Source organism: Capricornis sumatraensis, chromosome 11, assembly GCF_032405125.1.
Source record: "Capricornis sumatraensis isolate serow.1 chromosome 11, serow.2, whole genome shotgun sequence".
NCBI lineage: Eukaryota > Metazoa > Chordata > Mammalia > Artiodactyla > Bovidae > Capricornis > Capricornis sumatraensis.
In genome coordinates this window covers 74,226,941-74,371,119 of record NC_091079.1, presented here as the reverse complement: position 1 = coordinate 74,371,119, position 144,179 = coordinate 74,226,941, and the positions used below count along the sequence as shown (strand labels likewise).

Sequence of the window (144,179 nt, the reverse complement as noted above, 5' to 3'; positions counted from 1 at the left end):
CTGAAACTCTGATGGATCTGCAGCTCCATTTTTTATTATCAATTTTTTATTGAAATATAGTTGGTTTACAATGTTGTGTTTGTTTCTTGTATACAGTAAAGTAATTCAATTTTATATATATATATATACACATATATACACACACATACATACATATATATATTCCTTTTCAGATTCTTAGCCATTGTAGGTTATTGTAAGATATTTATTGTAGTTCCCTGTGCCGTACAATATGACCTTGTTGTTTATCTAGTTTATATATAGAAGCATGACTCTGTTAATCCCAAACTCCTAGTTTATTTCTCCCCGCCTCTTTCCCCTTTGATAACCATGCATATGTTTTCTGTGTTTGTGAATCTGTTTCCGTTTTTTTCTTTGTTTTTCATTTGTCTTGTTTTGAGCTTAGAAACAATAGAAATTTATTGCTTACAATTCTGGAGGCTGGGCATCTCAGATCAGAGTGCAGGTCTGGTGAGGGTCCTTTTCTGAGTTACAGACTTCTCATTTTGTCCTCATGTGGTTGGTAAGGGCTAGTGAGCTCTGTGGAGACACTTTTGTTCTTTCTTTTTTTAACTTTATATTTTATATCAGAGTATAGTTGATTAACAATGTTGTATTAGTTTCAAGTGTACAGTAAAGTGATTCAATCATACATATACATGTATCTATCCTTTTAGTCCTTTGGACTGCAAGGAGATCCAACCAGTCCATTCTAAAGATCAGTCCTGGGTGTTCTTTGAAAGATGTTCTTTGGATGCTATAGCTGAAACTCCAGTACTTTGGCCACTTCATGTGAAGAGTTGACTCATTGGAAAAGACCCTGATGCTGGGAGGGATTGGGGGCAGGAGGAGAAGGGGAAGACAGAGGATGAGATGGCTGGATGGCATCACCAACTCGATGGACATGGGTTTGGGTGAACTCTGGGAGTTGGTGATGGACAGGGAGGCCTGGCGTGCTGCGATTCATGGGGTCACAAAGATTTGGACATGACTGAGTGACTGAACTGAACTGATCCTTTTTCTAGGTTGTTATATAATACTGGGCAGAGTTCCCTTTGCTATACAGTGGGTCCTTGCTGGTTATCCATTTTAAATGTGCAGTGTGCACAGAGCAATCCCAGACTTCCTAACTGTCCTCCCTCCCACTCTGTTCCTTCCCTCCGCCCCCACTGACCATAATCTCATTCTCTAAGTCTGTGAGTCTGTTACTGTTTTGTAAATAAAATCATTTGTTTCATTTTCTTAGATTCCACATATAAGTGATATCACATGATGTTTGTCCTTTATCTGACTTAGTATGATAATCTTTAGCTCCACTCTTCTTGTGGCTGTCAGCCTTGTTTCATTCTTTTTTATGACTGAGTAACATTTCACTGGATATATATACCACATCTTCATCTATCCATCTGTTGATGGACGTTTAGGTAGCTTCCGTGTCTTGGCCATTGTAAATAGGGCTGCTATGAACAGTGGGGGTGTATGTATCTTTTTATACTAAAGTTTTCATCTTTTCCAGATGTATGCCCAGATGTGGGATTGCTGAATCATATGGTAACTCTATTTTTAGTTTTTTTGAGGAACCTCTGTACTGTTCTTCATAGCGGCTGTACCAGTTTATACTCCAACGGGCAGTGTAGGGTTCCCTTTTCTCCACACCCTCTCCAGACTTTATTATTTGCAGACTTTTGATGATGGCCACTCTAACTGGTGTGAAGTGATACCTTATTGTAGTTTTGACAGCAACTCCATGTTGACCGTGCACGCAATGACTACTTTAGAAGATGGTGAAAAAACAGCACAGAAGAAAACTCTTCCCTGAATGATTGGGTGGTGCTTGGTTACCTGTTGATCACCTCATCCTTCCCTAACATGACTGCATGACAGAGAGTTAAGCTCATAAATTGTTTGAATTATTGAACTAGGGGGACACTTTATTATAACAGTTCAGCCTACTCTAACCAGTATATCTCTTGTGTATATAATATCTAATCTCTATATACCATTCTGGGACTATATACCTAAATAGTATAGTGAACAAAGCCAATTCTGTCCTGTTGCTAGAAGTATAAACAGCACCAGGAAGTAATCTGGCCCATCACCCCTCAGAAAGGTCAGGGCCTTGAACTCTGGGACAGCCTTTGTATAACTTACAGAATGACTGTAGCACTAATCCTGTATATACCATTTACTGATATTAGTTTAAAAGATAATTCCTCTGTTTGGAATACAAGATTTTATTTAAAGTATTTCATATATTAATGTTGATTGAAAGTTCTAGTCAAGTAATCTAGAAAGAAGAAACTATTCATTGAGAAGTTAACACTCATTTACATAATTTAAAGATATAAATCTTAGCGAACCTCTCAATAGAACCTCCTCTACAATAGACCATCTCAGGTAATTATAATAATGATGGTAAATACTATATATTACTACTATTACTATCACCATCACCATCATCACTTTTACTATTACTTTTTATGAGCACTGTTGACCAGGATTCTACACTATTGCATTTACTATGTATTAATAATTACTATATACTAATAATTCAATCTTGTCATTCAATTTATGTAATGATCGGAACTCAGTACCTCCAGAGGCAGGTTTTTGGTTAAAAGTTTGAAATTAAGCTATAAATAAAATTTAATATCAGTCCTTTAAAGTGTACTCTGAAGGAGAATGCAAAAAAAAAAAAAAGAGTTATATTTGAAAATAAAGGAAATCACACATTCTTTCTTGATCCACAGCTCATTTAGTTAGGTTCAGTGTCCACTATTTGTTTTTGAAGCCACTTAGAAACTAACCCCTTGTAATGATATAGCATATAATGTAAAATAATATGACAGGCAAGGGCTCTGTGGACTTATTTTCCAGGAAAACTCCCTTATTGAAGGCACACAAATTTTCATGGCATAAAATCAATTATAACACTCAAAAAAAAAAAATCACTGTTGGTTGCCACACATACCTCAAGATTAAAAGTGCTTATCTATTTTTATGGTTGTCAAGGAAACATTTCCCTGGTTTTCTGGTGAAATACATTGCATGAGAGATAAACAGAATAAGCACCAAAGTATGAAATAAAATCCATACTTTAGAAATCTAGTTTTTAAAATATTCATGAAACATTTTAAAAACTTAATGTTTTAATTTTAAACTCCTTCATATAAAGCATTCAAAAATCAGAATAACAACTTTGGAGTTGGTATCCTGAATCCTAAAAAATTAAATCCTCAACCAGTGTTATTTATACTGTCTTAAACACTGGGAGAATACAAATGAAGTTGGACATTATTACGCTTATAACTCTTTTAAACTATAATAGAGCAGATAGACCTATACAACTAGCAGATCAAAATAATATTAGCAAAACGTTGTAAGTGTTTTAAAAGACTATTTGCATAGTCATTATGGAGAAGTGTTGGTGAGATTTTAAATGACATTATGCAGAGTTATGCAGATTTAAAGTGGTAAAATAATTTTTCTCAAAAGATATTAATTTAAAGATGGATAAAATACCATAGATTGTAATTCTATATAAATGCTCAAGAAGGAAGAAACAATGGCATGGAAAATACTTTGGGCTGAAATTAACCTGGGTTTGAACTGTGCAAGGTTGAACAGGAACCAAATCTCATTGTTCTGTCTGCACTGTCAGGTTCTAAGCAAAGGGTCTGAAAAATCATAGGTGTTACTCACTCAGTCATGCCCAACTCTTTGAGACTCCATGAACTGCAGACTCCTCTGTCCATGGGATTTTCCAGGCAAGGATATTGGAGTGGTTTGCCATTTCCTTCTCCAGAGGATCTTCCTGACCCAGGGATTGAACCTGAATCTCCTGCATTCAGGCAGATTCTTTACCGACTGAGCTACCAGGGAAGCCTGGGGTCAGGGAGGAAATCATAAGTGCTCAATAAATGTTGGTAAAAGAATTCATCTGATTCAATCACTGAAAAACAGTTAAGTTTCTTCACATACTGGCTTCAAGTTTTCATCTATAAATTATTGATGTTGAACTAAATGATCCCTTCCAAGCTTACCAGTCTGTCTTTCTTAGCAATTTATAGTTGTCATCCAGTTACTTAAGCCACAAACCAGAGTCTCCTTACTCCTCAGCTCTTACATCCAGTCCATGGCCCCAGTAGGTAGACCCTGCTACCTCTAATATCACAGGAATCCACCCACTTTCTTTGGTGCCACCGTTGTCACACTAATCAAAGCGTTCATACTCTCGTTACTGAATAATAGCATGCCTGTCATCTCCCTCCATTCCACTGTCTACTGGCAGGCAGAGTGATTGATTAAAATAAAGATTCAGTTACATATCACTCATATTTAAAAATTCCTTCCTTGGCTTCTCATTGACCTTAGTTTAAGTCTCTGAAACCTAAACATCTCACAGAAGCCCATCATAATCTAACTTCTTTCTCTCTAGCTCTTGTCTCTTTTTCTTGTGACTCCTTCCTTCAACTATTTAATACATTGTATTTTCTCCATGCATTCAATGTATTATAGTTTTGTCCTCTTCCACGACTGTTTCTTAGACATTGTTTCTTCTGCTTGAAACCTTCTTGTCTTCCCCTAGGTCTAGACTTACAAAATCTTATTTATCTTTTAGGTCTCATCTTTTTACCACTTAAAATAGGTTAGGTTCCCATAATACTCATTTATTTTCAACAAAATATTTCCGTTTTGGCAGCACTCATTATGCTTCTGTACATTCTGAATACCTTTCTCACAAAGCCTTAAAATGCATGAAATCAGGAACCATATCATCTATTAATCCCTTGTTTATAGCTGAATCCTAATAATCCAGAAGAGATCCAGAAGAGTTTTTGTCATTCAGACCCTGCATCTTCTAAATTAGTGTTTTCTCTATAGAAACTGAATAAGGTCACCAAAATTTCAACAACAAGGTGAAAAAGGAAAGAGTCATTTAGCACACCCCCTGGTTTCCTTTCCAATTCCATTAACTCTTCTTTACGTATAGATCCAGACTTAGTACAGGGCAACAATGTGTACCTAATTCATAGTCCATCATCTCCCAGCCTTGCTTCTAGCTATTACTAGCCACTAGGAGAAGGCAATGGCACCCCCCTCCAGTATTCTTGCCTGGAGAATCCCATGGACAGAGGAGCCTGGTGGGCTGCAGTCCATGCGGTGGCTAAGAGTCAGACACGACTGAGCGACTTCACTTTCACTTTTCACTTTCATGCATTGGAGAAGGAAATGGCAACCCACTCCAGTGTTCTTGCTTGGAGAATCCCAGGGATGGGGGAGCCTGGTGGGCTGCCATCTATGGGGTCGCTCAGAGTCGGACATGACTGAAGCAACTTAGCAGCAGCAGCAGCAGCAGTTACTAAGATGTTCCCTAGAGTGTTCTTCTTCCCAAATAAATTCTCTTGAGGAAAAGCCTTTTTTCACTTTTCTCTTTGTATTTCCACCTTCTTCTGGGCTGAGTAATAATGTAAGCCTGGAGGTAAAGCTGCTGTCTTTCCTGAATGAACGCTGCATAGTAATTATGATAGCATGAGAAGAATGGATGAGCCCAATTCACTGATGAATATCCTCTAGCCACTGCATCAGCACCAAGCCGCTGTTCTCCAGACTTCCTGTTACAAGAGGAGAAGCCCCTTATTCATTTAAATACTCTCTGGAAGTTTATGTTACTTGCATCTGAATACACTCCTAACTCATCCAGGCAATCAATTTGAAGACGGTATTAAGTATATAGGGCTTCCTTGGTAGCTCAGCTGGTAAAGAACCTACCTGCAACGCAGTAAACCTTGGTTTGATTCCTGGGTCTGGAAGATCCCCTGAAGAAGTAATAGGCTACCCACTCCAGTCTTCTTGAGCTTCCCTGGTGTCTCAGCTGGTAAAGAATCCACCTGCAATGTGGGAGACCTGGGTTCAATCTCTAGGTTGGAAAGATCCCTAGAGAAGGGGATGGCTACCCACTCCAGTATTCTGGCCTGGAGAATTCTATGGACTGTACAGTCCATGGCGTCACAAAGTATCTGACACAACTGAGCAACTTTCACTTCACTTCACTTCATGTCATTGAGTGTATAAAAGGAAATAAACAGTTTACGGTTTTTCACCTTTGAACCCAGTTCTGCCTGTTTCAAGTTGTTGGGAACTCACTAGTTTCAGTGCAGTCATCTCCTAACTAAGAAGAGTGATTATCATCTTACAGATGAAATAAGTAAGATTGTCATCTTACTTATTTATGAAAATTAAAAGCCACCAACTGAAAAGCTTTTAGCTTATGATCTGATACAGTAAGATAAATAAGACACACGGTAAAGCAAGTAAGATATCTCTTGCTCAATAAAACAAGAGATGTCACTGCCTGCTCTTAAGAAGTTTGTATTTTGTGTTGAAGTATAGCCAATTAACAATCTTGTAGTAATTTCAAGTGGACAGTAAAGGGATTCAGTCATACTTATATATGTATCCATTCTGCCCCACACCCCACTCCCATCCAGACTGCCACATAACATTGAGGAGAATTCCTTGTGCTATACAGTAGGTCCTTATCTGTATAATCTAAAAATAAATTATACAAATGTACTTATACACTTATAAAATAGAGACAGACTCACAGATTTAGAGAAAGAAGTTACGGTTGTTGAGACAGGTGAACAAAGGTGGAAGATAGAGGTCAGGAATAGTTAGGGAGTTTGGGATAGACATATACACACTGCTATATTTAAAATGGGCTTCCCTGGTGGCTCAGAGGTTAAAGCATCTTCCTGGAATGCAGGAGGACCGACTGTCACTGCCTTTTGAATTAATAAAATAAAATATATGCAGGCTTTGTAGTCAAATAGAGCTTCTACCAGTTATCTATTGTATAAGTTCCTAGACTTTTGGAGACGTCGTTTCCCAGTTGTAAAGTGAGATGAATAATATCTACTTTGGAGAAATCTATGAGGATTTGGAGATAAAATATTTAAAGCAATAGACATTTAAAGAATGGAAATTACCATTCAAATAAGAAATAGAAATTCACAATAATATACTCATCTTGAATTATGACAACCAAATAAAAATATTTGACTCTACACAGCAACTTTTCCATAGCAAATTTTAAATTTTTGATGACATGTTTAGTTTTCTTCTATAGATATATTCTCATCTGGAGGTTAGGGAGGAGGCCACAAGCCCCTTTGAAATTTTCAAGAGCTCCATGGACCTTATCTCCAGAAAACAACACACATGCAAAAGTTTTATGGTCAGTTTTAGGGGATTATGGGTTCTCTTAAGTTTCATCAGCCCCAAGATTACATTATATTCCCTGATCAAGAGTTATGCAGTTCCAATGGGCCATCCTGATGCAATAATTTCACATATAAGGTTATCCTGTGAAATAAATTCTAAGATATATGTCTTATATGCCTTTAATAAACTCTTTATTTCTTTATCTCCATATCTACTCCATTGCATAATGATCGTGTAATTAAGAAAGGAACTATTTTAGCAAATCAGCATTTAGAAGTCAGTGTTGTACATATTTATGCTTGGAAATGTTAAGTTTCATTTAAACTTTGTTAGAGAAAAGGGAAAAAGAAGAAAAGGCATCTAGACAAAGAAAACTAAAATCAGTAAGCTACGATGCGGCTATCTACATGTGATCCAATGTTCCACTAACGAAAAGAACAAATAAAACTCAGGGTGATAGCTCCTCAAGAAAGAATTGCATTTCTGCCAAAATATTGCTGAGATTACCTATGGAAATGCCAGTAGTTGTAGTTTGTAAAGAATCTAGTGTTACTTTGTGGTTAAAGCACAAGATGAGGCTCAAGAAAGATGTTATTTCAGATTCTCCAAGTCACAGGATATCATTATCCTTGAGCAAGTTACACAAGCTTTCTTTCTTTCCTCCTGTACCTACAGAAGAAAAAAGAGAAGTGTTTTTAATCTTCTCTGACTGAATACTTAATAGATAATAAATGTGTGACAAGTTTAATATATACTATGCATTCCTTAGATTTCTTTTTTTTTTTAATTGAAGTATAGTTGATTGTGGCATCTGGTCCCATTACTTCATGGCAAATAGGTGGGGAAACAATGGAAACAGTGGCAGATTTATTTGGGGGGGCTCTAAAATCACTGCACATGGTGATTGCAGCCATGAAATAAAAAGACACTTACTCCTTGGAAGAAAAGTTATGACCAACCTAGACAGCATATTAAAAAGCAGAGACATTACTTTTCCAACAAAAGTCCATCTAGTCGAAGCTATGGTTTTTCCAGTAGTCATGTATGGATATGAGAGTTGGACTATAAAGAAAGCTGAGCACTGAAGCATCGATGCTTTTGAATTGTGGTATTGGAGAAGATTCTTGAGAGTCCCTTGGACTGCAAGGAGATCCAACCAGTCCATTCTGAAGGAGATCAGCCCTGGGATTTCTTTGGAAGGAATGATGCTAAAGCTGAAACTCCAGTATCTGGCCACCTGATGTGAAGAGCTGACTCATTTGAAAAGACCCTGATGCTGGGAAAGATTGAGGGTGGGAGGAGAAGGGGATGACAAAGGATGAGATGGTTGGATGGCATCACTGACTAAATGGACATGAGTTTGAGTAAACTCCAGGAGCTGGTGATGGACAGAGAGGCCTGGCGTGCTGCAGTCCATGGGGTTGAAAAGAATTGGATGCAACTGAGCAACTGAACTGATAGTTGATTTACAGTATAATATTGATTTCAAATGTATGACATAATGATTCAGTATTTTTACAGATCATATTCCATTTAAAGTCATTACAAACCAATGGCTCTACAATATATCTTTGTTGCCTATCCGTTTTATTCATCTTAAAGTTTCAAATACCAGTTGCACTGCTTCCACTCACTATGCAGTAAAGTCTTAGGCAGGAGACAAGATTCTTGTGAGTCATCTGTCCATTCAATAAGCCTGTCTTTTGTAGACGGTGTCCGTTTTCAGTCTTGCAAACAACTGTGTGTTTGTGTTCCTGGGCTGTCTTCTGTTTTCTCTTTGTCTTTGCTTCATGGATAATAATTATGATGACTTATACTGTCACCAGAAGTAAGAAGAAAGAACTATTTATTTTTTGCTATACATCTGTGTGTCTTAATTTTTCCTTCTTGTGTCTATGTGAGTATTTCCACATTTGCTGAATATGTAGGAGTCACTCAACTGGTTTCTCTCAGTAGCAGTATCAGAATTTATTCCAGGAAAGGGCATAAATATCTCTGAGGAAAGGCAGACCTATCTTTGAGTATTCATCCTTTCCAGAAAGATGAAAAGAATTCTTTCAATCATGGTTTAAAAGTGAGGAGAGAGAGACAGAGGCAGAGAATGGAAATTCCTCCTATGTATACTAGTACAATGGCGCCCCACTCCAGTCCTCTTGCCTGGAAAATCCCATGGACGGAGGAGCCTGGTGGGCCGCAGTCCATGGGGTCGCTAAGAGTCAGACGCGACTGAGCGACTTCACTTTCACTTTTCACTTCCATGCATTGGAGAGGGAAATGGCAACCCACTCCAGTGTTCTTGCTTGGAGAATCCCAGGGACAGGGTAGCCTGGTGGGCTGCCATCTATGGGGTCGAACAGAGTCGGACACAACTGAATCGGCTTAGCAGCAGCAGCAGCAGCATACTAGTACAGATATATTTTAAAACCTAATAGAACCCCACAAGAAAAAAATACAAATACCTCTTAGAAGAAAATTCTGCTAAGTTGAAGAAAGGCCTGAATTTGAAAAATAAAAATTAGTTTTATAAAATTCACTGTCAGTCATACACGGGAGATCACAATAGAAGTAAAAGATGCAAAAAGTGATGTTACACGACAAGAGCAAAGTGATGAAAAGTGCACATGGAGTTCAATTTGTCTTAAAAAGATGGAGGGATAATATGCACACACATATATGCACATGTGCATATATCTTATACACATATATGTGTACTATTCACATAAAATTTATTTTTAAAATGAAAAAAGCTGATAATCTGTTTATTAATATTTATTATAGAAGAAAGACAATAACATCAACAGTGAAAGATGCTAGCTTGTTACACTGATTTTAGCTTGACATCATTTGATATTATGCATAATTATTTTTAACATTACATATATTTCCCTAAAAATAAAGAGGAAATTGAACAAGTGAAACTAATTGTCTGACCATTTGGTAGCATAAGCACACAGAGATGAACCATTCCAAATGATTTTGAAAGTCACACACTGAACTGTATATCCCTAGCAGAATATAAGCAAAGGACAAATATAACTGAGAAAAAAAATTAGCTTTTTCTGGTGGCCATATTTATGGGGTGGTGTCATTATTATTGTTCTGAAGCTTTTGTGTGTATATTTGGGGGTAAAACAAGTGAATAACTATATTAGGACATAAATTTCTGCACCCCTAAAATGAGATAGATGAGATTGTTAGTAAGATTGATGAGATTAAGGAGAAACTGCTTCTGAATTTAAATAGAAAGTGTCAGTATAAACAAAAGATAACTTTTTTATTAAAGTGTAGTTGATTTACAAAGTTGTATTAGTTTCTGGTGTACAGCAAAGTGATTCAGCTAAATATATATGTGTGTGAGTATATATGTATATATATACTCACACACATTCGTATTCTTTTAGTATTTATATTCTTTCATTATTCTTTTCCATTATGACTTACTACAGCATATTGAATATAGTTCCCTGTGCTAAACATAGGACCTTATTGCTTATCTATAATATTTTATATGTAGTAGTCTATATCTGCTATTCCAAAACTCCTAAGTTATCCCTCTCTCACCCTCTTTCCTCTTTAGCAGCATGAGTTATGTTATGAATCTGTTTTTGTTTCATAACCAAGTTCATTTATGTCATATTTTAGATTCCACATTTAAGTAATATCATACGGTATTTGTCTTTTTCTGACTTTTCTTAGTATAATAATCCCTAGGTCCATCCATATTGCTGCAAATGGCATTGTTTCATTCTTTTGATGCCTGAGTAATATTCCATTGTGTATATATACCAGAGCTTCTTTATCAGTTCATCTATTGATGAACACCTAGCTTGCTTCCATGTCTTGGCTCTTATAAATAGTGCTGCTGTGAAGAGTGAGGTGTATGTAACTTTTTTAATTAGAGTTTTCATCTTTTCCAAATATGGCCTCAGGAGTGGGATTGCTGAATCATATGGTAACTCTACTTTTTTGAGAAACATCCATACTGTTCTCCATAGTGACTGAACCAATATGCCGGGGTCCAGCCCCGGTGGATCCAGGGAATTTGAAGGTGGGGACGGTGTCGGCATCCTTGGAAAAATACATATTTAATTACAGATATATAGAGAGATTAGAAACAGATAGTGTAGTAGGAAAATTAGTGGAGAAAAAGAGGCTGAATAACTTGGTTTACGTGGAATAGCATCCATGCTGCAGATGGGAATTCAGCCAGAAAAATGGGGAGCAGGAAAGAAACGACATGGGGGAATCAGTCTTTCCAGAAACTGATCCGATTTCTTTATTTTGGGGTTTGCGTATATACCTTTTGTTACATATAGGGATGAATACAGAGTCACGCGGGGGTCAGCAGTCCTGACCTTTATCAAAATCAGGTGCTTCACATAAAAAGGTCTTAGGGATTTTACATCATCTTCTGACCATGATTGAGACCTGCTGACATTTTATGATCCTTTCTTTCTGATAACCAAAATACTTATTTCTTCCAAGGGTGTTTTTTCTTAAACCAGGCACCACCCTCCAAATAAAGTTACATTTCTATAGGGTGAGGGTGTAGTGAGTTACAATCAAGAAAGGAATTTATTTAACCCAAGGTTAACATGATTAATCTTAAAGGTTAGTACTTATTTCTCCTATATGCTTAAAGGTTAATACTTATTTCTCCTATATGCTAGTTATATTCATTATAAGGGCAGGGAACATGGAGATTTAGCAGCAAACATCAACCCAACAAATGAAAATCCTTTCACCAATGCTCCCCTTTAGATCTATTTAGTCTTAAGATAGTGATAAAGTTACATTTTTGCATAGCAAGGACACAGTGATTTATAACAAAGTACAGTGATCTATTACAAAAGAGAAAATTCATTAACTCAAAAGGTCTAGTATTGCTAACCTTAAAAACTACTATATTTCCTTTTCTATATTCCAAATACATTGATTAATATATTCCCAGGTGCCTAAGGATATGGAGGCCTGGCGGGAATCATTGACTCAACAATGAGAAAAAGGCCTATGCTAATTAAAACTCTCAAAATACTCCAAACTCTCTGTGTTGTTTATGGTTAAGAGGTAGAAAACAATCATGTGCCTAGTGGCAGGAGTATGGATAATCCTGTCACACAAGCTAGTTTGTCAGCAGAGAGGTTTGACCTGAGACATCCTTGTCCCACCCAGAGCAGGGAATTAGCAGCAATTATTGACACAACAAATGAAAAACCCTTCACCAATATAATTCCTAACCAACCCACTATACTAATAATTTCCAACTCCCCAAAAGAATTTGCCTTTAGTAAGTCTAAAACATCTCGTGCCTCTCAGGTTGGGAGGCTATAAACAATCACATGTGGCTGGACAAACCTATACAGGTGGGCTAGATAACCTTCAGAGGAGTTGGTAAGCTGAAACAGTCTTGTCACGCCCAAGAATTTTTATTGCCTTGGAGCTGCACGTTTACTCCTTCTCCGAGAGAAATGGTGATGGGGGAGAGCCCCCCATAAAGTCAGAGGTGTAGGTGAGAGCATAAAACAGACTCTGGTTTTGGGGTAGATGCTCAGGAACAGGGAGTTTCCTGAGGCTTGATCACGCCTTTGCATATGCCAAGCCTCCTTCCTCATGACCTTTGCCATGGGTGGAGTTCCTCATGCTGGCCCCTGGCACCAATATATAATCCCACCAAAAATGTAGGAGAGTTTCCTTTTCTCCACAAACAAAAATATTAAAATTTATATATTTTCTTCAGACTTTAACTGATCAAGTAGGCAAGTAACTGTTGATAAATGAATAATGTAATTTTGAACACTATAAGTAATGACTGACTTACCCATTATCTAACTTTGAAAACACAAAGACTATATACATTTTTCTTAAAAAGGCATGACAGTTACAATAATTAACAGTAAGTCATAAAGATAACCTCAATTCCAAAAGCAAAGTGTGAAAACATTCTATAATCACAAAGCACTGCTTGAAATATAAATGGCCAAATAAAAGATAGTTAAAATTTTTAAACACTATTTCAAATAATTCTTGGGTCAGTATATTATAGATCATTTAGAATATGTCACTAATGGATACTTCCAAAAAAATAGTATGGGATGTGTCCAAAGCAATATTCAGGATAAAATCTATGGCTTTATATTCATAGGTTATTAAAGAAGAAAAAAAACTAATTGAGAACTTAGTCACTTATTTTACCTCTTTTTGTGATTAATAGAATATGTCCTTAATTTCAAAAATTCCCCTAGGCAATCTTACATAAGAATAAAGTCTAATCAGAGTCTTAACATTAAATCTAGCAGAATAATTATGATGAAAATAATAAATCAAGAAATGGTAATGGTAACTTAAAATTTTTTATTAATGTAATATAGAAGTAAGTGAAAATCGTAAGACTATTGATATTTCCATACAGGCTAAAATATTATTTAATAAAATTCAGTATCTCAAAAACAATTCAGTAATTTTAAAATCCAATAATACTCTCTTAACAGAATTTTTTAAATAGTTCTTTCAAACAAATAGATGAAACCAGTTTTTAATAGTGAGCATTTTAGATACTTACTACAAACCACTACAAAGATGCCATCTATTATATCATATGAATATTTACTAATATAATATGAAATTTTTAAAGACAAAATAGTAAGTCAATTCTAGAGGAATTGTAGATCTAAATCTGAAAGCTTATACAATACAGTTTTTGAAGTAATGCAGAGAAACAAAAACAGAAATATAGACCAGTGGAAAAGATAGAAAACCTAGAGAAAAACCCACACACCTGCTGGGCACCTTATCTTTGACAAAGAGGCAAGAATATACAACAAAGAAAAGATAGTCTCTTCAATAAGTGGTCCTGGGAAAACTGGACATCTACATGTAAAAGAACGAAATTAGAATACGTCTAACACCATACACAAAGATAAACTCTAAATGGACTAAAGACCTATATGTAAGACTTACTATTTTGTCTTTAAAAATTTCATTTTAAATTTGTAAATATTCATATGCTATAACAGATGGCATCTTTGTAGTGATTTGTAGTATCTAAAATGCTTCACTATTAAAAACTGGTTTTGTCTATTTGTTTGAAAGAACTATTTTAAAAATTCTATATGTAAGACCAGAAACTATAAAACTCTTAAAGGAAAACATAGAATACTCCTTGACATAAATCACAGCAAGATCCTCTATGACCCACTTCCTATAATAATGATAATGAAAACAAAAATTAACAAGTGGGACCTAATTAAACTTAAAGCTTTATTGCACAGCAAACACAACTATAAACAAGGTGAAAAGACAGCCCTCAGATTGGGAGAAAATAATAGCAAATGAAACAATTCACAGATGATTAATCGCCAAAATATACAAGCTGCTTATGCAGCTCAATACCAGAAAGACACACAACCCAATCACAAAGTGGAAAGAAGACTTAGACACTTCTCCAAAGAAGACATACAGATGGCTAATAAGCACATGAAGAACATCACTAATTATTAGAGAAATGCAAATCAAAGCTACAGTGAGGTATCACCTCACACTGGTCAGAATGGCCATCATCACAAAATCTAGAAACAATAAATGCTAGAGAGGGTGTGGAGAAAAGGGAACCCTCTTGCACAGTTGGTTGGTGGGAATGTAAATTGATACAACCACTATGGAAGATGGTATGGTGATTCCTTATCCTTAAAAAACTAGGAGTAAAACGACCATATGACCCAGCAATCCCACTACTGGGCATATACCCTGAGAAAACCATAACTGAGAAAGACGCATGTATCTCAATGCTCATAGCAGCACTGTTTACAATAGCTAGGATATGGAAACAACTCAGATGTCCATTGACAGATGAATGGATAAAAAAGTTGTGCAACATATACACAAAGGATTAACCAGCCATAAAAAGGAACATATCTGAGTCAGTTCTAATAAGTGAATGAAACCAGAGCCTATTATACAAAGTGAAATAAGATAGAAAGAGAGAAATAAATATTGTATATTAATGCATGTATATGGAATCTAGAATCTAGTTCAAATTGATGAACCTATTTGCAGGGCAACAATAGAGATGCAGACTTAGAGAACAGACTTATGGACACAGTGGGGAAGGAAGTGGATGGGATGAATTGAGAGTGGCATTAAAACACATACAGTGCCATATATAAAATAGATAGCCAGTGGGAATTTGTTGTATGAAGCAGGGGGCTCAAACCCGATGCTCTGTAAAGGGGTGGGATAGGGTGGAGGGTGGAAGGTGGAAGGGAAATTAAAGAGGGAGGGGACATATGTATGCCTATGGCTAATTCATGTTGATATATGGAAGAAACCAATGCAACATTGTAAAGCAATTATCCCCCAATTAAAAATAAATTTTAATTAAAAATTAATGCAGAGGAGAACTCATCTTCATGTCTTTTAATGCACATATTTGTCAGAGTCCTCCACAGAAACAGAACAAACAATATACATAATATAGGTGAAAAATAAAATGAAGAGTAAGAAACAATCAAAAAATGTAAAACTTCTTCAAAAGCAACATAAAATGAAAGAGAAAAACAATACCTTGAGAAAAATATTTGAAACATATATAACAAATAGTTAACCCTCCGCTAAACATAGAGCACCAACGTTAAAAGGGAAAATGGGCATAACACAGGAACACAGGTCAATGTAGGAGAACTGTAATGAATATTAAACTTGAGATCAAGGTCAACTTTACCACTAATTAGTGTTAAGTTTAAAATTCTCATAGTTTAAAAGGACAACATCTTCATGAGGTTGGGTCGAATGGGCTTTTTGCATACCTTCTTTGAGAGTGGAGTAATTTGTTAATAAGTGTAAAATACATACCAACTGTGAAATATGATAGTGATAGTTACTGAAATGCTATTTTTAATATGTGAGTTGCTATTTAAAATAATATAACTAATAGTAAGAGATAAGAAATTGAATTAGGTGTGAAAATACATAAATTTGTTTTGAAATAATGAAAATTGTTTTGAAAGAATATTTAATAGTATGGACCCCTATTCCCACTCTACCATTAGTGAAAGAGAGCAGGTTATAAATATTCTGTTCATGTACAACCTGTGCTGAATTTTATAAAAATAAAAAACAAACCAAAAATCAAATTATATTGACATACTCATACAGAAAAATTGTACTAAAAGGACATATATTAAAATGTTAACTTTCATTGTTGGGATTACATGTGATTTTGGCCTTATTTGTGTTTTATTTTATATGACAGCTTTTTTAGATTTTGGTAACAAATAGGTTTTGCAGTTTTTACAAAAGTAAATGAAAATAGTGGTCATTTTGAAGATTAAGAAATAGAATAAAAAGTGAAGAAAGCAAGACTATGGAGAGTTTAAAGATAAAATGTGAATGAAGTGAAAGTGAAGTCGCTCAGTCGTGTCCAACTCTTTGCAACCCCATGGACTGTAGCCTACCAGGCTCCTCTATCCATGGGATTCTCCAGGCAAGAATATTGGAGTGGGTTGCCATTTCCTTCTCCAGGGGATCTTCCCAACCCAGGGATCCAACCCAGGGATCGAACCCAGGTCTCCCGCATTGCGGGCAGACGCTTTAACCTCTGAGCCAGAAGGAAGTCATGTGAATGTGAATAAAGGAATATAAAAACATAAATAACTTAATGTAAAACCAGAGGATGTAAAACTTCCTCAAATACACAAATTCAAGAAACCCAATGAAAAAGAGGAAGGGGACTTCTCTGCCTGTCCAGTGATTAAGACACCATGCTTCTACTTCATGGGGCATGGGTTCAATCCGTGGTTGGGGAACTAAGATCCCGCATATCACACAATATGGCCAAAAAATGGGAAAAAGAGGAAAAATCTAGATGTAGATAATATCATTACTTGAAATAAAGGAGCCGATCAATGTGTTTAAGAGTATTGAAAAAGAACTATATATTGCCCATGCTTATATATTTGAATATTTCTATTTAAATGGTCATTTATGAAAAAGTACATATACAAAATTTGATTTAAAATTGAGGAAGAGGCTATAACAAAAACATAAATATTTAAAACCTTTTTTAAAAATTGCTTCCAAAAACCACTCAGTGTAGATAACTTGAGGGCAAATACTTATCATGATTTTTTTTCCAAAGAGCAAATACTTATCATGATAAAATTCATACAGTACTCAGTTTCCAGAAAAGCATGGGAAACCTTTCTAAGGCAATTCGCCATAGCCTTGACACTAAAAGCTAGCACACAAAGCACCCCACCACAGTTGTCCTGAGCCCGCAGGCGTCTCTTCTCTGTTGGGTAAGGATGTCCTCTGTCACCTTGGGACACTGACTCCCTGCCCTCTACCGTTTCACCAGGCAGGGTCCCAGCAGGCAACAGATGGCACACCCAGCTGGGAAGTGGGGAGAGGCTTTCTAACTGAGCTGTGGCAGGGTGAAGGGAACCACATGTGATTCTGAGGCACATGGGACCTGGCACTATTTGGAAGCACTTACGGCTCATAGGCCTGAGGGGACAAATAAGGAAAAGGTGTTAGAGCTCTGTTGAGAGCTGGGATCACTGAAGAGGGGCTGTTGATGGAAACTCTGATTTTGGAGAATCTTAGTCACTCCCAGCACCAGCGAGCAGCCAAGAGAAAATAGAGGAGGGAAACAGTGTACTCGTTTTTCTCTCCCCACTGTCCTCTGAGATTCAGTCCGCTCGAAGAATGATGGAGACATGTCAAAGGACACAGGTGCCAGCTTGAAGAGTCAGAATAACTCATTAGAGTCACAGTTTATATATTGGATAAAATTAATTTTGAATTGAATAAAAGTAAGAATCCATGAGCCCATACCGTTGAAAAGAAACCATTAAAAAAAATCAATGGGAGAAAAGAGAAAGTCTTTCCCTACATAGAATGCCAATCAGTAGATACAGAAAACAACATCACAGTCTTCTCGTGAGCTCCAGGCCAACCTCTTGCAACACTAAAACCTCACTGAATGGACTAGGTCAGCTTCAGCACTCAGAAGATTTTTCCCCTTTATCGCCTGACATTTTGGGTGATTTATAGTATTCCATCACAACTGTTTACACAATATTTAAAGTCCATTTGTCAATATGTACTTAGGAATAAAAGGAAAAGCTTTCCAAAATTTCCAAATGTGAAGTGATGAGAATCTGACCTAAAAAAGTGGTAAAGAGGATGGAGCACATGGTTGAGATTCCGAATACATTTCTGATGAATAATTGTAATGAAGCAAATGTTTATGACCAATTAGATGTATGTGGGAAAGAGAAAAAACTGTGACTAAATTTAAGGTGTGTATCTTGGGAGACTGGACACTTAAAAATGACATTAACTGGAATAGGAAATGAGAGAGATACAGAATGTAAAGTTTGAGGTATCTTCAGGACATTCAGTGGAAATTCCCAAAAGTCACTGGGAGTCATAAAAGTCCTAAATATTTCTTCATAGGAACACAATGTATCAAAAAAATTGGAATCTTATTAACAGGACAGGTAGTGTTGTGGTATTAACATTCCACAATGAGAATTCCTGCCTCTTATAGGAAGCTTTACTTGAACAAAAAAAACATATCTATTATCTCTGGTCAGGTCATTACATGCACTTAGCCCTTGAATTGCATTGATGTTTATATGTATGTTTGCCTTTACTAGCTCTGTCGATGCTATTATCAACTAGCACAGAATCTATTCCCCAACAAGAAATTAAATTCTACTTGTTTTTTCCTCTAAGGAAACAGTTCCAAATGGATGTTTTGTCCACCAAAGTGCTTGACATGCTTTTCACGAGAACTGGCACAGCCCACAAGTGTGTGGGTTCTTAGTAACGGCTGGTGACCATCCTATGTTGCTGTTATTCAGGCCAGAAAAGTGACTTATCATTTGTTTCCTTATATCGCTGGCAAGAGGCCTCAATGCTGTCGCTAAGAACAGGCGCCCTACTGGGTTTCTGATGAGTTTTATCGAAAAGAGTATAATTCTACCTGCTAACCTCAATTAGAGACAAACCTGTTCCTGGCTTCTCTCTTCTCTGCTTTGAAGTGGAACTTGAAAAGAGGTGACTCACATAGTTCTCATCTTTAGATATGTCTGCCATCTATCAGTTCTAGAACAATTAAAAACAGAAAAGTTAGAATGCAGTAGCATGTTAGAATTTACAAAATCTTCTCTATCATAAACAGAGTCTATAACTGACCATACAACAGAAAACCATGCACTTAGAATCATCAGGCCAGTTCAGTCTGCTGCCATCTCATTATTTGGGAAGGAGAGTTTCTTTCTAGTTAATATGAACTTGACTGTCTTTAGGTCTGATTTGAGTTCCCTGGTGTACCACAGTTCCCACCAATACTTGTTTTTTAATACCTGGCTGCATCACATATTTAATCTGGAAGTGCAAACAAAGCTTGAATTCTGGAACTACTTGCCTTAATTAGTATCATTTAAACAATTGTGACAGAATAAATCCTGTACATAAGTTTACCTTGGCCTGGGCAAGACTGAAGTGACCGAATAGGGGCATTAATTAAATACATAGAAACTAGCATAGTTTCTGGCACAGAATAGTCCATCCAATACATATTTTTGAATGAATAAATGTATTTGATTATTCGGTAGCCATCAGGGCTGGATGAACTTTTTTTGGTACAGCCAAATTTGCATAGAAGATACAGAGCCTGTACATGTTTCTAAAATGTTTATAATGATTATTGAACCTGGGTATCCCTATCTTTGAACCTTACACTGTATCTTCCATATTGAAGAAACCTCCTGTGAACTACTGAACACAATATGTGATGTGTCCAAATATTCACTCTTTATCTGTAAATTTCTAGTATATATTTTCTCATTGAATTCTAAAAACCATGTTTAGTATGAATATTAATTACCCACTTGACACTGGATACAATTGAAGTTCAGAGATATTGATAAATTTTCTCACAGTCACACAAATCCCATATAGCCTAGGATTTTACACTTAAGCAGGTCTTTTGTTTTTTTCCTCAGGGACAGTCATGCTCTTTTTGTTTCTCTGATTAATTAGGACAGTTGTGTCAAGACTCTTTGATAAGAAGACATATCCTAAGTGTTACCTGACCTGTTGGGATAGACTTCAGGATATGAATAAAGGCAGATCTATCCATCCATCCGCTCTATTACTCATCCTTCCACGTACCCATCACAGACAAGGTGATGAAAATTCCTCTTCCGATTTCCTCCTCTCTCACCTTTCATGTTTTTTTACTTCTTCCTTGTTTTTCCAATTCCAGAGGTATTTTTAAGCACTTGCCTCTGTATGAAGCAAGTTTATACTATGAGGGAGGTTGCAAGAGGGAGCACAGAGGTGGTTTCCTCCAGGTTCTGTGTTTTCTAGGACTAACTCTAGACCTCCCATAGAATAGAACTGGTGTCAAAAGAAAATATTGAAAAAACAACCAAAAAACAGAAGTGTTTTAACTTCTTGGTTTTAAATAACTCACAAGGATTGGAACTCAACCGTATTACAAGAAAAGCTAGTGTTGCAATATTTAGTTGAAATCCTGAATCTCATACACATGTAAATTGAGTCCCACAATTATCCCTATTCCTAAGGGCTCCTTTTAGAGTGCTGGTGTTGCCCATTAAAATCCTGTTCATCTGGAGGAACATGGTAACTCAAAATATGCCTGTAAAAAGATATTTTGGACCAATTTTACTATGTTAATGCTTTTTTCTGATTACAATAATATGCCAAATTGAACTCAGTAGTTAATGTTTCCACTCAAAGAACTGACTTGCACTCATTAACTCTCTTTTAACCCTGTTAGCTATATAATTTCTCAACTGAGTCACAACTGGGTACCTATTACTCAGGTCTAATTAAGCTTATTTTAGACTGTTCTTAAATGCAGCTGGTTTCCATATGTTTAGACTAATACCTCAAAAACTAGAGATTAAAAAAATGAATGCTGAGAATTGGATTCTTAAAAAAGAACTTCAAAGTCCACTCTAGGTTATTTTAGGTTTACCTGCTGGTGACAGAAACGGGGTACAGAGGGCTACTGGGCATGTAGCCTCCCTAAAACAGAGTTTAGTGAGCTACGTTCGTGACTGTTAAAGTTAGGGCAACAGGGTTTAGTGACGAGGCCTCTTTAGAAATATTGTATGTGAAACTTTTCAGTCTATTTAGCAAAATCTCATAAATATTCTTAAAGATAAAGACTGAATCGGAAGAAAAATTTCACAGTTGGTGCAGCAACTGTGATCGAAATGTAAACACTGAAGCTTTTCCCTCAGGCTCTCAGCTCTGATGCATCTAACCACAGGCCTTGTTTTCCCAAAATAATTTCCTACTAGATCACAGAGACTGCCTTGTGGCATGCAATTATCATTGCTTCAAACACTTCATCAACTGTAGAGACACAAGAGTTGATCATTTAAAGCCATATATATACCTATATGTATATGTATATCACATATATATGGTTGTTCAGTTCAGTTCAGTCGCTCAGTCGTGTCCGAGTCTTTGAGACCCCATGGACGACATATATGGTTGTAGTGTTATATATCTTGTATACAATTGTATTACATAATTTTATATATGTATGTGTGTGTGCATATATATATATATATATATATATATATATATATATATATTCTGCAACCCAAACCCCCCACCACCACCACCACAACGGGCTTCCCTGTGGTTCAGATGGTAAAAAATCCTCCTGCAATGTGGGAGACCTGGGTTTGATCCCTGGGTCAGGAAGATCCCCTGGAGGAGGGCATGGCAACTCACTCCAGTATGCTTGCCTGGAGAATCCCCAAGGACAGAGGAGCCTGGTGGGCTATAGTCCTTCGTGTGGCAAAGAGTCGGACATGACTGAGCAACTAAGCATAGCACAGTGTATGTATTTAATATATGAGCATGCTCAGTCGTGTCTGACTCTGCGACCCCATGGACTATAGCCCACCAGGCTACTCTCCTACATTGGCAGGTGGATTCTTAACCACTGTGCCACCTGGGAAGATCCCCATTCAATATATATAAACACACAAACACTAAAAGCAGATTGATCTGTCAAAATATCTCTGATTTATTTTAATTTTTCACCAAGGCATAGTATCTAAGTCATACATACATCAAGATGACTTTTCTGCTGTTCTACTAGAGAGGGTTACTTTTGAGCCAAAACCTCCAGTACATAAAATGAACCCTGCTTTAATTCTCCCCAGATTTTCACAAAAAGAGCCTTCTTTTAAACAGGTTGATCTATTTCATGAAGTGAAAATTTTTGAAGCACTGTGTTCAGTACTTTACAACCAGGGTTTTGTTTAATCTTCACAAAAATCAAGTGAGTTAGGTATTATGCCCATTCAAAAATGTTGAAAGCAGAACTTCCCTGATGGTCCAGTGGTTAAGACACCGTGCTTCCACTGCAGGGGGCATGGGTTTGATCCCGGGTCAGGGAACTAAGATCCTGCATGCTGCATGGCATAGCCAAAAAAAAAAAATTGAAAGTGTGGCACAGAAAGATCTAAATAGTTTTTATTAGATAAGAAATAAAGGGTAGGGTTCATTAACTGAACATGAAAAATAGCCATGTACTTTTAACTATGAAGCTATAATGAATTCTCAGAAGTTTAGATTGTGTGTGAGAAGCTGTCAAGCCCCTTGAAAATCCCACAGGGAAATGCAAGGATGGCAGCACGACAGGAAAATTCTAAAGAATTTAGAAATCTGGGTAAATAGATGTTGGACATGACTTTCCTATGGTTTTTGAGTGTTGGTCAACATCCAGACACCATGAGCAATAAGCACCTGACCATCTATGTCTGACCTTCCAAGAGATGCTGACTCCAGTTTTGTGGTGCTGAGCCCATTGCTTATATCCAGGGGGTATGGAAGGAATGGGTGTGATGAGATTGATTTAAAGAGCTGTGGAGATGATTTCTTTAGAGGAGAGTTATGAGATTGTTGCCTGACTTCACTGCCGCTGACGTTCTCAAGCCATGTGAGGGTAATTTCAAAGGAGTCACTCCAAGACTTAGCCACCAGGTATCCAGAAAAATCAAAGCCTAAAGATGGAAAGCTGGCCAGGGATACCCAGGCTGCAGTAAAATGGGCTTCCCTCAGAGCTGTCTACACCTCCTGATCAGTAAGACTGATGTGAACAGTCCTGTGACAGAAACTGGGCTTGAATACCCTGGTAACTCCCAGGGGCAGGGACAAGGTGGGGGTTGGTGTGTTGATCCACCTACAAGGCAGAGCAGCGAGCCTGTGGAGGAATTGCCTACATCAAGAGAACTGCTGTGGAGACCCCCAGAGGACAAGGGGAGGACACCAAATACCCAGAGAAGTACCGATCACTAAAGAAAGATTAGGCAGCTGACATCCTGGAAGCCATAAGTGATGGGTGAGACTATGCCCTCAACACCCTCGCTCCTTTTCTCCTCCATGCTGCAGCCCCTCCTCTTCCCTTCCAGCCTTTGACACAGGATTGTGAATGAGAGCAGAAAACAGCCAGGTAGTCTTGGGAAATGGAGGAGAAGCAGCTGACCGTGCCTCCTTCTCACTGCAGGCCACTAGCCAGAGTTGAGCCCATCAGATGGGCTGGAGTAGAGTATACAAGCTTTAAACTAAAGGTTTAAAATTCTAACATTAGTTTATATTGGACAGTTTATCTTAAGAATTAACACTCTTCATGTCACACGTTAACACAGAAGCTGTGGAACCAATCTAAAATTTCATTCAGGAGCAGGAGGAAAGCAAGCCAACAGAGTAGATTTGCAGGTGCAGTGGTGTGGAAAAAGGAAATTGATAAAATGCACCCCTAAAAATGATAACTTGTTTTAGAAACTGTTTAGAATAGGAGTAAATCCTCAACCACTCCTTTTTATACCAAGACCTCAGTCCTCCTCCTGGTTACCTGGCCAGTTTTCTCCTCCACTGGATTGGGTTCTTGGCTTTGTTCTTCCCTTGTGTTCGATATTCTCTTATGGGTCCCTGAGCTCAGGTTTGCTTTGCTGGCTCACTGTCTGTCCTTGCACAGACCCACTGACGCCTCTACTGCCTGCTTTCATTCATTTCAGGCTTTAAGGTGAAATCTAAAACCAATCTGTTTTTCCCATTATTGACCATATCTGCGGTGAGTCACGTTCCTGGTTCAACTTGTTCAATTTTCCTCTGTCCCAAAGAATTCATTAATTGGAAAATTCCTAACCATCATCAGAGAAATGGACTTCAAGTAATAAACTGGCCAAATCAGCACAATGACCTGCTCAACCACCTGTCAACAAGGGATATGAATAATTCCTGAAGAATCATTTTCTAATATATATTTCCCATTTGGTTTTCTCATTAGTGTATTATTGCATTAACACCATAAAAAGAGTTCCCTGTACACTTTCAGATAAACAAATGTTTACCGCTTACTTAGTCCCTGCTATGGGCTAATACTTTTATATAATCAGTTCTGATCCTCACAAAAACATCTTGTTCAAGTAGGTATTATTTTATTCCCCCAGAGGTTCAATACCTGGCCCATGAATGACAGAATTAGAACTCCACTCCTTATTTTTCTGCTCCAGAAAGAACCAGAATTTGGCAAAATCATGATTTAGAACTAATGTGTAACAGATGCTGGGAGGATTATAGTCAAGTTCCAAAAGGCACATTTAGGGATTCATGAAGATACTTCAAAATATTAACTGAGAAATGAGATGGATAAAGACAGACAGGGGGAGAGAGCTTGGCTTTGGCTAAGATCCTAGGAGTATAAACTGCCAGACACTATAAATTAAAGCCAACACTTGGACTTGTCCCTGGCTGCAGACAAATATCCACTGTGGAACACCACCGGAGGATGTAGTCCACTTCTCCTGATGCTTGTGTTGTTCTAGCTGGCACCCGTTGGAATTTCAAGGTTCATTCTCTAACGGAGCATGGCAGGGTACACAGATGAAGGCGCCTGCTCCAAATTCAAACTGACTGCTTGTAAGTGATAGATGAGGGAGCTTTGCAGGCAGATAAGAAGCAGGACTTTGCATCCTTCTACAGACTGCTCATTATTTCAACCATGTGATTGCATTCTGCTTCAGAGCCTGTCTGGGGAGAACCATGCTGGTCATATGTTAACAGAGAGTGTCAGGGAATGCATGAGCCTTCTTAGCGTTACATGTGATGTTTCTCTATGGTGCCCACGGTGGGAGTTCATTAAAGAATAGTATTTTCTTCTCCAGCTGTGATTATGTGAGACTGTGGTGTGGGCAAGGAAAGGACATTCAGGGATCCAATGATAAATTTGCAAATTGTTTAAATGGCTACCAAATATCTATGATCCTGGATATAATCCTGAATCAACAGATCAGTTTACCCATGGTCTTTATAATCGATGACAGTAACACAGTACTATATTTTAGATTTTAATTCTAAAAGTATTAATAAGGCACATAGCATAAGCCATGCACTAGGTACAGAAGTGAACAAAATAGGCACAAATCTTGAGCTGCACAATTAGCTTTCTGACAACCTACTAAAATTCAGCAGAATACTAGTCCACTATGGATTTTGCTTGATAATAATATTAATAGAAAAGTTAATTACATTTGAACAACACAATAAAATAGTACTGTATCATGGCCCAAAATATAAAATAAATATCCATAGTCTGTATTGATTTAAATAAATGATTGAATAAATAAATAAGTGGGAGCAAAGTAGACAAATTTCCCATGAAGAAGAATCCAAATAAATTGTCAGCACTCTACCCTCAAGGACATGGAACATAATACCCAACTACTTAAGTATCAGCTGCTCGTAGTGACTTCCTTCTGAAGAACACAGTATGAAAAGAGCAACTTTATGGAGGCAAAACCTGACGTACACCGCGTCAGCCCGGTGGCGGAGGTTACCCCACCAGGGATGAGTCGTGTTGTTAGTCTGTACCCTTGACATGATGTGATGAAGATGGTACTTTACCTCTTCAGCCTTCCTCCCCAAAACATACAACCCCAATTTAATGAGAAATCCCTATTGAGGGACATTCTGCAAAATACTCAACTAAAGCTGTCAAGGTCAACAAAAATAAGCAAAGTCTGAAAACTGTCTCAGTCAAAGGAGCCTAAAGACTCATAATGGCTAACTGTTATAGTACCATGGGTGAGATCCTAGAGCAGGGAACAAGAAAAAGGACATTACAAAGCAAAACAGCTAAGGAAATACTAATAAAATACAGACGTTAGCTGGTTATAATGTATTGGTTCATCAGTTGGTCCATTAATAGTAACAAATATACTGTACTAGTGTAAGATTTAATAACACAAGAAACTGGAGGGAGGTATATGGGAACTCTATGTACTATCATCACAGGTTTTTTCTTTTTAAGTAAATCTAAAGCTGTTCTAGAGTAAAATCTTACTAAAAAAACCTTTTAACTCCCTTTATAGTTTGCAAGTTATTTTCATATTCATTAACATATTTTAACTACATCAATTCAATGAAGAGGGGTCTCTCTATGGTGCCAAGTACTCCGGTAGATACGCAGACACACAGCCCACAGGAATCGAACCCAGGTCTCCTGCATTGGAGGAGGATTCGCTACCAGCTGGGCCGCAAGGGAAGCCCAAGAATACTGGAGTGGGTAGCCTATCCCTTCTCCAGCAGATCTTCCCAACCCAGGAATTGAACTGGCATCTCCTGCATTGCAGGCAGACTCTTTACCAACTGAGCTATCAGGGAAGCCCAATCCAAAGACTGTATAATCTAGCACTGAACATGGATAGGAGGATTGGCCTGGCTAGTGTTATAAATGCCCATTTTATAGGTAACTCTAATCAATAGCTTTGAGATATTGAGATTTGCCAAAACTACATAGCTTTAAAGAGTCAGAACAAGAACTCAGTAGTAGATTTTACAACTAAATATTTCTTTCCCCATCAAAATGAATTTATAACTGGTGGTAATACTATTGTACTGAGAGGTTACATCATAACATGGATTTCTAAGACCATATTAGCATGGGTACAAGTTGGTAAAGATGATGTTTTTATTTCATGTCACTCTCCCCTGGGAAATTGAGCATGCTCTGTTTAGTGAAGTTCTTTTCCCTCTTTGTTGTTGTTCAGTTGCTCAGTCAAGTCCAACTCTGTGCTACTCCATGGACTGCAGCATGCCAGGCTTCCCTGTCCATCACCATCTCCCAGAGCTTGCTCAAACTCATGTCCATTGAGTAAGTGATGCCACCCAACCATCCTGTCCTCTGTCGTCACCTCCTCCTGCCTTCAACCTTTCCCAGCATCAGGGTCTTTTCAAATAAGTCAGATCTTCTCATCAGGTGGCCAAAGTATTGGAGCTTCAGCTTCAACATCAGTCCTTCCAATGAATATTCAGGGTTGATTTCCTTTAGGATGGACTGGTTTGATCTCCTTGCAATCCAAGGGACTCTCAAGAGTCTTCTCCAACACCACAGTTTGAGAGCATCAATTCTTTGGTGCTCACCTTTCTTTATGGTTCAACTCTCACACCCATACATGATTACTGGAAAAACTGTAGCTTTGACTATGCATACTTTTATTGGCAAAGTAATGTCTCTGCTTTTTAAAATTCTTTAAGTGATATGAAACAAAAAGACTTGAATTTAGTACTATACTCTACAGTCTGTGTATCCCAATCCTTTCACCAAATGACATCCTATTGAGTTGAATTCAGATATGTTCTGGGATTCATTTAGTTCAAAACTTCAAGTGCTTAAATTCCAAGTGTCTGCTTTCAGTGTTGGCGGAGCAGCATAACATAATGGAAATACCGCTGGATTGCAATTGAGTGTGTAAGTGAAAGTTGCTCAGTTGTGTCCAATTTTTTTCAACCTCATGGACTGTAACCTTCCAGGCTCCTCTATCCATGGGATTTTCCAGGTAAGAATACTGGTGTGGGTTGCCATTTCCTTCTCCAGGGGCTCTTCCCAACCCAGGGATCAAACCCAGGTCTCCTGCATTACAGGTGGATTCTTTACTAGCTGAACTATAAGGGAAGCCCAAGAATACTGGAGTGGGTAGCCTATCCCTTCTCCAGGGGATCTTCCTGACCCAGGAATTGAACTGAGGACTCCCACATTGCAGGCAGATTCTTTACCAGCTGACCTACAAGGGAAGCCCCAGATTGCAATTAGAATACATAGATTCAAGTTCCAGCTCTGACATTGACTAGTTTCATTATTTTAATCAAGTCAATATCCTTTCTGAGTAACAATTTCTTCAGTTGTAAAATAAGGATAATATCACTTAGTTAGAGGTGTTTTTGAAGTACTAACTAAATGTATGTGGGTGACTCACCAAGTATAAAACCTGACACAAAGTAGGGGTTCAATAAGCCTTTACTACTGGAAACTTAGTTTCATGGCATCTGGTCCCATCACTTCATGGCAAATAGATGGGGAAACAGTGGAAACAGTGTCAGACTTTATTTTTGGGTGGCTCCAGAATCACTGCAGGTGGTGATTGCAGCCATAAAATTAAAAGATGCTTACTCCTTGGAAGGAAAGTTATGACCAACCTAGACAACATATTCAAAAGCAGAGACATTACTTTGCCAACAAAGGTCCATCTACTCAAGGCTATGGTTTTTCCTGTGGTCATATATGGATGTGAGGGTTGGACTGTGAAGAAAGCTGAGCACCGAAGAATTGATGCTTCTGAACTGTGGTGTTGGAGAAGACTCTTGAGAGTCCCTTGGACTGCAAGGAGATCCAACCAGTCCATTCTGAAGGAGATTAGCCCTGGGTGTTCTTTGGAAGGAATAATGCTAAAGCTGAAGCTCCAGTACTTTGGCCACCTCATGTGAAGAGTTGACTCATTGGAAAAGACTTTGAGGCTGGGAGGGATTTGGGGCAGGAGGAGAAGGGGACGACCGAGGATGAGATGGCTGGATGGTATCACTGACTCGGACGTGAGTCTGAGTGAACTCCGGGAGTTGGTGATGGACAGGGAGGCCTGATGTGCTGGGGTTCGTGGGTCACAAAGAGTTGGACACGTCTGAGTGACTGAACTGAACTGACTGGAAACTTGCTAGGGAATAAGAAATATAATATCAGGTGAGGGAGAGCAGGAAAACAAGAGGCATAGGATAAAGATGAGAAAGTCTATATGATAGGATTATCCAGAAGACATGCTCATAAGATATGTAGAACACAAAGACATTTTCCCTCCCCCTGCTCGCAACCTGAGACCTATTCTATCACAAAAAAAAAATGGGCTAACAGGATCTTTTGAATTGGCACAGGTCTCTTCATAGGTGTTGGGATTCTCCAAACACTTGAGGCCCTGAAGATAATCCAAAGTGCTGGAATGTATTTCTGTTAAAATAAGAGCAAATGATTTCTTAGTCATGCCTGGACATCTCAGTAAATTGCATAATCCAATGGGCTAATCTAGAGGATGAGCCTTTTGAATAATAGCTCTTGTTCTCATGACAGTTCAATACAACTACATCCAAAAGTTACATCAGAGTTGTATAAATGCTTCTATTAAGTTAAATATAATTAAATTTTGTACTTTTACATTATAAATGATGTCTCTTGATGTTCCTTTAAACTGAATGTACAAAGAGATGAAAGTCGCATGTCCCGGGTCTTGTGGTAAAGGCCCTCTCAACATTGTCTCTGCAGCCTCTGGCGCCTCCTCCTATTATCCTCACTGTCGGGGAGGGGGTCAGCAGTGGGAGACAACCCAGAAGACTCCCCTCTCCTTGCAGAGGGTGGAAAAGAGGGCCTCCAAAGACCTCTTCCGTGCCTCCAATACCCTGATCCCCAGCATTTTTCCCTTTAACACATTCTTCTGGCCTTTAGCATCTGCTGCATAATGTTTAGACTCTGAAATGTTATCACCCATTTTTCTGTTTGAAAGTACTGCATTTAGGTTAAATGTCGAATTTATTTTCCGTATCCAAGAGCTAGAGCTCTAGGTCATGAACATTTTCAAAATAAGTCATCTCAAAAATAAACATGCATAATTTCCATTATAGGTAATGATCTCTTTGGCTCAGGGCTGCCAAGCTGAGCCCCAGCTCAACCTCCAGAACTATTTTGAAGGCCTAATACATACAGTGGCATTACTGGTGCTGATCCCAGCCATATGAGGTCAGTGTTTCAACTTTCCTTGTCAGCAGCTTCATTGGCAGGACAAAGTATACAGGGTTTGCCAAAGCTAGCATATAGGTAGCTGGGCCTCCAAACAGATGTGTTCCCATTTCCTGTTATTCTCCCTTTGTCTTTCATTGGCACTTTCTGTTGTGTATCAGGCCAAATTGTGATGCTTACTTGGATGTGCTCAAAACCCATTGTACTCCTTGGCCATATGTAGCTGAGCTTGAGAGTTATATCTGACCCATCATTTGAAGTCTTTGGAAACATTTCAGATTCCCTATCCTATGGCTGAATTATCACTTTAATCTTTTCTGGTGTTATCAGGGAAGCTAAGAGTTGAGGGGAGGAAATTAATGGAAATGAACATTACCTGACATTTGCCTCTCCTGAACTACCTTAATTTTTGCAAAGTCCTAGATTCATGATATAGTCCATGCACCAGCTAAATGGCTGCATCAAAATTACCTGATATGGATGCTTACAACACCAATTTCCTGACCCCAAAGCAAACCTATAGAATCTGACTTTCCAGTAGTAGGAAACCTTTTTTTAACCTTTAGATAATCAACCAGATTTAGGATTCACAGAGGTTCTCTTTGACCCAAAACATTCCTAAGATGTCTAAACATGGCTTAAGTTACCACTGATCTGGATCTTTCCCAGGGCTAAATTTTAATCTGTAGCAGGGTTATAACACCACACTAGGTCTTTAAATCTTCCCAGTTTGTCCCAGAACTAGTGTCAACTCCTGGAGGAGGCAAAGGCCTAAATGGGAAATCACTGAGCACCTGTTACCTGCCAGGTTCTATTTGTGAATTTTCCATTTATAACATGGGAAAATATCATTTGTGATTTATAATCCTTTTATACTTTCCAAAATGATATACCCTGGTGACTGGTGGGGCCCTTGTATACAGAAGGAAAAAAAAAAATGATGCCTGGGGACAGATGTTTGAAGGGGATAGAAAAAAGTTAAACTGAACTGCCTGAGAAGCAGTGAGAGAGAGTGAGATGGGAACATCAGATCCAGGAAGTAGGAGACTATAGCCTGGAAAGTCAGGCCCTGGAGAATAATGAGAGAGAAAGATCTGAGGCTCAGAACTGGTCTATGTATAATTAGAATACAGAAGAGAATTAGGATAAGTTGCTCTAACCTGAAGACCTCAAAATATAGTGGCCTAAATCAGATGGTTTATTTTGCTAACATTTAACAGTTCAGATATGTGTGGTTTCTAAGGTGGTTTGAGTTGTCAGTATTCTTTAGGTCACAGGAAATAGGAAAGCATCCAAGACAAACTTTATTGAGAAGATGACCTGGCAGGTGTACGTATCATTGTTATTCATACTACACACGCCTGGCTTGGCTTACTTAGTCACCAGTGGATGCAAGGGAGGCCAAAATTATGCAATCCCTTTCTAGACAGCTACGTTCTCAGCTAAAAGTTGGAGGCTTCTGTTGCTAAAAGAAGAAGGGAAGAATGGGTATAATGTGACAATTAGCAGTCTCTACCCACTGAGCAAAAGATAACTAGTAACTGTAAGTTTTGTAGTGACATGCTATATCCTGTATCACATGAACGCCCACCTCAACTTTAGCCCCAAATCTTTAGTAAAATACACACTGGCCACTAACATTTTGGAGTGGTTTCCTTCTAGTGAATGAAAAGAGTAAAGTTTTGCTTCACAGTTGGCACAGTGCTGAAAACAAAACTCCATCCAGGGAGAGAGAAAAATGAGTTGACATGTATCATCTTGACTTGCCCACACAACAGCCCCATCAAGGAGCAATCACCACCTCTTTATTAGAAGAGAAAATGGAGGCTCAAAATGTTTGTTTGTTTGTTTGTTTTTAAAAAAAGGCAAAACAAAAACCCACCTGGAAAGTGGCAGAGTCAGGGTTCCAGTGTCTGATTGCCTGATTTCAAAGCCCTGCAGGACAACACTGTTCATCCTGTTTGCTCTAGGCTCCCCGTCCTCCTAAGGAGAGGGTTATTTCACTCTGCTCTTTTGTGTGTCTAATCTCCCTTTTCATTTTCCATGTGACCAAACCTCCTACAAAGCAAACCCAAAACCTCCTTGCGTGCATGTGTAATCAGTCACTTCAGTCATGTCCAACTCTGTGACCCTGTAGCCAGCCAGGCTCCTCTGTCCATGGGCTTCTCCAGGCAAGAACACTGGAATGGGTTGCCCTGCTGTCCTCCAGGGGGTCTTCCCAACCCAGGGGTCGAACCCATGTCTCCTCCATCTCCTGCATTGCAGGTGAATTCTTTACCCACTGAGTCTCCTGGGAAGCCCCCACACCTCCTGAAGCAAATGTTTTTAGATAGGAGAAAGATCTATTACTCACTTTGGAAACTCAACCTTTTGAAAGATTTTCCCCACCAAAGATTTGACAATTAAACTTTAAAAATATTTTAACAAAGTCATAAGGAAAATTGGCTAAAATTTTGCCAGTATCTATTCAGGGACATTCAAATGTGACAAATAATGACACAGCTGGGTGTTAAATTTGCTTCCATGGATAATTAAGAAACACACATACTGTGTCATGGAGGTAAGAAAAATCGAAGGTCTCCATGACTATAGTGTTTCCATTAGCTAAAGAGCCACTTTTAAAATAATGACTGTGCTTCCCAATGTGACTAACTTTATCTCTGAGGTGACATTCTACCCAGAAGGGCATAACATTTCTCTCAACAAATCCATGATTCTCCTGCCCATTAAAAACAAGCCATTCCATAAGAAGCCTGACCCCTCTTTCCAGTGATATAAGAATCTGCTGCATACCTCTTCCTTTAGTGAATGGAGAAACGTGGATGCATGATCAAAAGCTGGACACTAACAGGCATGGACCAAGGCTGAGTAAGCATTTAGAATTATACTCAGTGCCCTAATTCTCAGCATGGAACTCAAACAAGGAAAGAAAAGAGAAACCTATTCTAACAATGCCTTGCTAAAAGCGGGAAACAGTCTCATCAGGGTCAGGAATTAAGGTCACAGGAGAACTTGCGAGTTACTCTGACAGAAAACTTCTCTTTCAGCTCTATTTGTGAGTGTTTATGTTTCTTATAAGAGAGATGATTTATTTAGTGATGTCTGCATCAGCCTCACCCTACGTGATGTCTCTGAACACTAATGTCTCAAGGAGTTCCCTGAAAAAACTCTTTCTGGGGTTAAAGTTTGGAATGTTGCATATTCCATCACACAGTTTGAGATACACAAGATATTAAGGCCCTAAAAAAAAAAAATCCCTTAAATTTTTGTTTAATGTAGTGTTTCCAAAACTTTTTTGACCACTAAAGTCTTAAAAAAAAATACTATTAATATCCTACTCCTCACTCCCAAACCTACCATATGATTTTCATTTAGTAATCAAGGGATATTTTTTAAAGCATAAATCCAATTATGTCTCATACACACACTCAAACATCTCCAAGGGCTTCACATCAACTCACCATGGAAATCAGAGTCCTGACTGAGGTGCCCAGCGTCCTACACAATCTGGTCTCTCACCGCTATCAACATCTGTCTAGCATGCACCTCCTCAGGCCACACTGAAAACCTTGTTCTCTCTAGACTATGTCAGATACTCTTTTGCCTTAGGACCCTTTGCATTGCTGTTATTCTGCTTGCAGTATTCTTCCCCAGATATTTCTATGCCTTTTACACTTACTCTATTCTGATTGCAACTCAGCTATCACTTTCTCAGAAAATTCTTACCTTTCTATATAAAATATCATACTTAAAACAATGTTTTTACTCTGTCCTTTAGCCTCTTATTTACCTCATCTTATTTTTCTTCATAGTATACTATTCACTACATGCAAATTTGGAAGTATTTATTTATATGCTTAATTCACATCTGCCCTGCTAGATGTGATCATAGATCTTTTCTGTTTTGATTATCTGCTTCTTTATCCACAACATATATCCCCGGCACATAGCAGGTGCTCAGTAAATAAACATTGAATGAATGAATGGACACCCCCTTGGATCAGCATCTAATGGAATACATTCAGGAGCTGTTGGTTCTCATAATGCAAAACAACTGATAGATCTGAATAATTTAAGCAATCAACTAAATTCAAACAAGCAAGGAAAGAAGAATTCATAAAACCAGCTGTTTGGTTAATAAAAACTAATCGAGAAAAAATATTTTGGCTAATCATTTTTACTATATGAAGAACCGTTTCCCAAAAAGAGCTTTAATCTTTTTCTGCTGAGATAGATGAGGTTTCAGTTCCATAGAGGAGCTGTTTTCCTGCTTTTTTTATAGTTGGGAATTTTTCTGCTCTTGAAACCTACCTAAAGTTCTGTAAATTACAATCTGGCTTGATCTCCACTGGAGAATATTCAAAGCTCCTATGACCTTCAGTAAGGAAAAATGCAAAGTACCCTTCTGACAACCAAAATCTGAAGTAGGTAAAATCTTGAATTTTGTTACATTGTTATTTAAGAGGCCTTGCATCAAGAAATCAGTGGTGCAGTTTCACATTATTTGAATTATGATTCCAGTGATCTGTGAACTCAGAGTTCAACTATTATAACTCTTGAAAAATCAGAGAAAAGCAATTAAATAAAGATGTGTTTCCTTGAATATACCACAAATTGAGAATGGAGTCTTATTCACAGCCATCATCAACATCGTAAGAAATCATTACCCTAACTTCAAAAAGTGTCACTCACTATCACTGAAAAATTACCTGCTTGAAAGACAAAATAAACCAGCATTGACAGTTGCTACTAAATTCCTCCCCCAGAAAGCCCTAATTTCCAGCTGCCACTAAAAAAGAAAAATGATTACCATACTCTCTTGCTTACTTGGTAATAGTTTAGAAGTTGATTTTTCAGACAGCTTAGGAAAAAAATTGATGAAAAGCCTCATTTTTCATAATTACAGGAATAGTACATAGTGAGCAGAAAAGAGGGAAAATCTTTTGTGTGTGAGAATGTCATCATCACTAGAAGCTTAGGTATGGATGAATGACTTGGATGGACTTGAATTCCAATCAATCTAAGGATAGGAGAATAAAAAGGTTAAGGGGAAATAGAATAAAGCAACAAGATACCAATTTGAAAGTTTCAAATGAGACATAGGAAAAGGTTATAGATATAACAAAGGTTTACAGTTCTATTCTCTGTTCTATTTTAAAACTCATAATAAAGATGTGAGGCGGTAGCTTCTATGTACCCCATTCTTTAGATGAAGAAACTGAGGTACAAAAAGGCCATGTAGCTTGTTCAGTATCTCATTGCCACGGGTCTCAGATTCCAGTTTAAACCCAGGCATTCTGGTTTAGCATGCAGGCCAGAAATACTGGGTAGTTCAAGAGACTGATTGTACACAAAGATTTGTAGGAAACAGCCAGATAAAAGCTGGTTTTACAACATTAAAAACATTCTTATTTACAAAAAGACAATGAAAGAGAGTGCAAGAGCACATAGGTGAGAAAGCAGATTTTGTGAGGAGGTTTCTTTAGCAAAATGCACCTATTGAGCCCCAGCCCCTCTTCCTTTAAGTAAGAGTGACGGGTGGCTCCAGGCCCCTCAAAACGAGTCCAGGGATCAAGAGATGATTAGGGAGACAGGTTCAACAAGAGCACTCAGAGAGCCTTTGCTATTAGGGACAGGATAGACTGATATATGACTTCTGTCTCTGGAAATCTGGAAGGCAGGAGAAATAGGCTCAGGAACAGATTTGATGGTGGGGCTAAGGCAAGTTTATGCAGCTTATTGAAAGTTACTATACTCCTCTCTTAAGGTGGGTCAAAGAATGCGTGATTTTCTTTTCCTGAAACAGAATGGAGAAAGAATTGAACTGGAAAATCTGTGTTTATTTTGTTCATGCTATTTTCCTGGTACCTAGAGTACTGCTTGTCCTAGTGGCCAGAACAGAATGTTCAGTGAATGTTTACTAATTTTATAAATTACTATTAATTTATTATAAAATAATATTTTATAAATGGCATGTATATTAATTATGAAAAGTTAATATAAAATATTAATAATACAAAATTAATAAACAGAAACCTCAAGTAGTATTGGAAGACCAGAAGAGGGAGATCTCACACCCTGTGATAATAGCAGAAGCAGGGCTTCCCTGATTGCTCAGCTGATAAAGAATCCATCTGCAATGCAGGAAACCCGGGTTCAATTCCTGGGTCAGGAAGATACTGTGGAGAAGGAATATGCTACCCACTTCAGTATTTTGGGGCTTCCCTTGTGGCTCAGCTGGTAAAGAATCTGCCTGTGATGCGGGAGACCTGGGTTTGATCCCTGGGTTGGGAAGATTCCCTGGAAGGGGAAAAGCTACCCACTCCAGTATTCTGGTCTGAAGAATTCTATGGACTGTATAGTCCATGGGGTCGCAAAGAGTCGGACACGACTGAGTGACTTTCCTTCATGGAAGAAGGCCTTCTTTGGTGGCACAGACTGTAAAGAATCTGCCTGAAATGCAAGTCACCCAGGTTCAATCCCTGTATCAGTAAGCTCCCCTGGAGAAGGAAATGGCTACCCACTCCACTATTTTTGCCTAGAGAATTCTACTGACAGAGGAGCCTGGCCAGCTACAGTCCATGAGGTCACAAAGATTCAGACACGACTGAACGACTAACACTTTCCTTGGAAGTAAAGGGGCTTACCTGGTGGCTGAATAGGAAGAATAATGGGAGAATTTACACCGTGGAAATTGTCAGACACTACAGAGCAGACACCGACCTCTTACCCCAAAAGCTCTATGTTAAACATTTAACAGAATCCCTCCTTGCACGACCAGGTTCACTGAGTTTCACAGGCAAGTGCAATAAAATTTCTAAGATTTCAATCAGCACAATCTTCCTGAAACTCTTTTAGAGAATAGAAAGATGAAATACTCCTAAATTCATTCTGTGAATACAGTGAGTGGGAGCCAGACAAGAAAGGCAAAGCAAGTTCATTTTTCTCATGATCATAAATGCAAAGCATCCGAAGCAAAATGTTAATAACTGTAATGATACAGTACATAAAAGCCGATGGATAATTGTCAATGGATAACTTGGATACATTCCAGGAATGCGAAGATGATTAGTGTTATAAACTTTATAAATGTAATTTGCCAAATTAACAGATTAAAGGAGAAAAACTCATAGGACCTTTTTTAAAGACCCAGTAATAAGATGATAAAATTGAACATAAATTCAGGATAAACCCTCAGTAATATAATATGATAATAATGGGTACCTAAACAACAACAACATACTCCACAGTAAACATCACGTAAACTGAGGAAAATAGAGGAAGATGTCCATTGTTATAACTTCTACTAGCACTTTATTGGAGGACTTAGAGCCAGAAGAAGAAAAACTAAGATGATAAGAATTGAAAATAAAAAAATAGATATTATTGAAGACATTATCATTTACATACTACTACTACTACTAAGTCGCTTAAGTCGTGTCCGACTCTTAGCAACCCCATGGACTGCAGCCCACCAGGCTCCTCCGTCCATGGGATTTCCCAGGCAAGAGTACTGGAGTGGGGTGCCATTGCCTTCTCCATCATTTACATAGAAACCCAAAATAGTCTACAGATAATTTACTACAAATAGTGAGAGAAGTTACAAAGTTAGATATGCATTTCCCTATACCAGGAAAAATTTAAACAATTTAATTTAAAAACTTCTCTTTAAAATATCAATCAAAACATCAAAGATATAGAGTTAAACCTAACAAAAGATGTAAAAACATTTTAGGAAATTTATCAGTTCAGTTCAGTCGCTCAGTTGTGTCCGACTCTTTGTGACCCCATGAAACGCAGCACGCCAGGCCTCCCTGTCCGTCACCAACTCCCGGAGTTCACTCAGATTCACGTCAAATTTATAGACATCATCGAAAGACATTGAAGAAGAATGAAATAGATAAAGAGATACACATATTCATGAGAGGAAGGGAAGAATAAAGGGTCCAAACTGTCCAGCCTCATTTTGGAGCTGTAGAAACTATGTCTTGGTAGAGGGAGAGAAAAGCTGATCAATATATATATTAAGACACACCCACAATATGTGGAACTTTGATACATACGTGAAAAAGGTAACATGCCAGATCATTTGGATTTTCAACACATGGAGCTGTCCATTAAGGGGACACATGAAATTGAATTCCTCCTTACACTATACCCAATATCAGCTGCAACTCCTTCAGTACTTTGGGAAATCAGTGCAGCCATATCTTGTAAAGCTGAACATAGTCCTTGACCGAGCAATTCTCCTCCTAGGTATGAGCCTAAAAGAAACTTTCACCAAGAAACCTGTACAGATATGTTCATAGCAACCCTGTCATATATGGGCAAAAACCTAGAAACAATAAAATTGAAAGGGGAATGGATAAATTGTGTTCTTGTGGCAAGAAACCTGTACAGATATGTTCATAGCAACCCTGTCATATATGGGCAAAAACCTAGAAACAATAAAATTGAAAGGGGAATGGATAAATTGTGTTCTTGTGGTATGCTTATATAATAAAATTAAAAGATCCAAACAAATGAGCTCCACCTAGACACAAGTTTACTAATAAATATTGGCAATAAAATTGTAAGTGAAGAAATAAATCACAGAAGGTTATGTACATCTTCATGTTTTCTTTTTATAAATTTTAAAATGGTTAAAAAATTCTGATGAATAGAGATGATAGAAATATGCAACAAGAGGGAGGGAGGTTCAAGAGACAAGGATATATGTACACTTGTGGTTGAGTCACATTGTTGTACAGCAGAAACAAACACAACATGTAAAGCAGTTATCCTCCAGTTAAAAATAAATTTTAAGAAAGAAATATACTACAAGTAAAGGAGAATGATACATACATTTGGGATAGTAGTTGTCTTAGATAAGAAAAAAGAGGTATGAGATGGGAAAGACACATAATAGCTATTTTCAATGCTCTAGTCTTATATTCGGAGAAGGCAATGGCAACCCACTCCAGTACTCTTGCCTGGAAAATCCCACGGATGGAGGAGCCTGGTAGGCTACAGTCCATGGGGTCACTAAGAGTCGGACACAACTGAGCAACTTCACTTTCACTTTTCACTTTCATGCAGTGGAGAAGGAAATGGCAACCCACTCCAGTGTTCCTGCCTGGAGAATCCCAGGGACGGGGGAGCCTGGTGGGCTGCCGTCTATGGGGTCGCACAGGGTCGGACACGACTGAAGCGACTTAGCAGCAGCAGCAGCAGTCTTCTATTTCTTGTCGTGACTTCATAAGTGTTCCTCCTAGGAAAATGCTTCAAAATGACCTTGAGTGGAGTAGTAATGAGAGTGGGACATAAATCAATCATCAAAATTAATCGAATTCTATGATTCTAAAAATTAAGAACCTTTTAAAATAAGAATCCCATTAAATGTGTTATGGAAGAGGGGCACCAAGGCGCAGAGATGTCTAGTAACTTAATATAAGTGGTAGAACCAAGATTTTTAATCCAGATGATCTGACCCAAAAGCCCATGATCTTAGTTATTTGCCCCTAAAAGGGCAGAATTAGATCCTGTTCACATCAGTATTAGCACCATGTGGAATGTACAGATATGAAAGAGAAAATTAAAGTAAAAAGAATATGAATAGTAGCAGCAATAGATGAATCAGATAGTACCTTTCAATGAACTTAGAAAGCCCATGTACCATAACCACTAGACTGCAGGTAAACACAAATGGCAACAAAGAACCTATATAATCTATAAGAACCGGGGAGCCTGAGGATATGAGGAGCACATAATTTGAAATGAGCAGAGTGACACAGGAGAAGATATTGGGAAGCAAGACTGAGACAGATTCAACCGTGTCTGACAACAGAGATGCTAGCAATCCTTAGAAAGAATTGGTGGTTAAAATGGAAGCTACCACTGCGTAATGTAAATTATCCGTTCTGGGTACATGGGATCCAAATGTCAGCTGGAACTATGCTGTTTTCTAATATTTAGTTAAATCTTTATAAAATGTTGCATTCCCCTTCCCCTATACATACTAAATTCAAAGGGGTCCTTGAGAGCTCACATTTCCTCTGGTGCCTACATTTGAATTTCTGCACCTATGAGTTCTCAGACTCACTCACATCTTACTTCCAATGACTGTTCTCTTCTCTCTCGTCTATAAAATCCCAGACACAGAACATACCTCCTTTTATACTATTTCTCACAAAACTGTTCTCAGAAGGCATTTCATACACTACTTTAGTACAACAAATTTAAATTTTAATATTACACATCCCTATTTAGATGTCCTTTTATTGCCATGCCACCAGGCATGCTTCAGTGACCACCCTTGCCCACAGAACTCTGTGCATCCTCATTCTCTTTTTTCTTCACCTGCCCTCTAATTTCTTCCTTGGCTCAAATTCAGTTTCATGCTGATTTCTCACGCAGAATAGTTTAGCTATCTCTTCCTCCATTACAAGAGCACCCAAACTCTGTCAAAACATTCCACCAAGGTATTTTTTTTGAAACAAAGATAATCCCTTTCTTAACTTCTATCCTTGTGCCATTTAATATTTCCACATTGAGCAATAAACAGCTACTACTAAAATTTCCTAATGCCTCCCTACCACTTCCTTGGATCCTTTGCTGAGACCACAGACCTCCTTCCAACAGTCCAGCAATTGATAAGATAGTGATCTTAGAAGGCATTGTGCGCTAAGTTATTCAGGCATGTCTGACTCTGTGACCCCATGGACTGTAGCCCACCAGGCTCCTCTGTCCATGGGATTCTCCAGGCAAGAATACTGGGGTGGATTGCTATTCCCTTCTTCAGGGGATCTTCATGACCCAGGGATCAAACCCAAGTCTCTTACACCTCCTGCATTGGCAGGTAGGTTCTTTACCCTTTAAACTGAATTTATTGTCACTAGTATCAAGCTGGTTTTAGAAAAGGCAGAGGAACCAGAGATCAAATTGCCAACAGCCGCTGGATCATAGAAAAAGCAAGAGAGTTCCAGAAAAACATCTATTTCTGCTTTATTGACTATGCCAGAGCCTTTGACTGTGTGGATCATAATAAACTGTGGAAAATTCTGAAAGAGATGGGAGTACCAGACCACCTAACCTGCCTCTTGAGAAATTTGTATGCAGGTCAGGAAGCAACAGTTAGAACTGGACATGGAACAACAGACTGGTTCCAAATAGGAAAAGGAGTACATCAAGGCTGTATATTGTCACCCTGCTTATTTAACTTATATGCAGAGTACATCATGAGAAATGCTGGATTGGAAGAAACACAAGCTGGAAGATTGCCGGGAGAAATATCAATAACCTCAGATGTGCAGATGACACCATCCTTATGGCAGAAAGTGAAGAGGAGCTAAAAAGCCACTTGATGAAAGTGAAAGAGCAGAGTGAAAAAGTTGGCTTAAAGCTCAACATTCAGAAAACGAAGATCATGGCATCTGGTCCCATCACTTCATGGGAAATAGATGGGGAAACAGTGGAAACAGTGTCAGACTTTATTTTTGGGGGCTCCAAAATCACTGCAGATGGTGACTGTAGCCATGAAATTAAAAGACGCTTACTCCTTGGAAGGAAAGTTATGACCAACCTAGATAGTATATTCAAAAGCAGAGACATTACTTTGCTGACTAAGGTCCGTCTAGTCAAGGCTATGGTTTTTCCTGTAGTCATGTATGGATGTGAGAGTTGGACTGTGAAGAAGGCTGAGCGCTGAAGAACTGATGCTTCTGAACTGTGGTGTTGGATAAGAATCTTGAGAGTCCCTTGGACTGCAAGGAGATCCAACCAGTCCATTCTGAAGGAGATCAGCCCTGGGATTTCTTTGGAAGGACTGATGCTAAAGCTGAAACTCCAGTACTTTGGCCACCTCATGTGAAGAGTTGACTCTTTGGAAAAGACTCTGATGCTGGGAGGGATTGGGGGCAGGAGGAGAAGGGGACGACAGAGGATGAGATGGCTGGATGGCATCACTGACTTGATGGACGCGAGTCTGAGTGAACTCCGGGAATTGGTGATGGACAGGGAGGCCTGGCGTGCTGCGATTCATGGGGTTGCAAAGAGTCGGACACGACTGAGCGACTGAACTGAACTGACCTGAGGATCTAAAATAGGAATGTTTATGTTAAAAAATGGAGACTTCCGGTTTCTCCAAAACCTGCAATATGGCAATAATGGCTGTACTCCTACATGGCAACAACTGTCTGGATTTAAATAGTCATTCCCCTTAGATAGAACCCTGTGCTTGTTTATTTGTGTTGTCTGTCAGGCCCGAGGCTATTTGACTATGTGATCCATAGTTTATAGAGTGTCTTCATGTTCCCTAAATTTTTTATTGCTTGCCTGATTCAATTCAGTTTAACTCAGTAAATCTTTTTTAACACCTAAAGTGGTTGGCACTAAGAAGAATGAAATAAGTTGTAGTTCAGACTATCAAAGAATCTCTTAATCTAGTGAGGGCTACAGACACTTCAAAGGAGAATTTAATACGTAATATGGTGAAAGAAACAACAGAAGCAGGTACAGGATAGTATGAGAACTGATAAAGAGCATTTCATTCAACCCAGGTTACCAGGGAAAGTTCTGATATGAGATGAGTTTACAAGATGATGAGTTTAGAAGGATAGGGGAGAATACAATTCCAGACAGAAGAGCAGGTTTAAAACAGGGAAGAAGACATAAATAGCGGATGGAGTGGGAATAAGTGTAAGGGTTTGGTTTGGTTTGGTTTTTTAACAGTCAGCAATTTCTGACACCACAGCCCTATTTTAACCTCTGGCAAATTCATGTTGACTAGACGTTAACCCCAAGTTTTATCTTTATTCCTTGCTTATAGGTGTCTCCTCAACTTTGACCCACTCCAGGATGTACTGGTTTCTACCAGTGTTAATTTTTCATTCTGCTTTCATAGTTACCCTCCAGAGAAGTATAAATTCCACACATACACACTTAAAGAAAAACGTCATGACGCCACTTCCAGGCCTATGACTTTTCAAAAGGAATTCAAGCCAATATGAGTCAACTTCAAATTCTTGATCTATCAGACTCTATCTTCAAAACTAGATGAGTGTTCTATGATTTCTCTCCTGTTAGGTAAAATACTATTAAAGTATTAATAGTATTTTTAAAAGTATTAATCTCTTTTAAAATACTATATATGTTTAGTATTAAAGCTCATGGATCAAACGCAATAAAAGAGTGTTACTATAAATTTGTTCCATTTGTTGCTGAGCTTGGCTCATAGAGCCCCTACTATGATGCGAAGTTTTGTCTTGTTCACCGCTGCAGTTCTGCAAACAGTTCTGCAAACAGTATTTGACATGTACTGCTCAACACATTACCTATTTAATTAGTGAATAAGATTTGTCATGGATTTTAAAAATATATTTTTGTAGTTTCACTTGTATGACTTTTTAAAGTGCAACCAAGTCTCATCATCTTTATGAAGCAAATAAAATTAGTGTGAATGAATGTTTAAAGTATAGACCATACATGTTCCTTCTTGTTGATATTTAAAAGAAAATTTGGTATTTAAATCACAGGCTTACTTTAAAAAAGACAGAGAATCAGTTGCAGAATTATTTCAATCGCTTTGTATGGCGTAGAGATCCAAGCAACTAAGATAACTAAATCTTTCTCTTCAAATTATAAGATATATCAAGTGGTAAGCTGGGAGTTATTTTGGTGTGTTATTTATAAGGTACTTCAAGGAGAGAACCAAATGGACATATTAGCACTTTAGGGAAGTAACCTACGCACTGACTTCCTGATTACCAATCTATTTATACACAATCTCATTCCAGAAAAGATTGACTGTGGCTTGCAAAGTTACATAAAATACTTAGATAGCATAGATTAAAGCAGAGCAAAAGGAAGAAAATAGGACATAAAATGCTACTAGAAAGAGTGCTAAAATGCAAAATGTACGTCATGAAAGCTCATGCGATTGCCATAGCTGAGTCACACACTCAGCCCTGAACAGTCCGTCAAGCCCACGGGAGAATGGAAACCTGCAGCTCCGCAGTGTGCAGGGTGCGTAACTCAGAAACAGCCACTCATCAGGATGAGGGCAGCGACTGTTGAAGATCAGACAGGGTGTGTTCAACCTGTGGGAAAACATGCAAGAAGACAAGCTGTCAAGGTCAACATTTATTCGTTTTAATCTATGAGAACATATTTTAACTGTAAATGTTTCTTTAATGTCTCAGCCTTAATCCATACTAGCCAGGACCTTAACTCTGCCAGGTCTGGGCTTGTGTGGGAATATTTCCTGATTAACTCTTAAGAAGCAAATAAAAATCAGAGGGTCTGGCTAGACTGGTAATCATGCAAGTAGTGCTAGAATCAAAGTCTATTTGAATGAAACCTATAATGCAAAACATTTTCTTATAGAAAATTAGAATCTGTCCAAGGATGGAACAGCACATTCTAGTTGGTGGTCTGTGTAGCAGACAGATTTAAGTTCAGAGGCACAGGAAACTTTGACAGACTTCTCCCTACTAATACTAATCAGTTTTGCTCTATTTTGAGGCCATGAGAAGTCTAAGACTTTTAGTAAACTTCACGAGAGGCCTATGGAATGAATATATGCCCACTATCTATGAGATTTTTTTAGTTTCATGATTTTAGTTTAACTCGCAAACTTCTTTGAGTTAGGCTGGTTTCATCACTTTCATTTTGCTAATAAAGAAAATGAAGGCAAAAACTTAACCAATGACACAACCAGGAGCAACCAGAATCTGAATCCAAGTCTGTCCAACTCCAAAACTTCTGTTTTGTTTTACAAACCCACAGAGTTCAAGTCCTATATAAGCATTTAAAAACATGAAGTTAGTGGCTTGAAATATGTAGCAACTTAAATCCTAGTTGGGTCTGCCCTGGTGGCTCAGATGATAAAGAATCTGCCTGCAATGCAGGAGACCTTGGTTTGATCCCTGGGTTGGGAAGACCCCTATAGAAGGAAATAGCAACCCACTCCAGTATTCTTGCCTGGAGAATTCCATAGACAGAGGAGCCTGGTGAGCTACAATACATGGGGTTGCAAAGAGTCAGACATGACTGAGTGACTAACATTTTCACTTTATTTCTAGTACTCATACATAAGTATTATTCTCTCCTTCAGAATAAAGAGGCTACTTCATTGTCACGGGAAAAAGTCTTGCATTACCCATTTATGTAGAAAAATCTATATAAAGTACTCTGAACAGAAGAGATCCGGAATGAATATACTTGGTCTGTTTATAACAGTTCATTTTTAAATATCATTTTATAGGAAAAAATGGCACTGATAGCTCTTTATATAATCACAAAGGCAGAGAACATTCTCTCACTTCATCTTGAATATCAAATATCATAAGGAACCTTTCTTCAGGAATGTAGCTACTGCTATAATAAATTCGCCTAGCCTCTCCCTTTTTCCAATTATTGAAAGACATCAATTCAGCACTCAGCCTTCTTTATGGTCCAATTCTCACATCCATACCTGACTACTGGAAAAGCCTTTGAAACTACTGAAAAACCATATGGTCAAAAAGCTTTGACTGTACGGAAAATCTACCTCAACAAAATTCCCTTCAAAAAGAATAATGTACAGAATAAATTATCGCTTTTTTCAAGAAAACGGGTGAGGAGGTAGAACGGCCACATGGATTTGTCCTCTGAACAATATTTCACATCTCACTGGTCACCAATTTCCCTCTACTCAAAGCTTTTCCGTGCCCCTACATTTATGATTATGTGTTTTGAATGAGTTGAAAGAGGAGCATTCACACTTTGCCACATGTTTTTCTCCCAGCTTTTAATGTAGATAATATTCTTATCTATTTATTAATTCACTTTTAGTCACAGCCCACCTGCTGCTGCTGCTGCTGCTGCTGCTGCTGCTGCTGCTGCTGCTGCTGCTAAGTCGCTTTAGTCGTGTCCGACCCTCCAGGCTCCCCTGTCCCTGGGATTCTCCAGGCAAGGACACTGGAGACGGTCACACCCCACCTAATGGTATGCTAATCTTTCCATGGCTTTTTTTTCCCCTAGAAATACACAGGGCCATTAAAGCCAGCAACTGTTGTTTCAGTTCCTTCTGAATTATATAAAAAACTAGATTTACAGAAGGTAAGCCAGTAGTTCCAGTTTCTTGGAGACTTTCTAGATTTAAGCACTGAAAGTCCCATGCCCACAGAACTCCTTGATCCCAGACAAATTGGGACAGTTGGTATTTCTGCATCATTCATATTGAAGAAATGTATTGCAGTTGTCTTTAAAATATTCCAAACCATTAGAAAATGAAGTGCCGTGAAAATGGCATTGGACTCAGAACTGCAGCTTTCCGATAATGTCCTGTTTTTCCTTCCATCCTGTGATTTCAGCAAGTCAATCAAACATGCAAGGTTGTCATTTATAAAAAGAAATTGAAATATTAGCGCTATTATGAAGGTCAAAGATAGTAATGGTTATACAGAGTCTTGATGAAGAAACTTTTATATATGTTATCTTTTCTTAAAATTTAGTACTAAATGGTACTCCTATGAATTCATGATGGTTACTAAAATTCGGAAGCTAAAATGAAGTGTTATATGTGAAAGTTTTGTTCTTTCTTAGAGATATTTCATATCCAACCATATCTATAAGCAACTTTATTTTATGTTTAGTCAATACAGTAGTAAAAATTCACATCTCTGCTGGTATTAGAATACTCTGTCATGAGAGACCCCAAACCATCCTTTTAACATTTGAACTACAAATATCTTCTCAGCTCAAAAAGGATAAGTTAGAAGAGATTGTTTTAAGTCCTGCTCTTGCCAGTGAGAATTTCACATATACTTATAAAAGGCGTTTTTCTAGGATGACCATTTTTCCATAAGCTGAATGACATGCTTGGTAGGCACTAAGCTTCTGAAAACTGATTTCTGACCATCCCTTTATGAGTTGTATGACCTTAAGCCTGTTACGTATCCTCACCGTGCGTATATCCCTGCATCTGTAAAATGGGAATAATAATTGCACCTCCCACATAGGACTGTTATGAGGACCATGTGGTTGGATGCGGGATACGGAGAACAATACCTGGCACAATGTGATTATTCTAAAAATTATCAATATTTTACCATTCTTATGAGTGTCAGTAAATCACAGCGCTAGGCACTAAGAACAAGCTATTGAATAAAGGTAGTTACTGCCCTCAAAGAGGGTATTGGGTATTATAAATACTTTTGGGTAGGGACCCAGAGTCACGGGGTCAAGCAAGGCTATTCTAAAGAATACTATGCTTAGTCTCCCTTTAACTCAAGGAAAGGTTCTAATCTAAACTTAGTAAGTTTGCCTGTTGAAAACCTTAGTCCCAAATCATTTTCAAGCTTTTAATGTGTTAAGTCTTTAATAACTCCTCTTCCCAGTTTGAACATCAGCGCTTTTGACATCTCAGCTATGTACCAGGGTCAGTGAAAACAGCCTCTGTCTCTATCTCAGTGTCTTCCATTCTGACTATCTGAGTTAATAATTTGATTCCTCAGTGCTTCAAACCCTTTCCATAGCTTGTCTTCTTCAAAGACGTTACCAGGACAACAATAGTTTCTCCATTAGAAAGCTGAAGCATTGATTTCCACATAATTCAGGAAAAACGTGAGTATAACTGAGGATGACAATATCATCTGCGGTCGTGGTGACAACTGGGGACAGCAGCCCCCAGCTCCACTCGGGCTCTGCCTTCGCTACTTTGCCACCCTCCCCTCATTCCCTCTCTAGTTCTGCAGTGAGAGTCAACTTTTACCACAGAAAGGGGAATGATCAGTGACTTCTTGCTCTGTACAATTATTGAAAGTGCAATTATCATTATAATATCTCCTGCTGAAATGAAGCCCATCATATCTCATTTGGTTTTATTAATTGCTGAACATTTTCTTTAATTCTCTTAACAACATAGCACCTACCACTGAGTTCTCTTTACTGGAAAAATATGTGTCTCAAGACAGAAATTAGATCTTTTCCCTTTCTGTCACCTTGTTTGTTTATTTATTAAGAGCAAATGGGGACAACTACCTAGGAGGGTGCAGTGGCTTCAGGGAAGCCTACAAGGCAGATACAAAGCTTGGTGCCCAAGTCCAGCCTCACGTGTTAGTCCATTGCCCCAGGGCCATGATTCAGCTGAGCCCCACCACGCTCAGGCTGCCTTCCTGATTTCCTTCGTGGCCCAGTCCAGACACCAGCAGAAGCATCACCCAAGAATCAGGAGATCATGAAGTTATACAGGCTTGGAGTTGAGTCTCTCCAAAAAAAAAGTGATTCAATCAGTCAGTTTTCACCTTGTTTAAATTTCTTATTAGGGCTCTTCAGGGATCCAGATTTGGCAATGTACCCTGGGTTTAATTATGGAGGTTCTCACATTCCTCCCTCTGCCCATATACACTCTTCTTGCCACATTCCAGACAGCTTTATCATGTTTGGTTCTCTTAATTAAGGAAGTTTTTCTTTTACTATCGTACCAATAGGAGAACTATTTCTTTATTTTGTTTAAATTCCTCATATTCTGGAGGCCAAAATTCAAATCCCTTTACTCTGTCCTCCTTTAAACAACAAAGAGTAATCAGTTACTACTGAGTTCTAATGACTCCCCTTCCATGGATTTTTATCACATCTTCCCCCTCCTTTTTTAAAAAAAATTTTAATTAAAGTATAAGTGCTCTACAATATTGTATGTTACAGGTGTATAATGCAGTGTTTCACAGTTGTTAAAGGTTGTACTCCATATAGTCATTATAAAATATTGACTCTGTTCCTGGGCTGTACCACATATCTTTGCAGCTGGTTTTATACCTAGTGGTTTGTGCCTCTTACTCCCCTGCCTCTGTCTGCCCTTCCCTCCTCCTCTCTCCCTGCCAGTCACCACTAGTTTGTTCTTTGTATCTGTAAGTCTGCTTCCTTTTTGTTATATTCACTCACTAGTTTGTTGTATTTTTTAGATTACATATATATATATATACATACATATATATATATATATGAAATGCCACAATTCTAATAAGGCCAACAACAAAAACTATAGTTTATGAAAGCTCTACCATGGGTCAGGCACTTTGCCCACATTATCTCTAAATCCTTGCTACTTCCCACCATGCAATGAAGGGCTTATTACCTCTACTTGGTTTTTTTGTTTCACTTATTATGACACAAAATATGCATATTTAGTTAATTTATTTATATGTTTATTGGTTGTCTCAGTCAACTTGAAGGTAAGCTTCATGAGGACAGGGATATTTGTCAGGCTCATTGCTGTATCACTAGTTCCCAGAACAGGTATCAGGTTGGCAAAGACCAAATATGTTGCCCATTGTTTTAATTTAGAACACTTATATGTCACCTAATAAATATTTGTTGAATTAATTAATGAAATCAAGAATGGCATTCAGGACTCCTTTTCTACTTCTGTCTAGTTATATTCTCTATTTCATATTTCATCCCTAATTGGTCCACCTTTCATTTATTTATTCTTCTTAAATTTCAGGCTATTTTGGAAATGTACTGATACTAATTATATTGATATCACTGCATCAGTTGAGATTCAATCATATAAACAGAACCACTAGAGGAACCCATAATATGAAGGGATTTGTCAGAGGAACTTGACCTTCTACATTTGTGAGAGCAAATTAAGTGGTCCCTCTAAGGTTTTTGTCTTTGCATCTGATGTTAGAGCTCAAAGTCCATTCATTAGCCAATCAGGAAGGGAAGATGGAGATAAAGTGGGAGACCTCAAAAAAGTTGTAATCTATAAATATAACCTGGAATCCACAAAGAAGAACTGAAACCTGTATCATCTCCTATTGCCTTTGACCTTGATGGTGTGGGTATCTGCAAAAATCTAGGGCTTCATCAAGGAGTTGAATGCACAAGCCTGGTCCAGGATTCAGAGACACTGCAAAAGGATCCAGAGGCAGGAGAGTAGCTGTCGGCCCAGCAGCTGCCTCACAGTGATGACGCGAACTAGCCGGTATGTGACACATCGTATAAGTTACAGAATAGCTACGGCTTCGCTCCTGTCCTCCAGATACCCTACTGGTTCTTTCTGGTGGCCCACCCCGTCTACAAATGTACAGAAAAGGGAATCTGAGAAATATAGCTTACCCTGGGCAAGCCGGGATGTTATAAAGCTTACTCTCATATTGTCCAATTAATTGGTCATGACAACTTGGAGTTGCAGTCCTACTTTGTCAGTTATTAACAATCCACCCTAATTCAGACTAGAAATTTGAGGAACAATGTTTCTTTCCTTTATAAAGATAATGACAGTACTGCTGAATTCCTATTAACCTCTCGCTATACCACACCACTTAAAATTTAATCAGATATTCCCTTAACTTCTCTCTTGGTTAGAAATGCATTTGTCTGAAAATTTTAACCAAAGCAAACAAACAAAATCATGCCTTAAATAAAATAAAAATTTATTTCTTTCTCACAAAAAAAGCAAAAAGTCTAGAGCTGGTCTGCCCATGGTCATCAGAAACCCAGGCTTTTTCTATCAATAAGTCTTAGCATCTTCCAAGTTACTTTATGACCCATGAAAGCTTGTAGATCTCCAACCATCACACTTACTTTTCAGGAAGGAATAAAACTCAAAGAGCTTATCTCCCAGATTCCTTACAGCTTTCTTGAAACTTTCCTAGAAATTCTGAAAAGCCATTTCCACTTGTATCTCAGAGCTTCAACAGAAGCTGAGAATCATAGCCCAGAGCTAAGCATGTTGTTCAAGGGAAAATGAATATTGGGAAGCAAACAGCATTGTCTGCCACAATTTCTGAGAAGAAATTCTCCTTACACAAAGCATACTAACCAAGACTAGATATAGCTTTCCTCCCTAGGGATAAGAATATTATCAAGTATAATGGTGGGCTTTACAACAGCTAATTTTGTGGTAGGTGACTTCACTAAAAGTTTTTGACAAAGACATTTGGAGCTCTACAGTTACAATCTGGTTATTACGAAGAAAGTTCTCAAACTCTTAAGCTGAAGCAGTGGAGATAATACAGAAACCCAAATATTTTCATCAGACTCATGGAATGTTAATTACTTGAAAGTTGTGCAAAGTGTTAGACTCAGCGGGAACACGGGTGCCTGGCACCATAGAAACTGGAGACTGATTCAGACAGGGCTGTGGATGGGCTGGCATATCGAGATCCACATGAAACCATCATATGAACCAGATTGCGGGGAGTTTTGTTGCTGTTGTTTGGTCACTAAGTCATGTCTGATTCTTTGTGACCTCAAGGACTATAGCTTGCCAGGCTCCTCTGTCCATGGGATTTCCCAGGCAAGAATGCTGGAGTGGATTGCCATTTCCTTCTCCAGGGGATCTTCCTGACCCAGGGATCAAATCCACATTTCTTGTATCTCCTGCGTTAACAGGCGATTCTCTCCACAGCTTTCCCACCATGGAAGTTTTGGAGAGTACAGGGGTTCATTAGTTTACCAGAGGGCATTTTTCTAGTTAATAGAGGGAAGGGGCTCTAAGAAGAAATATTTGGTAAGAATTCTGAGGACCTGCAGAAATAGAGGGAGCTATGCAAACTTGACTTTGGTCACAGAATTAGTGTCTATTTAATATCACAGCATGTGAGCTTGAACTACCCACCCACAAAAGATAATTATTCATCCATCTGATCAAAAACACTTCATCAAACATTTTTTGTCATCATAATTAAGAAAGTTTTACCAGACAAAGCATAACCTTAATGAAACCAATATAATGTTCTATCTTTGCTTTTACTGCCATCTTCCTCAGGCATTTTAATGAGAGAGAGAAAGAAAGTTGGTTTGTCAACATTTGCTTGTCACTTAGCCCTGCTAATTACTATATATGAAGTGTGACTGCAGTGTCATAGACTAGTGTCTCACAAATGTGGTGGCATTTATGCATCCCAGGGAATGCCATATCCCTTCAAAGTGCCTTGGGGTCAGAAGGCAGGCATGGTGGCTGCTAAGTTCCAAACATTTTGGGAGTTCATGTTTTAGAATTCCACAGATTGTACCACTTTTTTTTCACTCCTTGATTTTTGTGGGGTTTTTGTTTTGTTATGTTTTTTGCCACTTTCATGTGTGCTTCTTTTTTTCCGTCCGGCTTTGTTAAAGAAAGACCCAAAAAATGAGTCTGTTCTCCACATTAGGCCTTGGGAAGACCCAGAGAATATGGTTAAGAGCCCAGGCTCTGAGGACAGAGCTGCTGCTGCTAAGTCACTTCAGTCGTGTCTGACTCGGTGTGACCCCATAGACAGCAGCCCACCAGGCTCCCCCGTCCCTGGGATTCTCCAGGCAAGAACACTGGAGTGGGTTGCCATTTCCTTCTCCAATGCATGAAAGTGAAAAGTGAAAGTGAAGTCGCTCAGTTGTGTCTGACTCTTATCGACCCCATGGACTGCAGCCCACCAGGCTCCTCCGCCCATGGGATTTTCCAGGCGAGAGTACTGGAGTGGGGTGCCATCGCCTTGTCCAGCCCCCAAGTTCAAACCCAAGCTCCGCTCCACATGCCTAGACAAGCCCAGGTGAGTTTCTTACCATCCTCTCTCTTAAGTTTCCTCACCAGCAAAGGGAAGAACTGAATACAGCTCAACATCTCAGGGTAAGGCAGGACTGAAGCTTCAGCTGGGGTTTAAGTCATTTTAACTGTGGGAGTAAGATCCATGGGAACAACCAGCAGAGGAATATGGTAATGGTAAACAAATAAGCACAAACATTAAACTTCTGTTTTTACCTCACAAAATGCTGCTGCTGCTGCTGCTGAGTCGCTTCAGTCGTGTCCGACTCCGTGTGACCCCATAGACGGCAGGCCACCAGGCTCCCCGTCCCTGGGATTCTCCAGGCAAGAACACTGGAGTGGCTTGCCATTTCCTTCTCCAATGCATGAAAGTGAAAAGTGAAAGTGAAGTTGCTCAGTTGTGTCCGACTCTTCACGACCCCATGGACTGCAGCCCACCGGGCTCCTCCGCCCATTGGATTTTCCAGGCAAGAGTACTGGAGTGGCGTGCCATTGCCTTCTCCAATATAGTCTTAAGCAATTCAGTTAAATCTGAACCAAGTACTTCCTGTTTTTATAAAAATAAAAATGTAGCACTTTTGTAATTACTGTCTTACATCTTTTAAAAATAACAGACTCTCAATAATGTAAAGAAAGAGCAGAACAAGGCATTTCTAAATTAGCATTCCTGTTTTAAAGACAAATCAAAAGTTTGTTGCTATTGTTGTTTAGTTGCTAAATTGTGTCTGACTCTGTAACCCGAAGGACTGTAGCAACCGTGATTACCGAGAAATTTAAGGCAATCTCTGGTTTCTCATTACCTTGCCTTCACGACTATGCAGTCTAAGCTCTACGCTTTGGAATGATTTTATTTCTTCCCTTCAATAATCCAATATACATAAAGTTGAGTCAGCTTGACAGGTCAAATTTAGTTTGAAGGAACAAAATGAAAAAGTAGGATCAGTAATTGAATAGTTTTAAAGATCTTCAAATTATTTAATTACAGCCTTTACTGAATTTATTTCTCTTTTTATTCTCCATTAAGAACAGAGTGGTTATTCCCAAAGCACCATGTAGAAACAAGACTGCCATCTGCTCTAGCCACAAAGCCCTAGTGTGGATGGGTCCCTTGGGCTCCAGGACTCACGAGAGCCCAGGACAGCAGACCAATCAAGCATGATGCCCAGAAATCTGTCCATGTGCTCTCGAAATGCTCATTTGCATTTGGGGTTTTACACCAGTATGTGAATTCAGACTTGTGAATAGCTATGGAAAAAATTAGTATTGATCAAAAATATTTTTCTTTATTTTCAGGTAGACCAGGATTTGAAGAGTTCAAGTGGGTTCTTGGTCATCTGTTTATGCACTTTGCAACACATATCACAGGCTGGATGTGCTGGTGTGACTTCCCTTCACTCTTCTTCAAAAGGATACATTTGCTTTCAGGAAGCGACATCCCTGCATATGCCTCATGTATAACACTTCTTTCTGATTATGAGCATTGTGCAAGCAGTACCTGAAAGTCACTCATATCATGAGACTGAATCAGACTGAAGGGAAACCTTTATTAATGCACAAAACAGAATTCTTTCAAATCCTAGATGAAAGACTATTTTGGGGTGTATTTTTGCCATGGATTTCAACTGTCACTTTTCCTTTATTCCTATTATTTGCTTTTTTCCTCCTGTTTCAAAGTGTTAATCTGATGCATTGAGAAAATTTCCTTAAAATTTTTTTTGAGATACTCAGTATGAACTCGCTGTAGGGAGTTCAGGGGAAAAGCTCTGGGAGTCCTGCAAGTCACGCAAGATTGAAGAGCACTTTTGTGTCTGGCATGATATTAATTTCGACTTTCAGAACATGAATAGAAGCATAAAATTACAAATATGATAAGACCTAATACTGTTAAACTTCGATAGCTCAGTTGGTAAAGAATCCACCTCCAATGCAGGAGACCCCAGTTCGATTCCTGGGTCAGGAAGATCCACTGGAAAAGGAATAGGCTACTCACTCCAGCATTCCTGGGCTTCCCTTGTGGCTCAGCTGGTAAAGAATCTGCCTGCAATGCGGGAGACCTGAGTTCAAACCCTGGATTGGGAAGATCCCCTGGAGAAGGGAACGGCTACCCACTGCCCTGGCTATTCTGGCCTGGAGAATTCCATGAAGAGTCAGACACAACTGAGTGACTTTTCACTTAACTTCAACACTGTTAAACAATTCCTTTGTGTCAGATCTTGATTTAGATTCTTCAGATATATTAACTCATTTCCTCTTCACACCAACACATGAGGTAATTACTTATTATATCTGTGTTACAGATGAGATGTCTGAGACTCAGAGAAGTACAGCAAATTGCCCAAGGTCACACAGATAGGTAAGTAAAGGGGGCTATAAAAAATTAATAAACAGAAACCTCTGTAAAATAGAGTTGAGAGACCAGAAGAGGGAGCTCCCACATGCTGTGAGGACAGCAGAGCCCAAGAGGAAGAAGAAAGACTCTTCTCTCCCGGCAGCAACTCAGTGAATGAACAGCCATGGCTTCTGTTTACTACAGCCCTCCCGACTTTTTTTCCCCTCTATCAAAACATGCTCTTTCCCTTACCCTGTGGGTACTTGGCTTGGGTCTTGCCATGCTTGCAGACGCTGAACTGCAGTTCTCTGCTGATCTTGAATAAGCCCAGCTTTGCTGGAAAAATATGTGACACTCTATTTCTTTCAGGTCAACAGGGCCAAGGTCTAAGCATAACAGGGACAAATGAACTCCCTAATGACTAATTAAAGAGTAAAAAGGGCTAACATTTGTTGAATTCTTATTTTGTGCTAGGCCACATTCTAAGCACTTTTTATGAATTATGACTTTTATTCTTTACAATTCTGTAAGATAGGCATGACTATTACCACCCTCCCCTATTTTTTACAGAGAAGAAAGTTGAGCAAAGGGAGCATAAATAACTCATTTAGAGTCACAAAGTAGTAAATGATGGGGCCAGGATTAGAACTGACTCCAGAACCCAGGTTTTTATTATTTGAATGAATATTTTTTTTTGAAACAGAACAAATTACCACACAGTAGATTCCCCCTAAGAAAATTTTCATATGAATCACACGCATAAAAACATTAATCGAAGAAAATGTCTGACACCATTTTTAAGAAACAATAAAATGTGTTGTCTGTGGTCTCCATTATGAAATTCTCCAATTGACACCTGGATTTTCCTAAGTTAGAATATTAAGGTACATCATTTCTTCTATGGCTTGTGTCTTTAAAATAAAGTTAATTCAGAAGGATTGAAGGCAAAAGGAGAAGAGGGTGGCAGAGGATGAGATGGTTGGATAGCATCACCAATTCAATAGATATGAACTTGGGCAAACTCCAGGAGATAGTGAAGGCCTGGTGTACTGCAGTCCATGAAGTTGCAAAGAGTCAGACATGATTCAGTGACTGAAAAATTCACATTATGGTTTGGTCTCTGGGGAAAACTTGATTTTCACAATTTGAAAACCATCATCAAAAAAAGAAAAATCATCAGAAGGATAACTTCTAGATATTAAAAAAAAAATTCCTCCCTCTCAAAACAAAAATTCCTCAGCTCTAATCTTGCCTAAAGAATCAGGAACCAGAAATAAATGGAAACAGTTAAATGAGGAGAGACATGGCAAACATCGTAAAAACAACTCTGTATTGTCATGGACAACCCTGGGAGGGCACTCTCTGCCACCCAACAGCTGTGTGATGTTCAGCAAAACCTGCCTCTCTGGATTTATGAGGTATAAAAAATGGCCATCATAATATCTGAAAATGATGAGACCAGTCCTGAAATGACCGTGTCAACACTTAGAAAGTGCTGTGGAAGGCAAATAAAAATGATTAAATTTTATGTGACAGAAGGAGCCGGCATGCAAAGCACCAACAGCTGTTTCCACAGCGAAGTGTCATAAATGGGCCATAGATAGTGGCCAGGCCGGTGAGTGAAAGGCAGCCTTCTTGCCTTTCAGAAGAGAGGAGGGACAATTGTACTCTCACTGGAAGTCATGCTGGCTCTTTCCATGGATATCAGATCTTATAACTGGCTTCATTCCTGTCCCACCAGGTTAGAGCATCTCGCCCAGTTCCCCAAGGTCCTATATGGATGCTAATTACTCCTATCAGTGAGCTCCTACTGTGTTAAGAACAATTCTAATCATTCTCTATCTATCCCCTATTTAAACCTTAAGAACTCCACAAGTAGGTACTATTACCAACTTCACTGTACACATGAAGAAACCAAGACAGGGAGGAATTAATAACTTAAGGTAAAATGAAAGAGTCTAGAATTCAGAGACAATCTAACCCCAGATTCCACCCTCTTAACATTCCATGCTAGGGGACAGAAAACAATAGCCTGCTGGCCAGATCAGCCCACAGCCTATTATTTTAGTGGTCATGAGCTAAAAATAGTTTTTATGTTTTTAAATGTTTGGGGAAAAAAATCAAAAGTATAATGTTTTGTGACACATGAAATTCACATGTGAGTCACATGAGATTTATTTTGATTATTCGTAAGCAAAATTTGATTGGAACACAGCCATGCATATTCACTTCTATATTGCCTATGACTTTCATGCTATGACAGCACAAGTGAGTAGTTACAACAGAGGTTGCATAGCCTACAAAGCCAAAAACATCTATGTGATACGGAGCAAGGGGTTGGGGAGGAATCTCCAAATCTGCCGTATCCAAGTGGCAACCTGCTGTCCAAGCAAATCTTCCATGCCACCTACTGCCGTCTGTTTCATTCTCCAATCTTGCTCCTGTGTGTAAAGTTGACACAGGACCACATTTCTGACCTACCACCAATAGGTTCACTTACTCTGTCTTGAAATATATGGTTAGAAACATAAGCATGGCACAACCAGCAAAGCTTGATTGGGGGCATGGAACTAGAAACAAAATCCAGTTTCCAAAGCATAGTTACTGTGACTTTAAAACTGTTTGAACCAGTGTTTAAGTGGGCTTCCCTATAGCTCAGTTGGCAAAGAATTTAACTACAGTGCAGGAGACCTGGGTTTGATCCCTGGGTTGGGAAGGTCCCCTGGAGAAGGAAATGGCAAGCCACTCCAGTATTCTTGCCAGAGAAATCCCATGGACAGAGGAGCCTCGTCAGCTGCAGTCCATGGGATCACAAAGAGTTGGGCACAACTGAGAGACTAACTCAAGTGGGAAGGGAAAGAAGCATTTTTAAATATTTAAAATTAATTGTGTGGCCCCCATCACTAGTGCAAGAAGAAAAAGAAAAAAAGATGGTTCCTTCTGCTGATCCAGTCACTCAGCTGCCTTCACTGTGGCTCAGTGGTTCTCGCCTGAGAATAAGAAAATGCAGGTGAGTCACTCCCTGCAAGCACTTATGTGCATGAACTAGCAATCATGGAGGAAAAGGCAGAGGTAATTGGGAAAGCAGTGCTTCAGCCTCTGTTCACCGGATTTCAAATATTTTAATAAATAAATTAAAATCCATGTTTAATTTAAACATTAGTTTGATAAAAATTGCACCTGAATACTTCATGCCTGGCTTTTATCTCTCATAATCGCTATAGCAACAGGACAGGAGCAGGATTTGGCATTTCCTTAACCACAGTCAAGGAGGTAACCTATAAAAGAGGTGAACTTTCAACAAAAGATCCCTAAAATATACATTATTAGATCAGCAGAGCTCTGGTTTTCTCTTGTATTAATATGCATGCCACAAGAAGAGAAAGCGAAGAAAGTAAATATAATGATTATCACCAAAGAGGGGATATTACCCTCTACTCTCAAGGGGATTCATCTGCATGTGTATAGTGGGTTTACAGGTCCCCAAGAGCTTGAATCTTTGACATCATGCGGGTTTTTCTGCTCTGTTCCCTTATGCAGCTCTTAGCCTCTGCAGTCTCCACTAGCAAGTGGCCTTGTGTGTGATGTACAAGAACCTAGACATTTTCCACGCTGAGGTAAGCCAGATAGAGGCAGCCTTGTAGGCTGCCAGTAAATGCAGTTTTACTGATGGGATAAAATATCAGGGGCACAAGCAGAGGGTCTCACTTCCCAGCCTGAGCCCAGAGGACAGCTTTATCCAACTGCAGAGAGAAAAGCCACTTTTTCCATTTTGGTTCCCTCTGGATGTCAGGATAGGAGAGACACTCTAATAAGACTCTGGGCTACCTGAACCTTAAACATCGTTTCTTTTGATTCTAAAGAAGAGTCTAAAATACTCTCAAAATCAAACATTTACAATCAGAACATGTCAATTATTCCCACACCTTTATTTTACAGATGAGGAAACAGGCTCAGAGAATTGAAATAAACTGTCCAGGATCATCCAGCTGATTTATGAGACACTCCAGGCTTTCCTGGTGGCTCAGATGGTAAAGCGTCTGGCTATAGTGCGGGAGACCCGGGTTCATTCCCTGGGTCGGGAAGATCCCCTGGAGAAGGAAACGGCAACCCACTCCAGTATTCTTGCCTGGAAAATCCCATGGATGGAAGAGCCTGATAGGCAACAGTCCATGGGGTCACAAAGAGTCGGACACGACTGAGCGGGCTTTCTTTCTTTCTTTCCAGGCTTTCCTTTCCATTACACACACACCTTGCCTCTCTGCTCCTCTGAGCATGAAACTAATTATTTTTTAAAATGACACTGGATTACTACATATTAAGCTGAACCTGGTTTGCCAGAAGCTAATGTTGCTTGTTGAAACAAGTTGTTAAAACCATCTGTCTAGGATGGGGAGAAAATAACCCCAGGGCTTGTTCTGCCCTGGAGAGGAGGCAAACACTTGCCCTAATCTAACTGAGACAAAACCAAGGAAAGTCGCTGCCTGTAGCATCTCCCACAGAAGGCAAAAGATCAGTCAATTCAGGTTCTATCTTTGAGGTACATTAAGCCCTTAGGAAAGCCGATTCAGCCAGAATTTTTTAGGGATAGGCATAATATTGTAGAAATTTTCTTTTTCCAGCTGCATTAGTACTCAATTACACAAACACAATACAGCCTAGGAGAATACAGCTATTTTGGTAAGGTTCAGCATGTCTTCAATTGTTAGGATGTTGTAGGAAAGAAAAAATAGAATGCTGATTCCCAAAGACATTTTTATTACTAGGAAACATGGTAGTGAGTAAGGTGGAACAATCCATAGTTCTGTATACATGCTCCACCCTCCCACACCTTCACTTTATTAGACACGTTCTTGCCTCAGCTGAAACCCTCTCTCCTCTTCCTGCTCTCGAGATTCAGGTCCAGGACTGACTCCTCCATGAACTTTCTTCATCTTCCAGGCCAAGCTGATGGCCACTTTTGTGTACAGCTGAGAAGCTCACTGTGTTTTTTCACATTTCTGTGGTTGAACTTACAAGGTCATATTGTAACTCATAATTTGTGTTTGCTTGTCTCACCCATTGGACTATAAACCACTTGAGAACATGGGACCCTGTTTTCTTTATCTTTGCTCCCCACAATGCTTAGAATAAGGAGGTGCACAGTAGAGATTTAATTTCTGTGTTTTGTGCAAATGATACTAACTGAATTTTTTGTAATCTGCACATCTCATTTTCTCTCCCTAAACGCTTGCCCTTGAAGACTGACATCTTACTCTGCATACACTTACCTTCCTCTTTCATTCTTAAATTGACTAAATCATTTGGCTAAAACTCAGAAGTAACCTGAACATTAACACTGGCTGTGATCGCCAAGAGGCTGGAAGGGCTACAAAGCTAGTGCCTTTGCCCAGGGATGCTAGGATGCTGGAGTCGCACATCTCTTCATCAGAGTGGCTTTCAAACTCTTGGCCCAGACTCACAGTAAGATGTGAATTTTACATTATCACCATGTACCTCATACCTTCTAGAGTCAAGCACAGCATGTGTGTGTAATAGAGTAGTGTCCACCATGGGACGACCTCAGAGAGAAACGTGGCACCTCCTGCTGTCCACTGACAACTTTCTATGTTTGGTACCTTCCCTGTATCCCAGCTTGTTGGTCAGGGGCTATTTATCCAACAGTGTATAGCTTTTTTTTTTCTCCTGGATCTGAATCCTGTTGAATTTCTCCTTGGTCTTATGAATTTATGCCATACCATTTCACATAGAATTAGTCACTCCTAACACTGTCCACCTTTTAAAATGCATGCATAGCTCAATTATAGCAGCTGACACACTGATGCTGGAAAAGATTGAAGGCAAAAAGAGAAGCAGACAGCAGAGGATGAGATGGTTAGACAGCATCATCAACTCAATGGACATGAGTTTGAGCAAGCTCTGGGAGATAGTGAAGGGCAGGGAAGCCTGGCGTGCTACAGTCCATGGGGTCACAAAGAGTCACACACGACTTAGTGACTCAACAGCAGCAACCCACACACTGCATTGTCATTGGCAGTTTGATGAGTCACCCCTACTAGGCTGGGAGCTCCTCTGTGCTTTTCATATTCACATTTCTGTCTATAGTGTCTGGCAGAGAGCCTGTCAAATAACTGGCACTCAGTAAGGGAACATTTAACAAGTGTGAATGGATGAACAGGTGGATGGACAAATGCACCTCTTCAGTGAAGGTGAGAAATCCCTCTGTGATGTTGCCTTTTAATTCATTCACCACACTTCTTTCCTGCTATTCTTCTTTGAAAAGGATTTCCAAGAAGACTGGAAAGTTTAAGGAAAATTATAATAAAATACTTCAGAAATGTCTCACCTTAGAGGAAATTGCTATGATGACTTCACAAACTGAAAATTTGTTCCACATTAATGCCTCTCTTAAAAAAAAAAAATCAGTTCCAGTATCGAGGTGGTCTTTGATTCTCTAAGATGCTAAACTTTTGATTTTTGGCAGATCTTACTTACCTCCTTCAAACAAACCCTTATTTCCTATCTCCATCACTCCCAACAAGCCCCACCACTTCTCCAGAGGTTGGGGCCACCTGTGGAAGTGTCAGGAAATATTTCCGCAGGGAGATGTGGTCCCTTCTGCACATCACTGGTCTCAGATGATTACTCAGTAACAACAAGTAGCTAGCTGCCACTGCAACCTAGTAATTAAGCGGCTAGATTTTATTCTTAACTACTTACTGTCTTCCTTTCTTTAGAAAAAATTATTATATATACGGTTTCAGTATTCCATGCCCTCCTTTGCATCTTAGCATACTGCGTAAAGCCAACAATTCCTAACAACTAAAACAAATCATTTTTTTTCAAGGTTCTTTATCACAGTCATTATAATTTCAAAAGCATCAGTAAGAATTTTGATTTTATGAATTCTCTCATTTGTTATAGACATAATTATGGTGATTGAACAAATGCTTGCATTTTGTTAATTCATTAATAAAATTACAGAGTCATGAAAGCATTTTATATCGTATTTCACATTTACTCAGTTTTAGAAGAATAAAAGTAATATGGTACTAGGAGCCTCCATGGAAATATATCTTAGCCACTAAAAACCCCCATTTGATACAGTAAGACATATTTTGTAACTTAGAAATTTTAAAGGTGGTGTGTCGTGTTCTAGCAAATTTAATGAAACCAGTTTTATTTTCCATGAGCACATCGTGTTTACAGAATAATAAATATACTAAACTTCTAGTATGTGCCAAGTACTGGACTGAGTGCTTGATATATATTATGTCATTTAGTCATCATATCTGTTCTATGAATTATATTTTAAGTCAATCATTTGGGAAAATTAATTCACTCATTTATATGCCAAATTTGTATTGCTCATGAACTGCCTTTTCTGTATAGTCTGTATGTTTTCTCTGCTGCATACTGAGGGACACAAATACACAAAGCAGAGTTCACCCTAAATGTATACAGTTACTTTCTTGAAGCTCTGAATTTTTTATGGGTAGCCATTATGTAGGTTTGTATGAAAATAAAACATGCAAATGATGTGATCATTTTGGAAGATATTTTGGTAATTTCTTAGAAATGTGCACATCTATTACATTTATGTCACAACAGTTTCACTCTTGGAATTTGGTAATTCTTATCCAAGAAAAATGACGAAATGTTTTCACAGACCTTGTATTTGCATGCTATTTAGAGAAGTTTTGCTCATAATTATCAAAACTTGAAAACAACTGAAATATCCACAGGTGATTAGATAAAATATGATATATTCAGATAGCCATACAATGGAATACTATAGCAATAAAAGGGAACAAACTACTGATTCATGCAACAAAATGGGTAAGTATAAAAAACATTACACTGATTTATGTGTATATAAGAGTACATACTGTATAATTCCACTTATATAAAGCTCTTTGAAAGTTAAATATAGTCTAGAAATGGAGAGCTGAGCAACATTTACCTGAACTCAGAATTATTCAGAGGATACAGAATTGAATGGGAAGGAACATAGGAAACGTTTTGTGGTGATGATGTTTTCCGTATCTCAATTATGGTGGTTGCTACAAAGTTTTATGTATTTGCTACAATTCATAAAACTCTACAGCTGAAGTGAATGATTTTATGTAAATTGCATCTCAATAAAATTGATTTTTTAAATGGTATATACATAGCTGGGAAGCAGTGTTATATGTCTGTATCTGTTTGTCTGACATAATAAATAAGAGGAACTGAAAGTCAAATACAAAGTTGACAGAGTTAGCAAAAAAAAAAAAAAGCATTTCATTGGTAAAGCATTTTATTTATATAAGGATATAGACTTGGACTTGAAATTCCTAGCAGCCAGAGCAAGCCATATTCAGTTTCCAAAATGGAATTTTATAAAAACTTAATTGCAATAACTTTTTTTATATTCTTTGAACTTTTAAATTTATTTTTATTGAAGTATAGTTGATTTACAAGGTTAGAAGTTTTAATTAAAATTCTTACTCTTCAATCTTTTATGTAGGCCATGATGCTTTGGGAAATTTTAGTAACTGATGTTAACTCTCCCTGAACACGTTTCACTCAACCAGGTAACAAATGGTAGACTGCAGACGGTAAGAAGCTATGTGTATGTATGTGTTTCTACTTTTTTAAAAAGAATATTTTTAGGTTGACTTCTACTGTACTTCATTTTTAAATCTGAGATCTTATTTTCTCCACAAATGTGGACACTAGGGAATGGAAATATAAGAGGATATATGGTTGAGAAATAGAAAGGCAGTGCGCCTGTGCCTAAAATACACATTGCTGTTGTGATGGTGGTTTAGTCTCTCAGTCATGTCCAGTTCTTTTGTTACCCATGGACTGTATCCCACCAGGCTCCTCTGTCCATGGAATTTCCCAGGCAAGAATACTGGAGTGGGTTGCTGTTTCCTTCTCCAGAGAATCTCCCCAACCCAGGGATCAAACCTACATCTCCTGCATTCCAGGAGGATTCTTCACCGCTAAGCCAACAATATTCAGAAAAACACACACACACACACACACACACACATACACACACATTATTACTGTGCAACTTACTTTTGCCTTTCAGATTCTGTGCCTTTTTCAACGAGCACAAACACAACTTATAATCCCATTTCACAAAGTACTTTTCTTTGTTGATCAAAAGTTAACAGTCTTCTCTAGCTAATATATAAATTTCAGCCAAAATAAATTTTGACATCTTCTCTGTTAAGTTTGCCAAATGCCTTCTTCTAGTCCAGGCTCTGTGATAAAGCTTATTCCTGAATAGAGGAAATTTTGAAGGATACTTAGCTCAGTATCCAGATGACTCAGCATCAAATCCTGAGTTGACCTTTCTTGCTACTTCCTGAACCCAGATCTTCTACCCCAATCCCGGTGACCAGGTCTTTACGTCTGGGTCTCAGCTCGATAGCCTGCACCTCACTCTGCTCTTCTAAACCAAGCAGCCTGCACGGTTATACAGTTTCTCTCAGGAACCAATCTAAGCCAGTGTTGTGTTGCCAGTGTTTGCTGATGTCGTCACCCTTTCCACAGCTTGGCGGGTTACCTGCATCTAGTTTACTTCACCTCCCTGGCACCCCAGCAGCTTGGACCCCCAGGTACCCCTACCCACTCCTCTCCAGAGACCAACAGTTTATCGGTGAAGTTCAGTGGTTCTTAGTCATCACCATACATACCAAAGTTTAGGCTTCACTTCCTGCCTAATTAAATAAGAATATCTGGGAAAGGGACCTGAGTATCTATACTTTTTAAACCCTCCAATTCAACCAGGGATGAATAGACAGAAGCAAGGGAGGGTACAAAGTTTCAGGGGGCTCCAAAAAAACAATAATCAGGATATAGATTTAATGCAATGGTTTTTTAAAACTCAAAATGAATGCAAAATAATCCAGAGTCTACAAAAGATCAAAATTTTATGTAAAGAATCCATACTTGGAACCTGAGGTGAAAGGGACAGTTAATAATAATGATGATTCTGTCTCTATTTAAAATGTTGATATTTTATTCATCATAGACTTTTTGTATAAACTTTAATTTTAAAAATATTACATTAAAGTATTAATGGTATTGATTAGTGAGGTTGTTGGCAACCCCTTAAATTTTACCCTCCCCTCACCCTGGCCAGGGTCCTTCAAACCATGGACCTAGCAGGATGCTTGGTAGTATCTCTGAACCCAGGGCCACTGACCACAGTGAACACAGATATTCTCTTTCCCAGCAATCCCGCATCTGCTGAACCAAGCTCCAGGTATGACAGTAGAGATGAGCGAGAATGATAGATGCAGAGGAGTAGAACAAGTCAGTTGCTTTTGTCCAGAACCCCAGTCTCTTTCTCAGGCCCTTGTCCAATTTGAGGAAATGTACCAAAACTCAAAATAATTAAGAGAGCTAAGCTGACATGTACATTTTTAAAACTCTCTCCAGGTGATTCAAATTCATCATTGTTCCCACCTCCCACACGAGAACCACTGACCTAGATTGTACTGCAGACAAGCACAGACAAGCAGCATCACCATCACTTGGAGTTTATAGTAAATGCATGTGCTCAGGTTCAAGCTACTGAAACAGCAACTTGGGGATGGTGTCACCCAGATTTTAACACACTGCCCTGGAGATCCAGATGCATGCTAACATTTAAGAAATGTTGATGGCAGAACTAATCATCTTTCTACTAGTGGGTTCATGACAACCAAAGGACAGTCACCTGCTACCTAGACAGCTGAGATCACTGTCAGAGGCCAGCATAGGATTTTCCTAAACTCCTCTTGTGTAGACTTCTTGTAGAATTCCCCTTGTGTAGAACGAAGCATGTGTGGAACCACGTCAGCCACTGTGTCCCAGGGACAGAGACTTGGCCAAGCAGATGGTTTCCTGCGGTAGCCAGGAGAGGGAATGCCAGACACTGAGAGCAAGCTGTCTGGTTGGGAATGCCAAGGGTGGGAAGCGGAAGTGCTAAATCTTTCCTCAAGCTCAAGGGTCAAGTCTGTGTCCAAGCACAAAAAAAAAAAAAAAAAAATGGCCTAGCTTGGAGTCCAAGGACATTCTTATAAAGGAGCCTGTAAGTGTGATGCTCATTTTTACTGATGCTAGCCAAGTGAGTGAGAAAGCCTGCCTGGCTAAAGCTCAGAGAAACAGGGCAAGACTGAAAGCTCAGAGGACACAGGACAGACTGAAAGTGGATGATGGGGAGTGTGTGCACCGATCTACATGCTGTAGCCATGACTTACCCTTGTTTCAAAACAGATGCCACTGGACAATTTTCAAAGGATGTGTTTTTCTCCAGTCAGAATTACTCAAAAGACATGGAAGTCAGAGCTGGTTGGAATTTAAGCTACTATAGGGAAAATCTCAACCCAACTGTGTAGTCTAGTTGTACACTATTTTGTGCTATTCTTTACAAATGGGGACATTTATTAGATATTATCTAACTGAGGTGACTGCAGCCATGAAATTAAAAGACGCTTACTCCTTGGAAGAAAAGTTATGACCAACCTAGATAGTATATTCAAAAGCAGAGACATTACTTTGCCGACTAAGGTCCATCTAGTCAAGGCTATGGTTTTTCCTGTGGTCATGTATGGATGTGAGAGTTGGACTGTGAAGAAGGCTGAGCGCCGAAGAATTGACGCTTTTGAACTGTGGTGTTGGAGAAGACTCTTGAGAGTCCCTTGGACTGCAAGGAGATCCAACCAGTCCATTCTGAAGGAGATCAACCCTGGGATTTCTTTGGAAGGAATGATGCTAAAGCTGAAGCTCCAGTACTTTGGCCACCTCATGGGAAGAGTTGACTCATTGGAAAAGACTCTGATGCTGGGAGGGATTGGGGGCAGGAGGAGAGGGGGACGACCGAGGATGAGATGGCTGGATGGCATCACAGACTTGATGGACGTGAGTCTGAGTGAACTCCGGGAGATGGTGATGGACCGGGAGGCCTGGTGTGCTGCAATTCAAGGGGTCTCAAAGAGTCAGACACGACTGAGCGACTGAACTGAACTGAGGTTTACAAATAAAAAACCTCCATTATAAAATCACGGATACTTTGAAAATACAATTTTGCAAAGGGCATAAATTAGACTGAAAACAGACAGGACTGTAATGGATGGCAAGTCTGGGATGGGAAAGGCAGAAGTCTGGCCTCTGCAGAGGAGAAAGAGCTAGTTATGAGGGAGGGAAGGATGAGCTGAGTATAGTCCAAGTCAGAGAAGGTGGGAGCCCCCTTAATGCAAAAGCTGCCTGTTGGTCATCAGTGGTTGTCTCATACTAGCTCATACACCTAACAGCCAAAGCAGAATTATATATTACTTTCCCACACCACCTCCCCCCCGGCCCCCCGCCACACACACGATCCTTGCCATCTTACACAGCTGGGCCTTATATATTCTATCTCCTCCAGTCAGAATATCTTCACTTAGCCCACCTTTTGAAAAGAAGCTGTACTTCTCTTTCAGACTGTGCCCAGATGTTACTTGGCCTCAGAAGCCCACTCTGGCCCCTCAGCCCTTTGCCCCCACCATCTATGAATGCTTTCCCTTCACAACCTAAACCCTCTCGACAGATCTGTGCATATCTGTAACTGATTGTGAGTCAGCTTCTCCCAGTAGACCACAACATATCTGAAGGTAAAACAAAATGTTATCTACTAGGTGCCTGGAGCATCGGTCAGTCAGTCAGTTCAGTCGCTCAGTTGTGTCCAACTCTGCGACCCCATGGACTGCAGCACGCCAGGCCTCCCTGTCCATCACCACCTCCCGGGGTTTACTCAAACTCATGTGCAGTGAGTTGGTGATGCCATCCAACCGTCTCATCCTCTGTTGTCCCCTTCTCCTGGTGGTAGTAAGTGCTTAACAATTAAGCTCTAAAAAATGAATAGAGACAAAATGGAGACTCAGAAGGGCGTCCTTGCATAGAAATGCTGAAGAATGTGATCAGATTTACCGGGAGATGGCGTTGCCAAGGCAGACAGCTTGTAGATGGACATCGTCTCCCTTTGGTTTTGTTACCCACGTGTAAGGCTTGAGGTGAAGTTCCACACTTTTAAGGAGGCCTGAAAGCTGACTAAAATCTTGGGGACAGGGAGAGGGGAAGAAGTGTTTCATAAGGTGTGACTTTTCAAGAGGTCTTTCAGATTGGAGGTGGTGGGGTTGGGATGGGTTAGGGAGGCAGTGCTTTCACCTTAGAAGGCATTTTTTTATTCCGAAATGGAGAGGACTCCACCAGGAGCAAGGTGGTCAGAGTCATCTCTGTCCCCGAGGGCAGGGAGAGAGTTAAAGAGGGTGCACTTTTTCCAGTCTGCTAAATCAGCTGGTTGAACAAACTAGAATGTGGACAGAAATCCTATCCCGGGTAAAGGAAGACTACAGAGGCCAGGTGTGTGTGATACTGAGTGAAGCTGGCATGTGACAGAAAAGAGGGAGGAAATCAGGAAAGGAAACATCCTATACCTTACAAACTGCTACCCATAACCACTGCTCGTGGTTGTTATTTCTAGCAGGAATATGGACTCTTGGTTGCCAGATCTTTCCATGCTTATGAGAGGTAGAAATCTAGATTTAGTATGCAATATCTCCATTTCTTTATAGTCCAACTCTCACATCCATACAGAAGAATTGATGGTTTTGAACTGTGGTGTTGGAGAAGACTCTTGAGAGTCCCTTGGACTATAAGGAGATCCAACCAGTCCATCCTAAAAGAGATCAGTCCTGAATATTCATTGGAAGGACTGATGCTGAAGCCACCTGATGTGAACAGCTGACTCATTTGAAAAGACTCTGATGCTGGGAGGGATTGGGGGCAGGAGGAGAAGGGGACGACAGAGGATGAGATGGTTGGATGGCATCACTGACTCAATGGAGATGGGTTTGGGTGGACTCCAGGTGTTGGTGATAGACAGGGAGGCCTGGCGTGCTGCGGTTCATGGGGTCGCAAAGAGTCAGACATGACTGAGCAACTGAACTGAACTGATCTCCATTTCAATGTTGAGAAATTGTCTAAATAGTCTACCTTTGAGCCTACATTGTACAGGCCAAACCATACCTTTCTGAAACCTAAATCTGGGTCATGCATCACTAATTTGTAACTCTGGATGATTTGGAAGGAGAAGTTAGATACTCAAGGAGCCCTCAATGGTTCCCAGGGTGGAATTCATGCAGCGTCATCCAAGCTTCACCTTCATCCCATTGTTGCCTATCCCTGAACATGGTTCTGATACCTCCATGGTCTTGCCTACCCCTAATCTGTCCTTCCATTGACATCTTCTAGAAAAAAGAATATCTACACTTCTCAAAATAGAGAATCAACCTGTTCACCATATGGGGAATTAAGTTAAGGGCTCTTTTTCGTTGTCAGTATGAAATAAAAGTTGACAGACGTTAACATTTGGTACATTCAGTTGGTTCTGAGAGAAGAAAGAAATATTTTCTGAGATTCCATTAAAAAGTATAAAGATTTGCCCGTGGGCTACTTTCAGTTCAGTTCAGCTGTGTAGTCATCTCCGAGTCTTTGCGACTCCATGGACTGCAGCACAACAGGCCTCCCTGTCCATCGCCAACTCCCGGAGTTTGCTCAAACTCATGCCCACTGAGTCGATGATGCCATCCACCCATCTCATGCTCTGTCATTCCCTTCTCCTCCTGCCCTCAATCTTTCCCAGCATCAGGGTCTTTTCAAATGAATCAGTTCTTCGCATCAGGTGGCCAAAGTATTGGAATTTTAGCTTCAACATCAGTCCTTCCAATGAATATTCAGGACTGATAGCCTTTAGGATGGACTGGTTGGATCTCTTTGCTGTCCAAGGGACTCTCAAGAGTCTTCTCCAACACTACAGTTCAAAAGCATCAATTCTTTGGTGCTCAGCTTTCTTTATGGTCCAATTCTCACATCCATGCATGACTACTGGAAAAACCATAGCTTTGACTAGACGCACTTTTGTTGGAAAAGTAATGTCTCTACTTTTCAATAAGCTATCTAGGTTGGTCATAACTTTTCTTCCAAGGAGCAAGCGTCTTTTAATTTCATGGCTGCAGTCACCATCTGCAGTGATTTTGGAGCCCAAAAAAATAGTTTGTCACTGTTTCCACTGTTTCCTGGGCTACTTTAGAGAAATAAAAATCAAGCTGAAGTACACTTTTCTAAAAAAGATGGCTCATATAGTTCTGTTTCAGAGGTGTGTTATTAGAGTGGCCCCAGTTCAGATTTCCACTGGGTATGTTTTCTACCTAGAAATAAATTGACACAAAACCTTGCTGCATGGTACATGTGGCTGGTAGTCCAGAGGGTGGGTGAAGAGGGGAGAGGTATCCAGAGCAGTTAGAAAGATTCTAGTAAGCGATGCAAAAACGGAGTTGAAAAACAAAGTTCACAGATCATATGCAGGTTTAAATCAATGTTCTTATCTCAAATGGGTTAAAAAAAATAATAATCTGTATAAGCCTCAGAAGATTGCAGCTGAAATGGTTTAAAATCACTTTTAACTCATTTTCCATTCATATACCATGAGAGAAGGGAGCCGACTTCACTGGTTCACCGGAGAAATAGTCCTCAGGTTTCCATCATAGAGAAAAAAGTGTGCTCTCAGTCCAGACATATATTTCAGTCTTCCGGGGCTGTGTCTGGACTGAGATGGGTTCGCTCTCCCTAAGTTCTATCCCACAGGGGAATGGGACTTTACCCAGGTGCCTGAGTTTCTCTAGAACTTAGACTATAAACAACCATAAGACCAGCTGCTTCAAACCCCCTGGCTGGTGCCGTCAGCCTTCCAGATTACAACTATATCGTTAGCACATTTATAAGAAAATCCTCAGAGGGGAGATCATGAATCAGTGAGGACTGACTGGCATTTGTGAGTGTGAGTGTGGGGTGTGTGTGCTAGAGGGGAGGGGGGAGACGGGGAGGGGGGAGACAGGGAGCCGAGCGTGTTCTCATTAGGGGACGATCTATGATTTGCCAGGCTCTCTGCTGCTGCTCCTGCTGCTGCTTCTGCTGCGGCTGTATGGTCTGTCATCAGTTGGAAAGGCTGTGAGGGTTCAGAGGAACCGCAGTTCCGAAGACGGAGCCCTGCTAAGTGGTCTCCCTGCCAAACAAAGTGGACGAGGCTTTCCGCAAGGTTGGAAACTCGCGCTTATTACCGCTCCATCTACCTGGAAGAAAGGGCAGCGCTACGGAGGAAAAGGTAAGAGGAGAAATGGTTCTCTGTTGGGTCTGCAGGGCAGGGGGCCTGGGGAGGCTTGCTATTTTGTAGCAGAGGGAGCTCACCCTTTGAGAGCCAAGGAGGCAGATGCTAATTTTCTGTCAAGCTTTTTGGCTTCCCCCCACCAAGCCCCAGCCTCCCACCCAGTATCTTTTTCTTCTTTATTTTACTTTCCCCAAGCATCTGAGAGATTTCTTTGTATTTATTTTTCAGGTAGCTGATATTGTTTCTTTTTTCCCCCCTTTGGAGGATTCTTTCAAAACAGGGAGCATTTTCTGTGTCTCTTTTCTTGAGCATTTTTGTCCATTAAGAAAAAAAAAAAAAACAGTCCCTCTTATTGTAAAGTGGTCAAAACTGTTACTCTACCCTGTACTGCTGCTGCTAAGTCACTTCAGTCATGTCCAACTCTGTGCGACCCCATGGATGGCAGCCCACCAGGCTCCTCTGTCCATGGGATTTTCCAGGCAAGAGTACTGGAGTGGGGTGCCATTGCCTTCTCCACTATCATATACTAGATTGCAATAAAAGGAGTTTTCAGGAGTACAGATGAGCCCTATTACTGCAGAAAAATGGGAGGTGAAGTGAGAGAACATGAGAATTACCTGTAAGTGATTGTGATACTGTGAATGAATATGGACTATAACTCTTCACAGGGGGAGAGACCCAGTGTGGTAAAGGCAGGGCAGCGGAAGGAAGATGTGTTGAGAAGTGTTCCAGAGAAGCCTCAAGCCACTAAAGATGGAGAACGAGACAGGAAGTGAACTGAACCAAACGCAGCTTCAGCCGCGAGCTGTGGTGGCCCTCGAATACCAAGTGGTCACCATCTTACTTGTGCTCATCATCTGTGGTCTGGGCATCGTGGGCAACATCATGGTAGTCCTGGTGGTCATGAGGACCAAGCACATGAGGACCCCCACAAACTGCTACCTGGTGAGTCTAGCAGTAGCTGATCTCATGGTCCTGGTGGCCGCAGGCCTCCCCAACATAACGGACAGCATCTACGGTTCCTGGGTCTATGGCTACGTTGGATGCCTCTGCATTACTTACCTCCAGTACTTGGGCATTAATGCATCCTCTTGCTCAATCACAGCCTTTACCATTGAGCGGTACATAGCAATCTGTCACCCCATCAAAGCCCAGTTTCTCTGCACATTTTCCAGAGCCAAAAAGATAATCATCTTTGTCTGGGCTTTCACATCCATTTACTGTATGCTCTGGTTCTTCCTGCTGGATCTCAATATTAGCACCTATAAAGATGCTATTGTAGTGTCCTGTGGCTACAAGATCTCCAGGAATTACTACTCACCTATTTACCTAATGGACTTTGGTGTCTTTTATGTTGTGCCAATGATCCTAGCCACTGTCCTCTACGGATTCATAGCTAGGATCCTCTTCTTAAGTCCCATTCCTTCAGATCCTAAAGAAAACTCTAACACATGGAAAAATGACTCAACCCATCAGAATAAGAATTTGAATTCAAAGACCTCTAATAGATATTTCAACAGCACAGTATCTTCAAGGAAGCAGGTAAGCAAATCTGAGCCTCCGAGTTCACAGAGGAAATGTGGGAGAGAGTTCCTTGTGAGATAGGATCAACTTTGCCCTACTTAGCTGACGGCAAAACTAAAACACAATCATACAAACGTTTCACTGGTGTAAGCCTCTGCTTTACATATTAAATCCATCTCCAAAACAACCGAGGATCTAAAAATAGATGGGAAGTGTTGACAGCACACCAGCAGGTACCAGTTTGTGTGCCATTAAAATATAAGGGAATATAAACCGAAACCCTAGAATTCTACCTTTAAAATGGTGTGCCTCTCTGAGAAATGTTATCAATATATTTAGGCCATTTCTGGCTTCTATAGGTAGCAGCTGCATATTTTGAAGAACTCTATTGTCTGAAAAATATTTGACAAGGTAGTTTGAGAAAAGATGAGTCAAAACAATACTGAAACTGAGAGGGGTTCCTGGACTCTTTTTTTGTTTCTTCTTCAGTCTTAGTGGGGAAAGATTCTGTCACTTTCTCCTTCAGCTCCCTACAGAATGTCCTGGCATGTACAGGCTCCCAGTGGACTCTGCTCAGGAAGTATTCTGATAAAAAGGCTAACACCAGGCTTATTTGTGACAAAGAATGATTGCATTTTTCACACGTCTTTTTCCTATTTAGCACAGCTGTGTTTCACATCACCTGAATGGTCAGGTGGTTAGGGTTGAACAGCAGTTTTATATGAGTGAAGTGTAACTGTGTTTCAGTAGGTGTAGTTTGTAAGACAGTTGCAGGAATACTTTATATCATGTGCACACTTACCTATAGTTACACACCTAAGTCATCTAGGAACTTGGCTTTCAGATCCTTTTCTTTCTTTGTTAAATAGGAAAAAGAACAGGTGATCAGCAAGACTTGCTCATTCAAATAGGTTGAATTTTCTTTCTTTTTTTTTTTTTTTTTTTGATCCTGTAGGAATTTAGTTCTTCCTATGTACATAAACAGAAAACTGAGTGTACTTTTTAAAGTATGCAGATGAATCATTCATACTATCACTTCCTAATCTCTGGATTTGCTGAAATATGAAGAATTGTACTGAATGTTGGGCACATAGTGAAGTAAGTTACTAATAAATAGTGGTGTTTTAGGCATGCATGAAATGAATAATGAACCATCACTAAAAAGAAATATATACAACATTTTAAATGATACCATGACATTTGATTTATATAACATTTATTATTAAAGGTGCCTAGATGATAAAAGGGAAGACTTGAGATACTATTGCCAGCTCTTAGATTTCTGTTGCTTTGGATCTAGCAGTGCTACCTAATACAAGGTGTATTTGGCCATCTATTACCCAAAACTTGATTAAGGGAAACTTAGAGAGGTCTGTTGGCCATCTGCCAAGGCAAACATTAACAAATACAATAAGAGAGTAAAGAATATGTACATCTCAATTAGAGACTAAACATGGGTTAATGTCTGTAGCAAAGAAGGTCAGGAAGTAAATTCATTCATTAGACTCATTTATATTCTTGTTATAAATTCTAAAAAATTGTTTGTCTGGTCTAATGTCTTCCCTTTCAATTACAGTCATTAGTACCTATCAGCATTAATAATGTGCTTTAAATTGCTAATTGTGTTACATGTTCACACTCATATTTCAAAGCTGTTAACAGATAGGCTGTCCTCGTAGAGGCCGAGTGGTAAAACAAAAAGCCAAAGGCTCCAAAAAACCTTGGGCTTTAAAATTCTAGAGTTCTAATAATCTTGATGTATGACCCTGGGTAAGCAGAACTCTCTGAGCCTCAGTGTCCTCATCTTTAAGCATGAGGATAAATAGCAACCAGCATTGGTGTGAGGGTTCAATGAAATACCTGATGAAGGACACCTAAAGTTGGTTCATCTGAGTGTTTAATTAGCCTCATTCTGGACCTGTTAATATGTTGGCAACTGTAAGGGAAAGATTTATTCTTTAAACTATACATGCACCATTTAAACAAAGAACATTGGTTGAACAGCTGTGTATAGGATTTGGCAACTTCTCGAACTTTTAATAATTAGGGCATTTGGAATAGTGTTCAGAGCATTTAGGGTTGTCATGAGGATATGGCTGGAAAGAGAATGGTATGGATTTGGAGAGGGGACCAGGACAGGGTACTATGGGGGAATTTTTATAGTATGTAGTGATTTGGTTCCCTGGTGGCTCAAATGGTAAAGAATCTGCCTATAATGCGAGAGTCCTGAGTTCAATCCCTGGATTGGGAAGATCCCCTGGAGGAGGGCACGGCAACCCACTCCAGTTCTTGCCTGGACAATCCCCATGGACAGAGGAGCCTGGCAGTTTAAAGTCCATAGGGCTGCAAAGAGTCAGACATGACTGAGCAACTAAGCACACTCAGCAGTGATTTGGTTGATTAAAATGAAGTCTTTGAAGGAACAGCAGAAAGTAAGATTGGATTGCTAGTGTATATGTGTATCTGTGAGAGAGAAAGAGAGAGAGAAGAATGAGAGAAAGGGCTGTGGAGGATCCCAAATATCAGGCAAAGGAAGAAGTTTGAACTCAGTGCGGGAGCAACCAAGAGTGTGAGTGGGGAGCAGGGAGCAGTGGTGAGGAAAGTGGTTGTGGGGACAGTAAATCTGACAGCTGTGGACGAGGCAGGGTTGGAGGCTGAGACTCTGCCTCTACTTTTGAAGAAGGACCACTCTTGAAGCTGTTGGTAGTAATTTAGGCATGAAGTATTGTAGCAAGATTCTCTCTCAGGAGAATTTAAAGTAAAGTGTGAACCAGAGAGGAGTTTCAAAGAAAGAGGAGGTGAGATGTGAACATGTCAGATACAAAGGATGAAGAGGGGACAATTCGGCGGTTCTGAATCTAGAAGAACAGAGGTGTCTCCCGATGAATGGAATGAGAGCCATGAAGGGCAGTCAGTTTTGTCCAAAATCAATGACCCTTTGGTCTGGCTTTTTCCTCTTCTGAAATGGGTCTTTTCTTAAATCTTGAAAAGATTCTAACCTCCACCTCCTCTAGCCCCAGGATTGATTCTACTATTTTCTCTGCATGTTTTTTCTTTTGGGCAAGTTTAATTTACATTTTAATAAATATTCTATCTGGACCAGGTCTTTCTAACCAAGTAATTAAAGTGTGTAGAGCTTAGGAGAACTACATTTTAGAGGAAATATAAAGAATATTTATATGTGAGGGACAAGTGTGTGAGGTTTGTGTTTGCTGATTTGTTTACTTTTAACTTATATTTCGGATGCAGAAAACTCAGGCCAGAATCTTCTTTCTTTCTGTTATTCAGATTCACCTAAATATTTGGTCAAGTCAATAAAACAAATTACTCTAAATAATAGCTTGGAATTGTGTAGACAAAAGAATTACCTGATTGACTAAATCTTTTGTTTTACAATTGGTTGTTTTGATGCTGGAGCCACAGTTTAAAGGATCCCATTTGTCACATTTCAGCTCCATCTACACAATACCAAAAGATCTCTCTCTGTTCAGTCAATTCAAGTGTTCAACATTGTATAGATAAAATGTCTTTATCACTGGCTGAAGAATTGATTGGATCTTTTGGCATTGTGGAGACACAGCAGTATCTTGCTAAAGGACAACACTGTGAATAAACACATTCAATTCAAATATTTGCTTTCCATAGGACACAGAGATATGTAGACTATTTTATAGATCAGGCTACCAGTTTCATTTTCAGTTGAGTCACTCTAATGTACTTTTTTTTAAAACAGTATAGCTAGTGGGGAACTGTGTAACATAGTCTGAATAGAAACTCCAAGAGTTTGTGACAAATTTTTCATTATGGGTTTTGTTTGACTGGACACGTTTTTAAAAGGCCAAATGGTCTTTGTTTCTGTAAATTTCTTAACAGCCTTCTACCTTCCCAAGAGGAGTGTTGGTAACCCAAGAGACAAAAGCAGTCTTCCTTTTAAAGAAATACATGCCCTTTATTTGTTGCTGTTGTTGCTGTTATTGCTGCTGATGATTGAAAAGCAATCGTATTATGGAAAACATAGAACACAAGGCATAAGAAAAAAAGCATCCTGTATCCTACCTCTCAAAACCAGAGTATATTAGCATTTAGTAATATTTTTCTCATGTTTTTGCTTGATTTTCTTTTATATCATTATAGTCAATATATATATATATATATATATAGCTGATATACTGCTGATTCCCTGATAGCTCAGTTGGTAAAGAATCTGCCTGCAATGCAGGAGGCCTGGGTTCAACTTCTGGGCAGGGAAGACCCCCTGGAGAAGGGATAGGCTACCCACTCCAGTATTCTTGGGCTTCCCTTGTGGTTCAGCTGGTAAAGAACCCTCCTGCAATGTGGAAGTGGTGGTGGGTGGTTTAGTCGCCAAGTCATGTCAGACTCTTGCAATCCCATGGGCTGTAGCCCGCCAAGCTCCTCTGTCCGTGGGATTCTCCAGGCAAGAATACTGGAGTGGGTTGCCATTTCCTTCTCCAGAAGATCTTCCCGACCCAGGGATCGAACCCAGGTCTCCTGTATTGCAGGCAGACTGAAGACCCGGGTTCAATCCCTGGATTGGGAAGAGCCCCTGGAGAAGAAAATGGCAACCCACGCCAGTATTCTTGCCTGGAAAATCCCATGGATAGAGGAGCCTGGCAGGCTACAGTCCATGGGGTCGTGAAAAGTTGGACACGACTGAGCAACTTCACTTCGCTTCACTTCGTAGATACATAACCTTACATGCTGCTCTTACACAAAATGTTGAAATTAATATTCCCAAGGATAGCATAGAGTAAAAAAAAAAAAATGGATAAGATTGTGAGTCAGTTTTTCTCAGCTTCAGTTTTCTCATTAATAAAATGAAACTAACAATGCCTCATGGAGTGACTTGAATCAAATGAGAGGCATCAGACAAAACCCATGGTTTTGTCTCTCCTCACCTGTACCATCAGCTGTCCTTCCCGCAGCCCTGTCCATCTCAGTGACCTCCGCACCCCCGGCAGCCTCCTGACTCCGACTCTGACTGAGCAATCTGAGTAGGATGTGCTCGTGGAAAATGATGAACTAGGATAGAAAAGGGGCTTAAATGTGTCTCTTCTCCCCTGCCTCCCTCCAACTCTTACCTTTTTAAAGAAGAAACCCTGAACAAGAAAAACAGAACACAAAGAGGCGTAATAGTGGCAATAGGGCTGACATTTGCAGACATGAAATCTCTGAAGTTGTGTGGGTAGCCTAATCAATGATTAAGCTCAAAAGGCAAATTAATCATACTAAACTCTTCAGCATTAGGCCTAAATCAGAGGTTTCTCAAGTTTACTGGGCCTGTTTTCATACTATTCTCACAGGTCCATCTTTCATTTTTGATTGTCTTATTTGCTTTATTTGTCTGGGCCCAACTACATTCTTAATAATATAAAGATTTCTAAGATGGTGGGGTGCAATTTTTGCCACTTAGCACACAGATATCTAGTGTGCCATCTTATTTTTTTATTATTAAGGAAAAGTGTTCCATTTTCTAATTCACATCCTATATAAGGGAAAACTCCATCTGCCATAAATTGCCTCAGTGAAAGTGCCCTACAGTTTCATGTTTTGTGCCCTTTGGTTAGATGAACACACATTGTTTATTCCCAATTTTATACTTGCAGCTTTGAGTTATAATTTCACTGGTAGAGAAAAATAAATTTTTCTATATGCCTACAAAAAAGAAAAACCTGCACTCCTACAGAATTCTCAATTTGACCATATACCAAAAAGCCTCTTAAAATCAGCTAACCTTGAAAATAAAAAATTATATTTCTTTATGCATTCTCTTGTGAATTCTTCAAGTTGCAGACAGTCCAAGTTCCAGACAGATGAAGGCTGGGCTGTAACCATGTTCTTAGTCTCCTTTACTTTGGTTATGAGTTAGGGGAAGGTGAAAGGTGAAAAGTTAAAGCTAGGTCAACATTAAGCTGAATTTTATGGTAGATCATTTTTATATTCAAAGAAAAGTGAAAACAGTGAAAGTGTTAGTCGCTCAATCATGTCTGACTCTGAAAGCCTGTGTACTGTAGCCCACCAGGCTCCTCTGTCCATAGAATTCTCCAGGCAAGAATACTGGAGTGAGTTGCCGTTCCCTTCTCCAGGGGATCTTCCCCACCCAGGGATTGGACCTGGGTCTCCTGCATATCAGGCAGATTCTTTATCATCTGAGCCACCAGGGAAGTCCAATATTGGGGAAGATTCAATATCCTCTGCAGTTTAATGAAATATTCATTCATAACCCCAAAAGCACCTAACACTCCTAGATATAGAGGCCACCAGGACATTTAAAAGCAAACTCTTCCCCTTCAAGGAGCTCACTATTGGCCGTGTGCACAAATAATCCTGAGTAGACTATTAATGGTTTACAATAGAGGACACAGCATCCATGAGGAGAAAACCTGGGAAAGAGTGGAGGAAGGCTCCGTGGAGTACATGGCATTGATCTGGGCCTGTGAAGATGAGTGGAATGTCTCAAAGCAGCAATAAGGAGAACAGAGAAGAAAGGAAGAAAGTTCAACTGAGAGGAGTTAATAGGGGAAGGCTGGGCACGTTCAGGGAGAGAATAGTCTAGTATCATTGAAGTGGGACAATGGAAGTGCATTGTCTGTGGAGGGAAGCCTGAACTGGACTGTGGTTGCTCTTTCCCAGCCCTGACCTTTGTCACTCCACCTACTTACATCCACACCCAAGGTTACAACTCCCACCTATGAGAGCCCAGGACACAGCTCTTGCAAAGACATCTGACCCATAAAACCTAACTGGTTTTTGGACATCATGCAAGTACATCAAATCCAATATGACTAAATCTAAATCCATTTGTTTCCTTCATAAATCCATATCACTTTTCTTCTTTCCTATTTTAGATTCCCAGACCGCAAATCTAGGAGGCCTTATAGTACTTTTCTGTCCTATCTACCCACCCCAAGTGATAACCAGATGCTAGTGGTTCTAGCTCCTAAACCCTCATGTTTGACCTACTCCATCACCCGACCATTGCCCTGGTTTACCGTTTCTCATCTGCTCCATTTCAGGACACCAAGCCTCCCCCAGTCCACCATCTCCTCGGTCATCCTGCACACTGCTCACCAGGAGGTTTCTCTAATACACACATATGTTATCAAAATGCTTTTTGTAGTTCCCTGAAGCCTGGAGTTTAAACCTCTTCGCATAACAAATGTGATCCTGACTCCTTTATATGTCTTTAACTTCATCGCTTATGGCTCGCCTAATGTATACTTTATATCCCAGCAGTACTGAATTATTTGTAGTTCTCTGAACTTGCTACTTTCTCTCAGCTGGAAAACATTTCATCTGGCAAGCTCCCAACTATCTTCCAAGTCTCAGATCAAATGGCAGCCCTCCCATGCACCCCATCAACCCTTCCCTGCATTTCTCAGGCAGATCTATGGAACTGAATGCCTAGCTATAATCATTATGTTAGGTATTCTACCTGTTTCCACAGTACTTTGTATTTACTTCTGGTTTAGTAATTCTCATGTATCATAATTGTTACCTGTTGGTCTTCGCATTGCCACTAACGTCTGTAAGGGTGGGGCCCTTATTCCCAGTCCCCTCAGCACTGAACTTGGCATGCAGCTCTCCCCAAAGAATATATGGCAGGTCATGTGTTGCAGCCAGAGAATACAGGCTTTGCAAGAGTGGGTGGCTAGCATTTCTTCGCAAATCTACATTCAGTGACTTCATACTGGTTGCTTAAAATTGGTCATGATTGGAGTACTAGTATTGTAGAAATTAGCAAATATGACATTTCAGGGCCCCTCCCTTTTTTGTGGAGAGCCAATATTGAGCAATACATTTCTGTGTGTGTGTGCATGTGTGTCATACATAATAAATGAATTGTAAAAGAGTACATGATGTACTCTGCATATAAGTTAAATAAGCAGGGTGACAATAGACAGCCTTGACATACTCCTTTTCCTATTTGGAACCAGTCTGTTGTTCCATGTCCAGTTCGAACTGTTGCTTCCTGACCTGCATATAGGTTTCTCAAGAGGCAGGTCAGGTGGTCTGGTATTCCCATCTCTTTCAGAATTTTCCACAGTTTATTGTGATCCACACAGTCAAAGGCTTTGGCATAGTCAATAAAGCAGAAATAGATGTTTTTCTGGAACTCTCTTGCTTTTTTGATGATCCAGCAGATGTTGGGAATTTGATCTCTGGTTCCTCTGCCTTTTCTAAAACCAGCTTGAACATCTGGAAGTTCATGGTTCACGTATTGCTGAAGCCTGGCTTGGAGAATTTTGAGCATTACTTTACTAGCATGTGAGATGAGTGCAATTGTGCGGTAGTTTGAGCATTCTTTGGCGTTGCCTTTCTTTGGGATTGGAATGAAAACTGACCTTTTCTAGTCCTGTGGCCACTGCTGAGTTTTCCAAATTTGCTGGCATATTGAGTGCAGCACTTTCACAGCATCATCTTTCAGGATTTGAAATAGCTCAACTGGAATTCCATCCCCTCCACTAGCTTTGTTCATAGTGATGCTTTCTAAGGCCCACTTGACTTCACAGTCCAGGATGTCTGGCTCTAGGTGAGTGATCACACCATCATGATTATCTGGGTCGTGAAGATCATTTTTGTCCAGTTCTTCTGTGTATTCTTGCCACCTCTTCTTAATATCTTGTGCTTCTGTTAGGTCCATACCATTTCTGCTCTTTATCAAGCCCATCTTTGCATGAAATGTTCCCTTGGTATCTCTAATTTTCTTGAAGAAATCTCTAGTCTTTCCCATTCTGTTGTTTTCGGACACGACTGAGCGACTGAAATGAACTGAACTGAACTGAAAAGAGTACATACATGCATAGCTGAGACTAAGTCAAGTCCAGCACTCTATTTTGCTCCCTGAAAAAGTATTGCTTGCCATTCCATATCCTTCTCTGGTTTTAATTAAAATTTATTTTCTTTTATTGACTGTCTTTTGCATTATAAAATAGCAAAACTAGCAACCAGATAGTATAATAGTGAGTTTGTTGCTAGATAAGAATTTGAGGACGATTTCCCCACTTTCAGACAGAACAGGCCGACTTAGGAACATGGCATACGCAAATCATAATTTACTTTTTGTACAAAATCCTGTTGGCTTTCCAGCAAGCCTTTCAAATATCCTTCCCAATAAGACAATACACTGGACGGAATATGCAGAGATGCAGAGGGATGGCAACGCAGGGAAGGGAACAATGTGAGCAGAAGTACTAAGATGAGAATGAGTCTATCTGAGTGCTCCTCTGTGACTAATTTTCCAAAGACAATTTGCACACATCATCTTATTTCAAAGAGAAATGCCCCCAATTTCCCCTGACTGGCTTTCAAAGCCCTTTAAAATCTGACCTTTTCATCTTTTTCCTTGCTTTGTTCAGCCATTATTTCTTTAATTCAATGAACAATTACTGAGCACCAATCTCATGCCAGGCATTACTCTGGAGAACAAATAATAGTCGCTGTCTTGTGGAACTTTCTGTATCACAATTCAAAAGCAGTTTGAGTGGTATGTTTGATTTTTCAGATATGTAACCAGGAGTGGATCCTATAATACCTCTAGTTTTAGCTTACTGAGAAGCCGCCATACTGGTTTCCACTGTGGCTGTGCCAACACGCATTCCCACCAACAGTGCACGCGGGTTTCCTTTTCTTTCCATCCTTGCCAACATTTGTTATTTGTAGTCTTTTTGATGATAGCCATTCTGACAGGTGTGAAAAAATAAAAACACTAATTTGAAAATATGTATGTAGCCTAATGTTCATAGAAGCATTATTTACAAATGCTAATATATGGAAGCAACCTAAGCATCTATCCGCAGCTGAATAGATAAAGAGGATATGGTACACCTATACAAGGGACTACTGCTTGGCCATGAAAAAGAATGAAATTTTGAAGTTTGCAACAACATGGATAGACTTGGAGAGTATTATGCTAAGTAAATATGTCAGAGAAAGACAGATACTGTATGATACCACTTATATGTGGAATCTAAAAAATAAAACAAACTAGTGAATATAACAAAAAAAAAAAAAGAAACAGACACAGAGAACAAACTAGCAGTTACCAGTGGTGGGAGGAAAGGAAGGGGGGCCAGTTAGGATTAGGGGATTAAGAGGCACAGACTACTGTGTATAAAATAATCTACAAAGCTATTGTACATCACAGGAATATAGATGATACTTTATAATAACTGTTGTTGTTCAGTCGCTTAGTTGTGTCCAACTCTACGTGATTCCTTGGACTGCAGCACACCAGGCTTCCCTGTCCTTCACCATCTCCCAGAGTTTGCTCACACTCATGTCCGCTGAGTCGATGATTCCAACCAACCATCTCATCCTCTGTCGCCCCCTCCTCTTCTTGCCTGCAGTCTTTCCCAGTGTCAGGGTATTTTCCAATGAGTCAGCTCTTCACATCAGATGGCCAAAGTACTAGAGCTTCAGCTTCAGCATCAGTCCTCCCAATGAATATTCAGGGTTGATTCCCTTTAGGATTGATTGGTTTGATCTCCGAGCTGTCCAAGAGTCTTCTCCAGCACCACAGTTCAAAAGCATCAATTCTTCAGTCCTCAGCCTTCTTTATGGTCCATCTTTCACATCTGTACATGACTACCAGAAAAACCATAGCTTTGATTTGCAGACTTTTGTTGGCAAAGTGATGTCTCTGCTACCTTTAAAATTGTGAATCACTATATGGTACTCCTGTAGCTTATATAATATTATACATCAACTATAACTTTTTAAAAAGTTGAACGAAACAGTAGGAAAATACAAAGTTAGGCTGTACAATGTGCAGAAGAGACCCAAGGAGAGGCGAACACCGCACATGATGCTGGAGAACAGCACCCCCAACAAAGAAGAGTCACTGCACTTTTGAAAAACAAGTAGGCAGTCACCAGGCTGACATGAAACCAGCAGGGTTAGTCATTTATGTAGTCAAACAGAGCCCAGGGTAAGACTTTGGAAGACCCTGTGTGTCACTGAAAATATCTAAATTTGGTTCTAAGTCACCAGGGAACCACTGAAGGACTCTAACAAGGACAGTGGCAAACTGGATTTGACTTTTGGAAACTTCATTCATGAAATTTTACAATGAATCCAGCCCATAACCTGGGAAACAAAAATGACACTTTTGTAATCCAAGCAAGAAAGCAAAGACTTGCACTAAGATGTAAATAGTGGAGAAGGCTAAGATGGATGTATAAGAGCAAAATCAGTGGGATTTAACTACTAATTTATCAAATGACAAAGGAAGAAGTTCCTAAATCGAGTCCCAGATTTTCAGCTGGAATGAATGGACAGGCAGTGGTGTTAGGAAGCATGGCACAGAATACAAGAGGAAGAATGGCCTTTACCTATATTTATTCCTTCCTCAGAGCTGCAGGTGTGCCCACTACATTCTCCCATGTATACCAAGCTCATTTAACTTTGCAACCTTGCTGGTGTAATGGTTCCCACCTGTAAAACCCTCCCCACTCTCAATACCTCCCACCTCTCTGAAAAGCTCAAGGTCCCAGTTCAGGCTGCAGTTAGAGCAAAGAATCCCATAGGTTGAACATCTACCCAAAGGCAGAGTCCAGCATGATCTCTGGAGTCAGAAAAATGTAAGTTCAATTCTACTTCCTGTCTCTGTAACTTCGATAAGTTATTTTACTCCATAATACTTGTTTGTCCAAGGGTAACATGGGATACTAACGATACCCACTCGTAGGGTTGCTGTGAGGAAATACCTAGTACATACTAAGCATTCCATAATTCTTATTTACTATACTTAAATTATATGTCATAATTAGAATATTGTTTATCCCCACCTTATTCATGAAATAGCAAAAATTTTAGACTAGTAATTCATTCCTGAAGAAGACAAAGTTTAGAGGTTATAGTAGATGGATCTTCCAGGCTCACCTAACAGCATATTCATAAGATCAAATTAGTAAGTATTTCTCAGTCTTCTGCTCTATGCCCAGAGAGAAATACAGGAAGCACATTAAGTTTATATGTACTAATTCAATATATCATCACCAGAATCCTGAGTAGGAACTAACTGTAAAAGAGGATTTGGAGGCATAGGAATACAGAGTGATGTGCCAGTTGTGTCAAAGCCAAGATTTTAACCCAGCTCACCTGCTCCATTTCAACCATATAGTAAGAGACAAATCAAAGGAGAGATCAGTAAGGGTTTCCTGGAGCTGGAGGTTTGGGCCACATTAAAGAGACTGAGCAGAAAGAGGTCATTCCAGATAAAGGAGGGAGATGAGAAGGATCTGATGGTATTATCAATGAGAGAATAAGCCCAGAATTGTATTATAAAGCATGCTCTGTCTGAGGAGTAGTAATGCAATTAGCTAGATGTGTGCCAAAAGTGTATGGGAAATAAATGTGGAGGACCTGCAGGCTGGGACTGGATCAGTGAGGCCAGAAAGCCAAGCACAGGGCCCCCACTGCCACCTGCCTTCCCAAGTTCCCCATCAGGCTGGTGAACAGCACCAAGGAAGTCACATTCCACAGGGTGCAGCTTCGGAGTTTCCCTTCCAATGGGCCCTCGTTAATTGCTGCCTATCCATGTCCCTGAGAGCTCAGTTGGTAAGGAATCTGCCTGCAATGCAGGAGACCCAGGTCAATTCCTGGATTCGGAAGATCCCCTGGAGAAGGGATAGGCTACCCACTCCGGTATTCGGTTCAGCTGGTAAAGACTCCGCCTGCAATGCGGGAGACCTGGGCTCGATCCCTGGGTTGGGAAGATCCCCTGGAGATGGGAAAGTTTACCCAGTATTCTGGCCTGGAGAATTCCATGAACAGTATAGTCCATGGGGTTGCAGAGTTGGACATGACAAAGCGACTTTCACTTTCATCCATGTACAGGGCCATCACCAGTTCCCTTCTTCTGGGCCGTAAATGCCCTCCTCTTGCATAAATTTCCACAAGTCTGCTCTCCTCAGGTCATCACACCTGGAATTTTTTCCTCTGAAATTCCCCCAGCACCCACCTTCTTCTCTCTAATGCTGTTTCCTTAATTCCAGCCTCATCATGTCCTCTCTGCACTGGAGACCAGGAGGCCAGTCTCTCTGCCTGGCCAAACCATTGCATAAGCTTCCTTCCTAACCACTCCCCTGCCTCTTGGTTGCCCTTTTGCAATTCAGCCCCCAGGGTGCTACTAGAATGAGCTAAAACACACACTAGATATCATCACTATACCCTCATTCCCTATAGGTTTACATCCAAGGCGTTATCACAGCACACTGGGACAGCTAAATTCTGCCCCCTGCTTACTTCCTCAAGCTCCTCCCCTTTCTGTCCCCAGCATACCCTTTCACAAGCAGTGTCCTTTATCTGGCCACACTTTCTCCTGCCCTCAAGCCAGTGTACATACTCTCCCTGCTGCAAGCATTCCAAACAGGTGCAAGAACAGAGGGCTACAGACAAAGGGACAAGCACCGATCCTTGCCCCTGGAGGGAAGGAAAGCCTGCTCTGAAAGCTGATCTGTGAGAGGGTGAATTGGAAGTAACAGGTCTGATGAGGACCTGCATGCACCAATTTGCTGGAGTCATTGTTCATATGTCTCTCCCACCAGATTGTGTGCTTTGTTGAAAGAAATCTTGAAGGACAGATGTTAAAAAACATTGTCAGGAATCTTTAGCTTACAATAAAGATATGGAAATTTTAGATTCTAAGTATTTAGGATTTGGAAAAAGTTATACTCTAAGTGAGTAGTCAGGAACAGATATGTGCATTTACAAACCAGTAGAATAATAGAAAGAAAGTATGACTAGGATTGAATTTATTTGTATATTTGCCTGGTGGCTCAGACGGTAAAGCGTCTGCTACAATGCAGGAGACCCAGGTTCAATCCCTGGGTCGGGAAGATCTCCTGGAGAAGGAAGTGGCAACCTACTCCAGTATTCTTGCCTTGAAAATCCCATGGACGGAGGAACCTGGTAGGCTACACTCCGTGTGGTCGCAGAGTCGGACATGACTGAGCAACTTCACTTTCTTCCTTTCTATTCTTTTTATTGAACCACAGTTAAAATTATATTCATTTCAAGTGTACAACATAAGTGATTCAACATTTATATACATTATGAATTGATCACCACTACAAGTCTAGTAACTTCTGTCACCATACAAAGTTATTATTGTAATTATCTCCATGACATTTATTTTTATAACTAGAAATATATACTTCTTAATCCTCTTTACTTGTTTCACCCAACACCCCATCACCCTATCCCTTGCTAACCACCAGTTTGTTCTCTGTTATCTATGAGTTTGTTTTTATTTTATTGTCTGTTTTTTTTAGATTTCACATACAAACACAGTGCATTTTATCGCAATTCATAGGTATTGCAATTTTTGCAAATTGAAATTTTGTGGCAACACTGTATTGTTGGATGATAGCATTTTTTAGCAATAAAGAATTAATTAAGGTATATATATTGGTTTCTTTTAGACAAAATGCTTTTATGCACTTAATAGACCACAGTATAGTGTAAACATAACTTTTATATGCCCTGAGAAACCAAAAAATACATGTAACTCACTTTATTGTGGTATTCCCTTTATTGCCATGGTCTAGAACCAAGCTCACAATTACTCTGAGGTGTGCCTGTGTAAGTGAAATCATACAGTATTTGTCTCTCTGTCCCACTTACTTCACTTAGCATGTATTTACCCTCTGGTCCATCCACATATTACAAATGGCAAGGTATCATTCTTTCTTAAGGCTGAGTAATAGGTAGTGGGGACAAGAGCCCCTTTGGAGGGGCCAGATGGGACAGGTGGGTTGAGTGAGATGGGTCCCAGGGAACACCAGGATAGGGTACACGACTTTAGCTCGGTTGATGAAGTGGGACAGACATGGCGTGTGCCAGCCCTGAGCCAGCTAGGTGAAAGAGAGTGAAAGAAATTTGGGACCCACCAGTGCTTTCGTCTCCAGAGAAAGTGCCAGCAGAACCCTGTGCCTCTGGCACCTGTCTTTATGTCAGTGATCTCCTCTGTGTGTGGCCCAGGTTCTTTTCAAGCTGCTACCTGTGTGCTGGGACTCAGAGGGAGTAGATTTATGTGCAAGCCCTGCAAGAGTGAAATCTCAGTTTTCCCACAGCCCTCCAGCTCTCCTGGACATAAGCCCCTCTGGGTTTCAAAGCTAGATGTTATGAGGGGGATCATCTTCCCAGTGCAGGACCCCTGGGGCTGGGGAGCCCAAGGAAAAGCTCAGACCCCTCTCTCCTCAGGGTTGGGGAGGGGGTTCTCCATGAAAGTGATATGCCTCCCACTTGTGGATCACTGCCCTGAGGGTGGGGGTTCTGACTAGACCGCATCTTGGCCCCTCCTACCCATCTCAGCGTGGCCCTTTCCTTATGTCCTGAGTTGTAGGGAAGCTTTTCTTCTCGTCTTCAGGTTGTCTTCAGAGACGGTTGCTGTGTGTGTAGTTGTGGAGCATCCCTGGGAGGCGGTGAGCTCAGAATCTTCATACTCCACCACCTTGCTTCCGACTCTGACTAGAGGTGAATTTTTTTTTAAGGGAAGGACAGATGGACAAAATCCAAGTTCTGGAACAATGACTGCATTTAAGAGGCTAGAAGAGGGGTGGGTTCTTTGCTAGAGATTAAAAAAAACACAATTCCCCCCTCTTGGAACAGCTAGAGGGCCAAAGGCATATTTGTAGCAGGTGTTTCCAGTTACAAGGGAAAGTAAAGAAAGACAAATGAGCCAGGGAGAGTGAGAAGTTTCAGTTAAATAAATCAGTGGATTTACCTAAATCTGGGAAGTCATGGCCTTGATCCTAGAGTCAGACACAGCTCTCCAGAGCTGCATGGGAGGCACCTAAAAAGAACTTGAATAAACTAAAAATTGAATTAGCTCTGAAGATTAAACAAAGCTAAATTCATGTGCTCATGGAATAGGATGAATAATGTAAAGTACCTGGCATCCATATTTAGTTGCAATAAAAATAGATAATGCTATTTTGGAAAAGAAAATAGTGCAATCTTTTATAAACATCACAGGTGACTTTTAGCCAAAATCTATATCCCTTGGATAGATTGCCTGAGCATAATTATAAATTAGCTGCAAGTAAGTAAAGCATCCTATGCCTTTCCATTCTGTGCCTTTGTTGTTTGAGTTTTATGGGGGTTTATGACTATGGGAGAATTCAGCATCCTCTCTGCAGGCAGCAGCTCTTAGCTGGGAAAACAAGGAGAGTGGTGGCACCACTGGGAGAGTGAGAAAGGAAAGAGGCAGAAGAAATGGAGAGCACCCCATGGATCTTTAAAGATCATTTGTAGAGTCAAGTGACTAAAGCCCCCATGTGCAGGACTGACATCCTGCCATGGTTCCTCTGGTGAGAGTTCACTCGGTGACTGATTCTGCCTGACAAACATTTGCAATACTATGCATGCAGAAAAATCTGAGGGAACAGTAAGAGAAGAGTGCACGGAGACAGTTTTGTTCTATGGGGAAAAGATAGAAAGGGACTCGAATTCAGGATGAATTTACAGAAGAAGTATTTAACTAGATATTATAAAGCGCTAGAATGGACCACCAGGAGTTTCTTTACAAATCCATTAGGCATGTCTCTGAAGAAATTAAGAGCAATCGAGTCAATACTTTTGTATAAACCAACTGTGCAGTACACAGTGGAGGTATTATCCTGGAATTAAGGATGGCTTTGTTCAATTTTTACAATCCCTTCAAGTTCATTATTATATGGAATGGGAAAATAGTGGGATTAAGGTTCAGTCCCTGGGTCAGGAAGATCCCTTGGAGAAGGAAATGGCAATCCACTCCAGTACTCTTGCCCGGAAAATCCCACAGAGGAGCCTGGTGGACTACAGTCCATGGGGTCACAAGGAGTCAGACATGACTAAGTGACTAACAAGGACAGATTTGCATCTGCTCGTTATGAGTCAGTTGGAAACCTACTGTATGTCAGGCACTGAGTTAGGCACTGGGATATTAAAATGAACAGGAGTTCCCACTCACAAATAAATCGTAGTCTAATAGGAAAACCATGAAAGTAAACCGATCACTAACGCCATAAAGGAACAAGTGTTTCCATGAGGGAAAGCACAGATTAGTGTTACCTGATCCAGATAGTTCTGGGGAAAGGTGAGCATCAAAAAGGCTTTCTGGAAAAGAAAATTCCTAAACTGAATGGATGATGGAAATTAATGGAAGCTGTCTAGGAGAAGAAGGGAAAGAAGGTGACTTATGCAAAGGTAACCATAGAGGCGAAGGCCAGGAGTCCAGAAAGAACAGGATTGGTCCAAAGAACTGAAGTAGCTCATTAAGGCAGAGCAACAAAAGTGGAGACAACCAGGAATGAAGTGTTAGCCTAGGATACTGAGAAGGCTTCCCTGGTGGCTCAGATGGTAAAGAATCTGCCTGCAATGGAGGAGACGCAGGTTCTATCTCTGGGTCAGGAAGATCCTCTGGAGAAGGGAATGGCAACCCACTCCAGTATTCTTGCCTGGAAAATTCCATGAATAGAGGAGCCTGGCAGGCTGCAGTCCATGGGGTCGCAAAGAGCCAGACACAAGATTGAGTGGCTAACACTTTCACAGGATACTGAGAATTTGGACAGTATTCTAAAGGCTATGAAAAGTCACTGGAAGACTGCAAGGCAAGGTGTATTATAGTTAGATTTATGCTTGAGGATGATCACTGTTTTCATCTGGCAAAAGATTAGACCAAAGTCAAAGACATTAGTTAGGAGAGTGCTGAATGATATGAGTGAGATAATCTGAGTAATACTGAAAAGGCCTAATACATTGAGGAAAATAGCAGTGAAAATAGAAAGAGATATATTTGAAATAGAATCCATAGACTTGATAGACCTAGGTATGTAGAAACGGGGAGAGAAACGACTCCAACACTTGAACCACTGAGATAAAAAGTGGTATGACAGTTGAGAGTCGCATTCTGGATCTCATGCCCATGTGAGTGCCTGGGCCATGAAAATAATAAATGTTATTATTAACTGAATAGTGTAATTTGTCTAAATGAAGACAATTAGTGGAGGAACATATCTCAAGGAGGGTGAGCGTGTTAAATTCAGTTCTGCCTTCATTGTGTTTGAAGTGCTGATAGAATACACAGGCACAGTCAGAAACACAGAATTAGAGCTAGAATAAACATCTGACCCGAAGATATAGATTTGAGAACAAATCAGGTTTTTGAAGACTCTGGAGTAAGTGTAATTATAGGAGGAAATTTTGTGGAATTGAAAGGAAACCCTGGAGTAGCTTGAATTATAGGGAGACTAGGATGAACAGTCTATGAAATTAACAGAAGACATTTCCAAAGAGGAAGAAGGAAGAAGAGGAGAAATAGAGTCACAGAAGCCAACAGTGGATCAATAAAAGAGGCAAAGATAAGAACTGAATAAACACCCAAAACAGGTATTGGTAATCTTTGTGAGATGCATTTCCACAAAAGCGTAGGGAAGAAGGATAATTCAGATCTCACGCAGCTGGTGACTGAATTGATGCAATGAAGAAAACTGGAAAGAGAGAATAAGCAGCTATCCTAAGCTTGACACCAATAATGACGGTGAGGAACAAGACAGGGTATTTTTATAATTGTTTCACTTGTATTTTATTTCTTAAGATGAAGAAATAATAATGGGAAAGAGGTAGTTGAATGGGAGGATTTATTACACAAGCCAGACCAAGTATTGGTAGAGCCCAGTTTCTGAGGATGCAAGAAAGGAAACTGTAGAGTGTAGGCAAAGCTCTCAGACAGGAAAGGCGGCATCCTTGTTTCCCTTGTCAGCGGGGTTTGTGTCTAATTCACTGACCCATTTACAGCACCTAGCACTATGTCTAGCACATAAAAGTATCCAATAGGTGTTCATTAAATAAACAAATGGATAAATGAATGAGTGAAAGAAGGAATGAATAAGATACCAAAAAAAAAAAAAGAGAGAGAGAGATGAGGATGACAATGTTGCATTAGTTTTAAGTGCTGGGGCAGGAAGTGGTGAGTTCTCACAAGCTGGTCTCTATTTTCTCAGTAATGGGATGGACAGTATCAACTGAGAATGAAGAAGCAATCCAGAAAGAGGGAACATGGGAAAGTTCCCACGAAGTTCATTGTGGAAAATGGGAGAGGCCAGTGGCAGGGAGAACGGGAACAGGATTCAGTCCCATTCTTGTTTAAAGGTGAGCCAGAGGACTAGTAAGTTGTTCCTACCATTTAGTCACTAAGTTGTGTCCGACTCTTTTGAGACCCCATGGACTGTAGCCCACCAGGCTCCTCTGTCCATGGGATTTCCCAGGTAAGAATACTGGAGTGGGTTGCCACTTCCTTCTCCAAGGGATCCACCTGACCCAGGGACTGATCCGTGTCTGCTGCATTGGCAGGACGATTCTTTACCACTGAGCACAGGGAAGCCCAGTAGTAAATTACAGGTGGTTTGATTTCTTCATGACATCTGAATACTTGCAGTGGACCTCTTCTAAGACTTATTCCCAATAAACATCTCCAGCAAATTAGGAAAACCCATCCCTTTGTTTGGACAAGCAGAAGTCTTTGCTCATGGTGCCCTGTTTAGAAGAGCCATTTCTTTGTCGTCAAGGTTTGTTTCCTCTTCAGTTGCAGCAAGTGACACACCCACAACCGGTACAATTCCACATTTAGCACTTCATTCCCTTTCACTGAGGCAAAGATCTTAAGACAAAGGGTCAGATCAGACCACATGTGATGCGTTGCCGCAGGGCAGGGATTTTCACATTTACCAAAATTGCCATGGGAAGTTCTGCCTCCAGACTGATAGGAGCCAGGTGCCTCGATAAACCCCTTCAACAAAAACGTTATGGACAGGATGAGTTCACGGGCAGTAACTCCTTCCTCACCTCTCCTTTATCAGCATCCTCAGCTGACGTGCCTAGTGTTCAGTCTGTTTTTCTCTCCCCTCAAACATCTTGGCTCTTTCCACTTTATATACTTCCGAGTTTTTATCGAAGTATAGTTGATTTTCAACACTGTGTTAGTGTCAGGTGTACAAAAATGTGAATCAGTTATACATATACACATGCCCACCCTTTTTCTTGGATTATTTTCTCATATAAATCATTAAAGAGTATAAAGTAGAGTTCCCTGTGCCACACAAAAGTTCTTATTAGTTATCTATTTTATATATAGTAATGTGTATGGACTTTCCAGGTGATGCTAGTGGTAAAGAATCTGCCTGCCAGTGCAGGAAACGTAAGAAATGCAGGTTCCATCCCTGGGTCCAGAAGATCCCCTGGAGAAGCGAATGGCAACCCACTCCAGTATTCTTTCCTGGGAAATCCCATGGACAGAGGAGCCTGGCAGGCTACAGCCCACAGGGTCGCAGAATTGAACATGGCTGAGTCCTTGGTGTGTATATGTCAACCACAATCTCCCAAATTCTCACTGCCCCCTACCCCTGGTAACCATAAGTTTGTTTGCAACAAGTGTGACTTCTGTTTTGTAAATAAGTTCATTTGTACCTTTTTTTTTTTTTTTTTTCAGATCCCATATATAAGCAATATCACATAGCATTTGTCCACTTTATCTTTGGAGGATTTTGGAAACATACTTAAACGTGATTAGCCTTGGGACAAAACCAACACACTCCATTTTGCACATAGTGCTTGACTTTACCTTTGCTATTGACTTTATCTCAAAGAAAGAGGGTATAATGAGGTACAGACACCCTTAATAAACAGGGATCCACGTGGTCAAGGGCCCTTGACCCTTCTTGTTCAAATGCAAGTATACTGGGTTCTGTGCCTCACTGAGCCCCTTGAGATGCTAAAGGCAAAACCAGAGAGGCTTCTCATAAGGACACTTTTTTCTATCAGTGCTACACTTCACACTTGAGCATCATGCAGAAAGTTTGTTTATTTCTCAGAGGAGCTCTCCCATCTCAAAAAGCCTGTGCCAGCCACTCAAAATCCAGTGCAGACCCAAATTCAGACAGGTGGGAACTGCTGTTATTCACCATGGCTTTTAAGCTAATGAATAAAAGCTTCTGTTGCTGGCTCCTCCCCAACTCCACCCAAATCCTCAGAAAAATTAATTAAAAGAGGTTGTTAAATCACATCAGACTTATGGTCCCCTTCTAAACATGCTTTAAAATAGATAATTATCCATGCATAAACCACAAATAGAAAAAGCACTCTGGGACTTTTTTTAAAATCATGAAGACTAAGGCATACCCAAAGAGAAAAACCTCACAATCCTATTAAACTCATTCAAAAGAGAGACATTTCTAGGCTGAGATGGCATGAATTATCTTCTCAAATAATTTGTAATGGCCATTAAGAAACTCTTGGTGGCCCTTTAAGTTTTGCAAATGTAGACTCACTTTCAGATGCTGCTACTATCTTTTTTCAAAGAGTTACAGAGCAAAGCTATTAGGATTCTGTTCAATACGGCCACCTTCCTGCCTCAGCTAAACTGACCCAATACAATCCCATTATTAAGGATAGTTGTTGTTATTTAGTCTCTAAATCATCTCTGACTGTTTTGCAACCCCATGGGCTGTAGCCTGGCAGGTTTCTCTGTCCATGGGATTTCCCAGGCAAGAATACTGGAGTGGGTTGCCATTTCCTTCTCCAGGGAATCTTCCTGACCCAGGGATTGAGCCTATGTCTCCTGCTTTGGCAGGTGGATTCTTTACAGCTGAGACACCAGGGAAGCCCCACATATTAGGGATAGAGTAAAGTTATTTAGTAACATGGAGAAATATAAAGGATTCTTTCAAAAACACCAATAATTTTATCATGAAAATGAATCATGGTGATTAGCAAGGCTAAAATTCACAAAACCATTTTCCCTAAAGAGAAATGGAAGTTTCTGCTTTTAAAAGTAACACATCTTGTTACACAGTTATGTAGTAGTGCCAGGGGAAGTAGTGTGCACATAAGCCTCTATAATAAGGAGTGATTACCCTATGTACTAACTAGGCTATATTTCACATATGTTCCATGTTTACCATCATCATCATAAAGATTTCAACATATTATATTTTAATGCGTGCACTCATTCACTTCAGTTCCGTCCAACTCTTTGCAACCCAATGGACTATAGCCCACCAGGCTCCACTGTCCATGGGATTTTCCAGGCAAGAATACTGGAATGGGTTGCCATGCCCTCCTCCAGGGGATCTTCCCAACCCAGGGATCGAACCCATGTCTCCTATGTCTCCTGCAATGCCAGGCAGACTTTTTTTTTTTACCATTGAGCCACCAGAAAAGCCAGGATATCTTAATAATGTACTGCAAATTTATCAACCTTTTTTCCACTCCAAGTCTGTAGCCAATATTCAGCCTGTACCAATTTGAGTCTCAGAGAAAGACTTTTGGGTAAGCTGATGCTAATGGTAAAGAACCTGCCTGCTAATGCAGGATGTAAGAGAAGCAGGTTTACTCCCTGGGTTGAGAAGATCCCCTAGAGAAGGGAATGGCAACCCACTCCAGTATTCTTGCTTGGAGAATCCCATGGACAGAGGAGCCTCATGGGCTCTGGTCTATAGGGTTGCAAAGAGTTGGATACAACTGTAGCAACTTCACACACAGAAAAAAATAGCTTTATTTTTTGGGGGTTCCAACTGGTCGGGGGTCTGTGTGCTTGTGGGCAGCATACAGTTAACTTCTTTCACCTGGTAGTAGTTTTAATATCTCAAAACTGCTCAAAGATATTGTTATGTGTATGTCTTAATGGGGAACCAAGCCCCTGCCCCAAGGCTGCTGTTTCTTGTGTGCTCCTGTCTGTCTCTGCATCTCCTTCCTTCCCTGATTAGCACCTGTTTGAACCTGCCTGTATGAACTCAAGGAAGATCATGGAGGCTAGATGAAACCCTTTTCCTGAAAACAAGAGATGGGGACCCAGAAAGACTTTTGTGCCCAGGAGCCTCATAGTGTCCTGCTGGGTTTCAAAACCCCTAAAAAGCAGGACATTTTCCCTTCAATAGCAGAAGCACATCCCAACACAAATTCTAATGGGAAGGCAACTTTACCAGCTCTCCAGGAGCCTGGAGGGTTCTAAAAATTTCAAGAGATTCTTACAACCCTCCTCAGAGCCTCCCCACTTAAGGTCCAGAGTCACTGTATATAATGCTACCTTCAGTTCGGGTTCAGTTCAGTCACTTAGTCGTGTGTGACTCTTTGCAACCACATGGACTGCAGCACACCAGGCCTCCCTGTCCATCACCAACTCCCAGAGTTTACACAAACTCATGCCCATTGAGTCGGTGATGCCATCCAACCATCTCATCCTCTGTTGTCCCCTTCTCCTGCCGCCTTCAATGCTACCTTAGATTCTTCAATTGGAATCATGCCCCCAGGCCACTTGTCGTATCTTCCTCCCCACAATGTAGCCAGGCAAGTAGTCTGTCCCACTTGCCTAGGTAGTGGTTTATTAACCTTTCTGATAAGTAATATTATTGATAGGTAAAATTTGTTGAATACCTGATTGAGTGTTCTAAACACTGTTTAGACCTTTAGAATGTGAAGAGTAAATAAGACAACTAATTTACTAAGGTCAAAGACTTCTCTTTTACAGCAGACCCACAGACCTTACATCTAGGGAGTGGGGTTCGAATCAGGGAATAAATACACTTAGTATATAAATAGGGCTTCCCTGGTGGCTCAGATGGTAAAATGTCTGCCTGCAACACAGGAGACCCAGGTTCAGTTCCCGTGTTGGGAAGATCCCCTGGAGAAGGAAATGGCAACCCATTCCAGTACTCTTGCCTGGAAAATTCCATGGACGGAGGAGCCTGGTAGGTGACAGTCCTTGGGATTGCAAAGAATCGGACATGACTGAGTGACTTCACTTACTTGCTTAGTATATAAATAAATAAATGCACATAGTATATTGGATTGTGATATATCAGAATGTAGAGAAAAATTAAGCAGATAAGGAGAATATGAAATGCTGAAATAGGAGGCGTATGATTTTAAATAGGACAATCAGAGGAATCAAATAAATAGACCATTTTTAGAGTGTAGTGTTGTTTTGATTCTATATGCAGGCATTAGTCAATGTCATTTGTAAATCAATGCCTGAAACACCAGGGTTTTTTCCCAGTGATGAAATGTTCAAACAAGCTGGCCTACATTAGTCATTTGGCTTTTATGCACAGGAAGTACAGCATTAGTGATACTATTTAATTATATTTCATAAACTTGTAAAACACTTATTCCAAAAAGGAAATGTATTCTATGTTCTAATTCAGAATTGAAATATGTATCAATGGTGGAAATAAAGACCTCTAGGTAGGTCACTGATTGAGGGAGATTTGTAATTAACATTTCTGTGTTCAAATAGTGTTAGCCCTCTTCATTTTTTTAAAAGAAAGTATAGCAATCTCTACTTGTCCTTCTCAACTGGGGTAGAAGAAACAGTTGCCTTTTTTAGGGACAGAATAAGAGACTTCCATCTTTTTGGTGGTAGCCAGAGTGGTTAAAAGGAAGATTGGGACAAACTGCCTGAATCAAATCCCAGTTTTCTGCTGGTAAGTGGTATGTGAGAGAAAGAAAATGTTAGTCGCTCAGTTATATCCAACTCTTTGTGATCCCATGGTCTGTAGCCACCAGGCTCCTCTGTCCATGGCATTCTCCAGGCATGAATACTGGAGTGGGGTGCCATTCCCTTCCCCAGGGAATCTTCCAGATATAGGGATCAAACCCAGGTCTCCCACATTGTAGGCAGATTCTTTATCTTCTGAGCCACAAGGGAGATGAGAGTACCTTCCTCATAATACTATTGTCAAGATCAAAAGAGCTAATATGTAAATGAAGCACTTAGAACAGTGTTGAGGTCCTTTAATGGACCAGAACCTGGTGGTCCGGAGTCCACGATAAGAAAGTAAAGGAGAGAGAAAGAGGCTGATATTCCTTGGTTTACGCAGAAAACCAGTAAAGTCCCTGACATGGGGCTTGCTCTGTTCACAAAGGCCTCAGGCGCCCAGCCCGGGCAGGAAAATGAACCCAGAGGGCCTCTGCATTCCAAAGAAGTAGCCTGAGAGAGAAAGAGAAAGAAAGAAAGCAAGACATGGAGACCAAAGCTCTGATGGAGCAAAGGTGTTTTAATCAACATGGTGTGGGCATATATACTGTCTTACAAGGTAGTTATTCTCAGTAAAGATAAAGATTAAAATTCCAGACTTACAAAACATAGGTGATCCATATTAAAGAGGGAGAGAGTTGTAAACAATCACTTTTACTGTATGGTTCATAAGAAGGAAGAGGGTACTTATCACCGTATTGAAAAACCAAAGAAGGAAATGCCTGGAAGGAAATGCCTGGATTCCTCAGCCCCGGGAGAGGCTTGCCTCTCCTCTTAATTCCAGAATATTCAGGAATTAATAAGGAACAGAGGATTCCTGACAGATCCAAAACAGCACACACGAAGCCTCCTGTTAAATGCTTCCTGACAGAACAGGACTTGATGCATAGTAAGGAATGTTTTCTGTATTAGTTTTAAAAACAGCTTTTGCTTTTCTAGCATTTGCTATGTCCCAGTCACTAGCATTAGCACTTGATATACATGGTCTCATGTAGTCACACAAAAGCCCTAGGAGTTAGATAAAACATTTTTTTCATCATTTCACTGAAGAGAAAACTGAGAGTCATAAATAGCATCAATAGAGCCCAACGTCTAACAGTTGGTAAGCAGAGGGGCCAAAACACCAACACAGAGAATCTGCTGTAAAACAGGAGTCTTTGGCATTAGTAAATTAGGAGTTTTGTATAAAAACCAAAGGACTGGCTTGCTCAGGGACAGGAGGGCTAACTACCAATGTGTGGATGCCCCTTCTCCAGCTGGCTCCTGTGATGGTTTCTACAGCACTCCTGACTTAGTCACCCATGAGAGTGCATATCTTCTGGAAAAGTAACTCCCAGGATGATTGAAAGTGCAGTGTTTTTTGGGGGGTGGGGGGGGAGAGTTAATGCTTACTTTTATTTATTTATTTGGCTGCACCAGGTCTTAGCTGCAGCAAGTAGGATCTTCTAACTTCCTTAAGGCATGTGGGATCTAGTTCCCTGACCAGGGAACAAACCAGGAACCCCTGTATTGGGAGCATGGAGTCTTAGCCACTGGACCAAGAGGGAAGTCCCCAAAATACAGTGTTAACATTACATTTTCAGGTGATGTTTTTTTAGAGAGGTAATGCTAACCATGATTATGTTGTTGTCCTGTTGCTAAGGCCTGTATTACTCTCTAAGACTCCATGAACAGTAGCACACCACGCTTCCCTGTCCTTCACCACCTCCTCAAGTTAGCTCAGACTCATGTCCATTGAATCACTGATGCCATCCAACCATCTCATCCTCTGTCACCCCCTTCTCCTCCTGCCCTCAGTGTTCCCCAGCATCAGGGTCTTTTCAATGAGTTCTCTCTTCACATCAGGTGGCTAAAGTATTGGAGCTTTAGCTTCAGCATCAGTCTTTCCAATGTATATTCAGGGTTGATTTCCTCCAGGATGGACTGGTTGGATCTCCTTGCAGTCCAAGGGACTCTCAAGAGTCTTCTCTAACCACAATTCAAAAACATCAATTTTTTGGCACTCAACCTTCTTCATGATCCAACTCTCACATCCATACATGACTATTGGAAAAATCATAGCCTTGACTATATGGACCTTTGTCATAAGAAACATCAAATATTAAATTAAATCTTTGGTTCATGAGCTGAGAGCCAGCATTATTTGGTTAATATTTCTCATAAGCTCATCAATAATTAGATGAATAGCTTTAAAAAATTAGTCATAAATTACAACAATAATTTGAAATAGGCCATATGCCATTTGTTGTTTTATTTCAAGTGTTCAACTTTCCAGTTGCTAGGCAAACTACAGTCAAGTGCCAAATCTAGTTCTGCTGCTTGCTTTTCTAAATAAAGTTTTAATGAAACAGAGCAGTGCTGGTTATTTAGGTGCTGTTTATGGCTGCTTTTGTGTTACAATAGTAAGGTTAAGCAGCTGAAACAGAGACTATATGGCCCAAACAGGCTAAAATGCTTACTCTCTTGCCCTTTATAGTAAAAGATTGCTGACCCCTAAACTATTCCTATTTAAAAGTTTAGCTTTAAAACTATAATATACTTAGTAAGCATGCTAAGTGATGTCAGTCTTGTCTGACTCTTTGTGACCCTATGGACTGTAGCCCGCCAGGCTCTTCTGTGTATGGGATTCTCCAGGCAAGAATACTGGAATGGGTTGCCATGCCCTACTCCAGGGGATCTTCCCGACCCAGGGATCGAACCTGTGTGCCCTGCATCTCCTGCATTGCAGGTGGATTCTTTTCCACTAACCCACCGGGAAAGCCCCTGTATACCTAGTATAGGCACTGGTAAATGGCAGATGTTGAAAAACAAGTGATAGATACTTAGTACCTAAGTATGTTCGAATTCCACAAAATTACTCAAAGCTGAAAAAGTTCAAGCTTATCACAGACAGGCTAAGTTAACAGTTAGCATATTTCCTCCTTCATCTTGACTCTGTATCCCCTTAAAGAACTTGCTGAGTCTGTTCCATGGGAGAATCTTTGATTTCAATAGGCTCTAAACATGCAAAGTTAAGATGCAGAATGGCAGCTAAAGAAACAGTTTTCTACAGTTTCATAAGTGACAGAGAAACCACAGACGACTAACTTTGACAGCAGGAGGTAAGACAGAACAAGAATGGCTGTCAAAATGAGATTTATATCTTTTGGAGGCACCCTTCACCTTACTTTGGTGCACATTAGCAGAGTATCAATCAACATCCACTAATGGGAAATGAACTCAGCATGAATCATACTGAGTTAGCATCTCTTTAGCTCTTTACTTTTCCTAAGTACTTCATAACCACATATCCAACATTTCTTTATTTCTACAGACTATTCCCCAGAAATTTTTCTTCAGCATAATTCCAATCTGACCTATCATCTATCTCTTGGACACTGAATCTTTACGCACTGATCTTAGTTTTTAATTTCAAGCGTTTTTTTTTTTTTTTAATGCCAAACTTTGCCTGAGGAGCTAGAGATAAAAATATGTACTCATGTTATTCCCACCATCAAGACCTTGTGGACCAGGAAAGAAAAAAGTCCAAAATAAGAATGACATTTGCGATTAGGGCTAGAAGTATCAACCAACCATGTGGAACTCCATGGATTCCATGTGGAATAGCATTAGGGATTTTTTGGGATTTTTTTTCTTTATTTATACAGTCGTTTCTTTCCTGAACATTTATTGCGCTTACCAGGTAGAGACCTTTGTGTTGTTCTTTGCATGCAGGGCAGAACAGCAATGCTCAAGGAGCCATCATCATTCTAAAGAGGTTTGTTATTTGTTTAGTTTATAATAAACAACCAAATGAAACAACAGAATCCTTTCAGAATGCGGTTATTACTACAAAGGAAATAGACAAGGAGAGATGGAAGTGACTTAGGGAAGGGTTTGTACCAACCACTCACTCTAAAAATATTAACTTCTCTGGATCTCTGTCTCTTCATCTATAAAGGGAATACCTACCTCAAATACTATAAAGTAACTCAATAAAGCCCCCTGCATTATGCTTAAGACATGGGAAATCTCACCACTCTAATTATAAAATTAGTTGTTGTTTATTGAGGACTGCTGGTCCTTTATGTAAATTACTTCACTCATTCTTTATACTTACTTCCATTTCACAGTTGAATAAACTGAGGCTTAGAAGCCTGGGATGTCTTGCTCAGGGCCCCACAGTTAGAAAGAGACAGGACTAGAATCAGAATGCAGCTATATCTGGCTTCGTAACCTGTTCTCTTAACCACTATACCAGCACTTCCTGGGCAATATCATTGAAAAAGGACTCTAAAGATGTAATAATCTGTGGCCAAAGCATGGGCCTCATAGCACAGGGCCAGTATGCCATGGTTTGCCTCATGGGCTTTGTAGATTCATTTGGGTTTCTAGTCAAATAGACAAAAAGCAGGTAAATGTAAAGTGGCTCCATTCAGCTAGGTTAACTGCTGTTATTTTTAAGTTGCTGTCATGTCCAACTCTTTGTGACCCCACGGACTATAGCCTGCCAGGCTCCTCTGTCCATGAGATTCTTCAAGCAAGAATACTCCAACAGGTTGCCATTTCCTCCTCCAGGGGATCTTCCTGACCCAGGGATCAAATCTGTGTCTCCTGCTTGGCAGGCAAGTTCTTTACCACTTGGCCACCTGGGAAGGTCAAGTTAGGTTAACACTTGGTGATAAAACTAGCAAACCTCACCAAGGATGCAGATTTCAAGTTAGGATGAGGAATACAACATCCCCTTATGTTAGGAAGGTATAGTGTATGTTACAACATGTTTCCATGACCTCCTTGCAATTAATCTTCAAACATACATTGTCTTATATTACATGCAGACACCAAGGCTCAGAAAGCTTTGAATGGTAATGACGAGTGAAGCTAAAATTTCAAACCATATCTTCTGATTCTCACTCTAAGTTCCATGCTTAACATATCAGAAAGTTAGAGTCAATGAAAATGCTGAATTGATAGCCCTACCTCCCCCGCTTTGGCTGTCGCTGTGGGCTCTGCTGGGATGGCTCGGTAAGTAACTCTGTAACTCCGGAGGGGCACAAGCCTGGTGCGGGCTGTCTCTCCAGGGAGAAAAACAGCTAGAGAAGGAGTTGGCTGCCTTTCAGATGCTGTCTGCCCTGTAATCAGGGACTTTGTCCAAGACCTTTAGAACAAGACAACGGAATGCCCACTCAAAGTTTGGCAGCCCTGAGAGCTTTGTTGCTGTTTAGAGACCACCTCTCTTCCCCTCCATCACTCACACTTTACATTTTAAGACATTCTCTTTGATTTCCCATCCCTGCCGGGTGAGCAGCTGAGGGATCACTTGTCTGTATTACAGTCTACAGTGTCACGCATATGGGGCCAGAGAAGCAGGAGGGAAATAAGATTGGGAATCTCTTCTTCAGAAAGGATCGATATCTTCATAGAAGTGAGATAGCCCGTAACTGGATTTCCAGCTCAGACCCAGCCAAGATGCCTCATGCAGAATTTCTAAGGTCTCTTAAACACACCCTTGGCACAAGGTAAGGAAACCAAAGTAAGACTTATTAAGATAAGCTTTTCCACATGCCTAGCCATTCACCAGTAATTTACCTGGAAGATAAAACACTCAGAAAAGACCAAATAGGACACTCAACCCATGGCAGATGAACTGGTGCATTGTTCAAGCATGGCTCATAAAAGAATTCACTGACATTTTATTTTCTAAATTGAGATGTCATTATAATTTGAATCCCAATTGTGCCAGCTGAGTTTTCCCCTTCCCAGCATGTTTCCAAATACCCACCTCCTGTGAGCAAGAAAACATCCAAGCAACAGGAGGGAAGCCTGCTTTTCCTCATGTACAGTTATCAATACCCAAACCTCCCCCTACAATAGTTGCTAGTACTGTGGCAAGCTTTGCAGTTTTGCAAAGGTTACCTAGCACACAGCTGCTTTCTACTCTTAGCAGAAGAGCTAAGAAATCAGAAACATTCCAAAAATATGTCCCATCAGGACTTGGTATCACAGTATGAATAGGAATATCTTTGTTAAGTGCTGATAAACCCTGGATAGCACTAAGAATTAGTTTTGGGGGTTTTTGTTTTTTTTTAACCTTATCTGGGCTCTTTTTTAAAGTTGAAGTATAGCTGATTTACAATGTTGTGTTAGTTTCTGGTGTACAGCAAAGTGATTCTGATATATAAAAATATGTATATTGAAGAACATATACATTCTTTTTCATATTCTATTCCACTATGGCTCATTATCAGATAGAGAATATAGTTCTCTGTGCTGTATAGTGGGATCTTGCTGTTTATCTATTTTATATATAATAGTTTATATCTGCTAATCCCAAACTACTAATTTATTCCTCCCCAACACTTTGGTAACTGTAAATTTGTTCTTTATGTCTGTGAGTGCATTTCTGTTTCATAAATAAGTTCATTTGTATCATATTTTAGATTCTACATAATATAGAAGTGATATCATATGGCATTTGCCTTTCTCTATTTGGCTTACTTTACTTAGTATGATAACCTCCAAGTCCATCCATGTTGCTGCAAATGGCATTGTTTCATTCTTTTTCATGGCTGGGTCATATTCCATTGTGTATTATATACCACATTTTCTTTATCCATTCACGTGTTATTGGACACTTAGTTTGCTTCCATGTCTTGGCTATTGTAAATAGTGCAAGAGTGGAGGGCATGTATCTTTTGGAAATGGAGTTTTCATCTTTTCTGGATATATGCCCCCAAATTGCTGGGACTGCTGGATCATATGGCAACTATTTTTAGTTTTCTGAGGAACTGCCATTCTGTTTTCCACAATGGCTACACCAGTTTGCAATCCTACCAACAGTGAAGGAGGGTTCCCTTAAGAATTAGTTTTTCATTCTCCCTACTCTTCTGCACATAGAGCCTTCATCAGTTCCAACCTTTAAGCACACGTTTTGGGTTTTTTGTTTGTTTGCTTTTTAAATTTGGCTTCCCTTATAGCTCAGTTGGTAAAGAATCCGCCTTCAATGCAGGGGATCTTGGTTCAATTCCTGGAATGGGCGGATCTGCTGGAGAAGGGATAGGCTACCCACTCCTGTATTCTGGGGCTTCCCTTGTGGCTCAGCTGTTAAAGAAGCCACCTACAATGTTAGAGACCTGGGTTCAATCCCTGGGTTGGGAAGATCCCCTGGAGAAGGGAAAGCCTACCCACTCCAGTATTCTGGCCTGGAGAATTCCATGGACTGTATAGTCCATGGGGTCTCAAAGAGTCGGACATGACTGAGCAACTTTCATTCATTCATTCATTCATTTGGATTTTTTTTTTTTTGCAAACATTAGGGAAAAAATATTTCTTCTCCAAATTCTAGGCATTATATTAAAGAGGATAAGGAGATTTTCAAGTCAAACATACATCTCCTTAAAGTGTGGCTTTATTCTTTAGTGTATGACTTTTCTCAGCATCAGTCTTATCCTTTGTAAAATGCAGATAAAGTAAGGCAGTTGTGAATAAAGTGCCAAGCACATTGCCTGCTACAGAGTAGGCACTTCATACATCTTCATTCTCTTCCTCTCTTTCATCTGCCAATTCCTTTTGCTAGATTGGAATACCTTTCATTTTCATCCAGTTTTCTGCATTCCAGATTGAAATATGTGAAGAAATACTGCACAGTCCCCTCCTCACACAGCCTCTCAGAGATTCTCAGAAAGTGAGGCTTACAACCACTCAGGTCTCTCTCACCCTGAGAGGCATTGGTGTAGTTTTGCCCTGAGCCCTGGCTCTACTAACTGGAACAGCTCCACCTTCCACCTTTCTTTCCCACTCTTCCTATGTCCGTGCCTCTCCCTATCTTTGCTCTTGAGAGAAAGTACAAGCTTTGAGGGTTCATCCCACATCAAAGCTGGGTGCAGAGTGTTGAGTATTCTCCACAAGAGGTGACTCACACTTGGCATTTGGTGATGCTCAGTGATTATCCTGGAGAACTGGAGGAGTCACAGCAGAAAGGCCACATCGTGTTGCACACAGAGGTGTGACACCAACTGTCACCGCTGCTTTCGAATCTCCCCCACAGAGGGCCAACTCGAGGGTCTGCCGGCACACGCAGCACCCCTGGGATGCAGACCCTGGTTTTCTGTCCCCACAATCATCTCACTCAGGAAACAGCTCTGCTTAAAGGAGCTGAGGAAGTCCTCAGCACCCATAGAACACTGAAGAAAAAACTTTTCTTCAGTTTCACTGGATATACCACACTTAGAGATTTACACTTGAAAAGTCTTGTATCACCATTTTTTTCACTTAATTTCTTATTCTCCACCCTCAGCCATCACCAAAGACAACCACAGTGTCTCTACTGGGAACCCCTGCTAATACTTTCATGGACCTTTAAAATCAGAGTAGAGCCCCAAAACTCTTCAAAATTCTAACCAGAATGACTATTCTGAGTGGAACATTTAGATACAGTACTTGACAGGTGGAGTCAAGAAGCCTATGCCTTAGCATCCTTGTGTGGCTTCTTGTCAAGAAATCTGCAAGTAATCCACAACACAGGTTATGGCCGTCCACAACCTCTCCACCATGAATCACCACTCAGATTTTATTCACTTTTATTATACTTTTCCTGACTTAGAGTTGATTCCAACCCCTTCTCCAGCCCCATCATTCAATTTTTAAATCCCATCAATGAAATAACTCCAAGATATGAAACATCCACATTGAGGATAACTGTCATTTTTAAACTGTCTGTGAAGACAGTTAAGTCAAAACAAAGCAGAGCAGGCTGAAAGTGGAAAATTCCGGGGGCCCCCAAGCAATGTTGAGACTTGGCTAAATTCAGATTTGCATAATTGTCTAGTCAAGTTTTTCCTTCCATTGTGCCAATTAATGTCACTAAATGCAAAGGGTCATCAATCACATTGATCACAGGTCATCTGGAAGGAAACATATTCTCAGTAACAGAACATTTTGTTAATATGCAGCTATACAGGAGAATGTGGATAAGTTCCAAACACAGAATGTATTGTTACCCTTCAAAGAATGGCATTAGAAGATTAAAGACTAACTTTTATATCCATTAACCAATAAATATGTCCAGAGGAAGTACACTTCTGAAAATAAGAGTATTCCAGCCAGAAGCGCAAGAACTAGAGCACTTTGCTAATTTAAAGAGCCCTACCCCCCAATACCTTTGGAAGGACTGATGCTAAAGCTGAAACTCCAATACTTTGGCCACCTGATGCGAAGAGTTGACTCATTGGAAAAGACTCTGATCCTGGGAGGGATTGGGGTCAGGAGGATAAGGGGACGACAGAGGATGAGATGGCTGGATGGCATCACCGACTCAATGGACATAAGTTTGAATGAACTCCAGGAGTTGGTGATGGACAGGGAGGCCTGGTGTGCTGCAATTCATGGGGTCACAAAGAGTCAGACACGACTGAGTGACTGAAGTGACTGACTGACCCCCACACAGACTTCCACAATTATATTTTAACATTTGCCAAAAATATTTACTCAGTAATAATTTAGCTGTGCATGAACACATTACATCACAGACATGTGTTCTCCCAACCTGTTGTACAATCCTACGGAAGTTAGTTGTTGATTTACTGTGTTCATGAAGCCTAAAACAGAACTTTAGCATTATAGAATGTGAGATCCAACCTGATAAACAGCTTATTTAAAAGTTAAAGTTACCTGTTATGACGCTTTTGATAATCATTCATTATAAAAGAAAAGTGGTAAATATTCTTCAAATACATTTGCTGATGTGGTTGTCATCTCCTGTTATATGACTTTGCCTTTTCAGTTCCAAGAAAGATTTTTCAAATTGCCCTGCAATTTAGATACTCTGCCACTAAATGACAGCTAAGTGTTTAAGTGGGCCTTTTATTAAGTAATTTTTGTCTAACCATTCTTTTTAAAACTTCTATAGATTCAGTTTTTAACTTAACAGTACTCCTGAAAAAGGATTCAATTATTTGCTTTCTTCTCCAAGTGACACCTGTATATCTTTCTAGAATGCCATGTCTTCAACAATATTTCAGTTATAATGAACTTTCGAAAAGAAACAACAGTAGGTCTAGAAGCCAGGGTCTTGAGCCTAGAGAAGCATTGTGTTCTTAGTTAGCTACAGGATATTGAAATAAATTCTAGTCATTTCTTCAACACTTCAAGAAACTGCATCAGCTCTCTGAATGCAGCGATTAAGATGATTATCAACAATCACTGTGGTTAGGAACTGAATGGAGGGATACATATGCCCCAGGGGCTGTTTCCCTTTGCCTGGCAGCATAACCCCCAATAACAAAACCCAGTCATGTGAAAATGATCACGAACATGTCTCAATATTGTCTCATCATTAGTAGCATATGAGTTAGATTTGCGTGGAATGTTCAGTTTGGAGAGATTTGGACAGAAAGCCAGATTGTCTATTTACTGGCTCAGAATGTGAGGTTCAGACATGCCACGTGACCTGTCCAGTCTCCTCAGAGCTCAGAGGTGGACTGTGGAACCAAGAGGCCAGGGGCCCACTGTACTTTGTCCCTCACTCACGTGCAGAAGGACCGTGTCACAGCCTTTATCTCCCAGGAGCGAATGTCTAGATAATAGCAAGACCCATGACTAAGCACAGGATGTTTTTCTGAACCATACACAGAATCAAAAATCAGAAAAAAATTTTCTTTATCAGTACAAGAGTTTCAACTAAATCTTCTAGAGTACTCTGAGATATTGATAAATTGCCCATGACTTCTTAGATGGACTAATAAACTAATCTTTGATTAATCACAATTTCCTCAGACTTTACATAACCAGATCCTCATAAGTGATATAGTATTAATTGGGCTATAACCCCAAAAGACAGAGGTTTCCATTTGACTCTTTATGTTATTTTATTACTTTTGCATTTTCTTGTTTGTTTTTTCCCTAGGAAATATATTAGTATGAAGGATTCTTGTCTGCCTTGTTATGACAATTTTTCCCTACTCAGTACTTCATAAATGTAACACTCCAATTTGGGGCAAAAATCATATGTAATTCCAGGGCTACCACTGATTCCTGCTGATATTCTTGTCCAGTAGCTGAGTCGTATCCAACTCTTTGTGACCCCATGGACTGCAGCACGCCAGGCTTCCCTGTCCTTCACAATATTATCCTTTCAAATACTTCATAAACATTATTTGCAGCAATTAGAAGGCTTACCATATATGTTGATTTTTATAATTATCTGGGAGAAAGTGAGACTTCGTCACTTTCAACAGACCTTAGTTTAATAACTAGCTTTGCTTTTATATGTGAGCTGTATGACCTTATTACTTTGCTTCTCTGAGCTCAGTTACCATTCATCAGTGAAATGGGAATAATAACACCTGTTCGACAGATCTCACTGGGACATTAACAGAAAATGGTTTAAGCGCAATGAAAGTATTTTGTTAATTTCAAGAAATTAAGCAATTAACTGCTATCAGGACTCCACTCAGGATTTAGGGTGTTGACAAGAAAGTGGCATTTTTTCCCCTGGAAGATCTTGATCATTTAGATCAAGTACAGCTAAGAACAACAACAACAACAACAACCACAACAAAAAGCAGATATTGAAAAAGTAATTTTGTGTCTACACTTGAGACGAGGCCAACCATACCACTTCTGCACTGGACTTTTGTTCCCTATTCAAGAACATAGCTCTTCCGATTGTCTTCTTTCTCCATCTGGATCATAAAATTTCCCCTCTCCATCCATGCGGATTGTTCCCTAAGCAAACAAAGATGCTGTAATGTCTCTCATCTTTAAAAAAAAAAAATTGATTCATCTCCCTCTGATAGCCCTTCTGCTTTTCTATTCCTTTTCCCAGAAAAACTCTCAAAAGGTATGCTTATAACCTCTATCCATTTTTTCCATCTTCCCTTGAACCCACTCCAAACAGGCTTGCCTAATAAATGAAAGTTTTTATTTGCATAAATAAATAATGCTTTTCTCCAAAATACTTATTTCCTCTTACTGATGCTTTTCTGTCTTGTAGCTGGTCTCCAGGTTTACAAAAATAGTCTAAGAGGGTTGTTTTAACTGTGTATATTTTGTCTTTGCTCTTTTACTTTCTTGAGTCCTGATCTGCAAAATCAGTTAGTACTTTTTACTAGGCATTATAGTAATAACTATCAGAAGTGGATAAATAAAATGTGGTATATACATAGGATGGAATATTATTCAGCAATAAAAGAAATGAAGTACTGATACATGCCACAACATGGGTGAACCTTAAAAAACATTATGCTAAATGGAAGACACCAGTCAGACACAAAAGACTACATGATCCCAATTATATGAGATGTTCAAATAGGCAAATCTATGAAAATATAAAGTATATTAGTCCCTGGGATGGATGGGGGAAGGTAGAAAGTGACTGTTAATAGGTATAGAGTTTCTTTGGGGGATGATAAAAATGTCCAAAAATTAGATTGTGATAATGGTTGCAAAACCCTTGAATTGTACACTTTAAGTGAGTGAACTTAATTATATGTAAATTATATCTCTATAAAGTAATGTACAATTTACTGTCATCAGTCACAAGTCCAGTTGGTAGCCTGTTCCTCTGGTAATTTGTGTCAAGAATGGCAGTTAACCTCTGTGGCCTTCCTCTAAAAACTCCATAACTTCACTTCAACCATGAGGAAAACATCATCCAAACTCGAGCTGGAGGATATTCTATAAAATGCCTCACCAGTAATGCTCCTCAAAACTATCAAGAACGTCAAACGAAGGAAAGTTAGAGAAATGGTCACAGCCCAGAGGAACCTGAGGAGATGCAATGACTACATATACTGCATGGGATCCTGGAACAGAAAAAAGGGCATGAAGTCTGTATCAAGTATGGAGTTGGCTAATTCTGTGTAAGGACTGTCATTAATTGTGACAAAGTAAATGCACCATACTAGTGTAAGGTCTTAGTAATAGTGGAACTTTGATGTCGAGTGTTTGGACGCTCTGTGGCAATTCTATAAATCTAACAGTGTTTTCTTAAAGGCAAGAAACGAATGTTAGCTAATAGCTTTAGAACTTGTAGTAAGAGTCATAGAGATGGTAGTTAGGAAAACAAGTTTCCTCAGCAGCCTAGAATAGAGAATCTAGTTAGCCTCTGGCTTTTCACAGGCAGCACACATATGCAAAGTTAAGCTTGAATCCATTCAAGGAGCTGTACTCTCAACCTTAACAATAAGATAGACACCTATGCAGTTCACATCTTTGTTTAAAAAAATTTTAAAGGAAGAAAAGAAATACTTTTTAAAGTATTTATTTATTTAAAGGAAAAAAAGAAATAGTTTTTATTTAGAGATTTTATAAAGATAACAAAATGCGGTTTTGAGGATTGAGTTAAAACTTCCTTGTGAGAACTCTATACCACTTATTCCATATAATTAAATATTGAAAGAGTAAAACATCTATTGGGTTAATGGGGGAGGCTTCACGCATATGTGCTTAGTTGCTCAGTCATGTCACTCATTGTGACCCCATGGACTGCAGCCCGCCAGGTTCCTCTATCCATAGGATTCTCCAGGCAAGAATACTAGAATGGGTAGTCTTTCCCTTCTCCAGGGAATCTTTCTGACCCAGGGATCAAACCCCTGTCTCCGGCATTGTCAGACAGATTCTTTGCATTCTGAGCCACCAGGGAAGCCCAAAATATCTATAGCCAGGGCTTGATTTTAAAGTTTCAAGCTGGTCCACATGAAAAAGACAGCCCTTCACCATGGTGGCCAAGGGCAGAGGCCTGCCCAGTTTAGACCCTCCTGTTACCACCTCCCTCTCCTCAACCATCTCTGTAGGCAGCTTCTCAAGCTAAACATACTTAACTGATTCTTACGACCTCTTTTCCTGGTCCTCAATATACTCTGCAAAAATGGCTGCCTATTTCTTCATTGACTTAGGTCCCTGAAGCTGATGTTTTTAGGACTCAACACTGCATCTCCTTTGGCAGCTGTCCTAACAGAGGGAACACCAAGTACCCCACAGAAAATGATGGGTTTTGTAATGGTTTCTACAAGCTTCCTAGAGAAAGAGGTCACTCCACTGCTTTCCATGGTCTGCAGTTGAAACTTGCACACTAAATTACTTCTGGTCTCATGCCATGCCTCACTATCTCATGCCTCCAGCTTGTCGCACACACCCAATCTCTGCAGTAACACTTGTCCAGTCTCTCTTTACCTTCAGACTTTGGCTTAACTATCACTGACACCAAACCCTCACTCACCAATCTTCAATCCCAAATCTAGATCAGGGGCTCTCATAGAACCAAAACTTTCCTCTCTCAGCATTTATCGCATTGTATCAGATTGTAAAATACATGAAGCCACTGGCAATGTGTCTCTGGGTTATTGTCAAATCCTTAAGAGCCAGAAGATTAACTGGTACCCAGTAGGAATGCAAATGAATCTCCTGAAATAAATGGATAAATAAATTCCTTCCCAATCAAAAATATATGATAAGATCATTTCCCCCTGAAAACTGTTTCATGCTGTTTCTCAGACCAGTAGGTCCTGGGGAAGAGGCTTCTGTAAAGAAATAATCTTTCAACTCATTGCCTATCCAATGCACTTCCCCAGCAAAATATCAGTGCTTAAAAACAATGGCCCACTACAATATTGTAAAGTAATCAGCTTCCAATTAAAATAAATTAATTAATTAAAAAGCAAAATCATTTATTAAATTTTTATTTTTACTTTATTTTACTTTACAATACTGTATTGGTTTTGCCATACATTGACATGAATCCACCACGGGTGTACATGCGTTCCCAAACATGAACCCCCCCTCCCACCTCCCTCCCCACAACATCTCCCTGGGTCATCCCCGTGCACCAGCTCCAAGCATGCTGTATCCTGCATCAGACATAGACTGGCGATTCGATTCTTACATGATAGTACACATGTTTCAATGCCATTCTCCCAAATCATCCCACCCTCTCCCTCTCCCTCTGAGTCCAAAAGTCCGCTATACACATCTGTGTCTTTTTGGCTGTCTTGCATACAGGGTCATCATTGCCATCTTTCTAAATTCCATATATATGTGTTAGTATACTGTATTGGTGTTTTTCTTTCTGGCTTACTTCACTCTGTATAATCGGCTCCAGTTTCATCCATCTCATCAGAACTGATTCAAATGTATTCTTTTTAATGGCTGAGTAATACTCCATTGTGTATATGTACCACAGCTTTCTTATCCATTCATCTGCTGATGGACATCTAGGTTGTTTCCATGTCCTGGCTATTATAAACAGTGCTGCGATGAACATTGAGGGTACATGTGTCTCTTTCAGTTCTGGTTTCCTCGGTGTGTATGCCCAGCAGTGGGATTGCTGGGTCATAAGGCACTTCTGTTTGCAATTTTTTAAGGAATCTCCACACTGTTTTCCATAGTGGCTGTACTAGTTTGCATTCCCACCAACAGTGTAAGAGGGTTCCCTTTTCTCCACACCCTCTCCAGCATTTATTGCTTGCAGATTTTTGGATCGCTGCCATTCTGACTGGTGTGAAGTGGTACCTCATTGTGGTTTTGATTTGCATTTCTCTAATAATGAGTGATGTTGAACATCTTTTCATGTGTTTGTTAGCCATCCATATGTCTTCTTTGGAGAAATGTCTATTTAGTTCTTTGGCCCATTTTTTGATTGGGTCATTTATTTTTCTGGAATTGAGCTGCATGAGTTGCTTGTATATTTTTGAGATTAGTTGTTTGTTGGTTGCTTCATTTGCTATTATTTTCTCCCATTCAGAAGGCTGTCTTTTCACCTTGCTTATATTTTCCTTTGTTGTGCAGAAGCTTTTAATTTTAATTAGATCCCATTTGTTTATTTTTGCTTTTATTTCCGGAATTGTGGGAGGTGGATCATAGAGGATCCTGCTGTGATATAAAAATTTAATAAAAGAAAAAAAAACTTAAATAAGATAATGCATAGACAAGTAACTAAGCCAATAAACTTATGCACTGTAGGTATGTTTTAAATAGTGGGACTGAAATAGTTCAGATATTTTTGTTTCCTCTGGAGATGTCTAAATGATTTGCTTCTGTTAACTCAATATAAATTAAAAGTAGTACAGTGAAATAAGCTGGAAATATTGATATTTTCTCAAATATCAAAGAGCCCAGTTAAACCCATTTTAATATGAAGACAATTCTTAATGATCCATGATGTGACAACTCCATATATTCTTTGTATCAATAACATATTTAAATTATTGTTGTATGGTCAATTAATAAACTTTCAAATGTAATTAAACTAGGTATAAAGAATATATATATATCCTACTCAACATTTGCATTTTTGAGGAAACCACTATAAATAATAGCTCAAAATCACAGGACTGTTATTATTTTTTTTTGCTCTTCATATAATATTTTTGTTGCTATCCACATGAGAGAACATTGTGGAATATGAACAGTAGAATCAATGTTTCATGAAAATAAATGCATGTTTCATCAAAAAAAAATAAAAAATAAAATCACACACACAAGAAAAAAACAATGGCCCAAAGATATTTTCAAATTTGCATTTTTGTCACTTATTTAGAATCACAGCAGAAGTAAAACTTCAACAACCAACAGCGAAATTGGAGACAGTCTCCAGGACATTTCCTTTCTAGGTGTTTGCTCCTATATTAAGAAACTGTTAAAATACAAGCTATGGCTACACTAAACACTTGTGAACATTTTAGAAAGTGATTAAATGCAACTAGAGATATTTGGAATTGACTAAAATAATTCTGAGTGAAATTAAATGTATTCTTTATCAGCCCACTGGGGACATTTTTTCCTCTGGGTCAGTCATAGAAACATCGTTGTATTTGTTTCATTCAGCATGCCTTAAAATTTTTAAAAATATATTTCAAACAAAAAGCTGAAATGTATTAAGGATTCATTTTACTAATTAACTAATCTCTATTTAAAAGGGATTTTTAATGTTAAAAAAATTAAATGTTTACAAAAATTCTCTACCAGTACTTTGAAGTGTTAAAACACAGAAAAGGATCATGTTTACATATTTTGAAATAATTATTTCTATATCTGAATTTACTCAGCATTTATTGAGGGCTGTCTTAATGTCACGTGTGTGTGGGGGGGTGCGCGCACGTGTGCTCAGTTCGTGTCCGACTATTTGTGATCCCATGGACTGTAGCCCACCAGACTCTTCTGTCCTTGGGATTTCCGAGGCAAGAATATTGGAGTATTCTTGGAGTGTTCTGGAGTTGTCATTTCCTTCTCCAGTGGATCTTCCTGACCCAGGGATTGAACACACATCTGCGGGCATCTCCTGCATTGCAGGCAGATTCTTTACCTACTGAGCCACCTAAGTAGCCCTCTCTTATGTCACATACTAAATTAAATCCCCAAGGAAAGAGAAATGAACAGACTTTACTCATGTCCTGAAGAAAGTTCATGATCTGTTGGACAGGTAGACAAATATAACTCATTGAAATAAGAAGTGTGGGGAGTGATGCCAAAGTATACATGGGGGGCACATGGCAGAGGTGCTAACCTAAAAACTGACTGCTTTCCTCTAAGACAATGGAAGTTGCTCCCGCACTTGCATTAAGTAAAAACATGTAGGTAGATATTAAATGTGGATTTAATGTTTTACCTGAAAATTTTGTAGGGAAAAACTAAACAGATACAATTTAATCTTAAAGTTCAGAAATTGAGCAGCAATAAGTAAGTTGGAATTATACTTAGAAGAAGTTGAATGTTTTTGGCAACATATGGGGATAACATAGTAGAAATCTCATTAATGAAAATGAGTCTCACAGTGAGAGCAAACTATAAAGTAAAGAGCATGGGCTTTGGCTTAAGCAGACTTAGCTTGAATCATGGCTGTCCTTTACTAGCTATGTGTCTTTAGACAATCACATAGACTCTCTAAACCTCAATTTCTTCGTATGCAAAATACTAGCTTACACATTAAGCATTAAATAAGATCATGTTTACATATCTTTATGACAGACCATTATAAAGACTCAAATGTAATGCTGGCATTCCAGCTGTAAATTAAGCCAGGGGCTTAAATATAGGATGCTCAGTCCTTGGCAAGGAGTGGAAGGATGTTGGCAAGTGTGAAGCCAGTGGCCTGATGTCAGAGAACCTGAAGTACCCGGCAGTGGACAAAGCAGAGATGTGAGTGATGACGATGATGACAAAGATGATAATTACTATGGTTCCTTCCAAAGCTCAGAATACTTATCACTGAATTAAGCTTTTAATTTCCTAGGATCAATTAAAGTATTTACTCCTAATCTTCAATGTCAGCTTAAGAAAAAGCAGGCTTCCATTAACCTCTTGTCTGAATAGATCCTCCTTATCTCTGAAAGAAGGCAGGACCTCTGGAATGTTTTACTTGGTATTATATTAGTCAATAGGAATATCACTTTCTACTGAGCAACTTCTGTGCCCCAGTAAGCCAAATATAAAATATAATTATCCTACTTGCACCAAGTCAGTAAAACAGTGAACAGTGATCACGCAGGGCATGAGGTAGAGCAGGAGGGCTTGGGGGACATTCTTCAAGGGCAGAGAGAGCTTCAGGAAAGTGATCAAATGGCCCTGGAAGCCATGGAAACACAGTAACTTGAGACTGGGTGGATAGATAGTGCTCAGGTTCCACTGCAGAGAAGTTGTTCAGTTCAGTTCAGTTCAGTTCAGTCGCTCAGTCGTGTCCGACTCTTTGCGACCCCATGAATCGCAGCACGCCAGGCCTCCCTGTCTATCACCATCTCCCATCTCCCGGAGTTCACTCAGACTCATGTCCATCGAGTCCGTGATGCCATCCAGCTATCCCATCCTTGGTCGTCCCCTTCTCCTACTGCCCCCAATCCCTCCCAGCATCAGGAGAAGTTGTAGGAGCTATTAAAAAGAAAAAGATATTAGTGGTTCAAAAAGCTATAAAGGCTATGCGTGTCCATAAGTGGGCTTCCCTGCTGGTTCAGATGGTAAAGAATCTGCCTGCAATGCAGGAAACCTGGGTTCAATCCCTGGGTTGGGAAGATCCCTTGGAGAAGGGAACAGCTCTAATACACTGGCCTGGAGAATTCCATGGACAGAGGAGCCTGACAGGCTACAGTCGATGGGGTCACACAGAGTCAGATAAAAATTAGAAGTTTTACAGCAAATGGTATTTGGAAAGCTCAGAAACGAGACAACTGCTATAGAATAATAGCAAGAGGACAGCATTACCCCCACAATGCAGGATTTGTAGGAGTGCCTGGGGTGGACAAGATATGGTTAAAGGGTAAGACAGAGTCCCAGAATCAGAAGGAGTACTAGTGGGGAAAAGGAAGGTAGTCTAACAGAGAAGAGTGAGATGGATTCTGTTATCAGTATTAAGTACAAAGAGCTGAATTTATAGTGGATACTAATAATGGAGTAGATATCTAGCTGTGGAATCCTTATTTCTACACAGTGGGATCTCTCTTGATGCCAGAACAAGCTAGAGGCTGGCAGTGGGGGCTTCAGAAAAGCAGCTGGGAGGTTAAAGGAGGAAGCATCAGTCCCTCCTATTTCAAGTATTTTCAAGTTCAGAACATCTAGAAAGTCTGGGCTGAGGAAGCTGAACTTTTTCAAACACTGCAAGGGACTAAAGATAACTGAAAACTGATTTTAAAATATGTAAAGTGTTGCTCTTGAAGAAAAGGTGAGTAAAGATGGGATTGGATCCAAGGTCTCCTAATGCTTACTTCTCATGCCTCAGGTCATATTCTTAGATTGCAATTTCAGCTGTGACTTCATGGCTATCGTGGGTGGTCCCTGCTCTCAGAGAACACTGCACTTTATCCACGGTCTTCTGACTGTCTCTCCTCTTCTCCACCTCAAGATTCTCTCTAAAGCCCCCAGAAGTTTCCAGACAGGAGAATCCTGGAGGTACAGGGCAATTTAAATAAGGCACCTCTCAACAAAGGGCAGTTGGTGAATAAATGCCTCCCAAGCTGGACAAGTGATCCAAATATATCACTTGACCCAAAATTCTCCACAGTGGGAGCTGTCAAAAATACATCTTGTTTTGGCTTTTTCTCCTCTGTCCACTCTGTCCTCTGTGCCTTTAATCCTGCTTCCTGGGTTCATCTCCCAAATAAACTGCCCTCACCCAAGTCCGTGCCCTGGGACTAAAGTTTGGAAGAGGGCAGAGAGGGAGTCATCTTATTTTCATACTTTGGTCCTGTTCTGTTTTAATTTGTGTTTGCACTGCTTTTCTGTTTCTCCATAGGTCACCAAGATGCTGGCAGTGGTCGTCATCCTGTTTGCCCTTTTATGGATGCCCTACAGAACCCTTGTGGTTGTCAACTCATTTCTCTCCAGCCCTTTCCAAGAAAATTGGTTCTTGCTCTTTTGCAGAATTTGCATTTATCTCAACAGTGCCATCAACCCAGTGATTTACAATCTCATGTCTCAGAAATTTCGTGCGGCCTTCAGAAAGCTCTGCAACTGTAAGCAGAAGCCAGTGGAGAAACCGGCTAACTACAGCGTGGCCCTAAATTACAGCGTCATCAAGGAGTCTGACCACTTCAGCACAGAGCTGGATGACATTACCGTCACTGACACTTACTTGTCTGCCACAAAGGTGTCTTTTGATGACACCTGCTTGGCTTCTGAAGTAACCTTCAGCCAAAGTTGATTGATGGAGTAGAGAAAATGGATGATAAAGAAAATGAGAATCTGTGCAGTTATCAACCCAAGAGAGGAAACAGCCAATTACTTGTATGTGATGACAGAGCAGACAAATTCTTTGCTGATGCTCTAATAAATCCTGGCCCAAGGTACTCTATCCCATGAGAATGATTCTGTTTCATTCTCATATCAAAAAATATTCATCATAAAAAAAATTGAGCAGATCTGTGAAAGATCCAGACGGTGGAAACTTTCCGTTTAGAGACGTTTCACCGTATATTCTGGGGCTGTGAATTTTAGATAAAATCAAGGCATCGATTTACCTATTCAGTATAACTTTATCAAATGTTTTTTCTCACCCCCTCCAGATTATGTATTCATTTGAGAATTTGGCAACATAAAAAATTTTAATGTTTTCATTTAGCATTTCATTTTAATAATGTACAGTACTGTCTTCATGAATATCTGAAACTATAGTGAAATATAGAAAAAACACTTTATTTGTTGAGTAAAAATGAGATTTCAGACAAATATATTCACTGCTTAAAAAATGTCATAATGCCCATAAAATTCTGAGTTGTTTTTTTTATATTTTATAAAGTAGATGGTCATCATTCAGCTTTAGTGTAAATAACCAAAACCTCAACATAACCAAAATTACTAATTGAGAAGACATGTAGATTTGATATTTAAATAAGTCCAGTTCTATACTCTTAAAGCCTTCAAAACGATGGGTAAGACCAGAAAAAAACTAAATTAAATAACTGTGAAGATACAGACACATAATTAATATTGAAAAGTATAACCAAGACAAGAGCAAGGTTTTACTTTTTTCCTCTGAAACTTTTAAGGAAGAAAATCCTATTTTTGAGCATTCCCATGTATAAACTACTGAGCCATGTCAAGCAAATCCTTCTAGCTGAATCTAGCTTAAAAGTCTGAAACATTCTCAAAAGCTTAGTTGCTATTCTAAGTGACCAAAGGCTGACTATTACACTTCCAGATGAAGACCCCACTGAGCATTGTAGTCACTGGATTTTAACTTGTCTGCAAGTGTCTTTCCTGCCTTCCTGCTTGTCTTTTGTAGGTTCTTCTTTTCTTTTTTTCCCAAATGCTTGTGATTGTGATATTTTGCTTACAGATTCTAAATCAAAGCAATGAAAAATTTTGTCAGCATTATGTTCAATAGAGCTAAAATTGATTTCATCTCACTGTTAATATATCTTCACAGTTACAACTTAGGCCTGCTCTTCTATTCCAGTGATTATTAGAGAGATGTAAATGTGAATCCCTCAGGTCCTGCTTTAATCCCTTCTGGTTGACTCGTCTACTAAGATCTGGCTAATCAATATCTCCATGTCAAAATGGCCCTCGGTGTTGATTCAGGAATAGCTGAATTTTAATGATTGGGTTGAAAAGTACTGGGTACTTTTAAGTGCCTGCAAAGATTGGCATTTTCCCTCCCCAGGGTATATCCCTACCTTGTGACTTTTTTCTGAAACCTATTGCTAATGATCATTACGACACAAATACCTTGTTTATGAGGAATGTGTTACTCAGTTTTGGAAACTTCAGCTTTTAAATGCCACTTCATGAAGACTCTGCCATCTAAAACCTCAATCCCGAATATGCTTTGGTGAAAATTGGCCTCATCTACTCCATGAAAACATTCTTATCCTATCACTGTGGCAGTAAAAAAAATGCAAGCAAACATTTATAGGAAATGCCCTAAAAATCTGTATGCATGACACAAAGAAATCTATTTTAACTGACTTTTCATCCTGGATTAAAGATTGAATTTGGAATCGTATAGATAGAGCACTGGAGTGACCCAACCCCAAATCACACATGCATGTGTCCAGATTCATACAAACGCATGCCTGTAGTTCCATAACTACTTAACAAGGGGTATTGGAATATGCTAGATTTTTTTGATAACAGGAAAGAACTGCTGTCTTTGAACATCAACTATGTCTCAGGCATGCTAGCAGATATTTAATCAACATTGCCTTCATCACAGCCTCACTACAGCTGTGATTTTCTTATGATAAGGCCAGGGATCAGGGATCAATTCCCTAAACTGTGTAGATGTTAGGGAGAGAAAATGAAGAAATGTCTTTCTTTTTTCTTTTCCTTTTTTTTCAAGCTAGCATGCTGATTAACATTCTTGTGCCCTGATGGCATAAGTAATAAAAATATATAATACTTTGCAGAATGATAATAATTAGATATTGAAAAATATTATGATTAGTTTTATATGTTAGTCACAGAATATAATATACTCTTCCTATCTTTGGAGCTTAATATATGGGCTCAGTTTTTGTTTTAATGCTTAAAAAGTTATTTGCTAATAATCTGTCAGTTTTAGACCACATGGGAAATTCAAAAGAACACAGTTCATAGTGTTTCCACTCTGTAGCAAATGCCGTTATGAAGTTAAATATTCCCATGCAATATCCAATAAATATTTGGGTTTACACAGGACCAATCTAACTTTTTAAGGTATTCTTTATTACACTGTACTAAATCAAAAATATTGCCTTAAATAACCAAAAGTTAACAAATGATCAAATGAAAAATAAAAAGCTACATTAAAAATTGCTGACAGAGTGAAGTAATGTTATTAAGGCCTCACCTAATAAAATTCCTTGAGTTATTTTATTGCTTCCAATTTCATTAATTGCTGAGTGTCTTTGGTTAAATCTTGCACCTAAGGTAATTAAGTAAAGGGCACAGATATTTAATAAAACAAGCAGACATAAATTTCCACTTCAGAATTCTCCATCAGTATCATGAGTATATTTCTAGAACTTCTCTCCAACATAAATATTCTAAATGATGAAGAGAAATGAGAAAAGTGTAAACTCTACAATTATTCTTAAACAACCCAAATGCATAAAACAATGTAACTTGAAAATAAACCAAAACAAAAGGCTGCTTCGAGCTAAACAATTAGTTAAATCAAAGGAAGCTACAGTCATAAAACTTAAGTGGATACTTGAATTGTTTCATTTTTATAATGAAATAACAATGAAATACATAGTAATGCTGAATCCACATGGTTTTTGAACTACTCAAAGAATCAGAGTTACATCACTGTTGTTATTGTTGTTCAGTGTCTGTCATGTCTGGCTCTTTGTGACCCCATGGACTGTAGCACACCAGGCTCCTCTGTCCACTATCTCCTGGAGTTTGCTCAAATGCATGTCCATTGAGTCAGTAATGCTATCTAATTGTCTCATCCTCTACTGCCCCCTTCTCCTCCTGCCTTCAATCTTTCCCAGCTTCAGGGTCTTTTCCAATCAGTCAGTTCTTTGCATCAGGTGGCCAAAGTATTGGAGCTTCAGCTTTAGCATCTGTCCTTCCAATAAATATTCAGGGTTGATTTCCTTTAGGATTGACTGGTTGCAGTCCAAGGGACTCTCAAGAGTCTTCTCCAACACCACAGTTCAAAAGCATCAGTTCTTCAGCACTCAGCCTTCTTTATGGTCCAACTCTCACATCCGTACATGACTACTGGAAAAACCATAGCTTTGACTACATGGACCTTCATCAGCAAATTGATGTCTCTGCTTTTTTGATATACTGTCTGGGTTTGTCATAGCTTTCTTTCCAAGGAGCAAGTGTCTTTTAATTTCATGGCTGCAGTCACTATTCATGGTAATTTTGGAGACCAAGAAAATTAAATCTGTCACTGCTTCCACTTTTTCTCCTTCTATTTGCCATGAGGTGATGGGACCAGATGCCATGATCTTAGGTTTTTTGATTTTGAGTTTCAAGCCAACTTTTTCACTCTCCTCTTTCACTCTTATCAAGAGGCTCTTTAGTTTCTCTTCACTTTCTGCCATGAGAGTGGTATCATCTGCATATAGGAGATTGTTGATATTTCTCCCAGCAATCTTGATTCCAGCCTGGGATTCATCCAGCCTGGCATTTCAAATGATGTATTCTGCATAGAAGTTAAATAGAAGGGTGACAATATAAAGCCTTGATGTACTCCTTTCACAGTTTTGAACCAGTCCATTGTCCGGTTCTAACCGACGTGCATACAGGTTTCTCAAGAGGCAGATAAGGTGCTCTGATATTCCCATCTCTTGAAGAATTTTCCACAGTTTGTTGTGATCCACATAGTCAAAGGCTTTAGCATAGTCAGTGAAGCAGAAGTAGTTGTTTCTCTGGAACTCCCTTGCTTTCTCCATGATCCAACAAATGTTGAGAGTTTGATCTCTGGTTCCTATGCCTTTTCAAAACCCGGCTTGTATATCTGGAAGTTCGCAGTTCACACACTGCTGAAACCTAGCATGAAGGATTTTGAAGATAACCTTGCTAGCAGGTAGAATGAGCACAATTATGGGGTATTTTAAACATTCGTTGGCATTACCCTTCTTTGGGATTTGAATGAAAGCTGACCTTTTCCAGTCCTGTGGTCACTGCTGAGTTTTCCAAATTTGCTGACATATTGAGTGCAGCACTCTAACAGCATCAACTTATAGGATTTTAAATAGATCTGCTGGAACTCTGTCACCTCCACTAGTTTTGCTCATAGTAATGCTTCCTAAAGCCCTCACCCTCCAGAATGTCTGGCTCTAGGTGAGTGACCACACCATCATGGTTATTCAGGTCATTAAGACCTTTTTTGTATACTTCTTCTGTGTATTCTTGCCACTTCTTCTTAATGTCTTCTGCTTCTGTTAGGTCCTTACGATTTCTGTCCTTTATTGTGTCCATCCTTAAATGAAACGTTCCCATGATATCTCCAATATTCTTGAAAAGATCTCTAGTCTTTCCCATTCTAATTTTTCCTCTATTTCTTTGCATTGTTCATTTAAGAAGGCCTTCTTATCCCTCCTTGCTATTCTCTGGAACTCTGCACTCAATTGGGTATATCTTTCCCTTTCTTCATTGCCTTTCACTTTTCTTCTTTCCTCAGCCATTTATAAAGTCTCTTCAGACAACCACATTTCCTTCTTGAATTTCTTTTTCTCTGGAATAGTTTTGGTTACTGCCTCCTGCACAGTGTTATTAAGCTCTTGTCCATAGTTCTTCAGACACTCTGTCTACCAGATCTAATCCTTTGAATCTATGCATCACCTCCACTGTATAATTGTAAGAGCTTTGATTTAGGTCATACCTGAATGGCCTAATAGTTTTTCTTACTTTCTTCAACTTAAGCCTGAATTTTGCAGTATGGACCTCATGATTTGAGCCACAGTCAGCTCCTAGTCTTGTTTTTGCTGACTGTATAGATCTTCTCCATCTGTGGCACAAAGAACATAATCAGTCTGATTTCAGTATTGACCATGTGGTGATGTCCATATGCAGTCATCCCTTGGGTTGTTGGAAGAGGGTGTTTGCTATGACCAGTGTGTTCTCTTGACATAACTCTGTTCACCTTTGTTCTGCTTCATTTTGCACTCCAAATCCAAATTTTCCTATTATTAGGATTATATCTTGACTTCCTGGTTTTGTATTCCAATCCCCTAAGTTGAAAAGGACATATTTTTTTGTTGTTCATCCTAGAAGGGGTTGTAGGTCCTCATGGAACCATTCAACTTCAGCTTCTTTGCATCAGTGGTTGGGGCATACACTTGGATAATTGTGATGTTTAATGTTTTGCCTTGTAAATGAACTGAAATAACTCTGTCAATTTTGAGATTGCACTTAAGCACTGCATTTCAGACTCTTTTGTTGACTATGAGGGCTACTCTCTTTCTTCTAAGGAATTCTTGCCCACAGTTGTAGCTATAATGGTCATCTGAAGTAAATTTGTCCATTCCTGTCTATTTTAGTTCACTGACTCCTAAGTTGTCAGGGTTCAATCTTACCATTTCCTGCCTGACCACACCCAACTGACCTTGATTCATGGACCTAACATTCCAGGTTCCTATGCATATTGTTCTTTACAGCATTGGACTTTACTTTTACCACCAGACCCATCCACAACTGAGCATCATTTTCACTTTGGCCCAGCCATTTCATTCTTTCTGGAGCTATTTGTATTAATAATTGGCCTCATTCCCAGTAGCATATTGGACACCTTCTGATCTTGTGGCAAGAGGTGGGGGCTCATCTTCAAGTATCATTTTTGTTTTTTTCATAGTGTCATGTGGTTCTCGTGGCAAGAATGCTGGAGTGAGTTGCCATTTCCTCCTCCAATGGATCATGTTTTGTCAGAGCTTTTCACTCTGACTCATCCATCTTGGGTGGCCCTGCATGGCATGGCTCATAGTTTCATTGAGCTACACATGGCCCTTTGCCACAACAGGGCTGTGGTCCATGAAGAGATACATCACTCTAAACTGTGTTAAATATATAGACATGAAAGAAGAGGGAAAAGATTAATTTTTGGAGAAAAAAAGAAATTTTAAATAGTTTGCGCATGGCTCTATGAATTCTGTAAATAATATATTCAACATTATTTACATCTCTCAACTGCAACTCACAACAGAGTTGGAATGTTTTTTCATGGATTAAGATGACTGGGTGTAAGTTATGGTATCATCACAGACAATCAGTCCACCCAGGTTCTAAGAACATTTATTTCTAGCTCTTGAATTACTTGTTCTCCTTGGAAGAAGCAGAGGATGAACATCTTTAGCAATTTGTTTTCTGTTTATCTATAGTTGTCCATAGTAAATGACCGTCAGAACCAAGGTTTGGCCAAGTGAGTATGTTTTTAGTGTAATACACATAAAGAAGTCTTACTGTACTCTGTAGTAATAAATATATTCTTCTCTCCTTCTCCACCTCCCATATCAAACTCTTCTCTTTCCAAAAATAATGGTTTTCCTCAGAGCAGTCAGTTATATCTGACTTCATTGAAGCCTAAACCTGGACATGAACTGTCTTAAGTAAAAGTGTATTAAAGATATATATTCAAATCTTTCAAATATATGTATGTGTACATAAATATATATCTTATGCTCTGAATACTTCTATGTTTCATAAAGTCATGTTCAAACTGTGGAAATACAGATGCTTCTAAAGTTTCTATTTAAGTTATGTCCTCATTTTCATGGGGGGGAGTCATGTACAGAGTTGAGCTGTTTGATATAGATTTTTCCCTCACAGATTAAAGTATAGGTCAGGCATTTCAGGGCTTCATTGAGAAACAAAAGAAAACTCCACATGTGATGAACTGCCACAGAAATTTAAGAAAATAAAAGGCTTTTCCCATTTCTAAGAATTTCACAGCCCAATGAGGAAACTATATTGACTTCCATGACAAAGCAATATGATATTATCTCAAGATAAAACAGTTTGGCAATATTTAGAATATGAATTAGAGACATCAGAAGTGTTTTAAAGAAGCAATTAGGGTCATTTATGTTGTGATTCTATTTTATGAACTATAACTGGAATTATTGATTAATGTAGTTCTTAACTTCATTGATCACAAGGGGGAAAAGGTTAGATATGGCCCTGTAATATTTTTGTTTTTATGTTTGGTCTACAATCTCAAATTATTCAGCAGAAAAGTTCATTTACAAGAATGCCCATTGGGGAATAGTTTTGTTATGGAGATGATTAGAACCAAATGGACTATTCTAATATAAACTGATTCTGGTTCTGATTTTAATATTCAAGCAATCTCTGAAAAGAGTTGCCAAGAATGTTTGTAGACATGTTTTCAGACCTGTTTACATTCTTCTACACCAAGCACATTTATGGCAAATCCAATATGAGGTGACTGATTTATATTTTAGAAATTACATCTGGAAAAATTAAAAATCTGGATGAAATGGCTCACCTGGGGCAACACATTGTGAGAGCTGTCAAATCTGGATCCTGCAAGTAAACAAAAAACAGTTTTATGGCCAATAAACAGCAAATCCGCAGCAAAATCACCTATTTATCCTTGTGGAGGAGCATCTGTGTCAAGTCCATACTACACGTTCTCAACTGATATAATGGAAATAGAAGCACTTAGAAAATTATACAAGTTAAATGAATGGGATAAGCAATTCAGTTGGCTAAAGCTTCTGCAACTGACTTGAGCCCTGAAGCCACACCCACGTGTGATTATTTCATTCCTCACAGAACAATGGCCTTGGTGTTTGTCCATGTGGCTATTCTCTGACTTGCAAAAAAGAGCATATGAACTTTCTCAAGAATGTTACGGACTGATAAAGATGGAGACTCTCCAGAAAAAAAAAGAAAAAACAAATACAGCTTGGCAGTAGAGTAAGGTTCTATTTAACCACAGCTCTTAATTCAGAAGCTAGTAAGAATATCTGTATTCCTGAGATGCCATGAAATGCCCTAATAAGGAGGCTAAATGTTTATTCCTTAGCCAAGAATAAGAAACCACTCCCACTTTAATATACATAAGAATTATCTGAAAGCTTATCTTAAAATGTGCTTTATTTGACTTTGCCCCCAAATTCTTATTTATTAGGTAATTTTGAAGCCTGTGGTCCTCTGACCACACCTGAAAACATTAAAAATAATAAAATACACTTAAAAAAAAAGAAAGCCATTGAGTCATGTTCCCAGTGGAGATCTTCGAGGCTCTTATTTATCATAATTCTTAAAAAACAAACTATATGAAAAACTCTTTGAGAATACGTCTATCATTGTTGTATTCCACGAATCATCTAAACTTGGATAATGTCCCTAAGTGTTAAATATAGGAATGAACCAATGAATTCCAAGCTATGCAATACATTTTAAAATTTTCTGCTGATGTCCAATTTGCCTCTAGATTTGTTTACACAATAAGAGAACTAGTTTTTTCTGGTTTTTATTTTTTAAACAGCTCTTGGGGCTTCCCAGGTGGTGCCAGTGGTAAAGAATCTGCCTGCAATGCAGGAGATACGGGAGAGATAAGTTTGATCCCTGGGTCAGGAAAATTCCCTGGAGTAGGAAATGGCAAAACACTCCAGTATTTTGGCCTGGAAAATCCTATGGATAGAGAAACCTAATGTGCTATAGTCCATGGGGTCACAAAGAGTGGGACATGACTGAGCACCCAGGCCATCTATCCGTCGCCCAGCTCAGTGAAAGGTACTACATTAAGTGTGCTAGATGAGAGTCGAACAATTTCTCACATATGCATAGTGCTTGGCAATTTCAGTGGCACTTCCACATCCTAATTTAATAATTCAAGACTGACACATTGCCTCGGCCCTCAAGAAGATTACAGTCTGGTGATAACATATTAACATGGAAATGTAAGAAATATAGAATAAATATTTGGAAGCCAAATTGTGTGATTTCAGATTACAAACAATTGAACTCTTCAGAGGAAAAGTGGCATCTTTGGCACCTGGGGTCATTAAGGAGGACTGTGCAGAGAACACAGGAGTTCTTTCAAGAATACGTTTGATTTAGGCAGTTACAGGAAAGAGTTCATGGGAAAGAAATAAGAAAAATGAGCCCAGGAAGGCACAAATAACTTTTAGAGCAATGCTCTGGATGTGAAGGATATGCATCCAAAGTCCATTTCATGGGAGATTAAAGCAGCAGCATGTCTTTTAATATTTGCCACCACCAATAAAGCTCCAAGGAAAGGAAAAGTTAAGGAAGTCAAGGACCTACATGTGCTTATATTTGAGGAAATGTTCACCTATACACTAGAATATAGAGTTAAAACACATATAGGTCAGCTTTGTTTATTATGTATAGAAGCTATATTACACTATTTGCCTTGTAAGCATTGTAATTCTAAAAGTATTCTTATAAGTCTTAATTTTTGAAATGAAAAATATGTATATATGTATATGCATATATATCTTTGTTTCTAATCTATATCATGTCATCACCATCCATTTTTAAATATTTATATTTAAAATATAAATATTGTGTACATTATTCAAGGGTCCTTAACAACTCTGGATTCATCCAATTATGCCAACCGTAGACATCAGAGCTAGCTCAGGGACCTAGACCCTTCATGAACTTAAGCTTCAAGATTAAATCTGTATTGACAAGCATGGAGTGACTAGCTTCAGATTACTTGTGACGTCGTGGACTTGCATGCTGCTTTTGATGTTCTCCTGAATGTGTTGGCCTCCTTCTATTAGTTTTAGAATGTTGTATGCTGACTCATTTCATCACCCGGGAATTAATTTCTGTGTCCTTGTGGGACAAAGACTCTTCTTTAAGAAAGTACAGCATTATGTGCTCTGCTGTGAGAAACTGTGTGTCTGTTCCAATCTGTGTATTGTGAGCAATAAAGCATCAAACTGAAAGAACTGGCTCTTTAGTTTTCTTTGTCTTCCAAATATTTCATTTTGGTGCAATTTGACTCTTAACCACCCGCTCAGAAAAACATTAGTGGCACTCAACTTGTACCAGTGTGGTTTTATGAGATGATTGTAACACAGAGATAGATGTTTTCCATTTCAATAGTAAGTTTTATGTGTATTGGAGAAAATGTGACTAGCTCATCAAATTTACGTCAATGACGTCAGTGTATTAACTTGATGTCGATACTGTGCTTAATCACTCAGTTGTGTCCTACCATTTGTGACCCCATGGACTGTAGCCCACCAGGCTCCTGTGTCCATGGGGATTCTCCAGGCAAGAATACTGGAGCGTGGAGTGGGTTGCCATGCCCTCCTCCAGGGGATCTTCCCAACCCAGGGTTGATATTAGATAAGACAAAAAACCGTGCAGTTTAAACAAGTGGCTAAGGTGTGGACAACACTGAACTGATTGATTCAGGTGTCTGTCCCCTTTTGAACAATAGCAAAATAAACTCAGATACTTGTGTACATAATTGCAAAGCAAATTGCTCCGTTACCTTTGTTGGTCCAAGTGATGGCCAACTTTACCTGGAAGAGGCAGGGCAAATATACAGACTGTAAAGTTCAACTCTTGTAGAAGTGGATTTGGATCATTCCTGGGGCCACTGCTCTAGCAAACAGACTCCATTTGATAAAGTTTATCTTGCCATGCACAGGAAAATGCTTGCTTAAGTAAATCTCAAGCTTTGCTTTAATGACCTCAATCTTTCACACTTGGAGAATATGAGGAAAATAAAAAATACCACTTGAAGCACTGAACATTGAGTGAACAAGAGAAGGTTCTTTGAATCATCTTTATTCAAGAGTAAACAACCTTGCCACCACTACCCCATCTACCTTCCAAAACGTTTGTTCTTATATTATGAGATGCAGCACCTTCAGCAATGTAAATTTTCCTCAATCCCCCCAGGTAAAAAGTTTAGTGGGATTTTACCAAATAGCATAGTCCTCTTTCCCAAATCTCCTAAAAATGCTTTGAAAATCAATGAAGACATATATTTGCTCACCATGGTCGAGTAAAGTGTAGTGACTAGCACACTAACTGATACAAAATGGGCCTTCCAAAAGTACCTGCTAATGGATGTGAATAAATATGTTTATTGAATATTTAAATTTAATGGACAGAAAGCATTTTATACCGCAGAGAATAACCTCTAAGAGTATAGATTGCAAGTTGACTCTAAGTCTTAGACCTCTTCAGTCTATCACCCTTAAGAGGATACCACTTTCTACAAACTCCTATTTTGACACAACACAAAATAAGTAGAAAAGTCCTTCTCATCAGATTTTAGAAAAAGACATTGAGTGCAAATATGCTGAAACAGTGGAAATGAAGCAAAAAAGAATGGTCTTGTCTGCCAGTAATGTGATATTAACTCAAAGAGCCCTAAAGCGAGAGTACAGCATCTCAGCTTCCAAACAAATTGAATCTTGTGTCCCAAATAGACGTTTGTGTCTAAAATAGAAACAAACATATTCGAGATTTTCCTGGGCTTCACCAGTCAAAGGATACAAATGCAGTCACAGCAACATTAGTACATAATTTCCCTGGCCGATCAACTGTCCTAGCACCAATGCCTCAGTCTCCCCTTGAGTTATTTCTTGCAGACCTGGGAGTGTGTCACTTTGCTCAGGATCTCTTATTTGCCTTCCACTTCAGTCTCTTTAATGACGCAAAACAACGAGATAGCATCTCCTAGCTGATGTGGCTGCCAGTTCACATCATGGCTATGTAGATGTGCCCAAGGAAACGTCTCTTCTGACTTCAAAACACATAAAGATTTAGAAAGTTGCCAAAAAAACAAAACAAAAAATCTCCACTTCTTTCCTGATCTATAAAAAATCCCTGTCTTTCTCCTAATTTATACCATGTTTTGAAATAATCCTGGTTCTGTATACTCCTGCTTATATTCTGTGGGTAGCAATGATTCCTATAAAACTAAGCTCTCAATATCCACCTGTGAGCATTCTCTCACAGGAAGATCAGATTCAGCCTGGAAACAAGGCCAAAAAAAATCACCATAATCCTTTGCCTCTCCCCACCTCTCCTCTCAGACACTCATCACAAAGCTTTCCACCTCTGATGGTTTTTTGTCCTTTAATATGAATCCACTCATAAATGCAAATAACAGAAGGCATTGACCCACAACAGCGGAGACTATATCTCAGTTTCTTGTTGTGGTTTAGTTGCTCATTCAAGTCTGACTTTTGCAATCCCATGGACTGTAGCCCACCAGGCTCCTCTGTCCATGGGACTCTCCAGGCCAGAATACTGGAGTAGGTTGCCAATCCTTTCTCCAGGAAATCTTTCCAACCCAGGGATTGAACTCATGTCTCCTGCATTGCAGCCAAATTCTTTACCACTGAGTCCCCAGGGAAGCCAAATCCCTGCTGGGTGGGTCCATAATAATTACAGCCATATTGAAAACTGACCAGATTTGAGGAACAAAGTAGATATGCTACTTTATTTTTTCTTTCTGGAATTTCTACGAACAAATGCTGAAGAAGAAAAACTCAAGGGATCCTTAGCTTACTTCAGATCTTAGTTCAATCCTACCCAAACAAGGAACACTAACAGCAGCTTCAGACCTGATCAGTCTTGGCTTCATGATCATATCTCAACAGTAGCCTCAAGCATTCAGGGGTCATGAGTGGGATGGGGGGGCGGGCAGAGCCAGAATGAAATGCGTTTGTCTGTCATTAGACCGTACATGACTGGAAAGGAAAAAAATCTGCTTAATTTGACTAACATCCAATACAAGCGGAATTTTTTTAAGTCAAACAGGAGGATCTAGTTCTTAAGATGCTAAAAGCAAGTGTATTAGATGATGTTTATTCTATTACCCAGCTGTTGTTTTGAAAACCTATAGACTCTGCATGGAGATCAAAAAGCATTCTACTCAACAAATCTAGACCAGAACTGGATTTGTTCAGTGCGTTCGGAGGGAGGCCACAGGATACACTCTATTTCCCCACAATCTCTAAACATTGACTGATAGATTCACAAAATTCAGTTTTATGGTGAAAGCCTGTAGCCTTTCTCTTCCCATGTTTTTGAGACCATCCGATTATTCATCCCCTTCTTTTGCAGTGATCTCCAGAGAGGGCGAAGTCTAAATCTTCACCTGCAGGTTAAATACAAAATAGAACTTTCATTAGCAGATGAAGAACGCAAACCAGGAGCTTAATTTTGGTTTGCACATTCAAATCACACAGCAACAGCTCATCCAGGCCCCCTGAACCCAGTAAGACCAGAGTCAAAAAAGCACTCTTTAGATGGAATCCTGGAAGTCAATTTCCCTCTTTGCATATTACTTCTCCAGGAGAAAGTTCCCCAGTGATTAAAGGTCTTGAATTCATGCAGAGTGCCTGTTACACAGCTGAAACCACACACAGAAAATTGGGAGACACTTCGCAGCATCAAGCACTGTAATTAAGCAAATTGCCTTTATGTTTTTCTATGAATATGAATGAATGACTAAATAACTGAGCAGCATGGGCATCTTAATAACTGCAAGAGCAAAAGCAGGGGAAGCACCTGTGTCTCCAGGAGCTCCAAGGAGGGCTTGAAGGACTACAAGAATCAGAAGTCAATGCATCTCAAAATATAGGAGCCCAGATGCTTGCAAACAGAAGATAAAAATACAAGCAACTTGCAGTTCAGGTGCAGTCGCTGAAACATTAGCCTGGCTCAGAAAGGACATAAAGTAGAAAATCCAGTATCAGGGTTACTAAAATGCCCCTAGGGAAAGGGGGGCACTGTGTTCTGAAAGCAGGCTTGTAGTCAGGCCACTCAAAATGGCTGCTCTCTTGCTCTCTGTCCAGCCCCTGACTGACCAGTGCCTGCTTCACCTATACCCTACCCCCTCTCCCCAACTGACCTTCCAAGTACTTGCCCCAGGCCCCAGCTGGTGATCGTTCTCATCAAAGGGGCGGGAATGGGTGAGCCCTTCTGCTGGTTTCCCTGGTAGCTAATGAGCCCACCTGTTGTCAATTTCTCTCATAACCTGCCATCTCCAGAGAGATTGAAGGAGAGAGAAGGCTGCCATGTCCTGCTCGACTTCTGGTGCACACACTGGGGTGTTGCTCCAGGACCTTGCTTCAGACAAGTAAGTGCCTCTCACCCGACTCCATTAAGCCCCTGATGTCTCTAACTGACTCTGGGCTCTTGTTTAAAGTGGGGCAAGCACAGGCCTTGCAGGCCTGCAGGGCACAGCCCAGTGGTGGGTTTCCCCTGGGTTTTCCACTCCGTGGCCTCGGCACTGCTCTTCATCCTTCCCCTAGCTCCTGCCCTACTTGTAACGATTTAAAACCCTCCCGTGGTCATCTCCTTGTGACTCACAGAGAGCAGAGCTGGTACAAGAAGTCAGTTCTAAAAAGGTGAGGAATAAAGCAGAAAGGCATGCCACTGGGCTCCCTGGAGCACCCAGTGCCTAGCTGGCAGAAACAGGAGGTCTTGGTTAAGGGTCTCCTGGGGGAAAGCAAAGAGGAGACATTAAAACCAAAGAAGTCAATGTGGGAGGCAAATGAGGCTCAACATCATGAGCCAAAGAAACAGTTAAGGAAGAGGGACTAGGGTCCATTCCACGGGTAGTGTTTGCCCTGAAAAAGGAACACTTGAAATAAATTTGCCCTGCCAAAAAGGGTAGCTATTTCAGCTTTTGACCAAGACTTAACACCAGAACCTAAGAGTTTCTGTGGAGGGGCTGATGTTGATACCATAGTTCAGAAGTTCCTCTGGAAGGGGCTCCTTTGGGTATAGTGGTTGTGCATTGGGAAAAACTGATTTCACTAAGAGGACAGTAATCTTGGGGAATCCAAGTGTGGAATCTGGGTGAAGCAGAGTAGGGAAGCAGAGAAGGCAATGGCACCCCAGTCCAGTACTCTCGCCTAGAAAATTCCATGGATGGAGAAGCCCTGTAGGCTACAGTCCATGGGGTCACAAAGAGTCGGGCACGACTGAGCGACTTCATTTTCACTTTTCGCTTTCATGCATTGGAGAAGGAAATGGCAACCCACTCCAGTGTTCTTGGCTGGAGAATCTCAGGGATGGGGGAGCCTGGTGGGCTGCCGTCTCTGGGGTCGCACAGAGTCGGACATGACTGAAGCAACTTAGCAGCAGCAGAGTAGGGAAGACGTGTACTCAGTCTGCCCTTTCATTTCATTATAGGCTGCATTCAGCAAGAGCACTGAGGGGACCAGTTAGTGACTCCACGTCTACTGAGCTCAATGACTGCAGGACTCCAACTGTATACAAAGCACCTGAGACACTGCTTGGCCTCCAGTAAGTACTCAATAAGCAACAGCCCCTTTCCAAATGGGAGCTGATTATTGATCACAAAGGTATATGTAGCTCCTTTTCTTAGAAGTGAGCGGGATAGAAGATTTCCACCCACAGTTCTGAACAAGGTAAGTTTTCTATTGCTCCATGTCCCATTCTCTGGCCATCTCCCTGGAAAAGTAGTCATTTGTGCATGTTGTTTATAATTTACATTTATGGAGTGTGGCAATTATGTAAATCACTAAATGAGTCAGGTTAACTTTGTTTGGTTTGAGTACACCACGAAATTCTGAACTCACAATTTTGTAGTTAGCTGTTTGTGTAATGTATCCGTTGGGACGGATTCAACTACTGTGAGAGAAGCCATGACTCATCTGGACTTAAATAATAAGGAACTGTATTATTTCACACAGCACAGAGTACAGCAGTCGACTGCGGGGTGATTTGATTCATGGGCTCAAGCTACGATGCCAGAGACCAGATTGTTCTATCTTTCTGCTCCTCTCTAGAGTGTTTGCTTTATCCTAAGGGTTCTTCCTGTTTTGTTCCTAAGATGACTGGCAGCAGCAACTGTAGCCATGTAGTCTCTTGTTCGCTTCTAGAAGGAGGGAGAGAGAGAAACCACTGCCCAAGAAAGGAATCTAAGTCTTTCACTTTAGGCTGGTGGAGCCAACTGAAGTCAGAAGTCCCCTCCTGCATTAGTAACTGTTGCCAGGAGAGTTCCATGCGATGGTTCTTTGAGACTAACTATTACCCACCCTTGGTACCAGGGATTGTGTCAGTCTCCTGTTAATTGTGTACACTGTGTGGTCCAGGGATATATACCCGAGCAAGATCAGAATTTTAGCTGGAAGGAGGTAGAGGTGATGAATGGCAGGCAAGACAGCAGCCCTGGGCTTAGGAGGCATGTGGGGAGATTGTTTTTCTGAGGAAGTGGTTGTAAGAAAGAGAGGAGCTAGGGAGCAAGAACTGCTTGGGAGTCACTTACACACATAGGAAATTATAGGGAAATGTCTATATTTTGAGCAACTTGGAAAAGCATCTCTCTAAAAGTATATGGTAATTTCCGTCATCAGATGCAAGTAGCCCTAAAAGGAAAATGGCTGTGGTCTGAGTTCACAGATAACTTAATTGATATCAGGAGGGTTGGGCCAGAAGTCACACTCCTCCCCAATTCAAAATGCCCCATTGTTCTCACATCAAGATTTCATTCCTTAATCTTTCCTTCTTTGTGGGTGAGCTCCTCACAGTGAGGCTCTTCTAGATCACCTCCAGAAAGATCAGTTGCCAGTGACTCTTCCCTGTCAGCTAGTCAGATGCAGCTGGACTTACCTGGTCCCAAAACCTTGCAGGTGCGCTGTGTAGCTTTCCAGCTGGGACTTCACTGTGTGAGCAGCCTCCAGGTTCAAAAACAGTTTGAAAGCTGAATAACCAAATAGCCTGCTTGCATCTAAGTCTAAGCTGTCCTCTGTGGATGATTGAATAAATGATTGTTCAGGCTAAAATCCATTTCACCAAATGAGAGAATGAATGTGATCTGATTAAAGCAGAGCCTGTTGAACTCCAAACGCCAGTTTTTTAAAAATCAAACTTCGTGATCTAAGGCAACGATTGGTGTTTATAAATCCTTCAGGTGTCATCGGTCTGTGTGCAAACATTATCTCCTGAGAGATGGCACAGTCTCCAAGTTTTCGACCCATGCCAATTGCAGTTGGTGAATTATATACATAATGAAAGCTCACTTATTAAGTAATAATTTGCTACTGAGCCCTGACAGTGTACCCTGTGAAAGGTCAAGGCAACCCCCATTCCCAACTGTGACTTGACGTATGTACAACTACAGTGAGAAACTTTTTAACCTAGAGGTCTGCAAACTATTCTAGAATCACACAAAATAAGTGGTAAATCTTTCCCTTTTTTAAAATATGAATTTATGTATTTTAATTGGTGGTGAATTACTTTACAATGTTGTATTGGTTTTGCCATACATTGACATGAATCCACCATGGGTGTACATATGTTTCCCATCCCGAACCCCCCCTCCCACCTCCCTCCCCGTACCATCCCTCTGGGTCATCCCAGTGTACCAGCCCCAAGCATCCTGCATCAAACCTGGACTGGCAATCCATTTCACATATGATAATATACATGTTTCAATGCCATACTCCCAAATCATCATACCCTCACCCTCTCCCACAGAGTCCAAAAGACCGTTCTATAAATCTGTGTCTCTTTTGCTGTCTTGCATACAGGGTTATCATTACCATCTTTCTAAATTCCATATATCTGCGTTAGTATATTGTATTGGTGTTTTTCTTTCTGGCTTACTGCACTCTGTTTAATAGGCTCCAGTTTCATCCACCTCATTAGAACTGATTCAAATATATTCTTTTTAATGGATGAGTAATATTCCATTGTGTATATGTACCACAGCTTTCTTATCCATTCATCTGCTGATGGACATCTAGGTTGCTTCCATGTCCTGGCTATTATAAACAGTGCTGCGATGAACATTGCGGTACATGTGTCTCTTTCAATTCTGGTTTCCTCGGTGTGTATGCCCAGCAGTGGGATTGCTGGGTCATATGGCAGTTCTATTTGCAGTTTTTAAAGGACTCTCTACACTGTTCTCCATAGTGGCTGTACTAGTTTGCATTCCCACCAACAGTGTAAGAGGGTTCCTTTTTCTCCACACCTTCTCCAGCATTTATTGCTTATAGACTTTTGGATCACAGCCATTCTGACTAGCATGAAATGGTACCTCGTTGTGGTTTGATTTGCATATCTCTGATAATGAGTGACTCGATGGACATGAGTCTGAGTGAACTCTGGGAGTTGGTGATGGACAGGGAGGCCTGGCATGCTGCAATTCATGGGGTTGCAAAGAGTCGGACACAACTGAGCAACTGAACTGAACTGATAATGAGTGATGTTGAGCATCTTTTCATGTGTTTGTTAGCCATCTGTATGTCTTCTTTAGAGAATTGTCTGTTTAGTTTTTTGGCCCATGTTTTGATTAGGTCATTTATTTTTCTGGAATTGAGCTGCAGGAGTTGCTTGTATATATTTTTGAGATTAATTCTTTGTCAGTAGCTTTGTTTGCTATTATTTTCTCCCATTCTGAAGGCTGTCTTTTCACCTTGCTTATAGTTTCCTTTGTAGGGCAAAAGCTTTTAAGTTCAATTAGGTCCCATTTGTTTATTTTTGCTTTTATTTCCAATATTCTGGGAGGTGAGTCATAGAGGATCCTGCTGTGATTTATGTCAGAGAGTGTTTTGCCTATGTTCTCCTCTAGGAGTTTTATAGTTTCTAGTCTTATGTTTAGATGTTTAATCCACTTTGAGTTTTTTTTTTTTTTTTGTATGGTGTTAGAAAGTGTTCTAGTTTCATGCTTTTACAAGTGGTTGACCAGTTTTCCCAGCACCATTTGTTAAAAGAGATTGTCTTTTCTCCATTGTATATTCTTGCCTCCTTTGTCGAAGATAAGGTGTCCATAGGTGTGTGGATTTATCTCTGGGCTTTCTATGTTGTTCCATTGATCTATATTTCTGTCTTTGTGTGAGTACCTTACCGTCTTGATGACTGTGGCTTTGTAGTAGAGCCTGAAGTCAGGCAGGTTTATTCCTCCAGTTCCATTCTTCTTTCTCAAGATTGCTTTGGCTATTCGAGGTTTTTTTGCATTTCCATACAAATTGTGAAATTATTTGTTCTAGTTCTCTGAAAATTACTGTTGGTAGCTTGAATCTATAGATTGCTTTGGGTAGCATACTCATTTTCACTATATTGATTCTTCCAATCCATGAACATGGTATATTTCTCCATCTATTTGTGTCCTCTTTAATTTCTTTCACCAGCGTCTTATAGTTTTCTGTATATAGGTCTTTTGTGTTTTTAGGTAGATACATTCCTAAGTATTTTATTATTTTCATTGCAATGGCAAATGGAATTGTTTCCTTAATTTCTCTTTCTGTTTTCTCATTGTTAGTGAATAGGAAATTCTTTCTAAAGATATCAGGATGGCTATTACCAAGGAGGAAGCATTTAAGAAAAGTCCTTAAAATAGGTAAAATCTTGAGATAGAGAGTAAACTGGAAAAATTCATTTTTATTTTTATTTTTTTTAGTAAAGGGAATTTTATGAGCAAAGCAAAAAATATAAACAAACATGAAAATGTCAAAGAATATTAATGGACCAAAAAATTACCAAGATGATTTCAGCTGAGAATGGATAAGTAATGTCGTAGTCCATAAAGGACAGGACTGAGATTGTAAGACACAGGTTTGAACCCTTATTTTGCCACTTAACCTTTAATCATCTGTAGATTAAGATTATTAATCTACCTTAACTGTTTCACCAGATGATCCCTGATCATGCTGTAGCAGGGAAACCCTTGCTGTAGATCCACCAGACAGACCTCAAATCAAAATAAACTGTTACTTTTCAAAGGAGTTTAAGGTATCACACAATCCAATGAACCATTATTTCATTTGCCAGATCCACTTGGAGACAACGACAATACAAATGACTCCAGGAGAATTTTTCAGAAAGGATGGGAGAAGAAGCCTCTTTGGGCAGGAAGAGCTTTGGTTTCCCACCCATCATAGCATGTTGATAGCTGCCCACCCCAGCACTACCAAAGTTAACCATGCCTTCCATGAAAAATTGACTGACTTCCTGATACAACCTGATTCTTACTATGTGAATTGCTATTCCATTAATTTGAACTGAATGTTTTTCAGACCAGCAAAAGCACTCTTTTTCAATACATTGCACTCCTTCCCTTGATTCCTGCTTTTTGGCACCAATAAGAAACCATGAACTAATATGTTCCTTGGTGGGATAAGCAACTCAGTTCATTAATGCACTAAAGTCCTCTAAATTTCAGTTTCAGCCATAAAATGGAGATATTAATTCCTGCCCTCCAAGTTAGGAATTTATATATATATATTTTGTGTTAAATTGAAGAAAGTAGGGAAAACCACTAGACCATTCAGGTATGACCTAAATCAAATTCCTTATGATTATACAGTGGAAGTGACAAATAGATTCAAAGGATTAGATCTGATAGACAGAGTGCCTGAAGAACTATGGACAGTTTTGTGACATTGTACAGGAGACAGGGATCAAGACCATCCCCATGGAAAAGAAATGCAAAAAGGCCAAATGGTTGTCTGAGGAGGCCTTACAAATAGCTGTGAAAAGAAGTGAAAGGCAGAGGAGAAAAGGAAAGATATACCAACTTGAATGCAGAGTTCCAAAGAATAGCAAGGAGAGATAAGAAAGCCATCCTCAGTGATCAATGCAAAGAAATAGAGGAAAACAATAGAATGGGAAAGACTAGAGATCTCTTCAAGAAAATCAGAGATACCAAGGGAACATTTCATGCAAAGATGGGCACAATAAAGGAAGAAATGGTATGGATCTAAAAGAAGCACAAGATATTAAGAAGATGTGGCAAGAATACACAGAAGAACTATTTAAAAAAAAGATCTTCATGACACAGAAAATCACGATGGTGTGATCACTCACCTAGAGCCAGACATCCTGGAATGAGAAGTCAAGCGGTCCTTAGAAAGCGTCACTACGAAAAAAGCTAGTGGAGATGATGGAATTCCAGTTGAGATATTTCAAATTGTGAAAGATGATGCTGTGAAAGTGCTGCACACAATATGCCAGCAAATTTGGAAAACTCAGCAGTGGCCACAGAGCTGGGAAAGTTCAGTTTTCATTCCAATCCCAAAGAAATGTAATGTCAAAGAATGTTTAGACTACCGCACAGTAGCACTCATCTCACATGCTAGCAAAGTAATGCTCAAAATTCTCCAAGACAGGCTTCAACAGTATGTGAACCATGAAATTCCCATTCAAGCTGATTTTAGAAAATGCAGAGGAACCAGAGATCAATTGCCAACGTCCATTGGATTATCAAAAAAGCCAGAGAGTTCCAGAAAAGCATCTATGTCTGCTTTATTGACTATGCCAAAGCCTTTGACTCTGTGGATTAAAATAAGTTGTGGAAAATTCTGAAAGAGATCGGAATACCGGACCTCCTGACCTGCCTCTTGAGAAATCTATATGCAGGTAAGGAAGCAACAGTTAGAACTAGACATGGAACAACAGACTGGTTCCAAATTGGGGAAGGAGTATGTCAAGGCTATATACTATCACCCTATTTATTTAACTTATATGCAGAGTATATCATGAGAAATGCTGGCTCGATGAAGCACAAGCTGGAATCAAGTTGCCAGGAGAAATATCAATAACCTCAGATATGCAGATTACACCACCCTAATGGCAGAAAGTGAAGAACTAAAGAGCCTCTTGATGAAAGTGAAAGAGGAGAGTGAAAAAGTTGGCTTAAAATTCAACATTCAGAAAACTAATATCATGGCATCCAGTCCCATCACTTCATGCAAATAGATGGGGAAACAATGGAAACAGTGAGAGATTTTACTTTTTTGGTTTCCAAAATCACTGCAGGTGGTGATTACAGCCATGAAATTAAAAGACGCTTGCTCCTTGGAAGGAAAGTTAAGATCAACTTAGGCAGCATATTAAAAAGCAGAGACATTACTTTGCCAACAAAGGTCTGTCTAGTCAAAGCTATGGTTTTTCCAGTAGTCATGTATGGATGTGAGAGTTGGACCATAAGGAAAGCTGAGGGCCGAAGAATTGATGCTTTTGAACTGTATTGTTGGAGAAGACTCTTGAGAGTCCCTTGGACTGCAAGAAGATCCAACCAGTCCATCCTAAAGGAAATCAGTCATGAATATTGATTGGAAGGACTGATGCTGAAGCTGAAACTCCAATACTTTGGCCACCTGATGTGAAGAACTGATTCATTTGAAAAGACCCTGATGCTGGGAAAGATTGAGGGCAGAAGGAGAAGGGGACGACAGAGGATGAGATGGTTGGATGGCATCACCAACTCAATGGACATGAGTTTGAGTAAACCCCGGGAATTGGTGATGGACAGGGAGGCCTGGCATGCTGCTGTCCATGGGGTTACAAAGAGTCAGACATGACTGAGCAACTCAACTGAACAAAATTCCCTCCCTCTGCCTTGCCCCTCCCTCTTTCTTTCTTCCCACTGGTAATTATTAGTTTATTCTCAATATCTGCGAATCTGTTTCTGTTTTTTTATATTTACTAGTTTGTTGTTTTTTAGATTCTACATGTAAGAGATATCTTACAGTATTTGTCTTCTTCTGAATTATTTAACTTAGCATGGTACCCTCCAACTCCAGCCATGTTGTCGCAAATGGGAAATTTGCAATCTTTTTTATGACTAAGCAGTATGTATATGACCCACTCCAGTGTTCTTGCCTGGAGAATCCCAGGGACGGGGGAGCCTCGTGGGCTGCCATCTACGGGGTTGCACAGAGTTGGACACGACTGAAGTGACTTAGCAGCAGCAGTATGTATGTGTGTGTCTGTATATATATATCATGTCTTCTTTATTCACTCATCTGTTGATGGACACTTAGTTTGCTTCTGTGTCTTGGCAATTGTAAATAATGCTTCTGTGACATTAGGGTGCCTGTATCTTTTCCAATTAGTGTTTTCCCTTTTTTCAAATATATACCCAGGTGTGAAATATTTATATTAGAACAGAAGGTAGACTTATATGGAGTAACCCTTCTTGTCTTCTCTTTTGATTTGTTCCTGGTCCTTCAACTGTAGTGGATTTTGAGGTGCCTTGGCTCATACTGTTAAACTCTCTCATGGAGCACTTTTCTTATGAGACAAAATGAATGCTAAATGTTTTCTGTCCACAGCAGGACAGGGGATAAGGCAGATTAGTACCTGAATATTTTAGGTAGGGTGACAAATAACACTTCAAAAAGCTAACAAGGAGTGTTTTACTGTTCTCATGAATGTAATGCTTTGACTACTTGGGTTTCAGAGATCACTAATGAAAAATTCATTTTACATTGATACATTTGGATTAAGTATGGCTTGGTTTGCTTCTTAAATCTCATAACTCCAATCCCTGGGTAAACTTCTTAAGATTAAAGTAAATCCTAGAATAATAGGGCTTCCTTCATTTTCTGCACTTAAAAAAAAAAACAATCTGATTGAAATATAAGCAAAACACCACAGAATCATGCAGAGTTTTTCAAAATATTGCTAAATATTTCTTCATCTTAATTCAAATCTTAAAAATAACCAATATTAACAGTTTGACATGTATTTTTCATCTTTTTTATGCTTTCAGAGAGAACAAATATATAGCTTGAATTTGTTTTCTTTAAAAATGTTGTTTTAAACATATAATTGCATAAACTGATTCTTTTCCATTTAAGATAATTTTATATAAAGTCTGTACTTCTAAAGTATTCCTCATGCTACCTTGGGAATTAATTTTTTTAAATCCCTTTAGGAAAAATCCATATATGATTCAAGTTGGAGAACACTGATGAGCTGCATATGATTCCTCTATATATCTGTACCATGATTTAATTACATCAGTCCATCAGTGACATCTCGGTTGTTCCTAAAATTTTTCTATCACAAACAACACTTCAAAGAGCCCCATCATGAAGATGTTTTTACACATAGCTTCCAGAAGTATTCTAGGACATATTACTTTTCTTTTTAAGAAAAGTAATTACTGACTCAAAGAGCATATATATCATACACTTGAAATATATTCCTAAACTGACCTTCAAAAAGACTTAACCTAGTTACACTCCAATCAACAATATAGGAGAGTAATCAGTCCTCTACACTTTCACCCACATTAAATGCATCAATCTTAAAGATTTTCCTAAACTGATTCCCCCCCCTCAAAAAAAAATTAAAAAAAAATTTTGGCTGCATGACCCAGCAGGGACTAGAGACTGAACTCACACACCCCCACCCCATCATTAGAAGCTCAGAGTCCTAACTACTGGACATCCAGGGAAATCCCCCCAAAACTCACACTATTTTAAATTCCAATTTTCTTGTTACTAATAAAGTTGAACATTCACTTTCTGTGTCTATTTCTATTATTTACTTCTATAAGTTGCTTTTCCATGTTCTTTGTCATTTTTTTAAATTTATTGACTTATAACTGCTTTATAAGAGTTCTTTGTATATTTTGAATATTCTGTGTTATATTTGTAATAAATATTTTTTCCCTTTTGGTCATTTGTGTTTTATGGTATCTTCTATTGTACAATATATTTTATCTCATCTATTGGAAATCTTGTTAATCTTTTCCTTTAAATTTCTGTGTTTTCTGATTTGCTTAGGAAGATCTTGCCCACGTGAAGGCAGTAAAAATACTTCTCTGTGTGTTTCTCTAGTGCTACTTTCAGAAAATCAAACAACACCTCTCCCAGAGCAGTTTAAGGGAGAGTTCATTTGGATTGACACTCTAATACCAAAAACATTCCTTAATATACAGAACGGGCTCCGGATTTGCTATCTTCGTTCCTCTCTTTCTTGCCCTAACACCACTTTACCTTAATTACCTTACTTAGGTTTATGGCTTATTTTGAAATTTGTTACTACTTTTTCCTCTTGTTTTTATTTTATCAAATTTTCTATACGTATTCTCCTATAGAAAAACTTTAGGATCTGGATCTCAAATTCCATGAAATTTTCTATTGTGGTTTTAATTGAAAAGGAATCAAATCATGAATTTGTGAATTTTTCCAATGCTGAGTCTCCCCGTGGTACTCCCCGTGGTATTCTTTTACATTCATACAAGTCTCCCTTTTTTGCCTTTCATTAAAGTAGTGTAGCTTAGTTCAGATAGGATTTGAATCAGTTCAGTTCAGTCACTCAGTCATGTCTGACTCTTTGCAACCCCATGGACTGCAGCATTCCAGGCCTCTCTGTCCATCACCAGCTCCTGGAGTTTACTCAAACTCATGTTCACTGAGTCGGTGATGCCATCCAACCATCTCATCCTCTGTCATCCCCTTCTCCTCCTACCTTCAATCTTTACCAGCATCAAGGTCTTTTCCAATGAGTCAGTTCTTCACATCAGGTGGCCAAAGTATTGGAGTTTCAGCTTAAATACCAGTCCTTTCAAAAGCATCAATTCTTCAGCACTCAGCTTTCTTTCAGAGAAGGCAATGGCAACCCACTCTAGTACTCTCGCCTGGAAAATCCTGTGGACAGAGGAGCCTGGTGGGCTGCAGTCCATGGGGTTGCTAAGAGTTGGACACAACTGAGCAACTTCACTTTCACTTTTCACTTTCATGCATTGGAGAAGGCAATGGCAACCCACTCCAGTGTTCTTGCCTAGAGAATCCCAGGGACAGGGAGCCTGGTGGGCTGCAATCTCTGGGGTCACACAGGGTCGGACATGACTGAAGCAATGTAGCAGCAGCAGCTTTCTTTATGGTCCAACTCTCACATCCATACATGACCACTGGAAAAACCATAGCCTTGACTAGGTGGAACTTTGTTGGCAAAGTAATGTCTCTGCTTTTTAATATGCTGTCCAAGTTGGTCATAACTTTCCTTCCAAGGTGTAAGCATCTTTTAATTTCATGGCTGCAATTACCATCTGCAGAGATTTTGGAGCCCTAACAGTTTTGTTGTTTTTTGACTTTTCCAATTCTATCATCTTTAAATACAGAGATGCATTTTCTCTGTTAGGGTCTAGCACTCTGTGGTATGTATATGCCTATGTGCTGTATGGCCTTGATA

The 144,179-nt window shown here is 39.7% G+C and overlaps 1 protein-coding gene across 1 annotated transcript; it reads left to right on the top strand.

Annotated features, from left to right (window-relative positions):
• The first annotated feature begins 72,097 nt into the window (after window positions 1-72,097).
• TRHR (thyrotropin releasing hormone receptor) lies at window positions 72,098-118,005 on the top strand. Its single transcript, XM_068984106.1, has 2 exons — window positions 72,098-72,886; window positions 117,598-118,005. The coding sequence occupies exons 1-2, from the start codon at window positions 72,098-72,100 to the stop codon at window positions 118,003-118,005; spliced, it is 1,197 nt and encodes a 398-aa protein (XP_068840207.1).
• The last annotated feature ends 26,174 nt before the right edge of the window (window positions 118,006-144,179 follow it).

What these genes read in the sequence shown, in the direction of transcription:
- TRHR (XM_068984106.1), top strand. Translation starts at nt 72,098, where the DNA reads ATGGAGAACGAGACAGGAAGTGAACTGAACCAAACGCAGCTTCAGCCG. An exon ending in CAGTATCTTCAAGGAAGCAG is followed by an intron (nt 72,887 to 117,597) that starts GTAAGCAAATCT and finishes GTTTCTCCATAG; the next exon opens with GTCACCAAGATGCTGGCAGT.